Raw genomic sequence first — 144,179 nt, forward strand, 5'->3', positions numbered from 1 at the left:
TTAGTACTCTGATGCTGAGCACAATTTGGAGTCTAGAAGGAAATTCAGCATTCTTTGCCCCCCAAATAGTCTTGAGTGACAACACTCACCATCCTCAGTTAGCTTAACTAATGGTCAGGGATGATGTGAACTGTGATCCAACAACATCTGGGGACCCATCATCTGGATACCACTCTAGACCATATTGTTTCCTTGACTTCTTGCTTGAATATAACCATTATTAGAGCTTCCCACACCCCACAGGCTTTTTTGCCTATCCACAGAGCTAAAATCATGCTGAACAAAGTAATGTCAGTCCTGAGAAGTTCCCACACCCAAAGGATTTATTGATTCTTAGAGGAAAGTGTCATCATTTTTTTTTTCTTTTTTTGTAATCAGAGTCATATTGATAGAGGTTTGAGCAATATGAAAATGTTTTGCAGGTGGGATGTTATACACAGAAGAATGTTGCTGAAGAACTTGCATGCGAATAGTTGCCACTGATGATTGAGCAGAAAAGGGAGGGTTCCACTTTGTCTCAGACAGCTTTTAGACATCCCTGTAAAATAAGATTGTGAAGAATGTAATGTGAGCTTATTTATGACTCTGTGAGAATCTTCACAACACTTCCTGTCCCACTGTAGATTTTTTTTTAACACTAGCAGAAAGTGCCCGGTGTGGCTCAGGAATCCTAAGAAACCAAAAAAATACAGAGATATAGAAATGGATAGTGTAATTTGTTCATTTTGAGGGCTGTGCCTGCTCTCCTTCCCCAACTCAACCCTGAACGACTCATGGAATGCCCAACCATGATCAATTTGAGGGATGGGGCTAATGCAATTTATAGTTTTTTGAACCCTATATGATTGGGAAAGGGGCCGGGGAAGGAAGTGCTGTGTCGTTGTCCCTCAACCACACTGCAGAAAACAGAAAAGCCATTTCTGAGCCTCGGGGAGGAGAGGGGGTTGCGGGCTGGCCCCTCCCACATGCGTGGGGGCTGGATTTTAGCCCCCGCGAGATCTAGGGAATCCCCGGGCGTGCCTTCCCGCCTTCCCCCCTGCCCGCCAATCGGCGGGCCGGGGAGGCGTGGCCTGAGGTATTTAGGGCCAGGCACGCCCCGGGAATGCCCTCTTCACTCCTCGGCAGCCGAGAGGTTTTCCCATCCCACCCACCCTCAGGTTAGGCAGACTTGACCTTGCTATGGACTTCGGTTGGTCGCCGCAAGTGGCCTGGTAGGAATTTTTCCAAGTTGGCAAAATTCCTTTTGGTTTTTTCGCCTACCTCATAGCAAACGTCACAACTTTCGCGGTATTTGGCGGTTAGGCATTGGCAGGGGTCAATCGTTATGCAAATGGATGGGGGGGGAGGAAACGCCATCACCTTCCCCCAAGGAAAAGGGTAGTCCGGTAGAGGACTCCGGTGGGCGTTGCCTTGTCCGAGACCTAGTAAGGTAAGGGCCTCTGGCACGCCCACGAGCGGTGACACCCGTGGGGTCCTAGTTGGCGTACTTCAACAGGACTCCCACGGTTAGTGTTAACCCTTTCCGGTCACCATGCCGGGTAGTTGATAGGAGCCAATGCCTAAGGCCAATACCTTCAATTCTGTAATCAATAAAGTTGTGGCCATTTACGCCCATTAACCTTAAATAACGTGTCCTGTGTCTTCATTTCATATGGGGGAGGGAACTTGCCACGCAAGTCTCAGTCCTGCTGTGTGTTGCCTTGCAAACATATTTTCTACACAGAGCATGACAGTAAAGCAGATTCTTGCAGCCAGCAGTATTGCACCATTCTGCTCCTGCACTGCCATAGCATGTGCTCGACCACCATGACATGCCTGATTACCATTCCTTCTTTCCGCTTCCTCCTCCTGCATCATTGCCCCCAACGTATCTCAGCTCATTGGTGTACAGGTCCCAGCCACCCTTGCCACTGACAACAATGTCCCACTCCAAGCTGATCTCACTTGCTGCAACCACTGCCACCTGCATTTATGGAGAGACGTTGCCTGAGCCAGTCCCGCCTCACTCACTATCACCTCCCAAATTGACTCCTCCATCAGCCATCAGCATCACTGTGGAAACCATAACTGCTGCCAGTGAGAAACCATCCAACCACCAGTGCTGGCACAACACAGGGGCAGTAGCCAGTATCTCTCTCCTCCTCTCTGCCCCACTGGTCACAGGGCTAGCTCTCTTCTTCCTACCTTGGGACCTCTGCAGTGCTGGCAACCCCTCTTTCAATACTGCTGGGGTAAGTTCCCCCAGTGTAGTGCCTGCAGGTAACATGTTTGTGAAGCAGTCCTGGGCAGCCAGCAGGATTTCACCCTCTGCTCACCAGCTGGTAAGTGGAGAATTCAGTCCTGTATAATTTGACTGTGTGATTGATTTCCCCTGCTAGGAACAGGCATGTGCAGCCCAAGTGCAATGCAGGGCTGTTTGAAAGCCCTTTTGCAAACAGCCCTATGTTGCTCTTTGCAGAGGCTGCCTGGCTGTCCTTTTTCCTTCCCAGCGCCCCAACCTAATTTGGTCAAGGCCATGTTCTGATCTGGAAAATTGTTTGCTGGTTCCCTGATTTCCTCCTCCAACACCAAGCGGAGTATGCTGTAATGTGCCTGTTTTAGCCCATGTCGCCTTTAGGCAAAGACCTTTCCCAGAATTGCTCACCTGCCAGAGAAGTCCTCAGCTTTCCAGGCATCAATGACCTCAGCCATATTTCCTGCTGTCTTCCCATTGGGCAACTTCAGATCATCAGCACCATTTCCATTGAAGTTCCCGCACGAGGCACAGACTTTTCCTTTCAGGCTTTTGCTGATTTGCACTTTCATTTCCCCATTGGGTCCAAGGAGAACTTTTACATCGGAGGCTAATTCAATCACAATCACATCCTGAGAGAGGCTTATAGAGACATCTTCAGAAAACTTCACCGGGAGTGTCCTTTGGCGCCCATTTACCTGAAATGCAGAAAAGAGGGTGAAAGGTGCTGAGCTAGAATAGGCGGCGTCCCCCACCACTTCCTCAGGGGTTACCTTCTAGGGCCCAGTGCACATAAGTGAAATCACATAAAATGGGGAGCAACCTTAAACTGCTCAGGACTGCAGTACTTCAAGGACCGCCTCTCTCCATATGATCATCCTCAGTTTTATTTTTTATTAAGTTTCGTTTAATGCATACACATAACAAAAGTAAATAGATGTAGAAAAAAGAGAAAGAAAAAAGAAAAGGTGAAAAGGAGAAAAAAAGTAGAGAAAAAACAAGACAACATACAATTCGACTTCCATCCCTCTTGATTCCGGATTCCTAATTTTTCCAAGATTCTATTTTTACAGCTGTTGTTGTTTAGTAACTTGAAACATCGAAAGTTTTATAATAAACCAACTATAGTTGGTATGTTTTCGTAATTTCTTTCTATATATGCCATAAATTTAGCCCAATCATCCCTTAACTTTGTATTCTTTTGGTTTCTGATTTTCTGCGTCATATTTGCCAATTCAAAGAAGTCATATAGCTTATTTTGCCATTCCATCATCGTTGGGGTGCTCGTGCTTTTCCATTTTTGAGCAATTAGCAGTCTGGCCGCTGCTGTTGAGTACTGGAACAAAGTTACATCTTCTTTCTTAATCTCCTCTCCTATGATGCCTAATAGAAAGGCCTCTGGTCTTTTTGGAAATGTGTATTTTAATATTTTTTTTAACTCGTTGTATATGGTATCCCAGAATTTTTTAATATCCTCGCAGGCCCACCACATATGCATGAAATTTCCCTCCTTTACTTTACACCTCCAGCAGACCCCGCTACCAATCTTGTATATCCTGTTCAGTTTTTCTGGTGTTAGATACCATCTGTGAATCATCTTTTCTATGTTTTCCCTGATTGCGGCACACGCCGTAAATTTTATTCCCTTCTCCCACAGTTTTGACCACTGCTCATAGGCTATGCTATGTCCTAGATCTATCGCCCATTTAACCATGACTTCTTTGATCTCCTCGTCCTTTGTGTCCCACTCCAATAGTATATTGTACATTTTAGATAATAATTTAGAATTACCTTCAATTATTTCAATCTGAAATTTCGATTTTTTTTCATTCATTCCAATTTTTTTATCTTCCGCCCATATGGCATTGATTTGATAATACTGTAGCCAAACTGTCAATTTTCCCTCCAGCTCCTCGTATGGTCTTAATTTCCACGTATCTTCCGATCTTACCAATAGGTCCTCATATGTTAGATTCTTTACCCCCGTATTTGTGTTTTTAGTTGTTATAATATTAAAAGGGGACAGCCACCAAGGGGTTCGCCATTCCAGTAGTTTTTTGTTCCTTTCCCAGGCTTCATACAAGGGGCCTCTAATGATGTGACTCGAAAATCCCCTATGTACTTTCCCTTTGTTCTTCCATAGATAGGCATGCCAGCCATATCTATTATCCGCCCCTTCCAGGTCCAGTAGGTCGCTATTTTCTAGAGTGATCCACTCTTTAACCCAGCATAAACATGCGGCTTCATGATACAACTTTAAATTTGGAACAGCGAAACCCCCTCTTTCTTTTCGGTCCGTAAGAATTTTAAATCTAATCCTTGGTCTTCTCCCCTGCCAGATGAATCTGGAGAGAGTCCGTTGCCAATCTTTGAACAATTTAGTCCCCCTAATTATTGGAATGTTTTGGAAAAGGAACAACATCTTAGGAAGTACGACCATCTTTATCGCCTCCATCCTACCCAACCACGATAAATTGACTCTATTCCAAACATCGAAATCCCTTTTAATCTCTTTCCAAACTACCGAGTAGTTGTCTTCAATTAAGTTTATATTTTTTTATGTGAGCCAGATTCCTAAATATTTTATTTTTTTTGCGATTCTTATTCCGTATTTTCTTTCTAGTTCTTCTTTTTCTTCACTTTTCAAATTTTTTGTCAGCATTTTTGTCTTCAGTTTGTTTAGTTTAAAACCGGATAGCTTGCCGTATTCCTCCAGGATCTCTAATGCTTTGCCAATACTCTCTCGAGGTTCTTCCAAGGATAATATCAGGTCATCTGCGTAGGCCTTTAGTTTAAATTCCTTCAATCCTATTCTAATTCCTCGTATCTCAGACGAGGTTCTAATTTTATTCGCCAATATCTCTAAAACCATAATGAATAGGAGCGGGGAGAGAGGGCAACCCTGTCTTGTTCCCTTTTCTATCTTGAATTGGTTTGTCAGGTTATTGTTTATTACCAGTTTGGCCGATTGAGTTGAATATATAGCTTGTATTCCTTTCAGGAAATCGCCCTCTATCCCCGCCTTCTCCAGACATTTTATCATGAACATCCATGATACGTTGTCGAACGCCTTTTCGGCGTCCACAAACATCAATACTGCCGGTACATTGTTATTGATCTCCAGGTACTCAATTATATTTATGACATGTCTAACATTGTCTTTCAGAAACCTGTTCGGCAAAAACCCGGCCTGGTCCTTATGGATTAAATCCGTTAGATGTTGTTTCAACCTGTTTGCCATTATGTCAGCAAATATTTTATAATCATTATTTAGTAGAGATATTAGCCTATAATTTTTGATGTTTAATTTGTCGGTGTCCGATTTTGGAATTAAGGTTATAAAAGCCTCCCGCCATGACTCCGGTATTTTTCCATCCTTTAAAATATTATTCATAACCTCACAGAGGACTGGCGCAAGTTGGTTTCCTAGGACTTTATAGTATTTTGCCGATAAGCCATCCGGGCCTGGAGTCTTCCCCAATTTCATTCTTTTAATTGCATTCTGAATCTCCTCTGTATTTATGGGTTTGTTTAGTTGTATTTTCTCTTCGGCCGTTAAAGTCCTCCCTTTACAGTTCTCTAAGTACTTTTCTGTTAGGGTTATATCCTCCTCTCCTTTTTTATATAGCCCTTCATAGAACTCCAGAAAGGTTTTTTGTATCTTTTTTGGGTCTTCTACTGTTTCTTCTTCTACTTTTATTTTGTTTATCACACTTTGCTTTTGTCTTTTCCTCAGTTGCCACGCTAATAATTTTCCAGTTTTATTGGCTGATTCAAAATATCTTTGCCTCATTAACCTGATTTTCCATTCAATTTCTTGGTTCACTAACATCGAATATTGTGTCTGTAAGATTTTAATTACTTGTATGCTTTGTGTGTCTTTTGGGTTCTCTGTCAGTTTTTTCTCTGACTGCCTTATCTGATTGAGGATCTCTTCTTTCTTTTGTTGCCTTAGTTTCTTCTTGTAACTGTTCTGCTGAATGAAGAAGCCTCTCAGCACCGCCTTGCTGGCGTCCCAGGTTATTTCTGAGCTAACTCCTGTATTAAGATTCAGTTCGAAGTAATCTTTTAAAGTAGCTTTAGCTTTTCCGATGACTTCCTCGTCCTCTAGGAGTTGTTCATTTAGTCTCCATCTAAAACCTCCTTGTAGTTCACTTTTTAATTCCAATGTTATTGAGTTGTGGTCTGAGAGAGTTCTCGGGTGAATTTCACATTTCGTAGCTCTTAAGGAGAGTTCTCTCGACGTCCAAATTTGGTCTATTCTGCCCCAGCTCTTATGTACTTCTGAGAAGAAGGTAAACTGCTTTTCTATTGGATGCTTATGTCTCCAGATGTCTATTAAGTCCATATTTTCTTCCAAGTCTTGGAAGGACTTTGGCAGCTTCCCTTGGTTCTTTTTCCCCTTTTCTGTTTGTCTATCAATTTCTGGGATTGGCACAGCATTAAAATCTCCCAGCAGTATCGTCCTGTTGTTTTCCAATTCTATTAAAACTTGTTCTAATTTCTTGAAAAACTCTGGTTTGTTTGAATTTGGGGCGTATATGTTTACCACATTAATTTTTTCCCCCTGGAAGCTGATTTGTACCCCCAATATCCTTCCTTCTTCGTCTTTATAAATCAGTTTAGGTTCCCATTTTTCCTTAACATATGTTACTACTCCTTTTTTTTTTCTCTGCCGTGGAGCTTATAAATTCCATTCCTAGCTTTCTATTTATTAATACACGATTATGCTTTTTGGCTACATGAGTCTCTTGTATACAGATTATGTCCAATTTTTTCTTTTTCAAAACATTTACAACTTTATTCCTTTTCGCTTTGTCGTTCACACCGTTTACATTCCATGTTAGAATTTTTAGATTCATTCTTATTTACTTACTTATAAAACAGTAGTTTACGGATTTAAGTTTCAGTTAGTTTAGATTCGAGTGGTTTTGCTTTCTGTTTCTTCACCTTCCTCTCCCTCCTCCCCCTCCCCCCCTCCGAGTCCCCCCCCAAGCCCGCGCCGTCTCCCCCGCCCCCACCCCCACCCCCGCCCCCATGTACCTCCCCCGTCCCACCAAGTTCTCTCTCATATCTTCGTAGAAACTTCCTGATTTCCTGACCTTCAGCAATTTTAAATCTTTTTTCTTTATAAAAAAAGGAGATCCCTTCTGGGAACTCCCATCTATGTTGAATGCCATTCTTCCTTAGAATATTTACTAATTGTTTGTAGCCCTCTCTCTTGCGAAGGAGTCTGATTGGAATTTCTTTGAAAATGATGATTGGTCTTCCATCTATCACCAGTTTCTTCTGGTAACTTTCTCTTAAAATCTTATTTTTCAACTCCGTCGATTTGAAGATTACCAGACAGTCTCCTGAGATCTTTCTTACTCTGTTTTGTTTAGGTTTTACTTTTATTCTGAAGGCATTTTCTATTTCTTGTGTGACTTCTTCCTCCTTTAAATTTAACCATCTTGCCAGTTCTCTTATCATTTTCCCTTTGACATCTTCATTGACCTCCTCTCCTACCCCTCGGAATTTTAAATTTAATTGTTTTTGTTTCATTTCCATCATTGCCAAATTGTCCAAAATTTGCTCCTGGCTCTTGCCTAGTTCCCCAAAGTTCTCTTTTATTTTCTCGACTTCCTTTCTCTGATCTCTTATCTCTTTTTGTGTTTTTTTGTTTGAATCTTCTAGAGATTTGGTTCGAGTCGTTAAATCTTTTATCTTATTTGATAGTTCTCCTACCGCCCCTTCTATTTTCCTATCTATTGATTTCTGCATCTCTCCTAACTTTTCCTCCATATGAATCTCATTCTGCTTAAATTCTTCTTTTATTTTCAACCAGAGTATATCTAAGTCTTTGATTTCTTCATGACGTGAAGTTTTCCTCTCTGCCGGAGTACCCACTGCTTTCTTCCCGTCCTTTCCTGCCATCCTCCCTTTCCTATATTTACAAACAAAAAAGATTTACGTTTTTAAGGCTCTCCCATAGAGGGCGTACAATCTTGTAGAAACCACTTAATTATTCAAGCAGTCACGCTTCACCACCGCCCCTTTAGCAGTTATACCAATACTTCTTTGGAAGGGTGTTATAAGAACTGGAAGGTAAAAGGGGAGGGGTGCTCAGGAAAAAGATAAGGGAAATTTGATAAGAGGAAGTGAGATCCCGAAATAAATAGGGGGACCGTGTCAGGGAGGAAACAAAAATGTTCGAAGACCGAATTCTATTGTGTTGCTCCAATTCTCCAAGTTTCAACTAGGTACCAGTTATTTCTTCTTTTTTGGATAAGACTTCAGCCACTTGTCTGGCCTAATCCGTTTTTATATATCAGAGGGCTTTATCAGGAAGAAGGAGTCTGTTGTCATCCCGCTGGAGTCAGAAGTAGTGATTAGGAAAGAGGGCTGGTGGGGCGCGACAAGGGGGGGAAGCAGGAGGAGGGGGGGAAGCGGAAGAAAGGGCAAAAAAAAAAGGGGGGGAGGACCAGGGACGTCACGGGGAAAGGGGGAATCGAGGGGGGGGAGCAGGGAAAGGTGCGAAAATAACAAGTTCACTGAAGGGGAATAGTAGTTCTGTCTCTTTGTATTCCGGGGTTAAACCGCAGAGAATGTAAAAAAAAGGATCGTTTCCGCGAGAGGTTTCTCGACCTTCTTTCTCTGCCTTCTTTCTCTTTGGGACGCAATTCTATATTCTTCCAGCAGAGGACCAAGAGAGCAAGTCCCTCACTTGTAGATTAACAATGTCCTCACAATGTCCTCGCGTTACTGCCGTTCTTATCCCACAGGATCCCCCAGATCTCCAGAACTCCAGTTATATCCTTCCGAGCTTCCCCAAATTATATAAAATATGTCCAATCCTACAGTTATAAAGAGTGTGCCCCGTGTCGCTGTAGCAAGTGACGGAAGAAAAAGAGAATAGATGTAAAAGCCAGCTAGCCGCGGGGACACAATCTTCCGCAGATATTCTCTCCCGTTGCTAGTCACTAGCGGGAGGCGGCAGATTCCAGAGGCTAAAAAGAGGAGGGGGTTCGTAGGACTTTAGTTGTTTCGGACCCAGCCGTGCCGGGGAGAGGTAAAGTACTTCCCTTCTAGCTTTCTTTCTTCTCTCCCCTCCTGTCTCCCGATCTAGTTTGGACCTCCGCTCCGTCTCTTCCAAGCCCCTCCTGTTCTTTTCGCAACTGCCCAAATGAAACAAAGTCTCTAAAACTTACTCTTTGTCCCGATTTTATCTGTCGGTTATCCACTGCCCTGCAGTAACACTAGCAAGGACTTCACTTCTCTCTCGCTACAGCCGGTGAGTAACTAAGTCTCTTTGTTACAAACTTACGATTTAGTGTCCAGCGCCATCTTAAATCCAGAAATCAGGTCAGGCTCTTTAAACAAAATCCATTTGCATCCTACGTTCCTCGGACCTTTTCGTTCAAAATTTTGTCTCTTCGATTGTCATATGGTGTTAAGGACGTCAGATTTTTAGGGTTACAGAGATTTGTCGCTCAACTTCGGTGGGAGCTTGAGGCATAACTGCATGGGGTTCGCGGGCCTTGCCGATGCGCGTCTTTCGATCCACTGCCTCCGGGTCTTCCTCCCCAAAAATGGAGAGGAAAAAAAAACCTCCAGAGGCTTGCGGATCACTCCAACGCCGCTGGTTGCGCTTCTCTCAAGGGGGCCCCCCTTGAGATTAAAATTGGGGTCGCAGTGCCTATGCGTTGCCCCTCAAAGTCCCCATGTAGTTCGGAGAAGTTTCTCCGCGCTCCCTTCCCGGTAGCGATCCAAACCGGAAGTCCTCCATATGATCATCCTCTAAGCCCCTTCCTTATGTGCCTCCTTTACAAGAGGTCCAGGGGGTGGCGACATGAGAATGGGCATTTTCTGCAGGGGCTCCCCATTTGTGGAGTGCTCTCTCCAGCGAGGCTCACCTGGTGCCTTCCTTACACACCTTTAGACACCAGGAGAAAACGTTCCTCTTAAACCGAGCCTTCAGCTGATTGACATCCTATGCCCTTTTAAATGTGTTGTGGAATGGAGGGGGGGTGTTTATTGGTTTGTTTCTGTTCTTATTTCTATCGTGTATTTTGTCTTTTTTATATTGCAATTTTATGTCGTGAAACACCCTGAAATCTACGGGCGTAGGACGGTGTATAGAAATTTAATAAATAAACAAGATTTTAAAAAATAAACACCCTTTCAATGCCCTCTCTGCTGTTCTCTCTCCAATCCATACCAAAATAGCTGTATCCAGAAATATGCACAACTAGTGTTGAAGCTCTGGGACTGGCAGGAGGCTGGAGGACACACAGGAAAGTGCACCACCCCACACGTCAGCTGTTAGGCGGGGCGGCTGAGCAGCCTAAACAAATCCCTGTTACGTCTTTGGTCTCTTCGGGGCTTACGTAGCCCTCACTGAAGTCCTCTTTGGGCTCCAGGGATGGGCTCCTCACAAGTCGCAAGGGCTCTCCAACTCTCTCTGGCATTTCTGGGTTTGAACTGGGTCTCTAAACACTAGGCTTCTAAACACATAGGACTCTCTCATCCATCCAGGCAACCAGGAGGTATTTTCACACCTCAAGGGGTATGGCCTGTGAAGGGGGAGGTCCAGAGGAGAGTCCTGAGAGTCAGACAGAAAGACTCAGAGGGCCACATTGGCTCTTGGGCTCAGGTTCCCTGCCTTTAGATCAGGGGTAGCCAACATGGTAATCGCTGAATGTACCTGAGCAACAATTCCCAACAGCACTGACTATTGGCCCGGATAGCAAGTTGCTTTTTAAAAATGGGGAAACCCTTTTGCCCTTTTGGTGAGAGCTTGGCAAGCTACTGCATTAGGCCAGCATACAAAAACTGAAAATAAATAAACAGATAAATAAGGGGTTGTGTCCAACTCAGGTGTCTTGAAATTAACGGACATAGTATAATCATTATGCAAATATGCCATTGGATGAAATCTGAGATCCTGCCCCAGGATCTTACCCGTGTCTCCTTGTTCGTTTTTACAGTGATAAAATACATCCCTTTGAAAAATGCATGTATTGTTGTCGCAGCTGGCAAATTCGAACCGTTGTGTTCCTGGACAACTGCTACGATCCTGAACCAAAAGGGGTCGTTGTCGTTGCAGAGGGATGTAACCTCATAGGCTCCTAGGTTGGGAATTTCCCCTGAGGCTCCATCAAAGGAGGTCAGCTGTGCTCCAGGGGTGAGGACGCACTCGCCGTTTTCCCTTATGCAGCCACGCACACCATTGTGGAGGGCACAAATCTCTCCTTCCTGACAACTGTTTTCTGCACAAACCAGTCGGCCGGATGGGCTACAGGTGCATTTTTTCAAGCAGTCTTCTAAGACAATATTCTCTCCAGCCTGGTTGATTTACAGCCCACAAAGGGAGGGAGGGAGGGAGGGAGAGAGAGAGAAGAGTAGAAAAAGTTAAAATTTAAATGCAAACTTTAATTCTTTTTAATAAGGTAAAAAAGAAATCATATAGAAACAGACATTCAACTTATACAACTGTGTACTTAGAAATACCTCTATACAACTATATTCTAGTACACCAGTGCTACATAGTTGATAAATCAATAGCAAAATAGGTCACATTTTATACTTTAATATATTCATCCATACTATATTAGTATGACATTTATTCCAAGTTCTCTTTTTATATATATATTGCACCACCGGCTTCCACCTGTGTCATTTTTCTTTATAATCTCCATATTTCTTTAACACTATTGTCAGTTTGATAAATGCCACCTTATCCCATAATCTCCTGGCTAATTCTTTCTTATTCAGTTTATAGCTATCCTTCCAAGCCTTTGAAAATGTTTCTTAATTGTCAGCGAGGTTTATAGTTTCCATGAACATACCCTGCTATGTCTAAAGCATGGATAGCCAACATGGTGCCCTCAAGATGTTGTTGGACCCTTCTCCCAAACTCCCATCAGCACCAGCCAGCATGATCAACAGTCAGAAATGATGGGAATTGTAGTCCAACGATATCTAGAGAGCATCATATTGCTACTCCTTGACTAAAGGAATAAAAGGAAGGGGGGTGAATATGCCAGTACATGTATCAACATATGGGCGTTTGTTTTGTTTTGTTAAACTATTAATTCACAAAGATATAAAATGAGAGCAGGATCCTGAATGTAATTCTATGATAGTATAGAAGCAATGGCCTTTCTGTCATCCATGAATTTTGTGTGGGGAAAACAGTAAAATGTGCATGAAGGACATATTTAAATATTTTGTGCCAATACAAATAAACAAAAGTGGGGATTAATGTAGTAAGGGCATGGAATAGAAATATGAATTATGAATCAATGCATGTGAAACAGATGAGCCAAAAATAGACTAATATAACCAACCCTGTTACCAACACAAACATCAGCAGCAGTACACCACTTCCAATAAACTTTTCTGGCTTTCAGAGTCCAAAATAGAGTAAAAAAAAAAACTAACTCCACCTCTACAAATGTTGTTTGCAGGTCTGGACTCAGTCTAAAACCATCCTATTGCTAATTCACTTGTTCCCAAAAGGAAACTCTGTTCATCAGTGGACAAGTGACTCTCATGAGTCGTCATCCAGTAGAGGATGGCAATATGAGAAGGGTATTTTTCTGTGATGGCTCTCTCCTTGTGGAATCTTTTTTTCTCTTGATGATGCATTACTTCTTCTGGGGTCTATTCATGAAAAACATGAGCCCATGCAGGCTGACTTACAAGAGGCACAAGCGAGTGCTCAAACATCACTGTTTTCACAGCTGTTGCAGTTACCTTGATGTAGCGTCCGTCATGCATGCAGCCACAGTTCCCCATTGCCACACATCTGTCACCATCAAACAGGTAACCGCCGTCACACTGGCAGCCTTCGAAGCAATTTTGGGTGCACCGGGGCAGAGTGGATAAGCTGGTGCAGGTGGAATCACAGGTCCTTGTACACAACTTGTAATGGCTATTGGGTGGGCAAGTGAGAGCTGAAAATGAGAGTGAAGATCAGTGATTGAAGGAGTCAAAAGCAGTCCAGGCAGGGATGGTTTATGGGCTAACTATTTTTTAATTATAGAAGGGGTTAGGAAAGCATTTCATCCCTATTCATTTGGTTGCGCAGTATGGGGAAAAATTATAATAAAAGTTAATTAAAGGCCTACTCCATGTTTTTAACTGGCATCAACTATTATTATTAATCATGATTCTATTGATTAGGTCCTGGAAGGAACAGAAGAAGATTAGAAGATGTAACTGCAGGTTCCTGCTGTGCAAACTTACGACAGAAGTTGTTTTTTCTCCAGGCTCCAACTGTAACTCCTGCAGCCTGACATGCAGCTACATAAGCCTGGATGCTCCTACAGAGAGTTTCTCTGGCACCATTGGCTGCACACATGTCATACAGACAGTGGTTGAAGTATTCAGCAGGGTCCACCAAGGAGTGACAGCTCCTGAAGGGGCCGGATTTGGCTTGGATCATTCCACAGGAACTCTCCGGTCGGTACGGCGCTGTCTTGGCTGCATCACAGACATGGCATTTATCTCCACAGCCATCGGAGCATCTGACACCATCAATGGGAACCTTCCAAGAGGCCCCAAACTCTTCCACATTATGGGTGCTTTTCCTGGTAGGCAGAATAAAGTCATCAGTCTTGTCTTTATTGAAATTGCCACATAGGCCATTGGCAAGTCCCTGATAGTTACTGGGGACAGACACCAGGACATAAGAGGAGGTGTCAAAAAGGACTTGGAGACCAAAGTCAGACTGGACAATGATATTGTTGCCTTCCTGGTTGGCCCAGAGTTTCCCATCCTTTGTCTTCATGGGCAGCGTGTAGAGCTCTCCATCCACCTGCATTAACCACAGAGAAGGTGACAGTTTTAAATAATAATTATTATTAATGTTTCTTTAATGGTGCTTTGGACTCCAGTTCAGGTGGAAATTCCTCTCAAAGCAGGTTACAAATGAAAGGTGCCTCCAAATTGCTCCTGTTTTGTGGGAGGAATTCATGCACATACCAGAAATGCAGGTTTATGCAATCGAACATGATTAAATCACCCTGTCTCCCCAGGGTGACAAATCTACTTAAAAACAACCAAAATTCTAACTTCTCCAAAACTCACATTGCAGTTCTCCAACCCCAAAAGTGGACAAAAATGCATATATTTGGAGATGTACATTAAAATCCACATGTTGGTGAAAATGACAAATAGAAATGCATTATATTAGAGAAAATTGCTTTCAAAAATGTGTGCATCATTTATTTGTTTGTTTGTTTGTTTGTTTGTTCATAGTTTTTATAAACTGCTTAATATTTTAGCAAATCTTTAACCGGTAAAAAAAGGGGGAGAGTTGTTAGGAGAAATTTGCACTTAAAAGCAAAGGGGGGAAACCCAATTGTGAATTACTGCAGAAATCTGGAGAGCTGAATTCAGTACTGGAAAAATGTGAAATTGAGAGAAACCAAAATTGTCAGATTCGTCCATTCCCAGTGATGGAGCACAAGGGACAGTGGGAGATGAAATTCTCCCAAGAACTCCTGCAGTTGTAGGAATTGTGGGTGAACTATGGTGGCATTTCTACTTCAGAGAGACATACCTTGAGCTTCCAGTTTGTTGCCTTCTCAATGACAGCGGTGTGTCCATGAAAAGAGACTACAATCATCTTAGTCAGTGACCTTTCATTTTCCACTGACACGGCAAAGTTTGCCAGCTGAACATCCTCTCCTTGGACTTTAGCTAAAGTATACGTGCAGGTTCCTTGGAAGTCATAGGCCCGTCCATCAAAAGTTAAGTAGTGGGAGCCTGCGGACAAACTGCAAGTACCAGACCCTACAGGATGACAGCCTTGGATACCGTCCTTCACCCTACATTCCTCATGGGGCCCACAAGAGATTTCCTGGCATTTGACAACTCCATTGTCTGTACATTGGCATCGTTCCTGGCAGGAGGAACCGGGGTAGAACTCCTCTCCCTTCTTGTAGTAGTTGCCCTGGTGCTCACAGCCACAATTCCCAATAGGGACACACTGGTCCCCACTGAAGACGAACCCTGGATCGCAATAGCATCCTTCTTTGCAGGTCATTTCACACCCATCAGGAGCCGAGAGACCACGGCAAGTGGCAGGGCAGCCATTTCCACAGAGCTCGTAGTGAGAGTTGAGTGGGCAAGCAGGGCCTGGAAGAAAGGACAAAAACAGAAAGTGGTGAATTTCAAGCTAGTATAGAAGTTTTTTCAGAAGACGTCTGGTTCTTTGGTCACCTGGAGTAGAATAGGTCTGGTGTGCTCTGTTATAAAGTATGTCTATGGAGTGACATCTGCTGGTTAGAGAAGATGTTAGCAAAGGTTGCCATAGGATTAAATTGTATTTTGATATACCATAAGCCCGCAAAATATGGCATGCACATCCTTGGAGCAGAACATTGTAAGGGAAGATGATTAGTTCACTGGTAAACAGGACGTTTTTCAGACAAAAGGTCCCAGGTTTAATCCCTGGCATCTCCAAGTATGACTGGGATAATGTCCATAACTGAGAGTCTGGAGAGCCAGTGTCAGTGTCAATGTCAATGTCAACAGTAGATGATCTGAAGAGGTGTCAAGTTACTGCTTATGTTCCTCTGCTAAACAGCTTCAAGAGGCAATACTTACTGCAGAAAGACTCTGATCTCCATTCTTCAAGCTCAATTTCCAGATCCTGACAGGCTGCCCCATAAAAGCCGATGGCATTGCACAAAATGTTGTGCAGGCCATGATACTGGCAGACATCAAAGATGCAATCATTGAAGTAGGGCGTTGGGTCGATAATCTCATGGCAGTGCCTGAAAGGCCCATCCCTCTTGATGAGGATCCCACAGTATTGGTTGCTCTTATAAGCTTGTTTCTGTGCCTCTCCACATGGCGGGCAATCGGTGGTGCAACCCTGTGAACAACCTGGGACCTCTGCCACCTTCCAGCTCTCTGCAAAATGGAATATGCTAGGTGCTTGTCTCCCATCCTTCATGGTCAAGTCATCACTGGGGTTCATGTTGTTGTTGCCACAGAGGCCACAAACAGCATTGGCATATGTACTGGGTACAATGACTTTGACATAGCTGTTCCAGTCAAAGGTTACTGTCAGGTCAAAATCAGTCTTGATGAAGACCTCACTCCCACTGATATAAGCCTTTATCTTGTCTTCGTGGTAGAAAGGCAGGTTCACGTAGACTTCATTAACCTGGAATGTGATGCAGTAGGAATTGTTACCACTGCTCTTACCAAGTGGTTGTGTCCAGTATTAGTTTTAGAGAAACAGACCCATTGAAATTAATGAACAAGAAGCATATAACATAAAGACTATAAGGTTTCTCCTGATTCACATGTTCTGGAAAAATAGAGCATAGTACCATCAACAAACAGATGGCACCTTGCCCCCAAACTCCTAATGATCACTCTCAGTGGCTTTAGATAGCACTGGAGATAAAATAGTGCCCTGCAGCATCCCATAACATAGTCACTAGAGAGCCAAAAAGCACTGTCCCAATTCAGTCCTGGAGGTAGAAAAATCTAATCATCGTCCTAGGCTCCCATAATAGTTTCTGGATCAGATAAACTCATTGTTCTAGGCAGCTGGGGGCCCTGCCCTCACTGCTCACAAATCATGCTTGTCCCATACTTAGGAACTGGACCTGACAACTCTTGTGGCTGTCAACAGCACATATCTAATGCTGAATTTTGCAGCACAGCGAGCTTACTTCATCTATACTTTGCATGTCAACAGACCCTGTAGTTCAAGTTACAATGTCCAATGGGGTATAGTGCCATTTGTCACAGATAAACCATCCCCTATGTCTAATGCAGGAACTGCTTCAATGCTTTCTTAGAAAACTAGCAAGGTACCCTGCCCAAGAGCCACCCTCTGAAACAGCCCTGTAATGACACAAAGAGGAAAACAACCATACATTCACCAATTGTCTATACCTGAATCTTGCGTGGATACTCCTGGCTAAGTGTGATTATGACATTGTAGACCTCCAATGTCACCACCTTGGTGTAGGACACATTTTCGTTGCCTCGGTTGTTGTTCTCCACATTGACAGTGAAAGGCCTGAGAGTCGGGTCCTTAGAGCACAGCCCAGCCAGTTGGTAGACACAGGTGCCCATGAAGTCATATTTCTTCCCATCAAAGGTAGTATAATGAGGGTCCCCGGACGCTGAGCAAGTAGCGGTGCTTACGGGATGACAACCTCGGACCCCATTGACCACAATGCACTGCTCACTAGCTTTGCAGCCAGCTGGTTTGCACACCGCAATGCCCAGGGTGGGATCACATGTGCAGCGGGAACCACAGGTCTCATCAGCCCAGAATTCTTCTCCGGGTTTGTAGTAGAGCCCATTGTAGGTGCAGCCACAGCTCCCGACAGGCACACACTTGTCGATGCTGAGGACGTAGCCATCGTTGCACTGGCAGGTTTCCACACATGGCTGTTTGCAGGCAGAGGGAGCATTGCGGTCGGCGCAGCTGGCAGGGCAGGCATTGCCACAGAACTCATAGTGGCTATTCTGAGGGCATGGCAAAGCTGCAACGACAAATGTGAAAATATAGGCTATAAACACTTTTAAATGTGCTCCTCCAAGTGAGTTCCAACCCCCCCCCCCAGTTTATTTCCCTCTTCCACCAGCATAGCAAAAAGACCCCGCATTTGAGAAGTTTTAAAAACAGTTTACTTGCAAAGCTCAAAGTCATGTGAAAGTTGCACAGGCAGTAAAACTTGGCTTAGTTCCAAAGTGGGGAAGAGCACTCACCACAGCCAGAGGCTGTCCTCCAATTGTATATGGTGGCACCCTCTTTCCTACAGGTTTTAGCATAGGCCTCCAAGGCCTGGCAAAGGATGTTCTTGGCTCCTCCATTGAGACACACGTCATAAATGCAGCTGTCAAAGAAGTCATCTGGATTCACTGTGGAATGGCATTCTCTGAAGGGGCCCCCCGAGGTTTTGCTGATCAGCCCACAGTACTCTTCCTTTCCATACAGCGCCCTCTTGCTCTCATCACATGTTGGGCAATTCCCTCGGCAATAATCCCAGCAAAAGGGGTCCCGGTCCTTGACTTTCCAGCTGCTGGCCCAGCTTATGATGGAGGCAGCCTTGGTGCCATTGAGAAAGACCATGTCGTCTGCAGGGTTTTGATTGAAGTTTCCACACAGCCCGCATGTGGCTCCATAGTAGCTGCTGGGGAGAGTGATCACCAGGTGCCATTGCCAATCGTACGTTACTTGGAGGCCAAAATCTGTTTGCAGGACAGCATTGGTGCCGCTTTGGTACAGCTTGATCTTGCCATCTTCAAGAGTCAGTGGCAGGCTGGTAATAGCGTCATTTAACTAGAGACAGAATGTCAACACACACGTATGAATTATTGTTTTATTTTTCCTTTGTTTCCATGCAGCCATGTGTCTAAGAAATAGGAATAGACAAGCTGATCCTAGCCTTAGGCTGAAATTCTAACCCCACTTACAAGGGAGTAAGCTTCAATGAATTCTTTAGACAAAGGCTGGGGAATCAGCAGGCATTTTAGCAACGGCCACAAACCCAGTGACAGGGAATCTATGGGCCATCCAGGTGTTGTTGGACTACAATCCCCATTAGTGCTAGCCAGCATGGTCAATGGTCAAGGATGACAGAAGTTGTAAACCATTCCCAGCCCCTTCCCTAAGCTATTACTGCAGGTGATTCTCAAGGAATTTACACTTTCACCACCTACCTCTGTCCATGGTACTGTTTCACATGAGGAAGCATCACTTTAGATTGGTTAAGTTTTTTAGTGGTCCTTGGGAATACCAGTTGGCAGCGCGGACAAGTCTGTTGGGCTTAGGTGGCTCAAGTGATCACTTCTGTTTGGGCAGTGCAGTCACATAGGCGGGTCAAAGTCAGCTATAAGGTGTAACCAAACCAAATCCAGTTGCACTAGCAGCTGCTCATACTCTGGTTTCAAACCATGAGCCCAAGAAAGGGATTCAGATTGTGTTTATCTGTACACCATTCGGTTGCCAACTTGCAATATTTACAGAATCTTTTTTAAACGCAAACATCACAAAACAAGCTCCTCATTGGATCCTTATTGCGTAGATCTAGAGCACACATTTGCCATGCTGAAGGATCAAGATCATTAGATCCTGCTACGGTTTCTTGTGACCAGATTTGAAATCAATATTATGCCAAATAGGACTGCAGCTTAATCACATCACAATCCCCCGTTCGCTATATTCTGCCAGCCACGAAGGAGAAAGAGATCGGATGTCTGGATAATGAGGGTTTTTTAATCATGTGAAGTGGCATGAAGGTCAATAACCTCCATCATTCGGAGTGGTATAGAGGTTCAATAATCTCTTGAGAGTGACCTGCAAGCACTAGTATTTCTTCTCCCTCCTGATATAGCTATTCCTTTCATGCTACTTTAGACTAATATCGGGCTCTCAAAGTGGCTATTGGAATGAATTCCAGTACATTATCCCATCCCCTGGCAATCTAACATACCCGGATTCTTCCAGTTTCCTGTTTGTGGATGGAGATCTTGTACCCATAGACATAGATGTTGGTCAGACGCACGTAGGACACAGCCTGGTTGCCCCTGTTGTCATTCTTCTCATCGATAGTGAAAGGCACCAGCGTAGCATCGTCCCCACAGTACTTGGCAATAGTGTAAGAGCAGGTGCCCTGGAAATCAAACTTCAGGGTGTCAAAGGTGTGATAGTGTGGGTCCCCCCAGGCCCAGCAGGTTCCTGTGAACTGTGGTTTGCATTTGGCTTGGCCATTCTCCATCTTGCATGTCTCCTTTTCTCGGCACTTCAGGGCTTTGCATGGATCTAAAATGAAAGGCAGGAAACGTGAGCAAGAGCTAGAAGTTATTCAGTAAAAAACTAAAGGTGCAGAGGTGGAGGGAAGTTTTATCCATTAGCAAAAGGGCATAGGTAGGCAACATGGTTGTTGGAGTCTAATTCGCATCAGCCTCAGCCTGAATGGTCAAAAGTGATAGGAGCAAGAAGATCTGGAGGGTAACATAATTGAAATACTTTATTGTCACTTGTACAACTTGTTTACAGTGAGATTACACGAGCACCCCCACTCAGCTCTCTTAGTCTTAATTCCCCTCGTTTACTGACGCACACCCAGCAAACCTGAAAGTCAGTTGCCCTGTTGTTATCTTTTCATTCAGCAGCCTAACAACCCACGGATAGAAGCTGTTCTTTACCCTGTTGGTGTGACTAATCATGCTTCTATATCTTCTGCCTGAGGGCAGGAGATCAGGAAAGTGCCAGCTAGGGTGTGAATCATCTCTGAGAATTTTCCTCACTCTCCTGAGGCAACGTTCTTCCGCTATTTCATTCAGCGGATTCACGAGACAGCCCATAATATATTGTGCTGTATTCACCACCCTCTGCAGGCACTTCCTATCAGATGATGTCAAACCAGTGTACCACACCGTGATGCAATATGAAAGGACACTTTCTATTGTTGACCGGTAGAAGGAAATCATCAAATGTTGATTGACATCGTTCTTTTGAAATACTCTGAGGAGATGGAGTCTCTGTTGGGCTTTCTTAACCACCTGGGTTGTATTTATTTTCCAAGTAAGGTCTTCACTGAGATAAAACTCCTTGGAATTTAAAGGAAGAGACTCTCTCCACACAGCCCTCCCCGATGTACAGTGGGGCTATCTATGTGATGGGGGAAGCAACACACAACCCTGCCTCATATTTATTAGGCTGGAATATGCCCTTGATCTCTGATATTGCTTCTTGCTTGTTGGAATGAAAGACAGAGAAGTGCAGGTAAGTTTGTGGAAAATCTGCCTGCTGTACAAAGGAAAAATGTACAATTGTAGCTCTGTCTACTTCTGCCTCTGGCACCACCCAGCATGTGGCTCCAGAAGTCTGCCCAGAAGAGAATGCTGCCCTAGAGCTTTAAAAAATGTACCTTGCCCATTATTTATAGACTCACATACTACATTCCTCACAGAAGGTGCTATAATTTCCCAGCATATCTGTGCCAAGACCAGGGGTTAGGCACAATGAGAATTGTAATCCAGCAACATTTGAAGGGCCACAGGGTCCCCACCTTTCGCTTGATTGACTCTCTCCTTACCCTTATTAATGCAGCTCATGATTCCATCTTGGACCTTGCAGTTCTCATCGGCAGCGCAGTTGTGGGCCTCACAAATTACTCCCTGGCCTGGGATGCAACGGCAGCTCTCCTGGCACACGTTCAGCAGAACCTTCTCATTGGGCTGTTGGGAGATTTGGGAAACAATAAAATAGAGCAGCAACAGTAATCTCTTCAGTGCTTTTCTGAGGTATAGCTTGAATGGGAAGGGACTGAGCATTGGAGGAGGAGCGAGATTCCTTTTAACAGAAAGGGCTGTTAAGCAAAAATGGGGAAATGGGTGCATGAATGAATCACCACCAACTGCACACCACGGTGAGTCATCTCAGCTCCCAATGCCACAACTCCTCAGGCCTTTCAGTTGAGATAATTTGCCCATTCCACAGCAAGCAGCCAGGTCAAACGATTTGCATGCATATACAGATGACTCTCAGCTTATGTTGGGTTTATGTTCCTTGGGGTTGCATGTAAAGGAAAAATCACACAGTCAATGTGACCCCTGGAATTGCCCCCAAGATCTCACAGGTTCTTGGATGGCCAGTGATATCTTGTGGGAGCCTTCCAGAGGCCTTGTATGTCTCAGAGCCTGGTAAACAAAGCAGAAGGATTAAAAGCTCTTTCTTCGAAGAGTTTTCCTACCCCGCACCTTGCTTACTGGGTTCTGAGATGGTCACATGAGCGTTCTTGAGGCTCCTGCAAGATCTCACAGTAAGCCAAGTTATCCCACCCCTTTCTATTTATTTTTCAGTGATCTGTGCAATGGAGTAAGTAAAATCACATTAAGTCAACTACATAAACAAGCTGTTAGTAGTTCTGTCCTATCGTTACACTTAAGTTGCACAATTCCGCCATCTGATGTACCTCCTCCTGCCAACGACAGTTCATTTTATTTATTCCATATTTCAAAAGAAAGGCATTAAAACATTTCATGACCTGAGAAATTCTGGAGATGATCACAACAGCTTGTGACTTGGGGCTCAAAGAATGTGAAACTGGGAAAGCATGCTCTGGGGGAAAAAAATGGTTCAGAAAATCAGCTACCTTGTAGTAGCGTCCATTCTTTAAGCACCCACAGTCTTTTGCAGTGACACAGCCAAGGCCGTCAAAGAAGAAGCCATCATTACATTGGCAGCCCTCAGCACAGGTCTCCGGACAGGCCGCAGGGTCGGTGATCTTGGTACAGGAGGTGGAGCAGAGGTTGCTGCAAATCTCATAGTGACTGTTGGCTGGGCAGTGCAGAGCTAAATGAGGAAAGAAAGAAAAAACATCCATGTTAGGTGAAAGGCTCCCTGGTACTATTTGGGATGGCTGGGAAGCTGGCAAGTGACATACAGAGAGAGTGGCTGGTAAAGGGCAGAAAATGTCTTTGACAGCTGTTGTTTTTGCAAAAGACGAAAACAGAAAGCTGACGCTAGAATGAATTCATGTTCCTTAACCCCACTGTTTTGATCATTTTTTCACTTATCTCATATATTTTTGCTCCAGCCATTGAAAACTTGCCCATTCAAGACAATGGAGGTTTTTTTTAATAGAAAAAAAAATGCTTAGGTTTCCATAGGGAGAGGAAGCAATGAGGGTAGTAAAATGCTTCTGAGATCTTGTAAAAGCAATTTGAGCAGTGGGACAAACCCAATCTCCGAGCAATGTGAGATTCCAGGGGTTCCAGGAGTTTACCCAGGGTTTGATTTCCTTGGAATGAGGGTCAGCAGTGATGTGTTTATGATATATGGCTTATTTGCACATACAGTCATACCTTGGTTCTCAAACAGAATGTGTTCCGGGTGTCCATTTGATTTCCGGAACTGTTCAAAAACCAAGACATGGCTCCCAATTGGCTGCAGGAACGTCCTGCAGTCAATCAGAAGCTGTGAAAGCTATGCCAGATGTTCAGCTTCCGAAAATTGTTTGAAAACCGGAACACTCACTTCCAGTTTTTGATCGTTCAGGAGCCAAAACGATGAGTTCCAAGGCATTCGGCAACCAAGGTACAACTGTACTCTAGCCTATGATGGGGCTCACAGCATTAACATCCCCAAAATTCTTGCTTATCCCAGAGCCACAGCCCTGGATTCAAGCAGAAATCCAGTGTGCCTCTCTTTCTCTGGCTTCTGCCTGCAGCTTGCTCTCTCTCTCTTACACCTCTGGCCCTTGTCCTTCTCACCAACAGCCAGGGGAGAGGGAGGGGCCATTTATGTGCCTTCTGGCACAAAGCAACTTCCTTTGTTTGTTTGCTGTGTATTCTGAGAAGTGTCTTGTTAGGTACCAATTGGTCTTCAAGGCTACTGACTCTGCTCTGGCTCCCTCGGTTGTGTTTCATCACTCAGACACAGACTGAGCTCTCAGAGTAACTGCCCTTGCATACCTGCTTGATTTCCTGCTTTCCAGCATACCTTGGTTCAAGGATGGTGAACCGTGGGACCAGGTCCAAATATGGCCCTATCTATGGCCCCAGAAAGTTGCCAAGAAGGGATCACAACCCTTGTGCTGAACAAGGTCCCCACCCTACCAACTTATACTGCTGGTTCTGGCAGGAACTCATTGAAAACAATTTTCTATATACCTCTGTGATTTGAGCTCATCAGTAGGTTGCGGAGCATATAGTCAAGAGGGTGGTGACACCCAATTGGAAAGGTCATAGAGCATCTAAGTGTGAGTTCAGTCTCTGCACAGCTTGAGGCAGTTAGAGCCTTACAAATAAACACACACCTCTAGATGTGTACCAAAGTGACAGGGGGTCAGTTCAGTTTCTGCTCCCATTTCTCTTCTCCCCCTGAATGTTCAGTCCCCAGTACTTACGACAGAAGGAAGGGCTCCTCCAGGGCTTGACAGAGACCCCGGCCTCTTGGCAGACAGAAACGTAGCTCTGGATGCTGTTGCACAAGACTTGGCTGTCCCCGTTGCCCAGGCACACATCGTAGATGCAGTTGCTGAAGTACACACTGGGATCCACCTTTCCGTGGCAAGCACTGAAGGTGCCATCAGGCGCAGTGAGGATCCCACAGTAGTTGCGCTGTTTGAAAACGTCCTTCTTCCTTTCCTCGCAGACTGGGCAGCTGTTCCCAGAGCATCCATCTGAGCAAGATCTATCTGCCCCAGAGACCCGAACCTTCCAGGAAGCACCAAATTTAGCTATGTCAGAGGTTATTATGCCATTGGGTAGCAGGAACTCATCCTCCTTCTTCCCGTTGTAGTTCCCACAGAGGCCTTGCATCTGGCCCCGGTAAGTGCTTGGGACGGTGACCGTCACATGGTAAACCAGGTCATAGCTCACAAGGAGACCAAAGTCAGTTTCTATCAGGACTTTTGTGCCATGTTGATAGGCTCTGATCCGCCCAGCAGAAAAGGATATAGGGACGGTGTAGATCAAGCCATTCACCTGGAAGAAGAAAACAGAACATTCGCTGGTTGAGTAGGATTGGCCTAAGGGTTGTTTCTTATGTTGCCAACTCAGACTCCAAGGACTGGCAGCCAGGGGGCAAACTGCCTCTTTAAAAAACCCTATATTAGGAGACATTTGCAATAAAATGCTAACAAGTTTTCATCAGAATTCTTGGGAGAAATGCCAGCTGATACAGAAATGTGGAGAACTGAACGTAGGACAGGAAATATGAGAGAAAGAAGCTGATGGACTTGTTCATCCTTAATTAAATGAATGAGCCAAGACAATGTCTTGATGTAAAAAAAAGAAAAAAGATGAATGGCTAAAGATCTAATGATTTGCCTCTCCTTTCCGCATGGACTCACCTTCACTTGACCTTGCTTGCTCTGCAGTAATGTGAGTGTAATGCCATAGACAGTGACCGAGACCATCTTGGTAACAGCAACCTTCCCATTTCCCCAGGGCTCGTTTTCCACGTTGACAGTAAAGGCTCTCAAGACCCGGTTGTTTGTGCTGACCTTAGCCAAGGTATAAGTGCAGGTGCCTTGGAAATCAAAGGCCAGTCCATCGAATGAGAGATAGTGAGGGTCACCTGAAGCAGAGCAGGTGGCGCGGCTGGTGGGGTAGCAGTTCTGGATGCCCTTCTCTACCTTGCACTGCTCCCCTTTTTTGCAGCTGGCGGGCTGGCATTTTATTTGCTTGCTCTGTGCGTCACAGATGCAGCGTCTCGTGCACGTCTTGTCTCCCCAGAACTGCTCACCGGGCGAGAAGGACTTCCCCTCAAACACGCACCCACAGGCAGCCTTGGAGATGCATTTCCCAGCATCCAACACAAAGCCCTCATTACATTGGCAAGTCTCTACGCAGGGCATTGAGGAACAGTCTTGGGGCTCAGCTTGGTCGTTGCAGGTTGCAGGGCAAGGAGATCCACAGGCCTCATAATGACTGTTCTCGGGGCAGGATTTGGCTGTCAAAAGAGACAAGATGATTGTCAACAAGGCACAATTAGAAGACACAGGGAATCTGAGAGTTAAGCTATACAGTCATACCTCATGTTACGTTTGTTTCATGTTACTTTTTTCAGGTAGAGTCCCACGGCAACCCAGAAGTACCAGAAAGGGTTACTATCGAGTTTTGCTGCTTGCACCTGCGGAGTGGTGCTAAATCGCGCTTCACGCATGTGCACAAGCACCAAAACATGCTGTGCACCTGCGCAGATACGGTGCTTCAGGTTGTGGGCTTTTCATGTTGAGAATGAGCCTCTGGAATGGATCCCATTTGCAACCAGAGGTACCACTGTATTTTGCTAATGTGGGACAAGGGAAAGTGTACTGAACCATGTTTTTATTTTGATTATGTATTTTGTGGTTTTTATATTTTGATTTTATCCAGTGAACAGCCCTGAGACCTACGGGTATAGGGTGGAATATAAATTTAATTAATAACAACAGCAATGACCAAGATGCACTTAGCCTAGCCTGCCTCTCAGAGTATTGTGCGAATAAAATGGATGCACTACCCTAAGCTGCCAGGAAGATGTATTCAGTACAGATGTAACATTAAACTAAGGTTTGCAGAGTGAGCCCTCTTGGTAGTTCTGCTACCCTTGGAAGTTTGGGGTTGTGGTGGCCTGGAGTGGCCATTCTCTGTGGCAGCTGCCAAACTCTGGCATTCCCTTCCCATAGAGGAACATCTGGCATTTTCATTGTACAGTGGTACCTTGGGTTACAGACTTTTCAGGTTACAGACGCTTCAGGTTACAGACTCCACTAACCCAGAAATAGTACCTCGGGTTAAGAACTTTGCTTCAGGATGAGAACAGAAATGGTGTGGCGGCGGAGCGGCGGCAGTGGGGGGCCCCATTAGCTAAAGTGGTGCTCCAGGTTAAGAACAGTTTCAGGTTAAGAACGGACCTCTAGAACGAATTAAGCTCTTAACCCGAGGTACCACAGTATAGCTTTCATCATATGCTGGAGACTCCTCTCTTTACCCTGGCCTTTGGCATATATATATATATGGGGCCCAGTCTGTTTTGGGTCTGGAAACCAAGCCTTATGAGGAACGGTTGAAGGAGCTGGGTATGTTTAGCCTGGAAAAGTGGCGACTGAAAGAAGGTATCATAGACATCTTCAAATATCTCAAGAGCTGTCACATGGAAGATAGAGCATGCTTGTTTTCTCCTGATCAAGAAGTTAGGACTCGAAGCAATGGCTTCAAATTACAAGAAGGGAGATTCTGACACTCACAGCAACCAATGGGGGTTCTCCAGTCCAAGACAGCAACTTGCTTTTCCCGACAAGCTACTGCATAGTTATTCAGTGCCTCACAAAGAAGCTCCTTCAGGCCATCATTCATGCAGAGGTCATAGACACAGTTTTCTAGAAAAGGGTTGGGGTCGATCACAGCATGACACTTGCTGAATGGGCCATCCTCTCCTTTGCTGAGCCAGCCGCAGAATGGTTCACCTTCATACTTCTTCACCATCTCTGGGGAGCAGCTTTTGCATTCCCCATGGCAGTCATCCCAGCAGAACCTGTCGCCATCGTCCACCTTCCAGCTCTTTCCAAACTCAATGGGGTTGGGAGCCAAGGGCCCATCGGGGGTGCTGAAGTCATCAGAGGGGTCTCCATTGTAGTTGCCACAAAGACCGCAAACATTTTCAGAAAAGCTGCTGGAGATCTTTACCACCAGGTAAAAGTTCCAGTCATAGGAGACCTTCAGGGAGAAATCTGTCTCAATGAAGACAGAGACCCCACTCTGGTAGAGACGGAGTTTCCCTTCATTCAGGGAGATGGGCAGGCGGAACCGCTGGTCATTCACCTGCAAGAGAGAAATCAGATTCAACCAACAGCGGAACAAGACAGTGGATTGTATTCAATGTCAGTCAGACTCAGAGTAGACCTTTTGAAATTAATGCACATACGTTGGGTCTACTCAGACTAAAACTTTGATACAACCAACTCTTTTTGTTATTTATTCTACTCAGCAAGGTGGACATAAAATGATGATGATTGTAAAAAGACCAACACACACATGCAATAATAAAGGTAGATTGATTCAACAGGAATGTGCAGAATTTGCAGAGTCCATACTTCAATGGTGGACCATATGTTTTGCAGCACATGGAGTGTATCTCAGTAGCAGAGCACACGCTTTGCAAAAGGTCCCAGGTTCAATCTCTGGCATCTCCAGTAAGGGTTGTGAAAGCTTCCTGCCTGAAATCCTTGAAACCCACAGCCAGTCTGTAAAGACAATATTGAGCTGGAATGGACCAATGGTCTAAGCATAAAGCAGCTGAAGAGTTTTGATAAATCTCACCAAATCTTCTCTTGCTTTCTTTTAAAATACCTTTGAAGTTTTTCACAAACAGTAATACCAAAACTCCTTTTTTAAAAAAAATTCTCACTGCCAATCATATTTAGGGAGAACTCATTTAAATTTAAAATGGTGAGAAGCCCCCTATTTGGGCAGTGCTATCATTCCCAGTGCCCAATGGCAGGCGGATATAGCCAGCCGCAAAGTAGGTATGGCATAAAAGGAAAACAGCTCCTGCTCAAACATTAAATAAGTGGGGCACTGGCTGGCAGGGGGAAGGGCAGAAGAAGGGAGCAGGGGGGGAGTGGCCAGAGATCAGTCCAGGTTAGCAAATGGGGACAAGGAGACTTTGCCAGATCTCCTGTTCCACATGCCTACATTACAGCATGCAAGCAAGACAAGAGGCAAGCAGAGTAGATTGTGATGGACTCTTGGGGAATATAGGTTGCTTTTTTTTAAGCCAGAGAGAAATAGAAATATGGTCATCTTTCGTTCTCACCCTCACAAAGCCTTGCTCATTTCTGACCACCTTGATGATGGTGTTATAGACTGTGACTGTCACAGAGCCAACGTACGAAACACGAGTATTTCCCCTGTTCTCATTCTTGGCTTCAACACTGAAGGAAGGAAGAGTGGCATCCGAGCCGCAAGTCTTGGCAATAGTGTAAGTACAGGTGCCCATGAAGTCAAAATTCTTCCCATCGAAGGTGTGATAATGAGGATCTCCCTGGGCCCAACAGCTGGATTCAGACTCTGGCACGCACACTGGATCACCTCCTATGATTTCACACTTCTCCTTCTTCCTGCACTGGATCGAGCTGCACGGAGACACTGGTTTGTCTGAAACGGAACAATGGTGGTGTCATTGCAAAAGCAAGCATTGTTAATAACTAGTGGGGGATGTGGCAGATAGACAAAACAAGGCAAGAAAAACAAACAGGCTTCTGAATAGCCACTTAATCTGGTTGCCTCATGGACATATCGATGCTCAGGCAATCAAGATGGTGGGAAGCTGAATTTCACATACTGATTTGAACCAGTCAGACTGTTACTGCAGTCTAGAACTTTGTAGGTCTCATGTCATGTCCCCTTCCCTCTGGAAAATGGGAAACTTGGGTCTCAATAAGATTTTCCGAACTTGGTACAAAAAGTAAAAATTCATCAAATCAGACCATTTTACAGTTCTTTAACCTATTTATGGTAAGTATTCCAGGCAGAATGGAATAGTGAAAACTAGGAGATGATTTTAGAGACTAAAATAGTGGCAGCTAAAGTTCCATTGCCAGGTCCCTTGAGATCTACTGTGGTCCTCCAGTTACCACCCATAAGGGGTCACTTTCTTTGACAATCTACAGATGAGCATACAGGAATGTTAAAACACAGCATCCAATGCTGGAAAGCAAAAAGATGAAAATATTGGTAGTGGAAGAAACCACAAACAAGGACTGGGTACTCAATAGGATGTTGTTGTTGTTGTTGTTGTTGTTTAGTCGTTTAGTCGTGTCCGACTCTTCGTGACCCCATGGACCAGAGCACGCCAGGCACCTCTGTCCTCCACTACCTCCCGCAGCTTGGTCAAACTCATGCTGGTAACCTTGAAAACACTATCCAACCATCTCGTCCTCTGTCGCCCCCTTCTCCTTGTGCCCTCCATCTTTCCCAACATCAGGGTCTTCTCCAGGGAGTCTTCTCTTCTCATGAGGTGGCCCAAGCATTGGAGCCTCAGCTTCAGGATCTGTCCTTCCAGTGAGCACTCAGGGCTGATTTCCTTAAGAATGGGTGCGTTTGATCTTCTTGCAGTCCATGGGACTCTCAAGAGTCTCCTCCAGCACCATAATTCAAAAGCATCAATTATTCGGCGATCAGCCTTCTTTATGGTACAGCTCTCACTTCCATACATCACTACTGGGAAAACCATGGCTTTAACTATACGGACCTTAGCCAACTTTAATTATTTATTCAAAACCCTCATTTGTAGCATAAAAACCTAAAGTATATGCACAGATTCAGATACTTACTGCAAGAGCAAAGGGCCACAGAGCCATAGCCATCAGCACGTACACCTCCAAGGATGAAGAGCCCAAAAGGGGCACTGGGATGCTCTACAGAGAGGGCACTGGCTTCTTTGCCCAAGCTAAGTTGACTGAAAGAATACTCTGTTCCAGGGATGCGTGTCCACTTGGCATTTGCAATGGCTCTCTTCTCTAATGTGATCCCATTTGAATCTAAGGTTTTTGCTACAATGACAGCAAAATTATCAAACTCCTTAATCCCATCAATGTGATATGATGTGCAATAGCTTTTTAAAGCAGGAACGTTGATGAGGAAAGGGTCGTATTTCTTGCTGTTACCAGCAAAGAAGAAAAGGACCTGGATTCCTGCATTGGCAGAGAAGAAATAGGACTGAGATGGCTGCATTTGAAACTGAATGACTTCCCCAGCCACCGCGCGGCGGGAGCTTGGAGTGGCCCCAGACTGGTATTGGATCAAAGTGTTATCTTGGGAAGCGACGACATACACAATGTCAGTCTGAGTTTGGAAGGGCACTGGGGGAACTATGAAGGTGGTGCCCCAGCTGGAAACAGGCAAGAGCTGCTCAGCAACATGGTCGCAATATGAGAACTGCTTGGCACAGCTGTGCCCACTCAAAACAGCCACGGGCGCAACTGATTCAACCTTGGTGCCAGACAAATCAGCTGAGCTTTGCAGCTGGATGGCTTGGAAAGCTTTCAGGTCAACAACAAGCCTGCTCCCTGCAGCATAAACCTTCCCTTGGAATGTCACAGCCCCTTTCAGGTGAATAGTGACTTGAGTGGGAAACTGATAGGCTACAACTGCAAATTCCTTGAAAGTGTTTGCCGCATCCCCCACTGGGGTTACCACATAATATGATGTGCCCAGCTGCTGAACTGGGTACACGACTGTGGCAGCACTTGTTGAAAGCTTGTCGTTGTAAGAAAACACCAATATATCTTTGTCAGCTTGGATCCGCACAGTCTGATCAAAAATGTCAGTCCCCCTCATCTCTGAGGAGGCTGGGACCACAATGGACACAGTCTCCTTCTCATTGACAGAAACCGTTTTCCGAAATGTAGACTTGTTCACTGTGACTGTGATAGTGGTCGCAGGATGATATCCAGTGATAAGCAGATCAAGTTTAGGAGCACCCTGACTTTCAAATAAGTTCTCCAGGAAGGCTGTGATAAATTCTGTCCCTCGGGAACTTGCTCCACAATACCCTGCAAGGCAGAAGGAATGGATAATTAGTCAACTGCAAGTATCTCAGTGCTGGGCTTTAATCTCTTGATGTGGCAACGGTTAGAGTTTTTGTATAATGATCTGATTAGTTTATCTTACAGCAGTAAGAAAATGATTACTCAAAGGAACCTATTAATATTCCTGTTTGGTTGTATTAAAGAAGTGGTCTCTGAGGAACAAATGATTATTCATCTGTTAATACATTATGAACCCTCCCTTAAAAATATCCAGCTTTTCCTATGATAGCCTGCATCCCAGAAGGAAGTTTTGATTGTAGCCTGGAGAGGCTTCTAGTGAGACTCTGTTACCCAGGCTGTCATGTTCCAAGCAGTTAGAGGTTGGTAGCCGTGTTGGTCTGCCGTAGTCGAAACAAAATAAAAAAAATTCCTTCCAGTAGCACCTTAGAGACCAACTAAGTTTGTTATTGGTATTAGCTTTCGTGTGCATGCTCCAAGCAAACACTGTTGTTCCAAGCAAACACAGCTGAAAGAGCACCTGGTAATTTTTTTCTCTCTTGGTTCAACTCCTCCTAGAAGTATTGAACCAAGATATGGTCATCTACATGCCACACCTTCCTTTCCCATTCCCTCACAATTACTGATCAGCATTTTGCAGCATGATAAAGAACCACTGGCGGAGGAACAGGGGTGCGGGGGAAGCGCACCGCTCCCAGCGGCACGATCCTGGTAGGGTGCCATCACAGCTGGGGGCCCCCCCACACTGGGCGTCATGACCCCGGGACGTGCACCACACCCCCGGGATGCATGCCAGCCACGCCCCCACCTGCTCTCAGACCCTCCCCCTCCCTGCCAGAGCTTGAAGCTCCACCACTGAACAGAACAAGAGTGTTGGAGTGCAGATGCAGGAATGCAGGTGGTCCAAGTGAATGAGTGGGTGGCCTAGGAAGATGGCTGACTGTGTGCATGGCTGAAGCTGACAGTGGGCAGCCCAAGCAAACAGAGATGGAGGCAGAGCAGGCAGTCCAGGCAAAACTGCAGAGGAACAATGAGGACAGACTGAGACAGCTCCCTGTGACTGTCTTGCCCACTTCAGCCTCAGCAGCTTCAGAAGCCAAGGAGGAGGGAAATGGATGTGGGCATGTGTCCCAGCTGAGGCATTGAGGAACAGGCAGGGCTGGGCAGGCAGCTCACCAGCAACAGTCCTGCTCTTCCACTGCTGCCCATGGCTTCCCTCGTCCTCTGTAAGGGGCATTAGCAAGGTCAGTGAGAGTGCAGAGTTAGAAAGGTGGTGGAGTTGTAAAAGCAGGAGGAGAAGGGCTTGATAAGGTGTATAGGGAGGAGGAATGGGAATGGCTGGGTGTAAAGGAAAGGGAGTTTGACCGGGTGTTAAGGAATGGAATTGGTGAGGGGGTGGGGGATCTGTTAGGGTGAATGAGCAACAGTACAGCCCCTACCCCTAGCCTAGCTATATCGGCAAATTTGACTTATGTACTATATGAACAGATCATGTATTTTTTTTCAAAAAAGGAAAAGAATAAATAAAACTTTGAATTAATGAATCAAAGGTATTTCTCAGCTACCCCGTAACAAAAGTTCTCTAGGTACCTTACCAAATAATAGTTTAAAATACGATGATTAAATACACAACATAAGGTGCAACACTGCAAATAGGGTATGTAAGCAATAGGGTTAAATACAAACATGCCATCAAAACTTTTCAAGCCCCAAAGTCATTAAAAGCCAGATGGAATTTTAGAAAGATGAAGGTGCTGCTGGCTCTGGAAAGAATACAAGGCAGGGGCCAGGCGGGACTCTCTGGGGAAGGTGCTACCCTAGACTGGGGTGCAGTCACAGAGAACAGCAGCTGAATCTATGAATAAAGGCTTCAGTGTTTGAGGTCTGAACAGTGTGGAGAGAATGGAGAGAAAGAATAACGGCTCCTTTGTTCATATATTAAGATTTTAGGTTGTTAGCAGAGTATTAGTTGAGCTGAGAAAAATAGACAGACTCGCCTTTTGTAAGTTGCATTTTGTAAATCTTTGACTTCAGACATTCAGAATCAGTGTCCTCCAGATGTGGTTGGACTCCAGGTCCCATCATCGCTGACCATTATCTTTGATGGCTGGGGATGATGGGAGCTGGAGTCCGACAACATAGGCCATAGGTTCCCCACAATGGTAGGGACTGGGCATGTGTTAATTCAGCCAACAATACATCGGGCTGGGTGCCAGATAGCCATAGAAACAAGCTGGAATTCTGGGTCAAGGAAAGTTTCTGCCAGGCTGTGAGCAAATGCCTGTTCTGTCAGCACCTGCATTTGCTCCACAGTGACAAATGTGCAAGTAGTGTCTCGCTTGTAGGGCCAACCTGCAGGTTACCGATTAGCACCAAACTCACCAAATAGGAGCGCCAGCCAGATCCAAGGCAGCAGCAGTCTCGTTGCCATGACTAAAAAAAACAGCAGAAGAAAGTAGTTCAAGTAATCTGCAGATTCAATGTAAATTCCCATCTGATCATTTGTCTCTTGAACATCTACAACATGCCTTCTAGAACCTGCATGGCAACATATATGAATTCTGGCTCCCACAGCTCCTTTTACCTGGTTCAGCAAATTGTAACCATCTTTCTCCATTTCTTTCAAACAGCTACAACTATGGTTGCATGAGAAGTCTGAGCAGTTTTGCCTTTGTCTCACAACTTTTCCCTGAGAAAACCCATTGTTTAATGCTAAATTGGAACATATGTCAATCTGCAAAATACCAGATTGCTTTGGGCTCTGATTCAGTGCTAAACCATAGGTTTTCCCTCAGGGAAAGTGAATGGGTGGCTGAGCCTACAGATGATAATCAGAAATGACTGAAATCATTTTATTTTATTTTTAATAGATAAAGTCTTGTTGGCATAAAAGGATATTCAAGACACATCTGAAAACTAACACCAAGGATCCCAGACAAATGTCTGCTGCAAGAGAATTCCACAGCGTGGGAATAAATGCCCAACTTCTAATTGAAGCCAGTTGGGCTTCTGATACATGGGGAGCAACTAACAGTACTTGACAGACCAGCATGATACCAATATCAATAAGGAATAGAAATGTTCTGTTACAGATCTTTAACTCGTCATCTGCAAATTCTAACAATTCTGTTTCTAGATCCTGATTATTATTTTTTAATTTTCATTTGGTGCATATATCCCTACTAGAATTATTTTTTCTCCTTCAACTTTAATTTGTAACATTAATTTTCTCCCTTTCTCATCCTTTTGAATTAGTTGTGGTTCAACTGCAGGTTTTAGGTACAAAACAATTCCACCTTTTTTGGAAACATCTGATGCAATGAAATGGCTCCCTAACCTCTTATTACTCAAAATTTTCTCATGTTTTCTTGCAACATGGGTCTCCTGTAAGCAAATTATATCCAAATTCTGTTTTAAAACTTCATGCTACACCCTGTTCCTTTTTATATTGTTGCTAAGACCGTTAACATTCCAGGTTAATAATTTAAGATTTGCCATTATCTGATTCATTTAAAAAAGATTTGCTTTTTTGCCCTGCTCTTTCAGTCTTTCCCAATTCATCTCTTTGTATTTCATAAGGGGTTCTAGAACCTCTCCCCGAGCTTTGAAACTCTGGGTCTTTACCATGTTTTCCCAAAAATTCCTGTACCTGACTCTCTGAGACTAATCTAAATCTCTTTCTCCTGTAAGTAAAGGAAACTCCCTACTCATCATTTGCCAACCTGGTGTCCTCCAGGTGTTTTGGACTACAGCTTCCCCCAGTTGTGCTTACAGTCCAGAACATCTGAAAGGCATCCACAGGCTGTATAGTTGGACTGCTTATATTCCAAATGGCTTTTCTGCAGACCGTAGGAAGCTGCCTTATACTGAGTCAGACCATTGGTTCGTCTTGCTCAGTATTGTCTTCACCGACCGACAGCAGCTCTCCAGGGTTTCAGGAAGGAGTCTTCCCCAACCCTACTTGAAGATGCTGGGGATTGAACCTGTGGCCTTCTACTTGCAAGGTAAAATGCTCCATCACTGAGCTACGGCCCTCACCAAGGAGATCCCGGCATGCAGGTTACTTACCTGTCCACATATCAAAGCATCACCAACTCAACAAAGGCAGGCAATGACCATGCTTACTTTCTGAAGGCATCTGGTTAGTTCAGCGCTCAAAGTAGCTGGGCTTATATAGCCACTTACTCTTTAGTAGCCCAGCCAATGCTTTAAGGGGGCAGGGAAAAGGGCAACATCACTTTCTAAGCAGGAAATACTGATAACACGGTCACATAATCATCAGACCTAGTATGTGAATATGCAAAATCTATATTCTATAGCCCTCATTGTGGTTATAAGTAGGAAATTTGGAGGAAATTTGGCCATTTGTCTGATCCAGCAGGTTCTTATCTTCAGCAGGCTCTTATCTAAGTTATGCTGTCTGGTCAATATTTGGTTTCTCCTAGTCCTTAATATTCAAATTGCCACACAAAACTTAGTAGCTTACATAGCTAGGATATGCAAAATAGGTTTTATTGTTTGGCAATTTCTGAAAGATCAAAAATTATTGGTAGCAATATTATATTCCCTTTGAGGGACCAAATTTGCAGTATAAGTGTGAGCCTGAGCTCAGAGTTAGAGACAATCATAATCCTAAGGGCTATACTTGTGGTGGTGTTTCAGTGTATGTGAAACTAGGTGAAATAGTTGCAGGAATAGACAGGGAGAGTAGCAGGCTTTTAATCTCTGATTAATCTGCTCTTACTGTATTCAGTGTTTGGTGTGAATTACTCCGAATATTATTTATTTGTATGTATAGCCAAAGTCATTACAAAAGATAAAATACATAATAAAAAAACAGGATAAAATACATTACACAGGTAAAATAATGATTAAAACCAGATGATCTATCAGGTAAGAGTTTGCTCCTCTGAAGAATATCATCCCCACCAGGGCTTGCTCTTTCTTTCTTTCTTTCTTTCTTTCTTTCTTTCTTTCTTTCTTTCTTTCTTTCTTTCTTTCTCTGAACGAATTCCTATGCCCCACAAATAACCCAGAGATGCATTTTAAATAAAAGCACGCATTCAACTCATGTAAAAACACGCTGATTCCCGGACTGTCCGCGGGCAGGATTGAGAAGGTGATTGGGCTGGATCTGGCCCCCAGGCCTTAGTTTGCCTACCCATGCTCTAAAGGGAAAACATTCCACTTTTTCAGAAGTGTGGGGGACCGGTCCCCTAATAAAAAGTTAATCAAACACCCAATCAATCTCCTAACTGGGAGATTTAAATCTTTGAGCTATACTGCTCTTCTCATTGATTGGGCAAACCAGTAAGTAGTGGGGTAAATCTTCAGGCACATTACCTCCACATGGGCAAACTCTTTCTACTTAAGGAATCTGCAATAATGATATTCTACCGTGGCAGAGTGTGTAGATAGGAACTGAAGAGCAATAAAGGAACTGGGTATGTTTAGCCTGGAAAAAAGGAGACTGAGAGGAAATACGATAGCCATCTTCAAATACCTTAAGGGCTGTCACATGGAGGAGGGAGCATGCTTGTTTTCTCTTGCTCTGGAGCATAGGATTCAAACCAATGGCTTCGAGTTGCAAGAAAGGTGATTCTGACTAAACATGTGGAAAAACATTCTGACAGTAAGAACTGTTCAGCAGTGGAACAGATTCCCATGGGAGGTGCTGGACTCTCCTTCCTTGAAGGTTTTTAAACAGAGGTTGGATGGTCATCTCTCATGGATGCTTTAGCTGAGATTCCTGCATTGCAGGGGGTTGGACTAGATGACCGTTGGGGTCCCTTGCAACTCTAAGATTCTATGATTCTACGTGTATGAGAAAATTGCAGTAAAATGCTGCTGAACTTTCATGAGGATTTGTTTGTTTTTTAAATTGCAAACTGATATAAACTTGAGACTGGAAAAATAAGAAACTCCTTCATTCATTCCCTCCTTGTTCTCTTTATAGCTCTTTATATACTCCCCTTGTTCCTGATGCAGATCTTCACTCACCCCTTCTTCCCTGGTTGGGTGGGTGGGTGGGGAAGGTGCCATTTTTGGTTCACTTCAGGTGCCAAATGTCTTGGGCCAGTGCTGGGGAGAAGACAGCCTTTCGAGATTTCCTCCTCCAACTCCCTGGCCCAGCAGCTCTCTATTCCCAGCCCCTTTCAGCAAATACTATTTTAGCTGATCTGGCACAGAAATCTTTGTTTGGATTGCTGGGTGTGGGGAAAGGGAAAGGTTTATCAGCCTCACAAAAGGCAGCAATGCTTTCCCAGGAACCAGCAATCGACCAGCTGTTAAACGCTTAACAGCACATCCTTCACTGACTCTGAAATAAAAGGTCACACAATGATTTCATTGGAAGGAATTCATTTTAAGGGAAAATGTTGGGCTTCTGCAGAATTACATGTAGACAGTGTGCATATGCAGGATGCTTTATGGGTGGTCACAAGTTACAGAGCTCTCCTGTTGAGGGACTGAGCTACAGCCTTGGGGTGGATGGCAAAAATCAATAAAAGGCATTCTGCACCGGCATCAGAGGGAGCAAGTGGGAGAGATACAGAGAGCTGCTATTACCAGGTGGAAGCGGGGAGGGGGGAGGGAAGGAGGAGGTGTGGAATGGGCTTTTGGGCACTATTATTATAGAAGAGTAGGGCGTAGGCTCTCAAACCCTACAGTTGGTAGGAGAGGTCTTCTTGATCATGCCACCACTAGGGTCTGCCTGATTGGGGGCCTTTTCTGTGGTGGTTCCCCATCTGCTCTCTGATGAGCTGATCCTTTATCCGTCATTACTGAGTTTCAGGAGGAATTTCACCCACTCTCCTCACCACCATACTGCCCCTCCTTTTGAAGTCCATCCCCCATTTTGACCCAGATGGACTTGTGTGCTTCAACCCAATTTGACAGAATCCCAAATCAACTCAAATCAGTCCCAATTAGTGAGATAGCATTTTCTCTGAGTGGCTGTGTAGCCCTGAGGGAACTTTCATGTGAGTAGTAAGTTGAATCTAACCTTGTTGTGTATGAAACCTGTCCTAAAAGACCTTTCTCCTCAAATTATATATTTTGTCCAGTTTGTTCAGTAAGGTGTTACCAGGATTTATCTTTGGACTCTATCTGCTTTATGTAAGTGGCTTTGCTAACATATGGAACAAAATACTGAGAAAAGTCCTAAGGGCTAAAGAAAGAAACATTCTTCCTCTGGGTCTGATTCCCACCCCTTGCCAAGTAGAACAAATGGCACAGCACCTTTATCCTTTTGACATGTATGGAAATGAGAGCTGGACCATAAAGAAGGCTGAAGAATTGATGCTTTTGAATTATGGTGCTGGAGGAGACTCTTGAGAGTCCCATGGACTGCAAGAAGATCAAAACTATCTATTCTGAAGGAAATCAGCCCTGAGTGTTCACTGGAAGGACAGATCCTTAAGCTAAGGCTCCAATACTTTGGCCACCTCATGAGAAGAGAAGACTCCCTGGAAAAGACCCTGATGTTGGGAAAGATGGAGGGCACAAGGAGAAGGGGAACGACAGAGGACGAGATGGTTGGACAGTGTTCTCAAAGCTACCAGCATGAGTTTGACCAAATTGTGGGAGGCAGTAGAAGACAGGAGTGCCTGGCATGCTCTGGTCCATGGGGTCACGAAGAGTTGGACATGACTAAACGACTAAACAACAACAACAAGGTACAGTCAAAATATCTAGGATGATAGTGTTCAGTCCTGCTCCCCTGTGGGAGAAGAATGGACTTTCAAGGTTAAATCATAGTCTGAGAGCTAGTAGTTCCTTGTATTTTTCTCTCAGTTAAAAGGCAATAACAAGGGAATAAGAGTTTGGGTTTGATATCCCGCCTTTCACTCCCTTTTAAGGAGTCTCAAAGCAGCTAACATTCTCCTTTCCCTACCACCAGCTTGTTTACTGAAACGGATATTTTGAGACTCCACCCCCATGCCCAGCCCAGGATTCAATCTTGAACCATCATGCAAATATTTGTACAAGTATTTGTGCAAATAAATTATGTCTATATGGAAGGCACTTTGTTTTTATGGTGGGTTTTTAAGGGATGTTGACAGTAGCCTTGTAAAATAGGGCAGAACTCATTTTGCAGAAACGGAAATCGATTCAGATATGAAAAATTTCAAATCCAGAGCAACTCGGGTGATGTTGTTTAGAAGGCAGAGCCTAAAGCAGGCTTCCTCAGACTCAACCCTCCAGATGTTTTTGGCCTACAACTCCCATGATCTCTAGCTAGCAGGACCAGTGGTCAGGGATGATGGGAACTGTAGTCTCAAAACATCTGGAGGGCCGAGTCTGAGGAAGCCTGACCTAAAGCCTATCCCAAACTTGCATTTGCCACCAAGTCTGCCCAGTAAGCCATGCAAATCCTACATATCAGAGAGGGATGAGCAACTCTCCTTTTCTATTTCTCTCCCTTTCTCGTGTTTGCAATCTATCTTCAGTTCTCCACATCCCATCTTGTTTGCTTTTTTTTTTAAATCATGAAAGTTCATCGCCATTTCAGTGTGAATTTCTCCTAATATACACATTTTGTAAGCAATATATGCTTTTTGGCAAGGATATGCATTTTAATGCACACTGATATGCCATTTTGTACCTTTTACTTGGTTTGAGAACTGCCCTGCAAAATTTGGAGAAGTGGAAATTTTGATGGATGTTTTAGCTTGCATTTTGATTCAGGATGTATGAGTTAGGTAGATTCACCTTTAAATGTGAACCGAATTTAACACACACACACACACACACACACACACACACACACACTGCCCTTTGTCCCCCACCCCACTGGGGGTATAGGGTTGTGGGGGTTGCCCCTCCAGCAGATATCATGCACATGCAGCCCACTACCAAAATCACCACAATCACTTTTGTGACTTTTGTGATTTGTCCCCACAAAACACTTCATCACAGTTTCTTCCTATCTATTCAAAGGGCCTTTGCTGCACGATACCAAATGTAACAATTCACTGATAAATGTATCTATGGCTCACTGGGAAAACTTCAGAAATTCACATAGACATGTGAGCTCAGCTAGTTAGCAGCCCCTCTGCCTGAGTGATAATTCCTGGCATCCTGATACCTGAGTGCCAGACAGGTAGCCATTCCAGAAATAACAAACCCAGATGGAGACAAAAGGGTGTGATTAACTTGGCTGGGAAACAGGGAAATGTAAATATCTCTTTTGTTACACTTGATGGGTGTTTGGTGGAGGGCAAGGGGAACCATGGGACAAGGTCCAGGATGCTCAGATTACTGCCACCAGACCTCTGCTTTCATGATGTAACCATGATGTACAGTGGTACCTCTGGTTATGTACTTAATTTGTTCCGGAGGTCCATTCTTAACCTGAAACTCTTCTTAACCTGAAGCACTACTTTAGCTAATGGGGCCTCCCACTGCCGCCGCGCGATTTCTGTTCTCATCCTGAAGCAAGGTTCTTAACCCGAGGTACTATTTCTGGGTTAGTGGAGTCTGTAACCTGAAGCGTATGTGTCAGAGCTGCCCTAGGTCCCAGCTCACAAAGGACCAACGCCAGTTCGTTGTTATATAAAACAGTCTTTATTGAAGCTCAGTTCCGCTTTCACAGCCGCGGCGCGCAGCTCTACGTCTTGAACTCTAGACCGCCGAAGCTCCGTCTGAATCTCCTCCCCCCAGACACCAGTTTAAGACTCTAGCCTTGCTCCACCTCTTCCTTTGCTCTCTTCTCCTCTGGGCCCGCCTGTCCGCTGGGGTCTCGCCTCTCCTAGACTCTTCTGACGCTGAGTCTCCTGAGTCCTCCCCCTCCCTCCGGCGGGCTTTAGGACCTGGTTCCCAATCCGGGTTTCCTGCTGTGCCGCGCGCCTGTACATTTGAACTTGGCGCGCGTGCCCAGCCGGCCACCTTCCTCCTGACCGTTACACTGCTCCTGTCACTGCTTCCCCCTTCGGGGAGGCTAGCTGCACCTGACTCTCCCTCCGTTCCCTCACTCTGCGATGGAGGCGTGGCCACCCCTGCCTCATCTTCTCTCCCTGCTGGAGGAGAAGCTGGCCCCGCTCTCCCGCTGCTGCTTTGGGAGTCCCCGCTGGCCCCTTGCTTCTGGTGTGTCCCCCCCTGGGACCCCCCTTGCCCTGGCCATCGGCGCCCCCCTCTGGGAATCTTCTGATTCGCTGGAGAGACTCATGGAATCTCTCGGGCCAGTCTCATACTCCCCTACGCTGCCCTCAGATTCTTCCCCTTCGCTCTCCATTTCCTCTCTCCCCTGTGCCTCTGCTCCTGAGCCCCTGACAGTATGTAACCTGAAGTGTATGTAACCCGAGGTACCACTGTATTAGTGATGTAGTTGGGGGGGTGTAACATGGGGATTACCAGTGTTACCGGAAAATCCGAGGGCTCCCTTGGACGAAACAAAGACACCAACCAGAGCAATTCAGAGCAAAACAGCCGCCAGTAGGCTTGGTCTTTATTAGGAAAAGACTGTCACGACAGGACTCCCACCGCCCACGAGGTGAAGCAAAATGGAAGCCCTGAACAAAGGGAGACCCTAACTTTTATTAGTTGCTAATCCCCTAAACTACACCCTCAGAATTACATCATATTTACATCATGATTATATTAAAAATAGGAGGAGTCGGGGAGGGGTTGTACAGGTAATCCGAGTGTCCTGACACCTGGCCGGAGCCTCCTCTCCCCTCCCCACATGAGTCGTGTTTAAGAACAAAAGGAAAGGGTGAAGTTTCCTGCCCCCTGAGGGGAATCCGGTCACAGTCCTTTGTGAGAGTCCGTGCGGAATACACTAAAAGATGCAGTTTATTGTGTCCCTGATAGCCTTCTGTCTGAGCCCATCACGATGGCTATCAAGGTTGTCACGTCAACTGGGAAGGGCCGCAGAGTATGTGACTGCTCGGTCAAGGGAGTATGGCTGCCCAGTATCAGGCCACCCCCCTTTGATAGTCCTTGTAATATGAAGCAAAATAAAAGTGGTCCGGTGAAAATCCGAGGTATGGCTGATTTTTGGTGAATTTATAAAGAATACTGTTCTTGAAGTTCAAAGCACTTTCGCCTTCCGGAAACAGCTTGCAACATTTTGATTAAATCAGTCACGGTCAATTGAACTCGGAAACTTTGTATTGAGAGCTGTCAAATGTAAGGGAAGAGAGCGCCTATAGCCTGCAGTACCTGCGTGGCCGCCGCAAGGGGCGCTGTTTGATAACGCTGATTGGCTGAGGCGGCCGCCGATTGACCCAGAGTTCAGGCGGCCGGTCTACCCGTAATACAGATAGGGCGATGCGGGGTGTTATAGCGAAAGGCTGTCAGGCTAGCGCTTCCTTATTTACGGAAGGCTTTTTTTTAAAGAAATGGCCCTCTAAGGGGACATCTCTAGGGTCAAGGGGGGGAGGTGCGTGCGTGTGTGAGTGTGGTGCTTGTGTATTACGTGTGGATGTGAGTGAAGGGGGGGGGGCCTCCAGCGACACCAGCTAATAAAAGTTAGGGTTCTCTTTTGTTCGGGGTTTCCATCTTGTTCTACCTTGTGGCAGGTGGGAGTCCTGTCGCGACAGTCTTCAATAAAGACCAAGCCTACTGGCTGCTGTTTTGCTCTGGTATTCCTGGCTGGTGTCCTTGTTTTTTGTCCAAGGGAGCCCTCAGATTTCTCTGTTAACACCTACCCACTCCCAAGGAATATGAGGGACTGAGCACTGACTGGAGTCTAGTTCAAAATTCAACACTCTTTGCCTCTCGAACATTGTTTGTCTAGGTTCCCAGATGTTGTTGGGCTATAACTCCCATCGTCCCCAGCCCTCTTAGCCATTGGTCAGGGATGATGAGAATTGTTGTCAAACATCTGGAGGCTGAAGAAGATGGCTTCCTTGCCTCCTTGCTTGAACATAGCCATCAGAGTTTCCCACCACCCATCCTATTTATTTGCATATCTACAGAATTAAAATCATGCTGACAAAGTGAAGTCAGTGTAGAAAAGCTTTCCAAAAAAAGAGAGGATTTATTGATTCTCAGGAAAAAGCGTCATCATTTTGTTTGGCAACCAGATAGCAGGTTGGAAAACACGAAGATGTGAAGCCAGGGAATACTCTATGCAGAACAGTTTTGCTCCGAGCTCAGATGCAAATAGTTGATGCCGACAGTTAAGCAGCAGAGGGAGTCGCTCCCTTTGGATCAGACATCACTGGAATAGAAAATTTTGAAGAAGTCAATATGATCTTGTTTATGTATCAGGGAGAAACTTCCCAATATTTCCCATGCAACTGTAGAATTTTATTGAATAGTAATGGCTCAGTTTATGGGTATTTTGCTCTCTGAATGTAACTCAACCTTCTGGTTTTACAATCTGCTGACTGCTGCCAGATGCTAGTTGCTGTCTATAGGGAACAACTGACTGCCTGCCAGCCAGCTGTCTGAAGGAAGAACTTGTGGCATGAACTGCCTTGTCCTCCTGGCCTGGGCATTGTTTTACATTTTTCTTTCTTTAAAAATAATAATCCTAGTAGCTTGAAACACCTAGCAAGGACAGCAACTAATGTGTGTCTATGAATAGGCTAGGGCAACTTCCCCTTGGGAAGTGCATCATGACCGACCAATGACATCCTGCCCCAAGGGACTTCGTATTGGTTGTGGTGGTGGGGAGATGGCTTCCCCCATGTGCTGATGGAGCACACAGATCCCTCCCCCATATCATGTGTAGATTTCCCCACAGCTCTGACGCTGCTGACTTTTCATCAGTCGGTGAAGATGCAACTCTTCAGCCTGGCCTCTGGAAGGGAGCTAAGAACTCAAAACTGTCACAAGCCACTCAGATAGAAGTTCTTTCTCTGTTGCTAGTTGATCTTAAATTTTAAGGGTGTTTTCATATATATGAGTATTGCTTAAAAAACAGTTTGCTGTTGTTTTATTGCTGTATTTCTGCCCTGGGACCCGTTAGTGAAACATTGGGTTGTAGCCAACTAAATACTAGCCAGAGTAGAATTATTGGAATTAATGGCCGTAAGATAATAATAATAATAATAATAATAATAATAATAATAATAATAATAATAATAATGTCTTATTTATACCCCACCCATCTGGCTGGGTTTCCCCAGCAACTCTGGGCAGCTCCCAACAGAATATTTAAAACACAATAAAACATCAAACATTAAAAACTTCCCTAAAGTCCTTACCTCTCTCGCCCTGACCTAGCCACTGTGATCCACGTGACGGTCACCTCCAGACTGGATTATTGTAACTCGCTCTACGTGGGGCTGCCCTTGAGACTGACCCAGAAACTCCAGCGGGTGCAGAATGCCGCAGCGAGACTCCTTACGGGGTCTTCGCTGCGAGATCACATTCATCCGGTGCTATACCAGCTGCACTGGCTCCCGGTGGAGTACAGGATCAGGTTTAAGGTGCTGGTTTTAACCTTTAAAGCCCTATACGGCCTAGGACCCTCGTACCTACGGGACCGCCTCTCCTGGTATGCCCCACAGAGGAACTTACGGTCTTCAAATAAAAACATCTTGAAGGTCCCAGGCCACAGAGAGGTTAGGCTGGCCTCAACTAGAGCCAGAGCTTTTTCGACTGCGGCTCCAACCTGGTGGAATGCCCTGTCGCAAGAGACAAGGGCCCTGCAGGACTTGACATCTTTTCGCAGGGCCTGTAAGACAGAGCTGTTCCACCAGGCCTTTGGTCAGGGCGCAGCCTGACTCCCTCCTTTGGCAATCTCTACAAAGCTTTATGGTTGCCATCAATTTGTATTTTAATTAATTTTTAGAATGTATTTATAATGTTGTACTGTTTTAGTGTTGTTAGCCGCCCTGAGCCCGGCTTCGGCTGGGGAGGGCGGGATATAAATAAAATTTATTATTATTATTATTATTATTAAACAGGGCTGCCTTCAGATGCCTTCTAGAAGTCAGATAGTTGTTTATTTCCTTGACATCTGATGGGAGGGCGTTCCACAGGGTGGGCGCCACTACCAAGAAGGCCCTCTGTCTGGTTCCCTCACAGTGAGGGAACCACCAGAAGGCCCTCGGAGCTGGATGGAGTAATGTCCTAATTTCAGTGAGTCTGCTTTGGAAATGTCTAATGTTAGATGCAGCTCAGAACAAAGAGACAAGTAGCAGACCACTTCAGGAGATTTGTCTGGGAGACAGGTTCCAGGGCAGGCCATGTTCCAACTTGCAATATGCGTTGGGGGCTTCAGAGCAGACTATGTTTAGTCCATGATGTGGACTCCTTGAACAACTCCTCAGTCCCTAAGAGGATCGAACAGTAAAGTACTTCTTTTTTTATCCTCTTTAGGCAAAAACCTACCCCAGAGCCACTCACCAGCTAGTGAAGTCCTTGGCCTTCCAGGCATCAATGACCTCAGCAATATTTCCTGCTATGTTCCCATTGGGCAGCTTCAGGTCATCAATACCATTTCCATTGAAGTTGCCACAGGAGGCACAGAGTTTTCCTTCCAGGCTTTCGCTGACTTCCACTGTCATTTCCCCGCAGGCTCTGAGGAGAACTTTTACATCGGAGGCCAAATTAATTACGACGCCATCCTGAGAGAGGCTTATGGAGACACCTGCAGATACCATTGCCGGGAGTGTCACTTGGTGCCCATTGACCTGAAATTCAGAAAAGGAGGGTGAAAGGTGTTGCGTTAATGGTTAGAGTAAGGGAGGGACCCTTTTTCAGTTTGAGGGTTGCATTCCCTGATGGACAACTTTCTGGGGTCCACATGCCAGTGGTGGGCGAGACCAGAAGCCAAAGTGGATGGAGTAATGGGTGGACTGTTACTGTTGTACAGTAGGTGACCTTCCAGCCTCACAAAACCCAAAGGTTTCTGCACAGACATGGACAAACAGCAGTCCACCCTCCATCCATCCAGGCAAGCAAAAACATTATCACAGTCAGGCAAAAGCATGTGACGACATATGGAGCAGGGCTGGTAAGAGGTGTGCGCTAGGGAAAGTCCCAGGGGCCAAAGGGAGAGGCCTGGAGGACTGCATTTGGCTCCTGGACTCGAGGTTCCCCACCCTTGGTCAAGAGGAATGAGTATGCAGAGACAGCTTGCATATTCCTACTGATTCATCATATCCAAAACTACTCCAAATTCAGAAGCTATGTAACTGATTATCATACACTGGGCACAAACAACATGAAAGGCAAGCCTGTGTGTGTGTGTGTGTGTGTGTGTGTGTGTGTGTGTGTGTGTGTGTTTGGTGGACTAGAGCACCAATCCAAGAGCACAGCCTATTTTCTTATCTGGTCTTTTTTCTTTCCTGCAACAGATTAAAGTCTGACCAATTTGGGAATTTAGTGTGAGCCTCCATACTTGAACCCCCCAGGGACAATTTTCCTCCACAGAACACAGTACAGTGGTAGCTCAGGTTACATACACTTCAGGTTACAGAGGCTTCAGGTTAAAGACTCCGCTAACCCAGAAATAGTACCTCAGGTTAAGAACTTTGCTTCAGGATAAGAACAGCAGCGCAGCGACAGCGGGAGGCCCCATTAGCTAAAGTGGTGCTTCAGGTTAAGAACAGACCTCCAGAACGAATTAAGTACTTAACCCGAGGTATCACTGTACCCTTTTCAGTCTTTGCTTTTACTGCTGTACAACTTTGGTTTGTTCCGCCACCGTCTACTTCCCGATAGCTGGGCCCTGAACCACCGCCCCTCTTTCTGTCCTCATATTGTCCATTATTCATAATCCTTTAGAGCGAGGAATGCTTTTCTAGGGCCATATTCTTTCATGGCAGCATCCTGGGAGCTACATGGCAGCCAGTGCCATAGGAATAAAGTGGGCAGATCAATGCATGCAATTCTTACCTTTGTACGGTAGGATACATCGCAGCCACAGAAAAGTAAGCCTTTTAAACATGCAAACCTTTCTACCATTCGCCCAGGTGAGCAAGAGGTAGAATCACAGCTCAGAGGCACATTCCAACCAAGCAAAAGCACTAATGGGAATGGAATGGAGCAGACCAGTGAGGGCTATGGGAGTATGGCTATGGGAGTAGCCTGGAGCGAGTACTAAGGGCCATACCAAGAGGCCTGGGTGATATCTTGTCTCCGGGCCCCAGATTTTCCACTTCTGTTTTAGACCAGGGCCAGAGGCACACCTATTGTAGGCTCCCTTGCACCCTTGACAAGGAGCTGTATTGCAGCCTCCATAGCCAGGAGAGATCATGGGTGAGGTAATTACAATGGAAGGTGATTTAGGCTTACTTTTGGGTTTTTGCTATCTTACGTAGTTATTGGTGTTATGTTTTTTTTATTTGTTTTCTTTACCTCTATATTGTAAGCTACCTAGAGAATTTTAATGAAATTTCACTACATAAATGCAGAAAATGAACAAACAATTAAATAATGGATTGTCTCCAACTAGCATCTTCTCTGAGCAGGCCCACTGAAATCAATGGGCTGAAGTCAGTAATGTTTATTATGTATGACCTACACAGGAGATGACCCCAGAGCCTGCCTTTGGAACTTACCCATGCCTCCTTGTTTGTTTTTACAGTGATAAGCATCCTTTGGAAAAATACGTGTATTATTGACACCGATGGCAAATCCATTTCGTTGCATTTCTTGACCACTGCTATGATCCTGAACCAAAAGAGGTCATTTTCATTGCAAAGGGAAGCCACCTCGTAAGCTCCTTCATAAAGGATTCCCCCAGAGACACCATCAAAGGAGGTCAACCGTGCTCCAGGGACGATGATGCATTCGCCTTCCTGCCCCCTGCAACCACGCACACCATTGTGGAGGCGACAAATCTCTCCTAACTGGCAGCTAGTTCCCTCACAGACCAGTTGGCCCATTGGGCGACAAGTGCAGCTGGTTGAACAACCTTCAAAAACAATAGTCTCGCCAGCCTGGAAGATTTATAACACAGAAAAGGGAGAGGGAGATAAGAAAAGTGTGGTTAAATTAAAAATTAAAATGCACAATTATATATGATTGCTACTAGAATTCCATTTGCAAGCAAACATTCAAATTGTATATTTACGGACCCAAAGTACTTAAAACATGCAGCTATACAACTAATCCACCTTGCCGACAAAGGTCCGTATAGTTAAAGCTATGGTTTTCCCAGTAGTGAGGCATGAAAGTGAGAGCTGGACCATAAAGAAGGCTAATCGCTGAAGAATTGATGCTTTTGAATTATGGTGCTGGAGGAGACTCTTGAGAGTCCCATGGACTGCAAGAAGATCAGACCTATCTATTCTGAAAGAAATCAGCCCTGAGTGCTCACTGGAAGAACAGATTGTGAAGCTGAGGCTCCAATACTTTGGCCACCTCATGAGAAGAGAAGACTCCCTGGAAAAGACCCTGATGTTGGGAAAGATGGAGAGCACAAGGAGAAGGGGGCGACAGAGGACGAGATGGTTGGACAGTGTACTCGAAGCTACCAGCATGAGTTTGACCAAACTGTGGGAGGCAGTGGAAGACAGGAGTGCCTGGCGTGCTCTGGTCCATGGGGTCACGAAGAGTCAGACACAACAAAATGACTAAACAACAACATATAACTATACAACTATATCCACAAGGGTATGCCAATGCTACATAAATGATAAACAGATAATAAAATAGATACTAAAAGAGGTCACATTTACTTAAATTAGCATTAAATCAATTTCAACCCCGACTATGCTATGTTCTCTCTTCATATATTGCACTTGTTTCCCTATGTCCCTTCCTGCTCTGCTCCATCAGCTTTGCTGGTCCACAGGTTCTCCCCAACTTGTCTCATTCTCTCTCCATCACTCTGCAGGCTTGGCCTTTCTCAGCAACCCTTTCTCCTCGTCTACTCTATGTGACCCTAGGGTGAGCATGAGAAGGTGCCACAGACGTGTCTTCTTTTTCTGGTGGCCAATGCATGAGCGGCCATCCTAAGGAGGTTAGACAAACTAGCTCTTTTGGTTTGCTTAGAGTGTTACTCATGGACACCACCACTTTCACTGTACTTACCTTTATGTAGCGCCCATCATGGGAACAGCCACAGTTCCCCACTGCCACACACCTGTCACCGTCAAACAGGTAGCCATAATCACACTGGCAACCTTCAAAGCATTGTTTTGTGCACCGGCCTGGAGTGGATAAGCTGGTGCAAGTGAAATCACAGGTCTTTGTACACAACTCGTAGTGGCTGTTGGATGGGCAAGTGAGAGCTGAAAAGGAAGGGAGAGGAGACAAGTGATGAAAGGAGGCAGTGATGGTCCAGACACATACGGAGCATTAGCTAAGCATTCTTAAGTTAGGGGGCAGGGGAGAGATCACCTATATTCATTAGGGTGTATGATAAGGGCAAAATAAAATAGAAGTTCAATAAAACACCATTTTTAAAATTTGTGGAAACCTGCCCACCCATACCTGAGGAAGCCCCACCTATGCCTGCCCCACACCTGATTTTGTATATGTAGGGTAGGCAAAGGTGGCTTGACCAAAATGGCCTCACGGGCCAAATGGGAAGGGTGTTGGTGGACCTAATTTGACCTGCGGGCTGGAGGTTCTCCACCCTGATCTAAATGCTGAAGGTGAAACCATTTTCTATAGGCAACGCATCTTCACAAACAGAGGCTGAAGAAATTAGCTTTTTATTTATTTAATTTTAAAGAAATAGCTTATTTTCTATGGGATCCAAATAAAGATACCATTGAAGTATCTGTTGGCCAATATAACTGGATGGATGGATGGATGGATGGATGGATGGATGGATGGATGGATGAGAGAGAGAGAGCCTTTTAAACTGTGTGGGGCGGTATTGTCGTTATTGGTTACTATGTTACATATTCTTGTGTTTTTATATTGTAAACCACCCTGTGATCCTCGGCTGAAGGGTAGCATAGAAATTTAATAAATAACAATAAATAACAATAACTGCAGGTTCCTGCTTTGCAAACTTACGGCAGAAGTTGTTTGTTCTCCAGGCTCCAATTGTAACTCCTGCAGCCTGACATGCAGCTACATAAGCCTGGATGCTCCTACAGAGAGTTTCTCCGGCACCATTGGCTGCACACATGTCATACAGACAGTGGTTGAAGTATTCAGCAGGGTCCACCACGGAGTGACAGCTCCTGAAGGGGCCGGATTGGGCTTGGATCATTCCACAGGAACTCTCCGGTCGGTACGGTGCTGTCTTGGTTGCATCACAGACAGGGCATTTATCTCCACAACCATCAGAGCATCTGATACCATCAATGGGAATCTTCCAAGAGGCCCCAAACTCGATCACATTCTGGGTTCTTTCCCCCGTGGGTAGAGTAAAGTCATCAGTCTTGTCCTTATTGAAATTGCCACATAGGCCATTGACAAGTCCCTGATAGTTACTGGGGACAGACACCAGGACATAAGAGGAGGTGTCAAAAAGGACTTGGAGACCCAAGTTGGACTGGACAATGATATTGTTGCCTTCCTGGTTGGCCCAGAGTTTCCCATCCTTTGTCTTCATGGGCAGAGTGTAGAGCTCTCCATTCACCTGCATTAACCACAGAGAAGGTGACCATGGACACAGTTTAAAATTGTCAGAAATTAATGGATTTAGATACCACTTTTCAGGCAAAGAATGTATTTTATGGTTTTATATTCTGATTTTATTCTGTGAATCCGCCCTGATACCTGTGTGTATAGGACAGTATAATAATAATAATAATAATAATAATAATAATAATAATAATAATAATAATAATAATAATAGAATGCCTCCCGAAGCAGTTTACAAATTAAGGGTTCCTCTAGACTCCCACTATTCAAGGATTCAAACACACAGCAGAAATTTAGGTTTGTGCCATTCAAGTGGATTCAAGCATCCTGTCTCCTTAGGGCAACAAATCCACAGGCCTTTTTTGCATAGAAGATAGAAATGTATTAGGATATACACTGTAAGATATAATATTAAAACCATTTTAAATATAAATTTCCTTCAAAAAGACAAAAGCAAGCATAAAACGTACGATAAATACCAGCACAACTAGTATCTCAGAGCCAGACCACACAATACCGTTACTACAGGGCAAATCGTAATTTGTTAGTCACTAAAGACCTAAAGGTAGGGACGCGGGTGGCGCTGTGGGTTAAACCACAGAGCCTAGGGCTTGCCGATCAGAAGGTCGGCAGTTCGAATCCCCACAACGGGGTGAGCTCCCGTTGCTCGGTCCCTGCTCCTGCCAACCTAGCAGTTTGAAAGCACGTCAAAGTGCAAGTAGATAAATAGGTACCACTCCAGTGGGAAGGTAAACAGCGTTTATCACTTGCATGTTTTTATTTCAAAATCATGTTTTATTGTTTAAAGCATTTATATAACAGGTTGCTGCAGAAAAAAATGGAGAATTGAATTTAATATTGGAAAAAATGAGAAACTGAGACAAACCCAGATTGTAAGATGGGGTGCAGTGGACATTGGGAGACGACGGTCTCCCAGGGACTCCTGCAATTGTAGAAAATGCTAGTGAACTTTGCTGGCATTTCTAATTCAAAGAGGCTAAACCCAGAACAGAACTTACCTTGACTTTCCACTTTATTGCCCTCTCAATGACAACGGTATATCCATGACAAGAGACCACAACCATCTTGGTAAAAGACTTTTCATTCTCCACCACCACTGAGAAGTTTGCCAGCTGAGAACCCACACCGACAACTTTAGCTAAAGTATAGGTGCAGGTTCCTTGGAAGTCGTAGGCCCGTCCATCAAAAGTTAGGTAGTGGGAGCCTGCGGCCAAACTGCATGTGCCAGACCCTACAGGATGACAGCCGTGGACACCGTCCTTTACCCTACATTCCTCATGGGGCCCACAGGAGAAGTCCACGCATTGGACAACTCCATTGTCTGCACATTGGCATCGTTTCTGGCAAGAGGAACCGGGGTAGAAAACCTCTCCCTTCTTGTAGTAGTTGCCCTGGTGCTCACAGCCACAATCGCCAATGGAGACACATTGGTCCCCACTCAAGATAAACCCTGGGTTGCAATAGCATCCTTCTTTGCAGGACATCTCACAGCAATCAGGAGCCGAGAGACCACGACAAGTGGCAGGGCAGCCGTTTCCGCAGAGCTCGTAGTAAGAGTTGGGTGAGCAGGCAGGGCCTGGAAGAAAGGACAAAAACAGACTGTGGAGAATTTCAAGCTAGGACAGAGGTTGTTTCAGAGACATGGACAGGAAGAGGTCTGCTGGACTCTTTTGCCTGTTCTATTTATGCAGTGCCATCTACTGGTTAGTTTTTAGTGAAGGCTGTCATCTGAATTCATATTTAAATCCATTAATGGAATAGTTTGAGAATATAGAAGTATCTCGTTGATCATCATCATCATCATCATATCGCTTTGCCCTGCAGCACTTGAAATTGCTGAATAAATTCAAAACGAAGCCTGTTAAGAGATGTTACAGCATTTTAAATGCCTGGATGGTTCAGACTAAGAATGATACAGCTTCCTTGCCCCTCTCCAGGATCAACATTTAAAATTGGATAGATGTGAAACCCCGCTACTTGAATTATCAAGGGTAAAATGAATTTGACACTTAAATGTTCAATCTGAATGTGGAGATCAGTAAATGCAAAATGCTTCACATCTAATGTCAAAATTGCTATATGCAGATTGGATTCTGACTGATTTTTTCAGGGGAATCTTAGCTCTGATGTGACCTGTATGTATCAAGTCATAGATGTTGCTGACAAGTCAAGAGGCTTAAACAAAAAGATTCCAACTGGTCTTTCAAAATCCAAGAGTATTTTTTTAAAAATAAAAATCTTAAGCATTATGGGCTGTATCCAACTAAGTTTTACTCATTATAAAGCCATTGAAATTAATAAAGCTAAGTTAGTCATGTTCATTCATTTCAACCGGTGTACTTTGAGCATGACTAACATTGAATAACAGACCATAAGAGTTAAGACCTTGTCTCTGCTGAGGAAGAGAGAGCAGCAGGAGCCTGTTACTATTTGCCTTTATACAATGATCTGGTACCTATTCAAAAACTCTGATGAATGCTGAAATACATTTAGGGAGAAAAGAATCTAATTGCAAACTTCACATTTCAAAATTTGATGAATGTCAAGTTTATGCAGCACTTCCCTTCAACTCATGCACATCCCTAAAGTTGAACTAGGGGAGGGAGTGCAGCTCAGTGGTGGATCATGTGCTTTTCATGCAAATAATAGCTGGTTCAACCCCCAGCAGCCCCAGGTATGACTGGGAAAAGTCCCTGACTGAGATCCTGGAGAACCAATGCCAGTCAGTGTCAACAACAGATGACGTGACTTATGGAAGCTTCGAGAGGCAACACTTACTGCAGAAAGAGTTTGATCTCCATTCTTCAATCTCAACATCCAGAGCCTGACATGCTGCCACGTAGACGCTGATGGCATCACACATAATTTTATGCTGACCATGATACTGGCAGGTGTCAAAGACGCAATCTGTGAAGTAGGGTGTTGGGTCAAGGACATCATGGCATCTCCAGAATGGCCCATCCTTTTTGATGAGGATGCCACAGTACTGGTCGCCCTTGTAGGTTTCTTTCTGCGCATCTCCACATGGCGGGCAATCGGTGGTGCAACCCGGTGTGCACCCAGGGGCCTCTCCAACTTTCCAGCTCTCTGCAAATTGGGAGATGCTGGATGCATGACTCCCATCCTTCATGGTCAAGTCATCATTGGGGTTCAAGTTGTTGTTGCCGCAGAGGCCACAAACGGCATTGGCGTACGTACTGGGTACAGTGACTTTGGCATTGGTGTTCCAGTCAAAGGCTACTGTCAGGCCAAAATCAGTCTTGATGACGCCCTCATTCCCACTGATGTAAGCTTTTATCTTGTCTTCATGGTAGAAAGGCAGGTTCACAAAGATGCCATTGACCTGAAATGTGATGCAACAGGAATTGTTACCGTAAAGCCATATCTAATGGAAGGCTACATTCACACCATGCATTTCAAGCAGTATGATAGCACATTAAACAATTGTGGCTTCTCCAATAGGATCCTGGAAGCCAGAGTTTGCTGAAAGTTGTTGGGGAACCGCTATACTCAGAGTTCTCTGTGAAGAAGGATTGACTGTTAAAGCACTCTTTCAGAGTAAAAGCAGGTTAACTCACTGTTGCTGAGCAGCTGGGGATCCTGCTCTCACTGACTACAAACCACCTTTGCCTAATTCCATCTTCAGGAGCTCCAATTGACAGCCCTCAGTGGGCCACCAGCTGCATATAATCCACAATGAATTGTGATTGTAGCTGTGCAACATCTCTACGTTACGTAGCCTATACTCTGCATAAGAAGAGCCCAGGTAGTTAAGGCTACAATGTCCAAAGATACAGAAACTATTCCAAGAGCCTCAGCCACCCTCCCAAGGGGTCCTGAAAGGACGCAAAGAATCTCCACATACATACATACATACATACATACATCAATTTCCTGTGTCAATACCTGGATCCTGCGCGGATGCTCCTGGCTCATAACCACGGTTACATCATAGACCTTCAATGTCACCACTTTGGTGTAAGACACTTTTGGGTTGCCTCGGTTGTTGTTCTCTACATTGACAGTGAAAGGCCTGAGAGTCGGGTCCTTAGAGCAGAGCCCAACCAGCTGGTAGACACAGGTACCCATGAAGTCATATTTCTTCCCATCAAAAGTCGTATAGTGAGGGTCCCCAGTTGCTGAGCAAGTAGCGGTGCTTACGGGATAACAGCCCCGGACTCCATTGACCACAGTGCACTGCTCACTGGCTTTGCAGCCAGCTGGTTTGCACACCGCAAAGCCCAGGGTGGGATCACATGTGCAGCGGAAACCACAGGTCTCATCAGCCCAGAATTCCTCTCCGGGTTTGTAGTAGAGCCCATTGTAGGTGCAGCCACAGCTCCCAACAGGCACACACTTGTCGACGCTGAGGACGTAGCCATCGTTGCACTGGCAGGTTTCCACGCATGGCTGTGTGCAGAAAGAGGGAGCCGTGCGGTCAGAGCAGCTGGCAGGGCAGGCATTGCCACAGAACTCATAGTGGCTATTCTGAGGGCACGGCAAGGCTGTAAGGAGGAGAACATCAGGAATTTAAAAACCGATAAAACGTGCTGAAGTCTCAACTTCGCAAGAGCTCTTGTTGCTGATATTGTATGTGGAAGCAGGAACACTGGGAGTTTAAAAGTGCACTTACATGAAAGATACTATCCTTTTCCCAGGGTGACATAAGGTCCAGCAGCCACACGGTCAGATGGATTAAACAATAATAGGATTAAACAAATTCATGGCGAATAGGTTGCTATGTTCTACCTTCACTGTGGGAGACAGAATGCCTCTGAATACCCTTTGCTGGGACTCTGAATTAGGGAGAGTGCTGTTGCACTCATGGGCTACTTGTGAATTTTCTATGGGCATCTGATTGGCTGCTGCGAAAACAGGATGCTAGACCTTGTGTTCTTATGACTCAGGTAGCAAAATGTCTTGGTCCAGCCATGCTTCTATTCTTTCCAATAGCCAAAGGGATTCACAAAGCTCTGCTGCTAGAGGAGTGATATAGTTCATGGTTTTGTTTGCTTCAGATACAGCTATTCTCAACCACAAACTGATATACAAAGCAAACAGGGTATCTCATTCGAGGTTTTCCTCTTTATGCTTTTAGCAATGAAAAAGCATGCACTTAGCGGCTATCTTGTGCACTGTGGCTTTCTTTCCCTGCCTCTTTGTGTGGCGTCAGATATTTGTGGAGGGTTGGAAGTTGAAGGCCTGTGGACTATTAATAATCACTGCTACTCTAAGCCATAGGTGTCATTACATACATTGTGTGTATAAAGGGAAAGTACTCACCACAGCCAGAGGCTGTCCTCCAATCATATATGGTGGCACCCTCTTTCCTACAGGTTTTAGCATAGGCCTCCAAGGCCTGGCAAAGGATGTTCTTGGCTCCTCCATTGAGACACACGTCATAAATGCAGCTGTCAAAGAAGTCATCTGGATTCACTATGGAATGGCATTCTCTGAAGGGCCCCCCCGAGGTTTTGCTGATCAGCCCACAGTACTCTTCCTTTCCATACAGCGCCCTCTTGCTCTCATCACATGTTGGGCAATTCCCTCGGCAATAATCCCAGCAAAAGGGGTCCCGGTCCTTGACTTTCCAGCTGCTGGCCCAGCTTATGATGGAGGCAGCCTTGGTGCCATTGGGAAAGACCATGTCGTCTGCAGGGTTTTGGTTGAAGTTTCCACACAGCCCACAGATGGTCCCATAGTAACTGCTGGGGAGAGTGATCACCAGGTGCCATTTCCAATCGTACGTCACTTGGAGGCCGAAATCTGTTTGCAGGACAGCATTGGTGCCGCTTTGGTACAGCCTGATCTTGCCATATTCAAGAGTCAGTGGCAGGCTGACAATGTTGTCGTTCAGCTAGAGGCAGAAAGGGAAGACAATACACATACAGGAATAATTCCTTTGATTTTCTTAGGCTTTTTGGAGATTGTGCCACACAATCCCATGTAGTCACAACTGCAGGAAACAGGTACAGCCAGGTTGATCCTAGCCATATAACCCCACTTACTTGGCAGCAAGTCCCACTGGATTCAATCGGACTTGTATCTCAGCAGACATGGTTAGGAATTGTGTTGTTACCACTTAAGGAGTTGTGGCTCCCATCACCATCATTGTTATGGCTTTTCAAAAGGGGGAGAGGCAAGGCACCAGCGAGGATGTAGTGAGGCAAACACACCAGCAGAGCCAATTCTGCTGTTGCATTTGCACTGCACCAACCCTGCCACTGTCTCACCCCTCACCACAGTGACACAAGCTCAGGAAAATGAGATAGGACATGCTGGCAGCATTAAGATAAATTCAGCTGTGTAAATAAGTTTTGTTGGATGCAATAATGGAATACTGAATGGTATAGTTTTTTGTAAAGTATGCAGGGATTTATGATATGTAAAATGAACCATGGAAAGAGGAGGGAAGTCAATGATATCTTAAGGATGTAAAATGAGTATTTAAAATTGTAAAACAGAAAATTTAACAAAAATTATAGAGGGAAAAAAGGAAAATGAGATAGGACTCCTGGATAGTGAGGGCCTTTTAGTTACGTAATAGCATGATGGTCATTACCTCAGTCATTCAGAGTGGTATAGCAATCTGATTTGCAATCATTTGTTTCTCTTCTCCATCCTGACATATGTATAGACCCCCCCTTACTCTTTAATGCTACTTTAAACTTTGGGGCTCTGGCTATATATCGGAATGAATTCCATTACACTCAGTGGGGTCATTACCCCCTGACTATTTAACATACCCGGATTCTTCCAGTTTCCTGTTTGTGGATGGAGATCTTGTACCCATAGACATAGATGTTGGTCAGACGCACGTAGGACACAGCCTGGTTGCCCCTGTTGTCGTTCTTCTCATCGATAGTGAAAGGCACCAGTGTAGCATCATTCCCGCAGTACTTGGCAATAGTGTAAGAACAAGTGCCCTGGAAATCAAACTTCTTTTTGTCAAAGGTTTGGTAGTGTGGGTCCCCCCAGGCCCAGCAAATTCCTGAGAAGTTAGGGGTACATTTGGCCTGGCCGTTCACAATCTTGCATGTTTCTTTTTCTCGGCACTTCAGGGATTTACATGGATCTGGAATGAAAGGGGTGAAATGTGAGTGATTGCTAGATGCAATTTGGGGTGAATATCTAATTGCGTGTTGCCAGTACGGTGCCCTCCAGATGCTGTTGACCTCCAGTTCCCATCAGCCTCAGCCAGTATGGCAGTACGGTGCCCTCCAGATGCTGTTGCCCTCCAGGTCCCATCAGCCTCAGCCAATATGGCAGGTGGTCAGGACTGATGGGAGCTGTAGTCCAAGAACACATGGATAGTACCATGATGGCCTCATGGCAATAGGGAGAAGCAGAAAAGGCAAGAGTAACACATAACCCTCACTTCCTGTCCCAGTTTTATCAGTCTGGAATATCTCCCTGAACTCTGAAAATGCTTCTTGATTGTCTGGGTAGAGGATAGATGTGTGTGAGTGTGGATAAGTCATAGAATCATAGAATTGTAGAGTTGGAAGAGACCATAATGATCATCTAGTCCAACACCCTGCAATGCAGGAATATGCAGCTGTCCCATATGGGGATAGAACCTGCAACTTTGGCATTATAAACCCCATGCTCTAACCAACTGAGCTATCCATGTCTTTCAAAAGCCACTACTTGGGCAGCAGGACCATATTAAAGACAAAGGGACTCATATTACAAGCAGCTCTGTGCCCTAGTCAATGGTCAGGGACAATGACGTCACCTTGAAGGGTCACAGTTTCCTCATCTTGTCCTTTAATTAATCTCTCCTTACCCTTATTAATGCAACCCATGACTCCATCTTGGATCTTGCACATCTCATCGGCAGCACAGTTGTGGGCCTCACAAATCACTCCCAGACCTGGGATGCAGTGGCAGATCTCCTGGCATGCATTCAGCAGAACCTTCTCATTGGGCTGGTGGGAAATTTGGAAAACAATAAAATATAGCAACAACAGAATTAGGACAGAATCAGATCTACACTGGAGGTGTAGGTGGCAAATAGCATCCAGCCAAGAGTTCTGAATGTGGTTCTCTGTTGCAACTGGACCTGAAGTCAATAACATTATTTACGAATACATTTCAGCTTCTAAATGCTCTGAAGCAACAAATGATGGCATGAAAGCATTAACAGGTATCACATTTCAAGGAGAAACCCATTAATTGGCAGAGTCACCAGGGCTGGTAGGGAAAGCGAGCTTCAGTTTAAGAACGGTTTTGGTTTGAGAATGGATTTCCGGAACAGATTAAGTTCATAAACCAAGGTACCACTGTAATAATAATGATAATGATGATGATGATAATGATGATAATGATAATGATAATAATAATAATACTAATAATAATACTAATACTACTACTACTACTAATAATAATAATAATAATAATAATAAGTTATTATTTATACCCCACCCATCTGACTGGGTTTCCCGAGCCACTCTGCAACTAAGGAAGAGGCCTATTGAGCTTCCAAGCACCTCTTAAACAGTTATGTGTGTTGGAAGCTGCCCAGAGTGGCTAGGGCAACCCAGCCAGATGAGTGGGGTATAAATAATAACGTTTTATTATTATTATTATTATTATTATTATTATTATTATTAGCCTCTGTGCTGAGAACAGAATGTTGGATTAGATAGGCTTTAGGTCTTGGCTCTTCTGTTTCATATATAAACATGGTGTTAGTAATTCTGTCATATCCTTACATTTAAAAATTCATTATTCTGCCATTTGCTGCACCTCCTCATAACAAGGGCAGTTCATTTGTTAGGACTTTGTTACTTCCAGATTACAAAAGAAAACCACACCTCAAGACACACACACACACACACACACACACACACACACACACACACACAACTTGACTCAATTATTCAAAGGCTGTGGAATTCCCTAAGTCCTAGAAATTATCACAGCAGCTTGTGACTTGTGATTCGAAAGAATGTGAAACTGAGCAAGCACAGAGGTAAAAGCAGATAAAAACAACTTGATCCATAATGATTGGGGACAGTAAAAATAAAAAAAAATGTAGTTTAATTTTAAAAGGAGGAGAGGAAAATCAGGTTCAGAAGACCATCTACCTTGTAGTAGCGTCCATTCTTTATGCACCCACAGTCTTTTGCGGGGACACAGCCAACACCATCAAAGAAGAAACCATCATTACACTGGCAGCCCTCAGCACAAGTCTTCGGACAGGGTGCAGGGTCTGTGATCTTGGCACAGGAGGTGGGGCAGAGCTGGGCGCAGATCTCATAGTGACTGTTGGCAGGGCAGCGCATAGCTAAATTGGAAAAGAAAAAAAGATATTAGACCAAAAGAACCCCGGTGCTTCTTAAAATGGTTGTGAAAGACAGCATGTGAAATCCAAAAGAGGGACTAGTTCTTTTTCCTGGCTAGAATGTATCTTTGAACTCTGATCATGCTTCTTAATTTCCTGGATAGAGGATAGAGAGGGGTATAAAAGATTGGGGATAGATACTGGCCCACTGTACAAAGATAACAAATAACATCAATTGCTCCACCCATTTTTGCTCTGGCTTTGCTCACTATTGGCATATGGACCCAAAAAGGTTACCAAGAAGGAAACATGGTCCCAGGACTGAAAAATGGCTCCCCACCTCTACCTTAGACTTCTGGCTCTGGCAGGAACTCATTGCAAACAATTTCGTAGCTGGTGTGTCAGAAATAGTCAAGAGGGTGATCACGTGTAATTGGAAAGGTCAAATGAAATCAGTCTCTGTAGAGCCTGAGACATTTTAGGGCTTTGCAAATGAGCACACCCCTCTAGTTTAGCCCCAAAGTGACATGGAACCAGTTCAGATTCTGCTCCCATTTCTCTTCTCCCATTTCACGTCCCCATGAACTTTCAATCCCCAGTACTTACGACAGAAGCAAGGGCTCCTCCAAGGCTCGACAGAGACTCCAGTTGCTTGGCAGGCAGATACGTAGCTCTGGATGCTGTTGCACAAGATCTGGCTGTCCCCGTTGCCCATGCACAGGTCATAGATGCAGTCGTTGAAGTATACGTTGGCATCGACCTTTCCATGGCAAGCCCTGAAGGGGCCATCAGACGCAGTGAGGATCCCGCAGTAGTGGCGCTGTTTGAAGATCTCCTTCTTCCTTTCATCGCAGACTGGGCAGCTGCTTCCAGAGCATCCATCTGAGCAAGATCCAGCTGCCCCATGGACTGGAACCTTCCAGGAAGCACCAAAGTCACCTGCATTGGAAGTTGTGCTCCCATCAGGTAGCAGGAAGTCGTCATCCTTCTGCCCGTTGTAGTTCCCACAGAGGCCTCGCATCTCACTCTGGTAAGTACTTGGGACTGTGACTGTCACACGGTAAACCAGGTCATAGCTCACAATGAGACCAAAGTCAGTTTCTATCAGGATTTTTGTGCCATGTTGATAGGCTCTGATCCGCCCAGCAGACAAGGATATAGGGACAGTGTAGATCAAGCCATTCACCTGCAAGAAGGATTTCCTGTTTGAGAAGGGTTGGTTTTTTGAGGTCGCAGTGGAAAGATAACCATAAAGCTCCTAGAAGGAACATATTTTATCCTAGCCCTCTCAGTGATGATAACCTGAAACAGGTGTGCTGAAAAGGGCATGTGAGGAAGAGTGTGTGTGCTTGAGGATGCTAGCTCTGCCCTCACTCCACCTTCATTGCTGTCACCCTTCTCAACCTCCAGATAGGAATGGGGGACAAACTTGATTCGGTTTGCATTTAAACGTGAATTTACATTTTCTGAAACCATATGAGAACCAAAACACCACTATCCTTGAAATTTTCTGAATTTTGCAATGCAGGTCTCTGGCCAAGTAACATGTACAAAAGTTGCATATACAGTAGCAAAGTAATGTTTGTATAAAAATGCATATATTAGTGAAAATGACATATAGCAAGGGTAGGCAACCTAAGGCCCATGGGCCACAAGCAGCCCACAGGGGTCATTTAACCAGCCCACGAGCTGCCCCCAAACCGAGCCGTCTGCTCAGCTAGTCCCCGCATGTTGCGCTAAACTGGTGCAGCCTAGCGCGGTGACTCACTTCTGAGGCGCCGGAAATCTCGTCTGCTCATGCTCAGATGCTGGAAATCGCATCTGCACAGATGCAGACACCAGAAATTGTGTCTGCACAGATGCAGATGCAGGAAATCGTGGGTGTGCATGCTCATGCGCGCACACTCCATCCCACGGAGGGATCTCCGCTGGAGTGAACTGGCCCAGGCGAGGTAAACCCCTGACATATAAGAATGCACTGAAGTAGGAAATATTACTTGCCACAATGTGTATATTAGGCAAAGTTGCATGCAAAACTCATTAGATTAGGATAAATTTGCAATTTATATTGCACTAAAATGTAGACAAATTTTCAGGATTCTCTTTTTTTAAAAAAAATGTGGAAATATGGGGAAACTGAAGAAGAAGAAAGAGAAACCAAACATAAATTCTTAGATTCATTTAGGACTAATTGAACGACTGAGCAAAGACAATGTCTTAATGAGAGAGAGAAAAGATGAATGGCTAAAAATCATAGAATCACAGAATTTTAGAGTTGCAAGGGACCCTATGGGTTATTTGGTCCAACCCCCTGCAATGCAGGAATCTTAACTAAAGCATCCTTGACAGATGGCCATCCAATTGCCCTTTCCTTATAGTTTGGACTCACCATCACTTGACCTTGCTTGTTCTGCAGTAATGTAAGTGTAATGCCGTAGACTGAGAGAGAAACCATCTTGGTAACAGACACCTTCCCATTCCCCCAGGCCTCGTTTTCCACATTGACAGTAAAGGATCTCAAGAGCCGGTTGCCTGTGTTAACCGTAGCCAAGGTATAGGTGCAGGTGCCTTGGAAGTCAAAGGCCCGTCCATCGAAGGAGAGATAGTGAGGGTCACCCGAACCAGAACAGGTGGCATTGCCTACAGGGTAGCATTTCCGGACGCCATCTGACAACCGGCATTCCTGATTGGGGCCACAGGAGAATGAGACACACCCAATACTCCCCCCAGCGTGGCACATGCAACGCTCCTGACAGGTTGGATAGAAAGTCTCTCCTGCCGGGTAGTAGTGGCCTTGGTAGTGACAGCCGCACCGGGACGTGGGCACGCATTGATCGCCGCTCAGCAAAAAGCCCTCGTCACACACGCAGTCTTCGTGGCACGTAGCCAAACAAGGGACTGTAGCATAAAAGCTGCCGCAGGTCTGAGCACAGCCTCTCGCACAGAGCTCGTAGTGGCTATTCGGAGCGCAGGAAAGACCTGTCGATTGGAACCAGTACAAAGAAACATTGAGAGGGAGGAAAGGGCCAGGATGTTCTAGGGTGGCATGCTGAAAGGGGTTATTATAAGCATAAGGAAAGTTCTACTGGATCGCATGAAAGGCCTATCTAGTCTAGCATTCTGCTCTCAACCAGATACCTACAGAAAGTCCACAAGCAGGACATGAACACAACAGCACTCTTCCACTCCTGATTCCCAAATATGACATGGACAGCTTTCCAACCGAGAGCTGGTCTTTGACCTATTTCTATACCTGTTTGGAATCCCCACTTTTCAATGGTAGCCTGGTGTGTGTGTGTGTGTGTGTTTACACTGCACACACGCCCCCACCTGGTTTACAGAAGTCCCATCTTTCTTTGCCTCTGATCATACAAGAACTGAATGCCTAGACTGGGAGAAAATAGGGATGTGGGAGAAATACAATTCGGCTCTCATTTAAAGGTGAAACTGCTTAATTCATAATTTCCAAAATCGCAGTGCAATTCTCCAACCAACTAGTATTTCCAAAAAATGCCTATATTTGGTGGGAAATGGCCATTAAAATGAACATTTGAAAATAGCATACCAAAGCACATTATCTATGGGGAAATTACTTGCAAAAATGTGTTTGTAAGTAGAAATTGGTACTAAAAGGCTGACAAATTTTAATGGGGATTTCTCCCCCGCTTTCAAAAATTGCAGATTCCTTCTGAAATGTGGACAGCTGAATTTCAAATTAGAAAAACTAAGAAACTGAGAGAGTGGGCAGGTCTGTCCATCACTTGGGTGGGGGGGGGGGAACAATGAGACTTTCTCAGCTGGGAAAAGTTTTACATGAAGTTTTACCTGAAATGGTACAGAGACAAAATTTGAATATATACTTTAAGAAGAAAAATAAGCATTGATATATTTGCATGTCATTTTAGATAGGTTACCGTGTTCTCTGTAACTCTGAAAATCTGAGAAATTTCAGAAAACCGCTCAGGGCATTAGCACTTACTGCAGAAGGTGTCCGATCTCCAAGGATAGATGGTCACCCCAGCTTCCTGGCACGCTGCAGCATAGCTGGCAATGACCTGGCAGATCACAGCTTGTTGGCCATCAAAGAAGCAATAATCGTACACACAATCTTGGAAGTATCCTTCTGGATCCACTTTGCTGTGACATTCTCTGAAGGGGCCGCTCTTGGCTAGGATGAGCCCACACTCCTTGTTGAGGTTCCGTTGATTCTTCTCAATGGCTGACAGAGCAGGGCATTCTTCCGTGCCCCCTTTGCTGCAGCCTGGCACCTCCCGCACTTTCCAGCTCTGACCAAAGTCTGATGGGTGCGGAGCCACTGTGCCATCTTTCATGGTCAGATCGTCCTGCTTGTTGCCATTGAAGTTCCCACAGAGACCACACAGGGCACCACGGTAGCTGCTGGGCACAGACACAGTGACCCGGCTTATCCCATCAAAGATGACAGTCAGTTGGAAGTCTGTCTGGACCACTGCCCCTTGCCCTTTCCTGTATACGGAGATTCTGTTGATGTCGATGCTGTAGGGAAGGTTGGTCAGCAAGTCGTTCACCTAGAGCCCATTCAAAAAAAAGGGCATTTCAGAAGTGCCTTTGTAATCCATGATGTTTCCCCAACCTGGTGCTCTCCAGGTACTTAGGACTACTACTCCCATCATCCCTGTCCCTTTGCTGTGCTGGCCAGGACTGGTGGGAGTTGGGAGACGAGTAACACTTGGGAGGCAGAAGACTAAGCAAGGCTGTTCCAGAGCAGGGATCAGCAGCAAAACTTATCACTTGCGGGGAGGAGAGCAATTTAACTTTTTTTAAATTCTCTGTTAGGTATCAAGTATTTTCCCACAAATAATTCACTTGCTGATCTTAGCTTTCTGTTAGGGGTGAAACTTCTGGTAACACACAATCTGGGAAATTTGCCCCTGCCTGTTTTGTTCCTCTCACCTCTGCAACCAAAAAAGGATAACCCTCTGTACTAGATTAGTGTCGTAAAGTTTCCCTTTAAAAAGATAATAATAATAATACTGGAAAATAGATTTCATATGATCACAGAATGGTTTCTTTTCAAAAGCTATGGAAAATGGACACAAGGCAGCCCATTTCATCTTTCTTCTGGGCACTAGCCAGGGAGAGGAAAGGAACCATGCCAGGTCATTATCAGAATACTCCCTTCCCCAATTCTCAATAGTTTCCAACTGAGATGTTCCAGATGAGGAGTGGGGAACTTTTTTCAGGCTGAGAACCACATTCCCTTCCGGGCAACTTCCTGGGGACCACATGCCACTGGTGAGAGGGGTCAGAAGCAAAAGTGGGCAGAGCAATGAATGCTAATTTTACCTATGTACCTAGGCTAGTTTCACGCATACTCATATATGCCTCTATATCTTTCTTCCAAGCAAGCATGATGAGGGTTCAAAGGACACATTCAAGTCATGCAAAAGTGCTCAAGGAGGGTACAAAGCAAGGCCAGTGTAGCAAGGAGATGCCTTGGGGAGATGGTCAGCGGTGGGGAAGCTGCTTGGGTGCCTGGGGTGGCACACCCAGGGGCAGGGCGAGCCACCCATAGGGGTGGCGTGCACCGCGGGGTCTCTGGAGTCTGCCTGCCTCCTCCCACTCAGCTGCCATACAGCTGGGGGGGAGGCAGCAGGCAGACCGTTTGGGCAGCCTGCGCATGCCCAAGCCACTGAGACTCTCCCAGGAGAGACACATGGCTCAGGTGCGCTGCAGGCCCCATGATGAGTGCCGCTCAGCATTTTGTCACCCCTCTCAGTGGTGACACCTGGGGTGGTCTGCACCCACCGCACCCCCCTTCCTCTGCCCCTGCATTTGGTTCCCCACCTCTATGACAAACTCACCTTGACTTTTGCAGGGTTCCCTCTGCTCATCACAATGGATGCCCCATAAACTTTCACCTCTACAGTCCGGGTATAGGACACAGACTGGCCGCCTCGCTGGTCATTTTCGACGAGGACCTGGAAATCGACCAGGTCTTCCCTCTTCTCACACAGCCCAGTCAACTGATACACGCAGGTGCCCTGGAAGTCAAACTTCCGGCCATCAAAGCTAATGTAGTGCGGGTCGCCAGAGGCAGAGCAGTTGCCAAAATCGGTTGGGTAGCAGTTCTGGATGCCACCCTCGACCCTACACTCCGTTCCCTTTCCGCAGCTCACTGCCTGGCAGCTCACTTGTCTTGTCTGTGGGTCACAGAAGCACCTTTTTGTACATGTCTTGTCTCCCCAGAAGTGCTCGCCGGGAAGCAAGTGCTTCCCCTCAAACACGCACCCACAGGCAGACCTGGGGATGCATTTCCCAGCATCCAACACAAAGCCCTCGTTACATTGGCAGCCTTCCACGCAACACATCGAGGAGCAATTCTTGGGCCCAGCTTGGTCATTGCAGGTGGCAGGACATGGAGACCCACAGAGCTCATAATGGCTGTTCTCGGGGCAGGATGCACCTGTCGAAAGAGACAAGATCCTTATCAATAGCACAAGATTAAAAGCTTAGAAGACAGCGCGGGCCGGAAGCAAGGTGTTCTAGATTCTGCTAGCCCAAACTCCCTGCTAGAGCACTGCAGAAATAAAACAGGATAACCTCATATGCAATTCTCACCTTGAAGTTTTCAGTACAGGTGAAATAATATATCCACTATTTGCCTTCCTAGCCCATCCCTATTCAGCTGTTACATGGAACTGATTTTTTAATTTAAAAAAAAACTATAGAGATTCTGCTTCTGCTGTCACACTCTATTCCTAGAGTCCCTTCAAATCATCTCTCTCTGTCATAGTGGGGACAAGAATCTTCCTTAATACTGAATGCTAGGCTCAGTGAAAAAGTCTTCGTGCAGAGATCTGCAGAGCATGAAATGCCCTGGCTTGACATTATGTACCTCATGACACAAGGGAGAACATACTTTTTAAGCCAAATAATGAAAATAAAATCTGCTGTGCTCTACTCAGCACCCAGGGACACTCACCGCAACCAGTGCGGGTCCTCCAGTCAGATATCGCAACTCCCTTTTCCTGGCAAGCAACTGCGTAGGTATTCAGCGCATCACAAAGAAGCTCCTTCAGCCCATCATTCAAGCAGAGGTCATAGACACAGTTCCCCAGATAGGGGTTGGGGTCGATCACAGCATGACACTTGCTGAATGGGCCATCCTCTCCTTTGATGAGCCAGCCACAGAATGGTTCACCTTCATACTTCTTGGCCATTTCCGGGGAGCAGGTTTTGCATTCCCCGTGGCAATCATCCCAACACAACCGGTCACCATCGTCTACTTTCCAGCTCTTTCCAAACTCATTGGGGTTGGGAGCCAAGGCCCCATCGGGTTTGCTGAAGTCATCAGTGGGGTCTCCATTGTAGTTGCCACAAAGTCCGCAGACATTTTCATAAAAGCTGCTGGAGAGCTTCACCACCAGGTAGGTGTTCCAGTCATAGGAGACCTTCAGGGAGAAATCTGTCTCAATGAAGACAGAGCTCCCACTCTGGTAGAGACGGAGTTTTCCTTCATGGAGGGAGATGGGCAGGCGGAACCGCAGGTTGTCCACCTGCAAGAGAAAACTCAGATGCAACCAAGAGCAGAACAAGACTGTAGATTGTATCCAATGTCAGTCAGACTCAGAGGAGACCTGTTGAAATTAATGGGTCTAACTTGGGTCCATTAATTTCAGTGGGGTGTGCCCAGAGTAGAACTTGGTTGGATACAACCTATTGGGTTTGTTGCATTATATAGCCTGCTGAATGAGATGGATGTAAAATAGGAACGTCACATTTTACTGCCGAATCAGAGCAAATGAAAAGCAAGTTTTCTGTCAATTGCTGTTTGATTCAGTGGTAAAACACAGGTTTTCCCAGGGAAAGTTCCAGGGCAAAAGAAAAAGAAAAAATAACGCTTGGACACAGAGCTTTTAACTGCAGACCTGTGCCTGGAAAGTACAGTGCAAGAAGGAATAATTGAAAATGCAGTGCTAAGGAAACCATTACAGCAGAGTTGGGGGACCTCTGTGGTCCTACAGATGTCGTTGGACTCTTCATTGGCCATGCTGGTTGGGCCTGATAAGGGCTGGGGTTTAGTAACATCTGGAGGGCCACAGGTTTTCCATCAGTGCTGTCACTAGAGTGGATTGCCAGGCAAATATCTGGAACCCTGTAGTCCAGATCCCTCCCCCCTTCCCTGCAAAAAAAGATCTCATGGGCTAAGTGACAGAACCTCTTGGGGAAAATAGGTTGCTTTTTTAAAGAAATAGAAATATTTCTTTCGTTCTCACCCTCACAAAGCCTTTCTCATTTCTGACCACCTTGATGATGGTGTTATAGACTGTGACTGTCACAGAGCCAATGTACGAAACACGAGTATTTCCTCCCCTGTTCTCATTCTTGGCTTCAACACTGAAGGAAGGAAGAGTTGCATCTGAGCCACAAGTCTTGGCAATAGTGTAGGTACAGGTGCCCATGAAGTCAAATTTCTTCCCATCGAAGGTGTGATAATGAGGATCTCCTTGGGCCCAGCAGTTGGATTCAGACTCTGGCACACACACTGGATCACCTCCTATGATTTCACACTTCTCCTTCTTCCTGCACTGGATCAAGCTGCATGGAGACACTGGTTTGTCTGGAACAGAACAATGGTGGTGTCATTGCAAAACCAAGCATCATTAGTAACTAGGGGAGGATGCTGCAGGCAGACAAAACAAGGGAAACAGGCTTCTGAATAGCGACTTATCTGGTTGCCTTATGGACATTCTGATTGCTCAGGCAATAAGGCAAGCAATATGGTTTAAATTTGCCTTCTCAGGAAGAAAGGAAAGGTGTGAGTACACTGGAATTAAGATCCAAGTGGAGAGTAGGTTTCTCAGAGAGCCTGAGGGGCAGAAGGAGACCCTGGGAAACAGTGAAACACGAGGAGCAGGGAAATACAAGATGGCTGCAGGGATGGTACAGATTAGGTATTGGAGTTAGAAAGAGGAGACGAATGAAGAAGAAGCTGGAGGACACAGGCAAGGACATGGAACCTGAGACAAAAGGGGGCAGATTTGAGAGTGGGAGGCAGAAAATCAAAATTCATCAAATTAGACCATTTTACAGTCCTTTATTCTATATATGGAAAGTATACTGGAAACTAGGACACTGAAATAGTGGCAGCTAAAGTTCCATTGCCAGGTCCATTGAGATCTACTGTGGTCCTCCAGTTACCGCCCATAAGGGGCCACTTTCTTTCACAATCTACAAATGAGCAGACAGTAATGTTAAAACATAGCACCCTATGCTGGAAGGCAAAAAGATGAAAATATTGGAAGTGGAAGAAACCACAAACAAGGGTAGGGATATTCAGTAAGATGTAACAAACTTTAATTATATAGTCAAACTTCTCATTTGTAGCAAAAAACAACAACCTTAAATCATATGTACAGATCTGGATACTTACCACAAGAGCAAATGGCCACAGAGCCATAACCATTGCTCTTGGCACCTCCAAGGATGAAGAGCCCAAAAGGAGTGGTGGGATGTTCTACAGAGAGGGCACTGGTTTCTTTGCCCAAGCTGAGTAGAGCAAAAGAATATTCTGTTCCAGGGACTGGTGCCCATTCAACATTGTTAATGACTTTTTTCTCCAGTGTGATCCCACCAGAAACTGAGGTTTTGGCCATGATGACAGCAAAATTATCAAAGTCCCTAATCCCATCAATGTGATATGACGTGCAATAGCTTGTTAAGGCTGGAACATTGATGAGGAATGGATCGTACTGGCAATTTCCATTATTGGTACCAGTGTAGAAAAAAAGGACCTGGATTCCTACATCAGCAGATAAGGAAAGGACCTGAGAGGGCTGCTTCTCAAACCGCATGATTTCTCCAGCCACTGCACGACGGGAGCCTTGGTTGACCCCAGACTGGTATTGGATCAAAGTATTTTGGGAAGCGATGACATACACAATGTCTATTCTAGGTTGAAAAGACAGTGGAGGAACTATGAAGGTGGTGCCCCAGCTGGAAACAGGCAAGAGCTGCTCAATGACATGGTCACATTCTGAGAACTGTATGGCACAGCTGTGCCCACTCAAAACAGCCACGGGCGAATCTGATTCAACCTTGCTGCCAGACAAATCAACTGAGCTTTGCAGCTGAATTGCTTGGAAGGCTTTGAGGTCAACAACAAGCCTGCTCCCTGCAGCATAAACTTTCCCTTGGAATGTCACGGCCCCTTTCAGGTGAATAGTGACTTGAGTGGGAAACTGATAGGCTACAACTGCAAATTCCTTGAAAGTGTTTGAGAGATGCCCTTCTGGCGTTACCACATAATATTGTGTGCCCAGCTGATGAACTGGGTAGACGACTGTGGCAGCACTTGACGTAAGCTTGTAGTTGTAGGAAAAGACTAAGATATCTTTGTCAGCTTGGATCCTGACAACCCCATCAAAGATATTGTTCCCCGTCAACTCCAAAGAGGTCGGGACCACAACAGACACTGTATCTTTCTCATAGACTAAAACCGTTTTCTGGAATGAAGATTTGTTCACTGTGACTGTGACGGTGGTTGCAGGATGATATCCGGTGATAAGCAGCTCAAGCCTAGGACTTTGCTGGCTTGCCAAGTAGTTCTGCAGGTAGCATGTTACAAATTCCTTCCCACGGTAATGTGCTCCACAGAACCCTGAAAGGCAGAAGGAACAGATAATTAGTAAAGTGCAAGTATCTCGATGCTGTGCCCTAATCACATGATGTGGCAGCAATTAGAGTTTTGTGTACTTTATTATCCTATCTTGCAACAGACAGAAAATTAAAGGAAGCCATTAATAATTCTATTTGGTTATATCAAAGAGGTGGCATCTGAGAAAGCTCAATAAATGATTATTCATTATTGACATGCTATGAAGCATCCCTAAGAATATCCAGCTTTTCCTGTGATACCCTACACCCCAGAAGGAAGTTTCTCAATGCAAGTATCTCAATGCTGTGCTATAATCACTTGGTGTGATAGCTTTTGGAATACTCTATACTGATCTGACTTTTGCATCTTCTTCCCAAAAAAATCATCTCTCTTGATAATCAACAGAAAATTATCAGAGGGACTTTTTAAGAACGCTATTTGGTTATATCAAGGAAAATGTATCTCAGGAAGATCAGGAATATTCCTCTGTGGGAGAGGCTCACATGAGTTTGCCAAATACAGGGGGAAATGAGAACCACCTAAATCAGAAATCTGACTGATTAAAGTTTAGGATATAGTACAGGTGATGATGACCTGTGGCATGTATTAGCACAGACTCAGCCAACAATACATTGGGCTGTGTGTCTGATAGCCATAGTGTGGGATTTTTGGAAGAGAAATTTGCCAGGCTCTGAATGAGTCCCTGTTCTGTCAGCATCTGCAATTGCTCCATAGACACAAAGTTCAAGAAGTGTATCCTTCGTGGGGCCAACCTGCACGTTAATTAAGTACCAAACTCACCAGATAGGAGCGCCAGTCCGGTCAAAAGCAGCAGCAGCCTCCTGGCCATGGCTACAAAACAGCAAAAGAAAGAAATTCAGGTCATCTGCAGATTCTGTGTGAGTGTGTGTATGAGTTTTCTTTTCTTTTCTTTAACTTTTTTGCTCTGATCATTTGTCTTACCTGGGTAGGGTGGGGGGAAAATTGATTTTGTTTGCATTTCCACAAGGAACTGTGGAAATCACACAATTCGAACCAATACACAATACGGAATGCAGTTATTCTTCAAAATTCACACTTTTCCAGATTCACACTTTTGCAAGGTAGTTTCAAAATTCACGCTTTTGCAAGGTAGTTTTGCAACCCAACAATGCGTACATTAGGTGAAAGTGTGTGAAACAATGGGAAAATTTGTGAAAATAACACACCAAAAGAAGCATTGTATTTGCAAAAATGTGCAAATTATTGAAAACAGGGCTTTTTTTCAACTGGAACTCACTAGAATTGAGTTCTTGCACCTCTTTGGTGCATTCCTGCTGCGCAACGGAGTCAGAAGGGGTGCGCCCAGTAAAAAAAGGTCAACAAGTTCTGGCGCCTCTTTTTCTAGAAAAAAGATATATACTGTCAGGGTACTGCCATCGGAACAGGGTAGGGAAGCAGAAGGGCAGTTGGGTTACAGGGAACCTCCGAAAATCTTGCGAAGCAGTTCCTCTTCCTGTGGTGGGGAAAGCCACACCTCCAGTGGGGAAGAGGGGAAGGGACCAGAGGATGCTGCTGGGAGCCTCAGCACCTGGCCAGGAGGGAAGCACGCCTCTTCCGTCGCCCACCCTGCGCAGAGGTGTAAAACAAAAAGAAGAAAGGAAAAGGCTGGGGGTGACTAAGCTCTTATATTGGGGGAGGACCCGGAAATGACCACTCCCGGATTCTGCTAGCGATTGAGGCAGACATGAACTGATGGTTCTGCACTGTAAATAGTTTTGCACCAAAATAAAACCTGTAAAAGACAGGTCAGAGTCCTGACTGGTTACTCACGAGCAACCACCATTGCCATCTGACATATACCATTGCAGGAAGCTGGTGGAAGCAAGCCAGTGCAAGTTAAGCCAAGATAAAGTTGCACCAGATCCAAACCCTGTCCACACCACAAAAACAACAGTTTTAAGGGGGGGGGGGTTTGGTGTAAAAGCAATAAAAATATTCATTTAAAAATGGCAGTCCAAACCACAAAAACAACAGCAATAAAATTATTCATTAAAAAATGGCAGGCTCGCCTTAAGACAATTTGAACTGAATAGAGGGTTGGCATGAAAAGGTCTTCAAGAAACATATGAAAACTAACAGCAAGGAGGCTTGCCGAATCTCTGCTGAAAGAGTTCTGTATTCCATAGCATGGAACTGGTGCCACTAAATGCCTGATTTCTGGCTGAAGGCAGCTGGACTTCTGAAACACAAGGGCTACCTAACAGCATTTGATAAGACCAGCATTGGATCAGGAATAGAATTTTCATGCTAAAAAACATGCCCACGCCTTTCTGCAGCCATTGCACACCCTTCAACATTTCTCTGATGAATATAAGGAAAAGTGGGATATCCCAGGATCAAATTAGAAACAGGGACGCCTTCTATAAATCCGGGACTGTCCCTGGAAAATAGGGACTTACTGGAGTGTCTGCCATTGCTAACCAGCTGTGCTTCCAAGCCGCACACAAGGGCTATATGGTTAAGCTTGCTTTCGTTCCCAATGGCTTTTCGGCAAGCCTGGACTTTTCTGCTGACATACAGGTTACTTATCTCTCCCCATATAAAAGCATTGCTCACTCGGCAAAGAATAGAAAAAGGATCTCGCTTACCTGCTGAAGGCACCTGACTAGTTCAGCTCACCAAATAGCTGGGCTTATATAAGCAGCTAACTCTCTGTGCCCTAAAAGTGGGCAGGGGAAAGGGCAACATTTTGCCTGATCTTTCTTGGCAGCAAGCACTGATAACACTATTTATCAAAGAACTGACAGCCCTGGTATGATGATAGCTAAAATCTATAATATATAACCCACATTGTGGAAGTGGAATGAGGGCAGAGGTCAGGGAGGAGGGAAGCTTTAAGAAACCAGGCAAGTCTGAGGTTTTGGTGGGTTTTTGGTGAGGCAGAGATGGACAAATGTGTCAATTTTGACTTCTCTCTTAAATCTTAAATGCAGTTAGTCCTATTTTGAAATTTTAGGGATTTTCTTTTCAAGAACAAACAAACCACCTGCATGATAATTCTTATTCATTGTCATGTACACCTCTCATAATATATGCAATTTTTAAAACAGAATTTTGCCTAATATATGCATTTCTGCAAGTTCCTTTCTCTAACGTGTTGCGTTTTTGTGTGTTGTTTTCCTGAATATATGCACATGTGCGTGTTTGGGTAGTGAACTGCATCTCAAATCCTGGTAAAACTTTTCATAACATCCTCCTGCTTTGCTTTGGGAGAGGAGAGGTGCCGGACCCCCCCTGGAGGACCCTGGACCCACCCACCACTGATTTGCAACAGCTGGCCTTGACATCTAGTGGAAAGATAAATTCCCAGGCAGGTATGCCTCTGCTCTGCACCCCCACCAGCTGCAGGAGAGGAGCAGTAATAATAATAATAATAATAATAATAATAATAATAATAATAATAATAATTGTTTTTCTCTTTGACATCTGGTGGGAGGGCGTTCCACAGGGCGGGTGCCACTACCGAGAAGGCCCTCTGCCTTTTTTTTTTTTTTTTTTACTGTAAGTCACTTGGAGACCTTCGGGTGACAAGCGACAGATAAGTCTAATAAATGAAATGAAAACCAAGAGAAAGGTAAAAGTCAAAGCTGTGCTTCACTTTGAGTATTTGGTTCACGTTTTGCGTAGGTGGGCTCCCAAAGGTGCCCAGGGCAGCAAACATACAAGTGATCCAACCATTAAATGCAGAGTGCATTTGCTGACTGGGAATATAAGGGGTGAGTCTATCTTTTAGGTAGGCCTCCTAATTAAGCTAGATGTGTTGTTAATTGCATTATGCAGTTGAGGTTTTTTGTTATATAAATGCCTGGTGGAGGGATCTTGAGCAGCCCTGAAACTATGAGGAGATTTTTTTCTTTTCTATTTTTATATCCCTGCCATTTTTCTGACAAACCCCACTTTTTTGAAGCTGTTATTTGCATTTCAACGAAAGCCTCCACTGGAAATTCCTCCTGAAATCATCATAGTTTAAATTGCTATAGCTATCAGCCAACAAACATACCCTGGGCAGTTTGAGAGCTAAGAGTTCCTTGTGTTATCTCAGATACAATTAAAAGGTGAATCAGAGGTAATCAGAGGTTTATTACCTACTTGATTAGTATCTGGCCAAACATTTTGAGGCTCCACCCCTCATCCCAACTCAGGGAATGCCCATTTAAATCATTGTGCAAATATTTGTGCAAATAAACAATCTCCATATGGAAGGCACTTGGGCTCGCAAGGGATATTGACAGAAGCCTTGTAAAACAGGGCAGAACTTGTTGTACTGAGATAGAAATGGGCTCAGCTGTGCAAAAGTGCAAATGCAGAGAAACTAAAATATTCAATGGGCAGAACTTGGAAGGTTATCCAAAATCTGCTTTTGTCAAGGTAAAGGAAATGCAGGCGTAGGGGGGAGGCCCAGGGAAGAATTGATGCAACAACCACCACCAATTCTGCCAGGCAAATCCTTCCTCTCATATGATACCCCCCACATACATGTGCTTGTCTCTGGCTTGCCCACATGTAGAGACACGCACATGTAGAAACCTTTGACCTTTGCTGCTGTGCAAAGATAAGAACAACATTCATTCAGTGGTAGCTGATGCTCACTGGAACTTATGGAGCAGAAGGCAAGAAGCCCAGTAATGGGGGAACCAGAGCCCATGAACCGGGAAAGCCAACTTATTCTCGTTTTGTCCTCTTCTTCTCAGCAGAGTTCTACAAGGGGCAACACTGAGACTAAGGGGGAGTAAGCTGACAGGCAGGGCCACCCCCCGGATTGGTTGTAGGTAGGCTGCAACCCCATAGTCGCCTTTGACTGGACTTAACCATCCAGGGTCCTTTACCTTTTTTTTTTTTTAGGCAAGTGGGGTTGGCTGAGGGGAGACTGAGTGTGGTGGGGTAGGGCCCCATTTCGTAGAAACATGGAATTGTAGAGTTGGAAGGCACCTTGATAGTTATGTAGTCCACCACCACCCCACAATGCAGGAATCTCAACTAAAGGTTCCATGACAGGTGGCCACCCAACCTCTGCTCAAAAACCTCCAAGGAAGGAGAGTCAAATGGACTCTCCTTCAAATGCCCTAATGGACTGGCCTCCACAGATAACAGAATGGGGTCTTTATACTGATAAATGTATACTCTGCCCTTGGTTGGCTTCGTTCAGCAGATTGTGGCTGACAATGAAGAACCCCAGAGAAGTCTCTTACCTTCAGCGCTTGAGTCGACTTGTCACGGCACAACAGAGGAGAGCAAAGGTGGGTTCTGCCCCCCACCTCACTGCTTCTCTGCTGTCCTTTCCCTTTTTATAGGGCCAATGAGTCTTATGCAAATCGAGTTCCGCCAAACCATCCAGGAAATGTCCACTCTTTAGAAATGGCAGTTGGGCACGGTGGAAGTCAGATAACACAAGATTAGAGAGCGTGAACACAGAGTGACATGTTTCTCAACTGAATTGCAAAATATAGGTGATCCTTGTCACACACACCCCAAAAATGTTCTCTTCCTCTCCTTTCCACTACCACCCCCAGCTTCTAATTTCGGTAGCTTGCTTTGGTTCTTTTGCACAACTTGCTATTTTTTATATATTGTTTATTGTAGGCTTTTGCTTCTTAGCTGCCTTGGCAGGACCTGGGACACAAAGCTTCGAATCTCCACTCAGAAATAAACAATTGCTAGAGCAGAGAATGACTAATATGTAATTGGGGGGGGGGCAGGATTCCAAAGAATGCATACCCAATTCCTATATGGTGTGCACTTTGTCGAAGGGAAACTCCCCACTAGTGTAGAAATCATATATCAAACAAATGGAAAGCTCTTTAATCTGAGTAGGCTGAAAGCAAAGATTAAGGTTACCGTAACTTACGTCATAGAGCTTCAGTATGCTGATGACAGCGTAGTATGTGCATGTTCAGAGAATGACCTCCAAACAATTCTAAATATCTTCGCAGAAGCTTACAAAAAGCTTGGCCTATCACTGAACATTCAAAAAACCAAAGTGCTGCACCAACAAGTACAAAATAACCCCTCTGCAGCACCACCAATCCAACTCAGTGGTGTAACATTGGACAATGTCAATCATTTCTCCTACCTGGGCAGTTCTCTTTCCACAAGGGCCGACACTGATGCCAAAATCCAGCATCGCCTGAGCTCCACAAGTGCGGCTTTCTCCCAATTGAAGTGCAGAGTGTTTGAGGACCGGGACATTGGCAGGAAAACCAAAATGCTTGTTTACAAAGCTATTGTACTACCAACCTTACTGTATGCTTGTGAAACATGGACCATTTATAAACGGCATCTCCAACTCCTCGAAAGATTCCATCAACGGTGTCTCCAAAATTTTTTACACATCACTGGGGAAGACAGGTGAACTAATACCAGTGTACTGGAAGAAGCAGAGATCACCAGTGTTGAAGCAATGATTCTTCAACATCAACTTCGTTGGACTGGTCATGTTGTGTGGATGTCTGATTATCATCTTCCAAAGCAACTACTCTATTCCTAACTTAAAAATGCTAGTGGTCAACAAAAGAGGTTTAAAGACTATCTCAAGGCAAATCTTTAAAAAATGTAGTATAAACACCAACAAAGCCATTTCCGAACTGGAGAGGAGAGGGGGTTGCGGGATACCCCCTCTCACATACGCGGGGGCTGGCCTTTTTGCCCCCGTGAGAACAAGGGAATCCCCGGGCATGCCTGCAACCCTGCCCGCCAATTGGCAGGCTAGGGAGGCATGGCTTAGCCCATTTAAGGCCAGGCACGACCGGGGACCGCCCTCTTTGCCCCGTTCCAGCTGACCAGTTTTCCCATCCCACCCACCCTTTAGGCTTAGCTAGCTATGACCTTGCTATGGACTCCGGTTGGTCGCCGCAAGGGGCCTGGTAGGAATTTTTGCAACTTGGCGCACTTCCAGCCTTTTGGTTTTTTCGCCTACCTCGTAGCAAACGTCACAACTTCCTCGGTATTGGCGGTTAGGCATTGGCAGGGGTAATTGTTATGCAAATGAAGGGGGAAGGAAGCGCCATCACCTTCCCCCAATGAAAAGGGTAGTCTGGTAGAGGACTCCGGGGGGTGTTGCCTTGTCTGAAACCTAGGGAGGTTTCAACTGACTAATGTGGGGGAGGGAGACAGTGCTCCTGAAGGTAGGAGTCTATCAATTGATGAAGATGATCATCCAAATGTCATAGACCGAATGGAGCAAAGAGCATGCAGACCTAGTGGTGGGAGGAGAAAATCCTTAAATAAGAGACACGGGGGAATGGTTAATGGACTTCAATGTCTGTACACTAATGCGCAAAGCATGGGAAATAAACAAGATGAGCTTGAGCTCCTGGTACAGCAAACTAAATATGACATAATAGGAATCACTGAAACCTGGTGGGATAAATCCCACGATTGGAATGTAATAATGGAGGGATACAATCTATTTCAAAGAAACAGACCAGACAAGAAAGGAGGAGGAGTGGCGTTATATGTCAGGGATGTGTATACCTGTGAAGAGATCCAAGATTTAGAACCTCAAAGCCAAAGTGAGAGCATTTGGGTCAAAATTAAGGGAGAGAAGAATAACAGTGACCTCATTGTGGGAGTTTACTATAGATCCCCAAGCCAAACGGAGGACATAGATGATGCCTTCCTGGAACAGATGGCCAAGCATGCAAAAGGAAGGGAGATAGTAGTAATGGGGGACTTCAATTACCCGGATATTTGTTGGATGTCAAACTCAGCCAAGAGCATAAGGTCAAACAGATTCCTCACTGCCCTTGCAGACAACTTCATTGTCCAGAAAGTGGGAGAAGCAACAAGAGGAACAGCCATTTTAGATCTGGTCCTAACCAATGTTGATGACCTGGTTAGTGGGGTAGAAGTGGAAGGATCATTAGGCGCGAGTGATCATGCTCTTCTGAAGTTTACTATACAGCGGAAAGGAGCAGCCAAGCATACTAGGACTCAATTTCTCGACTTTAAGAAAGACGACTTCATAAAGCTTAGGGAAGTGCTGGGTGAGATCCCATGGACAGTAATACTAAAAGGAAAGGGAGTTCAAGATGGCTGGGAGTTTGTTAAGAGGGAGATAGTAAAAGCACAACTTCAGGCAATACCAATGAGACGGAAACATGGAAGGTGCCTAAAGAAGCCAGGGTGGCTATCTAAAGAACTTTTAACTGAGTTAAGATTAAAAAAGGATGTGTACAAAAAATGGAAAAGGGGGGAAACCACCAAAGAGGAATTCAAACAAATAGCCAGCACGTGTAGACACAAAGTCAGAAAAGCTAAAGCACAAAATGAACTCAGGCTTGCTAGAGAGGTTAAAAGCAACAAAAAAGGCTTTTATGGGTATGTTCGTAGCAAAAGGAAGAACAAAGAAACCGTGGGGTCACTCAGAGGAGAAGATGGTGAAATGCAAACAGGGGACACAGAAAGGGCTGAACTCCTCAATGCCTTCTTTGCCTCAGTCTTCTCCGATAAAGAAAACAATGCCCGACCTGAAGAATTTGGAGCAAATGATTCAGCAGAGGAAATACAGCCCAGAATAACTAAGGAGATAGTACAAGAATACTTGGCTAGTCTAGATGTATTCAAGTCTCCAGGGCCAGATGAACTGCATCCAAGAGTATTAAAAGAACTGGCAGATGTGATTTCAGAACCACTGGCAGTCATCTTTGAGAATTCCTGGAGAACAGGCGAAGTCCCGGCAGACTGGAGGAGGGCAAATGTTGTCCCTATTTTCAAAAAGGGGAAAAGAGAGGACCCAAATAATTATCGCCCAGTCAGTCTGACATCAATACCAGGGAAGATTCTGGAGCAGATCATTAAGCAAACAGTCTGTGAGCACCTAGAAAGGAATGCTGTGATCACCAATAGTCAGCATGGATTTCTGAAAAATAAGTCATGTCAGACTAACCTGATCTCGTTTTTTGACAGAATTACAAGCCTGGTAGATGAAGGGAACGCAGTGGATGTAGTCTACCTTGATTTCAGCAAGGCATTTGACAAGGTGCCCCATGATATTCTTGTAAAGAAGCTGGTAAAATGCGGTCTTGACTATGCTACCACTCAGTGGATTTGTAACTGGCTGACTGACCAAACCCAAAGGGTGTTCATCAATGGTTCCTCTTCATCCTGGAGAAGAGTGACTAGTGGGGTGCCACAGGGTTCTGTCCTGGGCCCGGTCTTATTCAACATCTTTATCAACGACTTGGATGATGGACTCAAGGGCATCCTGATCAAATTTGCAGATGACACCAAACTGGGAGGGGTGGCTAACACCCCAGAGGACAGGATCACACTTCAAAACGACCTTGACAGATTAGAGAACTGGGCCAAAACAAACAAGATGAATTTTAACAGGGAGAAATGTAAAGTATTGCACTTGGGCAAAAAAAATGAGAGGCACAAATACAAGATGGGTGACACCTGGCTTGAGAGCAGTACATGTGAAAAGGATCTAGGAGTCTTGGTTGACCACAAACTTGACATGAGCCAACAGTGTGACGCGGCAGCTAAAAAAGCCAATGCAATTCTGGGCCTCATCAATAGGAGTATAGCATCTAGATCAAGGGAAGTAATAGTGCCACTGTATTCTGCTCTGGTCAGACCTCACCTGGAGTACTGTGTCCAGTTCTGGGCACCACAGTTCAAGAAGGACACTGACAAACTGGAACGTGTCCAGAGGAGGGCAACCAAAATGGTCAAAGGCCTGGAAATGATGCCTTATGAGGAACGGCTAAGGGAGCTGGGCATGTTTAGCCTGGAGAAGAGGAGGTTAAGGGGTGATATGATAGCCATGTTCAAATATATAAAAGGATGTCACATAGAGGAGGGAGAAAGGCTGTTTTCTGCTGCTCCAGAGAAGCGGACACGGAGCAATGGATCCAAACTACAAGAAAGAAGATTCCACCTAAACATTAGGAAGAACTTCCTGACAGTAAGAGCTGTTCGACAGTGGAATTTGCTGCCAAGGAGTGTGGTGGAGTCTCCTTCTTTGGAGGTCTTTAAGCAGAGGCTTGACAACCATATGTCAGGAGTGCTCTGATGGTGTTTCCTGCTTAGCAGGGGGTTGGACTCGATGGCCCTTGTGGTCTCTTCCAACTCTATGATTCTATGATTCTATGATTCTATGAGGTAAGGGCCTCCGGCACGCACCCGAGCGGTGACACCTGTGGGATCCTAGTTGGCGTACTTCAACAGGACCCCCATGGCTTGTGGATAACCCTTCCCGGTCTCCATGCTGGGTAGTCGATAGGAGCCAATGCCTAAGGCCAATACCTTCCTATTCCTGTAATCAATAAAGTTGTGGCCTTTTTATGCCCATTAACCTTAAATAATGTGTCCTGTGTCTTCATTTCACATGGGGGAGGGGACTTGCCACGCAATTGGGAAACACTAGCCTGTGAGCGCTCCAATTGGAGAACAGCCTTTACCAAAGGTGTCATGGGCTTTGAAGAGCCTCAGCTTTGGGATCTGTCCTTCCAGTGAGCACTCAGGGCTGATTTCCTCCAGAATGGATGGGTTGGATCTTCTTGCAGTCCATGGGACTCTCAAGAGTCTCCTCCAGCACCATAATTCAAAAGCATGGATTCTTCGGCGATCAGCCTTCTTTATGGTCCAGCTTTCACTTCCACACATCACCACTGGGAAAACCATAGCTTTAAATATGTGGACCTTTGTCGGCAAGGTGATGTCTCTGCTTTTTAAGATGCTGTATAGGTTTGTCATTGCTTTTCTCCCAAGAAGCAGGCGTCTTTTAATTTTGTGACTGCTGTCACCATCTGCAGTGATCATGGAGCCCAAGAAAGTAAAATCTCTCACTGCCTCCATTTCCCCTCCCCCCTTCTATTTGCCAGGAGGTGATGGGACCAGTGGCCATGATCTTAGTTTTTTTGATGTTGAGCTTCACACCATATTTTTCGCTCTCCTCTTTCACCCTCATTAAAAAGTTATTTAATTCCTCCTCACTTTCTGCCATCCAGGTTTTGCCATCTGCATATCTGAGGTTGTTGATATCGTAGCCATCATTGCCCTTTAATGAGGAGCTTTAGGCTTTGTGGTATTATTATTATTATTATTATTATTATTATTATTACTACTACTACTACTACTACTACTACTACTACTACTATCATGGTACTATTACTTCCCTTGATCTGGACACTATACTTCTGTTGATGCAGCCTAGAATAGCATTAGCTTTTTTTTTGCTGCTGCATCACACTGTTGACTCATGTGAAGCTTGTGGTCCACTAAGACCCCTAGATCCTTTTCACATGAACTGCTAGTAAGCCAGGTGTCCCCCAACCTATATTTCTTCCTGCCTCTGGTTCTTCCTGCCTAAGTGCAAAACCTTACATTTGTCCCTATTGAAATTCATTTTGTTAGCTTGCGCCCAATCTGTTAAGATCATTTTGAATTCTTATACTCTCTTCTGCGGCATTAGCTGCCCCTCCCAGTTGGGTATCATCCTTTATAACAGCTGGAACATCTGAAGTATGCAGCTTGGAAATGTTTACACACCTTTGCTCCTCCCTAGCAACTATTGTCTATTTTGTTGCATTTTAACTTTGTTGAGTAGGTAAGGCATTAATATTCCAAATAAATATGTGGTTGAGTTTGCAATCAAGAGTCGTTGCATTTTTGTTTCATTCACTGTCATAATTTAAGAGGGATTTCTGCAGTTTAGAGTAACACGCCCAATTCCATGGCTCTGTTGCAGCACTGCAGTTGTACTTTTTCCTCTTTCCTTTCAAAAGGCAATGTGGCACTTAAAGGGAAGGTTGGAGATGACTCAACTTTAAGTGCAATTCGTTTAGGATGTGGCCATCATTTCAGGTATTTGCTGTCATAACAGGAAACTGCAATTGATCACGAGGAAATGAGAGGCGTGCAGCTTGAGATTTGGATGGCTATTAATTCTAAATAATGTGAATCCCACCCCTCCTGGTGCCTGGTTAAGTGGTGGTGCTGAGGAAATAATAAACGCTATTGATTTTTATCCTCCCTGTCCCCAGCCAGCTGACATCAGGAAGGTCTGGAGTTCTTCTTTTTTGCCAGCAGTACAGTGGTACCTCGGGTTACAAACACCTCGGGTTACAAGCGCTTCGGGTTACAAACTCCGCTAACCTGGAAGTAGTACCTTGTGTCACAAAATTTGCCCCAGGATGAGAACGGAAATCGTGCGCCGGTGCCGCAGCGTCAACAAGAGACCCCATTAGTGAAAGCGCACCTCATGTTAAGAACGGTTTCAGGTTAAGAACAGACTTCCAGAACGAATTAAGTTCATAACCCGAGGTACCACTGTAGTCAGTTCTGTGGCAACACCTTGGCCATGTTCATCTGCTGCCATCTTTGCTTCACTGCAGGTGTGGCTGCAGTTGGCTCAGCAAACACTTTGCTGAGTATGGGAGGTGGAGGCAAAATTTGATTTTGTTTTCTGGGGGTGAACTTAACATCAAAAAATGTGAACTTATTTAAAGACAACTATGATAAATGCTGGACAGAAGTAAAGAAAGATCTAGACATATGGTCAAGGTTGAAACTTTCCTTGTTAGGCAGAATTGCTGTTATCAAGATGAATGTATTACCTAGAATGCTGTTTTTGTTTCAGACATTACAAATAATGGACAAGATGGATTGTTTCAAGAGGTGGCAGAAAGACATATCTAAATTTGTCTGGCAGGGCAAAAAGCCCAGAATCAAATTTAAGACATTAACAGATGCTAAAGATAGAGGGGGTTTTGCCCTGCCGGACTTAAGACTTTACTATGAATCAGCAGCGTTCTGCTGGCTCAAAGACTGGCTGCTTCTTGAGAACACAGACATCTTGGATCTGGAAGGGTTTGATAACAGATTTGGCTGGCACGCATATATATGGTATGACAAGGTAAAATTGCATAAAGGTTTTAAGAACCATATTGTCAGAAAAGCATTGTATAATGTTTGGATACGGTATAAAGATCTGTTGGAAAGTAAAACTCCCAGGTGGCTATCACCAATGGAAGCTAAAGAGGTGAAAAAATTGAATATGGGCTCTAAATGGCCCAAATATTCTGAAATTCTGGAACAGGAGGATGGAAAAATAAAATTGCAGAGCTTCGAGAAATTGAAGCATAAAGTGAAAGATTGGTTACATTACCGTCAGATAAATGAAGTATTTAAGCAGGACAGAAAGAAAGGCTTCCAAGTGGAGAGGTCAAAACTAGAAACAGAATTACTAGAACACAATACTAAAAATTTGTCAAGAATGTATAATTTGCTGTTGAAGTGGAATACTCAAGATGAAATGGTAAAATCCAGTATGATTAAATGGGCAAAGGATATTGGACATGACATTGAGCTTGCTGACTGGGAGCAGTTATGGACCACCGGTGTTAAATTCACGGCATGTAATGCCTTAAGAGAAAATATTATGAAAATGATCTATAGGTGGTACATGACTCCTGCTAAGTTAGCGAAGATTTATCATCTGCCCAATAACAAATGTTGGAAATGTAATGAAACGGAGGGAACCTTCTATCACCTTTGGTGGACCTGCCCGAAGATTAAGGCTTTCTGGGAAATGATCTATAATGAAATTAAGAAAGTTCTTAAGAGAACCTTTTCCAAGAAACCAGAAGCTTTTCTCTTGGGTATGGTGGGCCAAATGGTGCCAAGGAAGGATAAGACATTTTTTATGTATGCCACAACAGCAGCAAGGATTCTTCTAGCAAAGTATTGGAAGACACAATAACTACCCACGTTGGAAGAATGGCAGACGAAGGTGATCGACTACATGGGACTGGCAGAAATGACTGGCAGAATTCGAGACCAGGGGAAGGAGGCGGTGGAGGAAGATTGGAACAAATTTAAGACATATCTTAAAAACTGTTGTAATTTGGATGAAAATTAGGAAGTCAGGGAGATAAGAGACAAAGAACTACAGCTGTTAGCAATAAGTTAAGGAAGTTAAATTTATGAAAAGAGTAACTAAGACTATGACGGAAGGGTTGCTGGAAAAATTTGAAACAAGGATGCAGAAAAGGGGTGGTATGGGGAAGTCCATTTTATGTTTGTTTATGTTTTTTGTTGTGTTTTTAATTACTATTTGGAAAATCAATAAAAATTTATTTTAAAAAAACAAAATTTGATTTTGTTTTCATTTCAATGAGAAGCTACCGAATTTTCACTTCTTGAACCATTATGCAAGTTGAAACACAGCTTCTCCAAACTATGCAATGCAGTTCTCCAGTCAACTGATGTGTAGAAAGATTCATATATTAGAGGAAAGTATACCCCCCCAAAGAATCCAGATATTTGGGGAAACAACATACAAATAAGCGTTAGGGGAAACTGCTTGCAAAATGTGTATATTAGTCAAAACTGCATGCACATTAGCATGAGTGTATATTAGTCAAAACTGCATGCACATTAGCATGAGTGTTCTTAAAAGGATGGTTCTCAAACCATTGTAGAAATGCGGAGAACTGAATTTAAGACTGGGAAAATGAGAAACCAGAATTGACAGATTCATCCACCACTAGTAGAAAGCACCACTTACTGCTGAAGAAAACTGATCTCCATGGACCAACCTGCATGCCCTGAACTTGACAGGTGACCACATAGGCTCTAATGGCCCTGAACAGAATGTCATGGTGACCTTTGTAGTGACAGGTGTGAACAACACAAGCATCCAAATAGAAAGTTGGGTCCATGGCCTCATGACACTGCCTGCGTGGCCCATCTTTTCTGATAAAGATGCCACAGTACTGGTCCCCTCTGTTTCACTGCATCCTGCAGAGCATCCTGGGACCTCCTCCAATTTCCAATTGCCTGCAAATGGGATTTATTCCTTGCCTGAGTTCCATCCTTCATAGCAAAACCATCATTGTTATTCTGATTGGCATTGCAGCAAGGTCAACAGACAGCATTGGCATAAGTGTTGGGAATAATGACCCTGGCATAGCTGCACCAGTCAAAGCAGACTCTCAGATCAAAATCTGTTTTGAGGAAGCTGTGGAGTCTGCTGATGTAAACCTTCGGTTTATTTTCAATAGGAGAGTGGCAGATCCACGAAGATTCTGTTGACACGGAAAGCATGTGGAAGGGACTACCAAGGGTTTTCAGTGAATTCAGTAAAGGATGTGTGTTGATTAGAATAAACTGGTGAACTAGTTATGCCGTATGAAATGCACTTCCAAAAATCATCCACTTAGTTGTTCTCTTCCTTATGAAATTGTGTGGATTTATAAATGCAGCTCCTGTCATTAATACGATAAACTTATCAGGGTTGAGTTTTTTTGCCTGCTCTTTGCATAAAGTGAATACACTGCATTCAAAGCAGCAGCCCTCTGGTGGTCATTTTTAAAACCAGACTTTCACATGCTATGTTGCAGTCATCAAACACATGCAAAACATTGCCTTGTAAATCAGGTTGAAATTAAGTGGTACTGTTTTTACAGGAATCCAGAGGAGCAGGGAAGGTTCTTAGAACGCAGCCAAATACTTCTGAAAATTAGAACAGTCAATCTAACTGGGTTAAAAACAGAACTTTATTTAACTTTTAAAAAATAATAGAACAGAATAAAGAGGTTTGATACATATTTTTAAACATCATTATTTATGACTATATCATAAGCATCAATGCTTCTAACAAAGATTAACTTACTAGGGACTCAGCTACACAGCTGCAAATAAAAAATTTTAAATGTGCTGTAATATACAAATGAGACACTAGATGGTGACAGTGAGCTATGCAAAAAATCAATGTATTTTTCAAAACTTTTTTTTTAAAAAAAATCACAGCATTTTTTTATATGTGTGTTGATTCCAACTAGGCTCCCAGATACTCAGGTTAACCCATTGCTTTTGTTTATTAGGGATGCCAGCTTACTAAAACCCTGTTCAAAGATACAAAATGCATTTTAATTGTGACACCATCTCCCCCTATCTTTTTGCCTTAATATGAGCAGGGCTGGCATGTGACAAGGGCCAAATGGCAATACTGAGAACTAGACTTTAAAGAATTAATGAAATGGAGAAGGATAGTGGCTCTGAAGTGTCCTTCTCTTAGCAAGGCATGTTGGAAACAGACTGGGAAAGGCCGGATCTGTCTATTATCATTTCTCTAATTTTCCAGTTGCTAGTTCAGTTCTCCACATTTCCAAATCAGTTTGTGATTTTCTTAAAAATCAAAGTCTCGTGGAAATTCATCGGCATCTTAGTGTGATTTTTCTCCTAATATACACATTGGCATGCAGTTATGCCCAATATGCACATTTTTGAAAAGCAATTGTATTTGCAGTTAGTTTCACAACTTGTTTTTGTTCCAGGTAATAATTTTGTTTGTCTCATTTTGTCAGCATCTGTCTGTCTCAGGAGAAGACAAACTGTTGGAAGGTGGCAACACCTGCTGTGGCTGTAGAGACCAATGCAAGAGAGATGTTTTGTTGAAGATGCATCAGATAAAGGCGTCTGGTTGTTCTGACGCAGATGCACTGGGGCGTTTCTTCCCTCTGTACTCCTCCCAGCGGACATTCCTCCTCTGGTCATTGCTATGGATACCCAACCTCACTGCCTGTCTCCAGGCACACATCTCATTTTGTACTTTTCCATTTATGTACAATAGTACACAATGGTATACACCTTCACCTGCCGCATACTACAGTAGAACCTCGGTTGTTGAACATAATCCATTCCAGAAGACCGTTCGACTTCTGAAACGTTCAACAACCAAGGCGCAATTGCCAGTCGGCAAAATTCATTGAAGAAATTGAGAAACATGCCACAGAAGCCATTTGGCTTCCGAGACATGTTCAAAATGAAAGCATTCACTTCTGGGTTGTCGGTGCTCAGGTTCCGAATTGTTCGGCTTCCAAAGCGTTCAACAACCGAGGTTCCACTGTATTGCCCTTCATTTTACAGTCATACCTCAGGTTACAGATGCTTCAGCTTGCACGTTTTTGGGTTGTGCACCTCTCCGAACCCAGAAGTACCGGAATGGGTTACTTCCGAGTTTCGGCGCTTGAGCATGCGCAGAAGCACCAAATTGCAGCCCGCGCATGTGCAGACGCAGAGCTGTGGGTTGCGAATGCTGCGGGTTGTGAACGTGCCTCCCGCATGGATTACATTCGCAACCCGAGTGTCCACTGTATTTATATATTGTTTTTATTCTTACATTTCAGTTACTTCTAAGTTAATATGATTTTATTATTTTCCGCAGTGATTTAAATAAATTTTTATGACATATCATTCTTACTTTTGTTCTGACTCAGGTCCTTTCTTGTTACCACCACTAACTCACCCAAAGCCAAGGCAGAAATTTGATTCAGTCACGTTTAAAGCTGAATTTATCAAATCCACACTTTCTGAAACAATATGAGAACCAAAAAACAACTGTCCTTCAAAATTCACACTTAACCAAATTTGACAATGCAGTTCACTCACACACACACACACACACACACACACACACACACACACACACCAATGTTAATAAAAATGCATATATTAGGGCAAATTGTGCATAAAAATGAATATATTTGTGAAAATAACATACAAAATGCATTATATTATGGGGAAATGCTTGCAAAAATGTGCACACCAGTCAAAAGTGTATATTAAAATCTGTTTTTAGGAGAAATTCACACTAAAATGCTGAAGCAAGCTCAATAGAGCTAAATATAGGGTTTCTAAAAAATAATAATAAATATTTGAATGGTTTAAAATGGAGGTGCTCCTTTGTAGACAAAAGTGCCACACAGAAAAACATGATCTTTGTGACCCATGTGTGCAATAACATACTTGTGTATACACCGCTTTAGTCTTTAAGGTACCACAAAACTGTTTCCCCACACTGCCATGGATAACAATTTTATATCTGACGTTCATTGCTTGACTATTTTTCAGTTGATAATAATACAGTGTTCATCACAAACAATGCAGTTAAGTATTAATGTAACTAATGAGTCACTGAAGAGTCAGCCTTGTTATTGTCAGCTCAGGATTGCTTCTACACAATATAATTCAACAAAATACATTTTTGTGTTTTTGTTGTTGTTTTCCAAAGGAGAAACTATGGTATAATTGCCTACATCTCTGCTCAGAAATAAGTTGAAAATAAGCAGATCTGCAGTCCTTGTGTATTAAGAAAGACCAGCCGCCCACAGAGAAATATGCTCCTTTTAGAAGTCTCTGGCCTTCCAGGCATGTAGGACCTCAGCAACGTTTGTTTCCACCTTCCCACTGGGCATCTTCAGATCATCAGAGCTGTCATCATTGAAGTTTCCACATGGGGCACACAGCTTCCCTGCGAGCGACTTGCTGACTTTCACTCTCACCTCTCCACTGGGATGAAGGAGAACCTGCACCTGAGAGGCCTGGTCAATCTGCAACCCATCGTGAACTTTGCTCACAGACACCTCTTTAGAGACCTTGTATGGCAGGCTTACTGGACGTCCATTTACCTGGAACATGTAAAGATTGGCGCATTAGATCTTGTTTTGATGAAGGCCAAGGAGCCAGCAAGAACCTCAGAATTCACACCAACTAATAAAGGCAAAAGCGAATTAACATGTAGAATACACCAGAGGCTAACTTTGCATTAAGCATCTAAAGTCAAGAAAACATTGGAACCAACTCTAAATAAACTTAAGCTACATCCACTAAATAACAACACCAAGTCAACTTCACCATTCACTTATTAGTAACTCCCTAGGTATTCACAACCAGAGTTAAATAATGGTAAAGGGCTCCATGATCACTGCAGATGGTGACAGCAGTCACGAAATTAAAAGACGCCTGCTTCTTGGGAGAAAAGCAATGACAAACCTAGACAGCATCTTAAAAAGCAGAGACATCACCTTGCCGACAAAGGTCCATATAGTTAAAGCTATGGTTTTCCCAGTAGTGATGTATGGAAGTGAGAGCTGGACCATAAAGAAGGCTGAGCGCCGAAGAATTGATGCTTTTGAATTACGGTGCTGGAGGAGACTCTTGAGGGTCCCATGGACTGCAAGAAGATCAAACCTATCCATTCTGAAGGAAATCAGCCCTGAGTGCTCACTGGAAGGACAGATCCTGAAGCTGAGGCTCCAATACTTTGGCCACCTCATGAGAAGAGAAGACTCCCTGGAAAAGACCCTGATGTTGGGAAAGATGGAGTGCACAAGGAGAAGGGGACGACAGAGGACGAGATGGTTGGACAGTGTTCTCGAAGCTACCAGCATGAGTTTGACCAAACTGCGGGAGGCAGTGGAAGACAGGAGTGCCTGGCGTGCTCTGGTCCATGGGGTCACAAAGAGTCGGACACGACTAAAAGACTAAACAACAATAACAACAACAAAAAGATAGATTGCCCAACTCTTTGACTGGCAGGAGTCCAGATATTCTTATAGTGAATGACAGCACAGAACTGGGGACAAGTAGTTACTCTGCAGTTGTCCATTAATCTTGATTAAAAGAGCACAAAGGTATATGTGGAGAAGCTGAATTTCATCCACCGTTGAAGAGCAAAGGGATCAGTGAAGAAATCACCATAACCCTATGGCCTTTCAGATGCTGGCCTTCAACTCCCATCAGCCCAAGCCAGCATGGCCAATGAATGATGAGAGCTGCAGTACAACAACATCTGGAAGCTATCTCTGCTTTAGCCTTCCAGTGTTGAATGAGATGGAAGATTTCTTGAGAAATACGCCCTTTTGGTTGAATTAGGCCCTGTGCCTTAACAGCTGCTAAGCAGGCAAAAACTGGTGAAAAATGTAATCCTCCATCAAGGAGGTGCAGTGATGGAAAACCTCCGGCCATCCAAAAACGATGGTTTCCTGTCATAAACCATGAGATTGCCCCCATTACTCTTCAGCATCATATTATTAAAAATGAGCAGGCACTGGGTGATTTCATTTTTCGCATTGGCAGGGGACTCTGTCTTGTGAGTGCCTCTAAAAGCAGTCTTGGAAAGATCGGAAGCAAACTGTTTAAGAGGACCTACCTTAATCTTCCAGCTAGTCGGACTGTGCAACTTTTAATTATTTCCATGGATTAATTACCGTATACTTCCCCAACCAAGCAAATGCCAATTAGTATATAAAAAGGGGCTGTGTAATAGTCCAGAGAATCTCTTTTATGATGGGAAGCAGCCAATCCACTTGGTAACATAGGAAGGTGACTTAGACCAAGTCAAGCCATTGGGTACATCTAGTTCATTATTGTCCACAATGACTAGCAGAAGCTCTCCAGGGTTTCAGGCAGAGCATATTCCCAGTTCTAGCTCGGACTGGACCTGGGACATTTTGCATGCCAATAAAATCCTCTGCCACTGTCAGGGATTGTACTGAAGAGAAGGAGGAATGGTGGAGATCTCCGCCGCCCCCCCTTCTCCTGTAACTTCCAGAGAGGAGGAAGGTAGCCTTGAATTACAGCAGGGCTTTGAGGAAGATAGCAGCTCAGAGACAGGCAAACAGCAGAGTTATGTTGTGTTAGGAGAAGGAGGGATGGAGGCAGAGAAACTAGCCGACACATCACTGGACAGCATACCCAACCCCCCCCTCTCAAATTGCAGTGTTTGTTAAGAGTGCTAGAACAAAGAGCACATAGACAATTGTCCACGGACAGACGCCATAGAAGCAGGTGTTGTTGCAAGACAGGGAAGGGGGGGGGAGCTCAGTGCGAGCAGCTCCATTATGACCGAAATTCTTTGACTTTTATCGTGATGACTGAATAAATCATACATAAGAACTTTCTTTCCTGCCTCTTGGTGCCATCGGGGGGGAGGATTCCTCAAGCCTGATAGCCACTGAGCTATGGTCCTGCACCTTATTGCGAAGGAAGCCTCAAGTAGGATTATTGTAAACAAGGACTATCTATGGCTATTTTAGGGGTTGTGGCTTCAGAGTTACCCCACATCACCATTGGCTCAGGTCACTTTGAAAATACCATGAATTTGCTGTAAGTTCTAAACTCCCCAATATAGTCAAACTATTGTGGATACGTCCCATCAACCCCAGTGTGAACATCCCATCAACCCCAGTTAACAAAGCAAATGGTCAGGGATGGTGCAAGTTGTCATCCCGTAACATCTGGAGGGCCACAGATCTGCCATCCCTGATGTATACTTTCAGACTTCACAAACAATCAAAGTTGAATAACTGACTTTTTAAAGCTAAGACATTTAAGGGGGGGGGTCCAAGTTATTTGGGGGCTTCTTCCTCTCTGTTCATTTACAGCAGGCTATGATAAGCCCACACATCATGGAAGCAAATAATAAGCTGCAGTGACTAGTGATGAACACATAGACAAGTCATAAGAAGATATATATATTATTAGGAACTAGATATATTTCCCCCCACGGCATACTCCATCCTGAACTCTACTTACCCATGTCCTGTTGTTCTTTTTGACAGTGATGGATGCATCAGGGAAGAAAACATAGACTGCTCTCCCAGCTACCAAGCCATCCCCATTGTCCTTTCCAATGCTCACGGACACCCTGAACCAGAAGGGGGCACTTTCGTCACAAACAGAGGCCAAGTCATAAACGCCATCGCAGAAGTACTTCCCTGAGGCACCATCAAATGAACTGAGCTGGGCTCCAGGGGTGAGTCTGCACTCGCCCTCCAGACGTTCCATGCTCTCACAGGCACGATGCCCATCCTTAAGTGCGCAGGTGTCTATTTGGCAGCTGCTGTTAACGCAGGTAAGTTTGCCCAAGTCGCCGCAGGTGCATTTCTGCATGCAATTGCTTGAGAAGATGCTCTCTCCAGCCTGTTGGGAAATTCCCGCATAAAGAAATAAAGTTAGGGGAGTTGGAAAATAATGCAAACATTCCAACAGCAATTTCTTTTTATTTAATGGTGTTAGCTTATTTAGAACGTTCACATGCTGATTTCCCGTGTAAAAGATGCACAAGTTTATTTCTGACTTAAGGAAAACTAACCTAGTGTACATTACCCCTATTCCAAACTCCACTCAGTAGCAAGGCTACTGATGGCTGAGCTGGCCTGAGATTGGCAGAGAGAAAACAAGACTTTGAAGCAGAGTTTCACTTACACCACCCTTTTCGTCAACATAAGTTGCACAGGGTTACACTAGTCATGTGACTGACCAGGTGGTGCTGGGAAGTTTATCTCAAGCAGCAAAATGTCCTAGCCAGCCCTGGGCTTAGCCGAGGCTCAGCTGAAGATCTACCTATTCCGAATTCACTCATCCAAATGGATCCTGGGTTTAGATTGTGTCTTGAAGAGGGTTTTCAGCATTGGATTCAGAGCAGTAACAACTACTTCATCTGATAAAAATGTATTTTATTTATTTAAGAATGTAAAATCACTACAAGATTAAAGGACTATCTAGTCCAGCATTCAATAATAATAATAATAATAATAATAATAATAATAATAATAATAATAATAATAATTTATTATTTATACCCCGCCCATCTGGCTGGGCCTCCCCAGCCACTCTGGGCAGCTTCCATAAAAACCAAAAATACAGTAAAATATCACACGTTAAAAACTTCCCTGAACAGGGCTGCCTTAAGATGTCTTCTAAATGTCAGGTAGTTGTTTATCGCTTTGACATCTGCTGGAAGGGCGTTCCACAGGGCGGGCGCCACTACCGAGAAGGCCCTCTGCCTGGTTCCCTGTAGCTTTGCTTCTCGCAATGAGGGAACCGCCAGAAGGCCCTCGGCGCTGGACCTCAGTGTCTGGGCAGAATGATGGGGGTGGAGACGCTCCTTCAGGTATACTGGACCGAGGCCGTTTAGGGCTTTAAAGGTCAGCACCAACACTTTGAATTGTGCTCGGAAACGTACTGGGAGCCAATGTAGGTCTTTCAAGACCGGTGTTATATGGTCTCACAGTCTCACATATTCTGTTCTCACAGTGGCCAACCAAATGCCCACAGGAAGGCCATAAGCATGACATGAGCGCAGTCGCATTATCCCTTCCATTAGAGGTATGTGTGTTATTTGTAAAATCATATCCTTCATTATTGAACAATCTGTTTCAGTTTCTCTCCATTTCCCAATCAGTTCTCCACATTTCCACATCACTTTGTGAATGTTTATTATAAAAGGCCTTGTGAAAGTTCATCAGCGTTTTAGTGAAAATTTCTCTGTATACATTTTTAACACGGGTGTGCCTAATATATACAACTTTGCAAAGCATGCATCTTGCATGTTGTTTTCACAAATATGTGCATTTCTATACACACATTACTAGGCTGGAGAACTACATTGCAAAATTCAGAGAAGTGTGAATTTCAAAAGATGGCAATGTTTCAGTTCTTGCATTGTCTTGGAAAGTAGGTTCACCTTTATATGCGAACTGAATCAAATTTCTCTCCCATCCTTATAAACCACTTGCGCTGGCCCCTCTATATGGGAACCCCAATAACTGGGATACAAAGACTTACTTTGAGGTAGAGACCATCATGCAAGCAGCCACATTTGTCTGTAGGCACACATGTATCTCCATCAAATAAGTAGCCATCATCACATTGACAGCCTTCAAAGCATTTTCTGGTGCACTGGAGTGGAGTGGACAAGCTGGCACAGCTGAAATCGCAAACTGGTTTTGTGCATGTCTCATAGTGACTATTGGCTGGGCAGGTGAGGGCTACAGAGAGAGAGAGAGCAGAAAAAGTAATGTTTGACAAACATGGAATAGGGAGGCTTTCCAAAATGAAAACAATTATTTTCAACCATTTTGCTTCATCAATATTATGGCACAGAAGCTTCTGACACTATAGCTGACTTGGAAGTGTTCGCAAACATTCCAACCTCTCAGGGAATAAATATGTAAATCATAAATATTGGTAATATTAGGTAATTGTTATTTTGAGGTATCCTATGTTGGATTTAGATATCCCATGCCAGGCAGAGTGGCAATGTGCATTACTGAACAATGTAAACCAGACCTGCTGCATTTATAGGCCCTCTCACAAGGAACTTGAGGGACGCGGGTGGCGCTGTGGGTTAAACCAGAGTCTAGGACTTGCCGATCAGAAGGTCAGTGGTTTGAATCCCTGCGACGGGGTGAGCTCTCGTTGCTCAGTCCCTGCTCCTGCCAACCTAGCAGTTTGAAAGCACGTCAAAGTGCAAGTAGATAAATAGGTACCGCTCCAGCGGGTAGGTAAACGGCGTTTCTGTGCACTGCTCTGGTTCTCCAGAAGCGGCTTAGTCATGCTGGCCACATGACCCGGAAGCTATACACCGGCCCCCTCAGCCAATAAAGCAAGATGAGCGCTGCAACCCCAGAGTCAGCCACTACTGGACCTAATGGTCAGGGGTCCCTTTACCTTTACCTTACAAGGAACTCAGAGTCAAGAAAGATTGCAAAATAAGGCAGCGGGTTGAAAAACAGGAACCCCGTAGGAAGATAAGAGGGTGAAAAAGGTTGAGGAAAAAGGTGAGAGAACAAGTGATTGCATAGCACTGAAACTCACATAACTCAACCAGTAGCTCAGATTACTTTGGGGGAGACTCACTACTGAAAAGGCAGAGATGAAGAAACTTTTTCATCCAACTTACGACAGAAGGACTTTGTTCTCCAGGCTCCAATCTTGACTCCAGCAGACTGGCACGCAGCTGCATAGGCTTGAAGGCTTCGGCAGAGATACTCCTGCTCCCCTTTGGCTGCGGTCAAGTCATACAGGCATTGCTCAAGGTAATCCGAGGGGCTTACTAATGAGGAACAGTCTTTGAATGGCCCTGTCTCGGACGTCATCATTCCACAGGAGTCCTCGTTCTCATACGGTGCTGTCTGGGCTGTATCAAAAGTGGGGCATTCCTCACCACAGCCATTGGAGCAGATGGCACCATCCAGAGGGACCTGCCAGGAGGCCCCAAACTCATCCACCGTTTGTGCGGATTCCCCACTAGGGAGCATGAAATCGTCCCTCTCGTCACCATTGAAATTGCCACCCAGACCACACATGTGTCCCTGGTAGGTGCTGGGGACAGTCACACGGATGTAGGAAGAGGTATCATAAAGGACTGTGAGGCCAAAGGACGCCTGGACAATTATATTGATCCCCTCCTGCGTGATCCAGAGTTTCCCCTCGTCTCTATTCACTGGCAAAGTGCAGAATTCTTCATCCACCTGCATCAGCAAAGAAGAAAGAAGCATATTCATGGGGGTCAGCTCTGAGCACACGCAAATTCTCAAGCACACACAAATACAAAAGACACACACACATCCTTTTGCACATGCTGTTTTTCATTCCAGTGATCTAAAGAAATGTCATCATTTAAAAAAAACACCCAATTTAATTACTATACCAAATAGTTTTCCTGTAATTTTATGACTACAAACCACTTTGGACTCCCTTTGCATAAGAAGGACGTTTTATTCATTTGAAATAATAGGTAAAGGTAAAGGATCCCTGGGCGGTTAAGTCCAGTCAAAGGTGACTATGGGGTTGTGGCGCTCATCTCGCTTTCAGGCCAAGGGAGCTGGCATTTGTCCACAGACAGCTTTCTAGGTGATGTGGCCAGCATGACTAAACCACCTCTGGCGCAATGGGACACCGTGATGAAAACCAGAGCACACAGAAACGCCATTTACCTCCCAGCCTATTTATCTACTTGCACTGGTGTACTTTCGAACTGCTAGGTTGGCAGGAGTTGGGACAGAGCAACGGGACCTCACTCCACCAAGCAGATTCGAACCGCTAACCTTCCGATCGGCAATCCCAAGAGGCTCAGTGGTTTAGACCTCAGCGCCACCCACATCCCTTTTATTTTGAAATAATCTGATATGAGTGGCCCATACATACCATAGCTATCCATTTCCTTCCCCTTTCGAGGACGATAGTGTGCTGATGAACAGAGACCACAACCTTCCTTATCTGAGCAAGGTGCCCATTTCCAAGCTTCTCGTTCTCCACCAAAATGGAGAAATTCTGTAGCCGAGGGTCTGTGCTGCAGACTTTGACAAAAGTGTAAGTGCAGGAGCCATGGAAGCGAAAGCTTTGTCCATCAAAGGAAATATAAAGGGGGTCACCAAGTGCTATAGCTGTACCATATCCCGCAGGGTGACAGCCTTGGATACCGTTCTCCACCCTGCACTCCTCATGCGCTCCACAGGAGAAAGGCTGGCACTTGGTGGCTCCATTGTCCAGGCAGCGGCACTTCTCCTGGCAGGAGCTACTGGGATAAAACTCCTCTCCCTTTTTGTAGTATCTGCCCTGGTGCACACAGCCACAATCTGCAAGACGCACACACTGATCCCCACTGAGCACGAATCCAGGATCACAAAAGCATCCTTCAGTACATGGTGCATCGCACGGTGCACCACACTTGATGGTGGAGGAATGGTTCTGGCATGTGCTTGGACAACCGCTTCCACAGAGCTCATAGTGGGAATTGGGTTGACAGGGAAGTCCTGGAAGTAAAGAATAAAGACAATTATACCAGCCTTTGGAATATAACTAAGGCTCAGCAAAAGCACCACCAAAGTGTTATTATGTGAAGACTTTTGGGCACCATGTGGTTCAAAATGTCCTCTTAACACACCACACCACAAAAAAATACCTGCAGTTTGCTTATTCTAGTGCTTATTCTGTTGCATCTGAGTCAGGAGGGGCTGTGACTGTTATGAACTGGTGCCTAGATTCAGTGGTGGGCTGGATGAGGGACAAAAAACTTAGGTTTTTCATGTAGTAGTGATTCTGTGAGCAAGTATCTCTGGGTGGGGCCCCTCAGGAAGGTGGTAACAATTAGTTCCCAAAGTGGGAGCAGTTGAAGGGGCTGGCTTCTTGCCAGCATTCCCCAACCCCTATAAATCTTTGAGCTAACCTTCTGGGGAAGGGAGAGAACATGCCATGTTTTCAACTTGCTGTTTGATGTTCTGTGGCTTGTGCCAGAGAAGAAGCCAATAAAGCTTGGCAACCTGTTCAGTGCCTGCGTGTGATTGATTAGTAGCTTGGAGGGAGGACTTCGGAAAATGGCCCCCTCCTTGACACTCATTTCTGGAGTTGGGTGAAAATGAAGCACCCCTATGTATTTGGGGGAATGGTAACTGCTAATTTAACAATGCAATACCTTCTTTGTGTTCATGCAGCAGTTCAAGAAATCATTCATTCTTTAAAAAAAACATACTCCCAATTATAAATTTTTTAAAGAACATACCCAATTTTTTAAAAAACATACTCCCAAACATACTCTTCAATTTGGCATTGGAAAATAATGTGCACAAATTGGGCATCTTGGGATGTGCAGAACTAAATCAATGTGCTAGTGCAATGCCTGCTAGGACAATGGGACTTTTCTCCATTCTCCTCCCCCTGCATGCCACCACACTCCCCCCAAATCTTTTCTAGGGAGTTGGGAGAACCCTGGGGCAAAGAAGGGAGATCATTCCATCAGGCTGACGGGATGGTCTCCTTAATGCTATGTGGAATACAGTGGTACCTCGGGTTACAGACGCTTCAGGTTACAGACGCTTCAGGTTATAGAAGCTTCAGGTTACAGACTCTGCTAACCCAGAAATAGTATCTCAGGTTAAGAACTTTGCCTCAGGATGAGAACAGAAATCGTGCTCCGGCGATGTGGAAGCAGGAGGAGGCCCCATTAGCTAAAGTGGTGCTTCAGGTTAAGAACAGTTTCAGGTTAAGAACGGACCTCCGGAATGAATTAAGTTCTTAACCCGAGGTCTGTGAGGCACTACAGGAAAAAACCAAAGCACAGGGAGTCATTCCACCTAGTATTCCTGCAGAGTTGCAACTCTCTAAGCAATCCTTGATACAATGTCGTCTTTTACACGGTACCCTGAAATTCTTATCAAATGATTCATCGTTGGGTTTTTTTTCCAAATGCTAAGACTGCATGGCGGCCATCAACACCCAATATTTAACTGAACTCAGATCCAGATTCAGAAAGTAATACTTACTGCAGAAAGAGTCTGATCTCCATTTCCCAACCTCAATGTCCAAAGATTGGCAGGCTGTCACGTAGGCACTGATGGCACTGCAGAGAGTGTCGTGATGACCCTTGTACTGGCAGGTGTCAAAAACACAATCATCAAAGTAAGGTGTTGGGTCAATGGTCTCATGGCACTGCCTGAACGGCCCATCCCTTCTCTTGAGGATCCCACAGAACTGGTCCCCCTTGTAGGTCTGCTTCTCTGCCTCACTGCATACTGGGCAGTCACTGCATCCTGCAGAGCATCCTGGGACCTCCTTCAACTTCCAGCTGTCTGCAAACTGGATTTCATCTGTTGTCTGAGCTCCATCCTTCATAGCAAAGTCATCGCTGGGGTCCTGGTTAGCATTGCCACACAGTCCGCACACAGCATTGGCATAAGTGCTGGGAATAATGACCCTGGCATAACTGTACCAGTCAAAGCTGACTCTCAGATCAAAGTCTGTTTTGATGAAGCCATGGACTCCGCTGATGTAGACCTTCAGTTTCTTTCCATAGGAGAAGGGCAGGTCCACAAAGACTCCATTCACCTGGAAAATATATGGAAGTCACTGTCACACTGAGAGTTCAGCAAATTCAGGAAAAAACCCCAACTAGGACATATTTTCACTAGTGAGAGGCACAATCTGTGCTGTATGCCAGGGGTGGAGAGCATGTGGCCTCAGCCAGCATTGCCAGTGGTTAGAAATGATGGGGGATGTAGTTCAGCAACACTTGGCAGGCCACTTATTTTCCACCCTTGCTATATGTTGTATAATCTATGGGTTCTATTCACTTTTCCTGGCCCTACAATGAGAAGGAAATGACTTGCCCCCACATGACATCATCAGAACCCTGAGGCTAAGAAAGAAGACTGCTTCTACTATTGAATATTCAAACAGGAATTTGTCATTTAGAGACACAGTGGTACCTCAGGTTAAGAACTTAATTCGTTCTGGAGGTCCGTTCTTAACCTGAAACTGTTCTTAACCTGAGGTACCACTTTAGCTAATGGGGGCTCCCGCTGCCACCGCACGATTTCTGTTCTCATCCTGAAGCAAAGTTCTTAACCCGAGGTACTATTTCTGGGTTTGCAGAGTCTGTAACCTGAAGCGTCTATGACCTGAAGCGTCTGTAATCCGAGGTACCACTGTAAACCCTCTGTGTTCTATTGTACTGTGCTGGTTCTAGGCTCTACAGGCTCTTAGGCAAAATGGCCTCCTCATACCCCTCTCCCTCAGTGTGCCCTCCTTCAATGAGTCTTCGACCTGATCTCCATTGTTGCCACCTGCTGCTCCTCTCCCTTGCTTGTCTGACAGAGAGCCAGTGAGCAAGCAGGCAGTGGTGTCTACTGCTCCTCTTAATCATCACCACTCTTGTCTCGGCCAGATACACAGTGAGGTGGGTGTACAAGCAGGTAGCCATTGTGAGGAGGGGGAGCAGGTCCAGGAGGCTGCTGTCAGTGGACCCAGGCTGGGTTGTGGGTCATCAGCAGACACCAGGCCCTTGTTGCTGGTATCACTTTGCCACTGACTTTTAGAAAGCTTGAACTGCCCCAACCCAAGATTATCTACTGCTCTTCTCTAGTACCTCTGGGCTCTTGGAAAAACCGTCCCACTTAAGACAGATTTACAGGGCAAAATTTGTCATATGACAATTTCAAGAAGCCATGGAATGGCCTACTTATTAAGAACATGCACCAGAAAACAGATTTTATGTTTAATGCCTTTTCAGCTTGTGGAAGTAGCATGCATGCTTGAGGCAGAAAGCCGATATGTCTCTCACATTATAATCACCATATGAATGAGTCATTTAAGATCAGCAATTTCTACAAGAGATGGGACAGCAACCAGAGGTGCCGATTTGCATGTCTGAGCTGAACTTGAGGCCAGCAGCTTATAAATTGCTTTGTTAGATCTGGGGTAGTTCAGTCAGTTCAAGCTGCACATTTGGCAAAAGATTCCAGCATTGCACGGGAGTTAGGCCAGATGACATTGGTGGTTTCTTCCAACTAGATCATTCTATGATTCTATGAATCACATCAGTGAAATGATATTAATCATAGTTCCCTCCTCACACAACTTTTTGGCCCTCATTACATCTGCAGGGTTGACATGCCAAGTTCTCTACATTTCTGCAGCAATTTGTGATCTTTTTTTAAAAAGCTAATTTTAGTGCCAACTTCTCCCAATAAACACATTTTTGTTTGCAGTTTTGAATAATGCGCACAGTTTCAAGCAATTTCCCCTAATATAATATGTTTCCATGTGTTATTTTCAATACTATCTGCATTTATTCCCCTAGTAAAAGCATTTTTAAACACATTATATGGTTGGAGAAGTGTGAATTCTGAAGGATGACTGTGCTTCAGTTTGCATATTGTTTCGGAAACTGCTGATTTGGTAGGTAAAGGACCCCTGACCACTAGGTCCAATCGTGACCAACTCTGGGGTTGCGGCGCTCATCTCGCTTTATTGGCAGAGGGAGCTGGTGTACAGCTTCCGGGTCATGTGGCTGGCATGACTAAGCCACTTCTGGCAAACCAGAGCAGCGCACGGAAACGGCGTTTACCTTCCCGCCGGAGCGGTCCCTATTTATCTACTTGCACTTTGACGTGCTTTCAAACTGCTAGGTTGGCAGGAGCAGGGATCGAGCAACGGGAGCTCACCCCATCACGGGGATTCGAACCGCTGACCTTCTGATCGGCAAGGCCTAGACTCTGTGGTTTAACCCACAGCACTACCCCTTTAAATGTGAGCTAATTCCATTTCTGCATCCCTCAGTGCTACTGCCTAGTATCTTTCTTCCTTGTTGCTGGTATCCAGTATAACACAATACAGAACACAATTTCCTCATTCAGCACATTTTCCTGTCCTAGCCTCACATCCTTTAGCCTTGTAAACCACAACAGAAAGACTGTTGACATTCTAACATTAAGAATCAGATGCAATGGCCCTGCCAGAGGACCTCATTGCTCAATGAGGTGCTGGTTGAACCCAAAATCAAGTAATGAATATAATCTGCCCCACTCTTCCTTATCACCTGGCATATGTACCTTAATCTTCTGTGGATATTCTTGGCTCAGACTGATGGTCATGTTGTAGACCTCTAGTGTCACCACTTTGGTGAAGGACACCGCCTTGCTGCCTCGGTTGTTGTTCTCCACCATGACCAAAAACGGGGTGAGAGTGGGGTCCTTGGAGCAGACTCCAGCCAATTGATAAATGCAGGTTCCCATGAAGTCAAATTTCTTTCCATCAAAGGTGGTGTAGTGAGGGTCTCCAGTTCCTATGCAGGTGGAATAGCTGGTGGGATGACAGCCCCAAATGCCATTCACCAGGGCACATTTTTCATTGGCCTTACAGGAGGACTTGGTGCATGTAACCTTCCCTAATTTGGAGTCACACTTGCAGCGAGTATGACAGCCTTCATCAGCCCAGAACTCCTCTCCTCTGCTGTAGCTCACGCCTTTGTAAATGCAAGGGCACTTCTCCACTGGGATGCATGCTTCAGCACTGAGGATATAACCCTCATCACACTGACAGGCCGCCACACAGGTATCATTGCACGTTTCGGGAGCAGTTTTGTCGGAACAGGTAGCTGGGCATGGAGTTCCACAGGACACAAAGTGGCTGTTCTCAGGGCAGGGTACTGGGGCTGAGGTGGGAACTGGAGGAATAAGAACGATCAAAGCTGGTCAGGTGTAATTAAAAAATTTAAGGAAAAACAAAGCTTATTCAAGGCTGCAGTCAGGAATGAAATGGTTCTGGGGCACACACTCTCTGCAGCAAATTTCCAAGTCAAACCTTTTATTATACAGTCGTACCTTGGATCCCGAACGCCTTGCGAATTGAACTTTTTGGCTCCTGAATGCTGAAAACCCAGAATTGAGTGTTCCGGTTTGCAAATGTTATTTGTGACCTGAATGTCTGATGTGGCTTCCACAGCTTCCGATTGTGTGCAGAAAGCTCCTGCAGCCAATCGGAAGCTACACCTCAGTTGTTGAACATTTTCAGAAGTCGAACAGACTTCTGGAATGGATTCTGTTCCACAACCAAGGTACAACTGTACTGCAATCATCTAGGGCCTTCTTCCAAGTCCCTTAAAGCTCCATTAGTAGGGTCTTTTTTGTTGTGGCACCTACCTTATTAAATGGCTTGTCGAGGAAGTTCCATTAGGTCCCATCGCTCTACTGTGTCTAAGAACCTGGCTTTTATATTAGGCCATTGAAAATACTACGTAAAATTTCCTAGCACCATTCTACATTGTTTTGGGGTTATTGAGATTTGTTAAAAGGGTTGCTAATTTATTAACTGGAATGAATATTAGGAATTTTGTTCTGCTCTGTTTCTTGTATTGTTTCTTAGGCTTCCTTGATCTCTTTGGAGAAATAGGTGGGATAGATTTTTAATGCATAATAGTGTTCTAGTTGCCGTGTCGCAAAAGGGCCATCCTGGAGCAAGGAAAAGGACAAAAAGTGGAAGCTGAAACAGTTGAAGTGTCAGAAGTACCTTGCATATGAGGACATGATATATTTGGTATTTTTAAAATGCAGGGAAAGTGGGGAGAAAAAAATATCTCCCATGTTAGTGAAACTAGGCCTTCTCAATGAAATTGATTTGCATGTGGCTCAGGACTGTAAAAAACAAACAATTAGATTTAGGCAGGGATAGTGGAATGCCTATTGCTTTATTCCCCTGTGGTCACTGAACACCACAATCATAGAATCATAGAATCATAGAATCATAGAATCATAGAATCATAGAATCATAGAGTTGGAAGAGACCACAAGGGCCATCGAGTCCAACCCCCTGCCAAGCAGGAAACACCATCAGAGCACTCCTGACATATGGTTGTCAAGCCTCTGCTTAAAGACCTCCAAAGAAGGAGACTCCACCACACTCCTTGGCAGCAAATTCCACTGTCGAACAGCTCTTACTGTCAGGAAGTTCTTCCTAATGTTTAGGTGGAATCTTCTTTCTTGTAGTTTGGATCCATTGCTCCGTGTCCGCTTCTCTGGAGCAGCAGAAAACAACCTTTCTCCCTCCTCTATGTGACATCCTTTTATATATTTGAACATGGCTATCATATCACCCCTTAACCTCCTCTTCTCCAGGCTAAACATGCCCAGCTCCCTTAGCCGTTCCTCATAAGGCATCATTTCCAGGCCTTTGACCATTTTGGTTGCCCTCCTCTGGACACGTTCCAGTTTGTCAGTGTCCTTCTTGAACTGTGGTGCCCAGAACTGGACACAGTACTCCAGGTGAGGTCTGACCAGGGCAGAATACAGTGGCACTATTACTTCCCTTGATCTAGATGCTATACTCCTATTGATGAGGCCCAGAATTGCATTGGCTTTTTTAGCTGCCGCGTCACACTGTTGGCTCATGTCAAGTTTGTGGTCAACCAAGACTCCTAGATCCTTTTCACATGTACTGCTCTCAAGCCAGGTGTCACCCATCTTGTATTTGTGCCTCTCATTTTTTTTGCCCAAGTGCAATACTTTACATTTCTCCCTGTTAAAATTCATCTTGTTTGTTTTGGCCCAGTTCTCTAATCTGTCAAGGTTGTTTTGAAGTGTGATCCTGTCCTCTGGGGTGTTAGCCACCCCTCCCAGTTTGGTGTCATCTGCAAATTTGATCAGGATGCCCTTGAGTCCATCATCCAAGTCGTTGATAAAGATGTTGAATAAGACCGGGCCCAAGACAGAACCCTGTGGCACCCCACTAGTCACTCTTCTCCAGGATGAAGAGGAACCATTGATGAGCACCCTTTGGGTTCGGTCAGTCAGCCAGTTACAAATCCACTGAGTGGTAGCATAGTCAAGACCGCATTTTACCAGCTTCTTTACAAGAATATCATGGGGCACCTTGTCAAATGCCTTGCTGAAATCAAGGTAGACTACATCCACTGCGTTCCCTTCATCTACCAGGCTTGTAATTCTGTCAAAAAACGAGATCAGGTTAGTCTGACATGACTTATTTTTCAGAAATCCATGCTGACTATTGGTGATCACAGCATTCCTTTCTAGGTGCTCACAGACTGTTTGCTTAATGATCTGCTCCAGAATCTTCCCTGGTATTGATGTCAGACTGACTGGGCGGTAATTATTTGGGTCCTCTCTTTTCCCCTTTTTGAAAATAGGGACAACATTTGCCCTCCTCCAGTCTGCCGGGACTTCGCCTGTTCTCCAGGAATTCTCAAAGATGACTGCCAGTGGTTCTGAAATCACATCTGCCAGTTCTTTTAATACTCTTGGATGCAGTTCATCTGGCCCTGGAGACTTGAATACATCTAGACTAGCCAAGTATTCTTGTACTATCTCCTTAGTTATTCTGGGCTGTGTTTCCTCTGCTGAATCATTTGCTCCAAATTCTTCAGGTCGGGCATTGTTTTCTTTATCGGAGAAGACTGAGGCAAAGAAGGCATTGAGGAGTTCAGCCCTTTCTGTGTCCCCTGTTTGCATTTCACCATCTTCTCCTCTGAGTGACCCCACGGTTTCTTTGTTCTTCCTTTTGCTACGAACATACCCATAAAAGCCTTTTTTGTTGCTTTTAACCTCTCTAGCAAGCCTGAGTTCATTTTGTGCTTTAGCTTTTCTGACTTTGTGTCTACACGTGCTGGCTATTTGTTTGAATTCCTCTTTGGTGGTTTCCCCCCTTTTCCATTTTTTGTACACATCCTTTTTTAATCTTAACTCAGTTAAAAGTTCTTTAGATAGCCACCCTGGCTTCTTTAGGCACCTTCCATGTTTCCGTCTCATTGGTATTGCCTGAAGTTGTGCTTTTACTATCTCCCTCTTAACAAACTCCCAGCCATCTTGAACTCCCTTTCCTTTTAGTATTACTGTCCATGGGATCTCACCCAGCACTTCCCTAAGCTTTATGAAGTCAGCTTTCTTAAAGTCGAGAAATTGAGTCCTAGTATGCTTGGCTGCTCCTTTCCGCTGTATAGTAAACTTCAGAAGAGCATGATCACTCGCGCCTAATGATCCTTCCACTTCTACCCCACTAACCAGGTCATCAACATTGGTTAGGACCAGATCTAAAATGGCTGTTCCTCTTGTTGCTTCTCCCACTTTCTGGACAATGAAGTTGTCTGCAAGGGCAGTGAGGAATCTGTTTGACCTTATGCTCTTGGCTGAGTTTGACATCCAACAAATATCCGGGTAATTGAAGTCCCCCATTACTACTGTCTCCCTTCCTTTTGCATGCTTGGCCATCTGTTCCAGGAAGGCATCATCTATGTCCTCCGTTTGGCTTGGGGATCTATAGTAAACTCCCACAATGAGGTCACCGTTATTCTTCTCTCCCTTAATTTTGACCCAAATGCTCTCACTTTGGCTTTGAGGTTCTAAATCTTGGATCTCTTCACAGGTATACACATCCCTGACATATAACGCCACTCCTCCTCCTTTCTTGTCTGGTCTGTTTCTTTGAAATAGATTGTATCCCTCCATTATTACATTCCAATTGTGGGATTTATCCCACCAGGTTTCAGTGATTCCTATTATGTCATATTTAGTTTGCTGTACCAGGAGCTCAAGCTCATCTTGTTTATTTCCCATGCTTTGCGCATTAGTGTACAGACATTGAAGTCCATTAATCATTCCCCCGTGTCTCTTATTTAAGGATTTTCTCCTCCCACCACTAGGTCTGCATGCTCTTTGCTCCATTCGGTCTATGACATTTGGATGATCATCTTCATCAATTGATAGACTCCTACCTTCAGGAGCACTGTCTCCCTCCCCCACATTAGTCAGTTTAAAGCCCTCCTGATGAGGTTTCTGAGATTTTTTGCAAAAACATTCCTCCCAACCGTTGTGAGGTGCAGCCCATCGCTTGCCAGAAGTCCATCTTCAAGAAACTGCATTCCGTGATCTAAGAATCCAAACCGTTCCTGTTTGCACCATTTGCGAAGCCAGTTGTTCACTTCCACTATTTTTCCCTCTCTCCCTGGGCCACGTCGTTCAACTGGGAGGACAGATGAGATGACAATTTGTGCATTTAATTGCTTCAATTTCCTGCCCAGAGCCTCGTAATCTCTTTTGATCTTCTGGAGGCTATTGCTTGCAGTGTCATTGGTTCCCACATGAACCAAGAGGAAGGGGTATTTGTCAGTGGGTTTTATGATTCCTTGCAGTCGTTCAGTTACATCTTGGATCTTAGCCCCGGGGAGACAGCACACTTCCCGAGACATCTTGTCAGGCCCACAGATCACTGCTTCTGTTCCCCTCAGTAGGGAATCCCCTATCACCACTACACGCCTCCTCTTAGGTCTGGTCGGGGTTCTTCTGTGAGCTGTCGGTTCCAAGGTCGCCTGGACATTCCCAGAGGACTGCCTTTGCTCCTCGTCTTCATATACCTGATCGACTGTAATGAGGGAGAGATCCTCAAATGGAGTCTGCTCTTCGTCTTCCATGCTAGGGGAAAGGACCTCAAAGCGATTGCGTATTTCTAAACAATCAGAGCGAACCCTGGGCCTCCTACTTCTTTGAGTCACATTTCTCCATATATCTGACTCCTGTGTTGGTGAACTAGCCACCATCTCAGGGGAGTCCCCTGTCTCTTCCTTGGTGGAGACGGTGTGCTCTGTTGCTTCCAAGAAGAGTTCCAGCTCTCTAATTCTTTGGAGCGTAGCTACACGTTCCTCCAGTTGCTGGACTTTGTCTTTTAAGAGGGCAATCAACATGCAATTGCTGCAGGTAAAGCTGCCTGCAACCTTTGGCAAGATGGCAAACATTGCGCAGGAACCACAGGCGACTGCAGCTGTTCCCTCACCCTCCATCTTGGGAACGTGTCGTTGGGGGTGACTACAGTGGTCCTCTCAACAGAAGCCCTGCCCCCTCTGACCTTTGCCCAGAGAGAGCAGCTAATCAGCCACAAGAAGCTCACACAAGAAAACCCTTTTTGTTCCTTCTTCAGCTGCTGCCCTGAAGCTCCATGCATCAGACAGATGTTCATACCTTACTCATGGAGGTTGGGGACAGGGGAAGCCATGTGACCTCAGGGACAGGGGCCCATGGACCATGAAGCTAACACATGTGGGCAGGAGTTGACATCTTCCCAAAATGAAGCCTGTTGACCTTGGAAGGAGGTGGCATTTGCAAGAAAAAGTTGCACCCACAGAGTGACCTCAAAGTTGATTCCTTTTTGCCGCCCACAAAACCCTTGCCTGCAGTTGCTGTTCTAATTAAGGATGGCAGGGTAAAAAAGGCCTTTGTGTCTTGGTTTGTGAGGCAGCAACTGAGTTGAAAACGTGAGAGCCACTGGTATCAAGCTAAATTGCAGGCTAGGCTTGACACTCGCAAGGGCTCAAATTGGCCTCACTTGATTCTCTGAACACCTCAATTCGCGCCTCTCCTAACCCAGCTCTGGCAGCAGAGCTACTTCTGAATGCTCACAGCCTCCATCCCCTACAGTGCCTGAGGCTTTTCTTCTTGGCCTCACAAAAAGTCTTTTTGTACACAACCGTCCCTAATTTAGGGTAGCAATTGCAAATAATGTGCCAGTCTTCATCAGCCCAGAACTCTTGCCCTGCATTGCAGTCCATACCTGTCGAAGTGCTGGGGCAGCTCTCGACTGGGACGCATTTCTCATCATTAAGGATGTATCCCTCATCGCACTGGCAGATTTCCACACAGTCATCTGTGCATTCATCGGGAGCAGTTCTGTCTGAACAAGTGGCTGGGCAGGGATTCCCACAGGTGTCAAAGTGGCTGTTCTCAGGACAGTCTATTGGGGGGTCAGTGGGAGCTGAAGGAAAGCAATGTTCAAAAGTAGTCAGGTATGATCACATATTTTAAAAATCAAGAAAAGCAAAGTAATTCAAGGCTCCAGTAAGGCCGGAAAGGTTGAGGGAGTAAAAGTCCCTCTTTCCTTCCAGTCAATAATGTTGCTGTTGTTGTTGTTGTTGTTGTTGTTGTTGTTGTTGTTGTTGTTGTTGTTGTTGTTTATACACCCCACCCATCTGACTGGGTTGCCCCAGCCACTCTGGGCAGCTTCCAGCATATATAAAAACATAGTTAAACATTAAACCTCAAAAAGACTCCCTATACAGGGCTGCCTTCAGATGTTTCCTAAATGTTATGTAATTACTCATCTCCTTAACATCAGATGGGAGGGCATTCCACAGGGCGGGCGCCACCACCAAGAAGGCCCTCTACCTGGTTCCCTGTAAGCTTCACTTCTTGCAGGGAGGGAACTGCCAGAAGGCCCTCGGAGCTGGACCTCAGTGTCTGGGCTGAACTATGGGGGTGAAGACACTCCTTCAGGTATACAAGGCTGAGGCTGTTTAGGGCTTTAAAGGTCAGCACCAACACTTTGAATTGTGCTAGGAAATGTACTGGAAGCCAATGCAGGTCTTTCAAAGACTGGTGTTATATGGTCTCAGCAGTCAAATGTTATACTCCCTATGTAATTTGGCGTAATGCTTTCAGAGAGTCTGGCTGTCTTCATGAGCCCAGGACTCCCGCCCTGCATTGCAGTTCATACCCATAGAAGTGTTGGCGCAGCTCTCCTCTGGGATGCACTTCTTGGCACTGAGGACGTAGCCTCTATTGCACTGGCAGCTTTCCACACAGGTCTCTGTGCACTCAGAGGGAGCAGTTCTGTGAGAGCAGGTGGCTGGGCAGGCACTTCCACAGGCCTCAAAGTGGCTGTTCTCAGGGCAGGATAATGGAGCCATGGTTGTGTCTGGATCAAACACTGATTAAAAAAATGGTCAGGTGAGTTCTCAGTATAATAATAATAATAATAATAATAATAATAATAATAATAATAATAAATAATTTATTTATACCGTGCCCATCTGACTGGGTTTTCCCAGCCACTCTGGGCGGCTTCCAACAATTAGTCATTCAAAATTCCTTCACTTCTGAGGAACATTTTTCTATTGACTTATTGGCTTGTAGTTTTGTGCCCCAGCACTTTAATTCATTGTAGCCCAGTGGCACAGGAAATAAACTGGGTACAAACAGGAACTGCCAGATGGGCTCCAATTAGCAGTCTTCAAATTGTGACATTAGCCTTATTTTTATATCATTTGTGCTTTTGTGGCATGGGAATATTTGTGGCAACTGTTTGGACAGCTGACTGCACTTTTTTCACCCTTAGCATTATTATGTAAAATTGGTCACATTTTCCACAGAACCTATCTACAAATGAAGGTTTCATGAATGATATTGTGTCACCAAAAGCATGTGTACACTTATGTGCACACTTTATCCTATGCATTTTTGTAAACATGTGTTGGTTGGGGGACTGCAACGCAAAATCTGAAGAAGTGTGAATTCCAATGGGTAGTTGTGTTTTGGTTCATGTACTGTTCCGGAAAGTGTAAATTATGTGGGTTCATCTTTGAATGTGATCAAATTGAATTTCTCCCCCCATCCCTAGTTCAAATGTGGCAATAATTTCGTCTGTGGGATTCCAAAGTGAAGGAGCCACATACAGATTACAGTCAAGAATAGGGCAGGAAAAGAAAAGAGTTGCAGTAGAAGGGAGAAGCAGTGGCTGTGGGGGGCATTTTTGAGGCAGAAAAACAACACAGAATTTTTTGCAAGTACGCCTATCCAAGAGTCAAGACCAGGCTTCCTCAACCTCAGCCCTCCAGTTGTTTTGAGACTACAGTTCCCATCATCCCTGACCACTGGTCCTGCTAGCTAGGGATCATGGGAGTTGTAGGCCAAAAACATCTGGAGGAACGAGGTTGAGGAAGCCTGGTCAAGACTATTGTCAACTATTTGTTCATTCCCTAGCAGCCTATTCAGTACTTACCAGATGAGCAAAGAGCTATGGAGCCATAGCCATCGCGGAATGAGCCTCCAAAAATGAAGAGTCCAAAAGGAGTGCTGGGGTGCTCCAGGGAGAGGGAACTAGCTTTTCTGCCCAAACTGAGCTGAGCAGAGGAGTATTCTGTGGCCGGGATTGGTCTCCACTGGATGTTTTCAACGGCCCTCTTCTCTAATGTGATCTCACCGGTTTCTGAGGTTTTGGCTATAATAACTGCATAATTATCAAACCCGGCCATTCCCTCAATGCGGTATGACCTACAGTAGCTTGTCAGTGGAGGAACATTGATGAGGAATGGGTCATAGATCGTGCTTCCTCTTGATGCACCAGTAAAGAAGAAAAGGACTTGGATTCCTCTGTCAGCTGAGATGTAAAGTGCCCGAGAGGGCTGAATGCTCAACTGAATAGCTTCTCCAGCTCTCATATTATAGTTTCCTGCTGTGGGTCCGGATTGATACGTGACTGAAGTGTTTTGGGATGCAACGATATACACCATATCATATCTGCTCTGGAAGGACACTGGGGGCACAAGGAAGGTGGCACCCCAGCGTGAAACGGGCAGGAGCTGCTCGACAACATGGTCACAGTGTGTGTGGTTCTTGGCACAGCTGTGCCCACTCAAGACAGCCACAGGTCCACTTGATTCAACCTTGGTGCCCGATAGATCCTGCAAGCTTTGCAGCTGGATTGCTTGGAAGGCCTTGAGGTTAACAACCAGAATGCTCCCGGCGGGATAAACACGTCCTTTGAATGTCACAGACCCCGTCAAATGGATGTCGACCCTAGTGACTGCTTGATAGGCCACAACCGCAAACTCCTTGAAAGTGTCTGCCATTTCACCCACTGGGGTTACCACATAATACAACGTGCCCAGTTGCTCGACTGGGTACACTACCATGGCACCAGTTGAATAGTCCTTGTGGCTGCGGGAAAAGACAGAGATGTCATGGTTTGCTCGGATCGTCACAGCCCTGTCAAAGGTGTCCGTCCCCACCATCTCTGCGGAAGCTGGAAGCTCAATGGACACAGTTTCCCCTTCATTGACAGGAACGGTGTTCTGGAATGTAGCTTTGTTTGATGTGACCGTGACGGTGGTTGCAGGATGGTACCCAGTGATGAGCAACTCAAGCTTAGTATTGCGTCGATGCTGTTTGATGTTGAGCATGAAGGCTGTGACAAACTCCTTTCCTTGGGAACTTGCTGTACACGGCCCTGAGAGGAGGAAAATAGAAACGGATCGAAAATAGTATCGCAAGTCTCGTTCACAAATATATATGGAATGGTGTGACCACATTTGGAATAATATGTACTGGGGAAGAACCCCATACAGCTATGAGCATCTGAATAATCACATGGAGAAAGTGGATAGTGAAATTTACTTCCCTCTCTCATGAAACTAGGACCCAGGTTTGTCATGAGAGATAGCTCAGTTGGTAGAGTGTGAGACTCTTAAACTCAGGGCCATGGGTTTGAGCCCCATGTTGGCAGCCAGTATTCCCCTCATGGTGCAACAAATTAGTATAAACAATAAGAGGGGATGGTTCATGCAAATGTCTTTCAATGATGACTGTGTAGCTTTATATAAGAAATATTTTTTAAAAAAATTAAATAACTTTTAAGGAAGTGGCTCATACTGAACGAATACCAGCATCCCCTTTTCACATCCATTTGTGTAGTAAATTTTCAGCGTGCCAGGCCATATGAAAGCGCATGCTCCCTTACTGGCCATCCCCAAAATGAGGAGGTGGCCTTTGGTCCAGTTTACTTACCACTCAATAGTGCCAGACCAGTCAAGAGGAACAAAAACCTCATTGTCATATCTGCAAAAGAATATAGGAAAGAAGTAAGACAGATTGTTTTATGCAACTCTAAATACAAATCCGACCACGTTGCCTTTCCTACAACATGAAACACAGGGCAGTTTCCAAAGCACTTCCTCCGTCGCCACACAGATTAATGCTTGTACAACCAAACTCTCCCCTCCTCCCCACAAATCTGCCCTAGAGGTTTGGATGAATGCCTAGAACAGATTTGTGAGGGATGGGGCAGGGGTAGGAGAGGGGGAGAATGTTCCATTGCACAAGCAGAAATCCTTGCACTGATAGGCTATTCACGTATCACTGCTTTGAATTCTACTGGGAAATTCCAACTATGGAGTCGTAACAATAACTTTTCAGAAATTTGACAAGAGTGTGAACTGTCCTTTAACAGTCCTTTTTCAGAACACTATGCGTCAGGCGTTCATTTGGTGGCAAACTTTGGGCTCTCAAATTTCAGCGGCGCCCTTTGTAGTGCTAAGATTCGGTGCCCCCCACCTCTCATGCTCAATTTGACATCATTGTTGCGGATCCGTGCCCTGCCCCCCCGCCCCCGTGGCACCTGCAACCCAGTGCGTCCAAACCAGTCATACTGCCCTAAAAATGCCTCTGATTCATTAACCTACTGCAATGTGTTGCATGAACGGTTGCCTTCAGACACTGGATGGGAACTGGAGTTGGTTCAAAATTAAGCCACCATGCTCAGCAGATGACAACGTAATGTGGCTGTGTGTAAACAATCACAATGGCTCCCAGTCTGGTTTGTGGCACAATTCCAGTAGTGCAGCTTGCCTTTAAAGCACCAAACAGTTTGGAACCTAGAGGCATTCCTGAAGGACTACTTTGCCCAACTTTCTTCTGCCTCTTCGCAGAGAAAGTCTTCTAAGCCCTCACTGTCTGTGCTAAAGCAAATGGTGACTAGAGGAAAGTTTTCTTGGTGGCTCACCCCAGAGAGGCTTGCACCCAAATGTCATTTAAAATAAAATTAGAAGCAGAAAGCTTGGTTTAAGAGAGAAGCCAACCAGCAGAAAATCAAAAGGATGAGATCACATGAATAGCAAAGCAGAAGATACAGCAATCAGAGCTAGCAGATCTTATTTCCCCTTAAGCTGCTTTTTGAAGGCCCGCCCACCCCCTGCAGCCCCTCTTCAGTTAAATGTCTTCTGGACTAACTAATACCAGTGCAGGGATGGGGGAGAAGTTCCATTCAGTTCCAAAACAATACATGAACCAAATCACAACCATTCATTGAATTTTGCATTTCTCTAGCTAAGGGGCATGTACAAAAATGCATATACCTGGATAAAGTGTGCATAAGAATAGCATATATTAGTGGAAATAAGATACAAAAGTGCACTGCATATATGTGCACTGCACATATATGAGGCAGAACTGCATTCAAGCGTATGTATATTCGAGGGAAATTGCATTAAAATAAAACCTTTCATGAAGATTTTTTCTAAAAGAAAGGAAAGAGAAACAAAAATGGAGAAATTCATCCAACACTATACTAGCGGCACCAAAAGCACAAAAGGCAAGAAGGATCCTTGTTTATCTCAGACAGATCCTTCCCTTAATCAGCAGCTGATTAGAATCACAAGGCACTGTTCAAAACAATATCTTACCTTGTGCCCCTAAGTAAGCTTGTCTTGGCTGGATGAAGAAGAATTTGGTCCTCTCTCCTTTTCTCTCAGCTGCTCTTTCCCTCTTTATAGGCTGAAGGAGTCAAAGCCCATCTCCCGATTAACTATTAGGAAAGCAGCAACAGTCCATAAGGGCTGGGCTTTGGGAAAATGCAAGAGTCAAATAAAAAAACAGAGAACCTTTGCCTATCCTCTCAGCCCCAGAAAAAAATGCAACTGAGTGGATTGGGCAATGTGCCTTATAGGTTAGCATTTAACAAATGTTTCTAAAATGTATTTGAATACTGAAATAGGTGAAGCCAAACTTTTTCTCCTGCTTGCTGTTGTAGTTCTTCATAATTAGCAGGACTTCAGTGAAAGAGACAGCTTTATCTAGACATTATTCTGTAAGAATTATGGTACTTGCTATCAACAAAACCTGGCAAGCTAGACAGCAAGCTTTTTCCTGTTTGTGCAGTTCTGCTGCTCAGGGGTAGAAGACCGAAGTGTCCTTGACCTGACTTGTTGTTTGGATAGGAAACTAACATGTTGTGGATCTAACTGCCAGGCAGATGTACTAGCAAGTTCCAGAGAAGTAGAGTTTGACCTCTGGGAATTTTCTTCGTAATCAGAAAAAAGAAAGTGAAACTGACCTTGGAATGCTCTTCTCGGCCAAAATCCAGAGAGCTAGTTCAGGGAACAGTTCAATGGGACATTTTAGTTTCCCGCTTTGAACAGCTTATCTCCATATCCGAGACTGCTTTCGAAACTTCTCTGAGTTGGGAACTGGAGACTGCTGTTTGCAAAAGAGGAAGGCCAATGCACCACTGGGCATGTGGAGCTAACGGCATGTTCTCTGGGCCATGCCCAGTTCAGCTTAAGGCTGTCCAGGAAGCCTGGGTTAAAATCAGTGCTATTTACTAGCAGGGATGTTTTGCATGACACAGAATGAAGCATGCTGCTTCAGTGGCAGATCTAGACCCCCTGTGAGTGGTGGCGGATCCACCCATTGCTCCTCTGCCATAGCTGCCTCTTCCTCTGTCTGTAAGCTCTCCTGTGCACATCTTTCGCTGCTTGCCTGCTCCCTGCCTGTCCGCTGCCTCTCTTGTTGCTCAGGGGAGAGAAGCAGCTCATGGAGAGGGTGCCTTCGCTTGCGCATATTTTTTCCCCTTGCAATAATCATGTGGCCTAGGTTAGGCTGAGGTTGCAATTGGCTCAAGGCGACCATGTGAGCTTTACAAGCTGGGATTTGAACCTGATATCTGAGCATGTTATTGGGTGCATTGGGTAGGTGGGGTGGGTCTGAAAATTGGAATGCTAAAAGCAGGTGACCTCAGGTGGTACCTAACACCAAGAAAACTAGCTCTAATACGCCCAGGAACCTCAAAAAAATCCTGGAGAGGGTGCACCTCCACAAGCACATACCTCCACATGTGGTGGGAGTGCCCCAAAATACAACTATTCTGGACCACAGCCATACAAGAAATATGTAAAATAACTAAGCAAGTATTAGAAATCATCCCTTCCCTAGAATTTCCTAGAATTGGCCCTACTAAACATCTTCCCAGACAATAATGCCCATTTACACCACAAAGAACTCAACCCACCTACTTTCAGCAGCCAGAAACACCATAACCTGGAGAGAGCTGTCAGGAGTAAGCATGGACCAATGGTACCAGAAAAATTAACCAATAAACTGAAACTGACACGGGGACAAACAGAAGACAGCTTTACCCCGGTATGACCCAACAAGACAATGACAAAAATCCACCAACAGCATACAAATCAATATGGCTAACCTGATCCAAAACACCCACCCACCCCACTCAAACATGAAAACAAAGATCACCACAGCCAATCACAAACAAACAACCACACCCTAGGCCAACCCCAACCTCTCTCACCACCAAAGGAGCACAAGTGAACAGCAGAGAACCTGCACAAGCGGCGCTGACACAAAACCCCACATATATTAAGTATAATAGACACATTGCCACCCAACCCCAACCCCACTCACCTCCCCCCCCTCCACGTCTTTCACCCTCTTCTTCCTAATGTCTCAACAAATGAAACTGGTCTGTAAAAAATGTTACTTGGAAAGAGAGAGAGAAAGAGAGAGATTGCACAAACTTTTGTAAACCAAGAAAATCTTTAATAAAAATACATTTTTTAAAAAGCAGGTGACATCTTGAAAGTTTCTGAGGGCACAAAACACTACAGCTTGACTTTTGTGTGCTTCATTGTGGGCTGGCTACAGAGTGGTGTGCACTGGAGTTGTTCTCAGAAGTCTGGCTTTGTACTTTTTTTCAGATAAAGCAAATTTCTTCCACACCATCACCTGCATCTCACCCTCAACTGGGGAGGTGGGGGAGGGGTGATTCTGTAGTTCACCTCAGGTGCCAAAATGTATTGGAGCAGCCCTGCCTGTTGGAGAAATCTGACAAAAATTGAAATGGCAGTTGAAATTGCTAATGGTCGCTTATTCATCCTATGTCCATCAACCATCCCAGCTGCGAGTCCTGGAAGATCTCTTCCCTGCCTTGCTAGCCTTTTCCCACCTGGTCTGGGAGGGCAGGGATTGACTGACTGCAGCTACAAAAGCTGAGGTTGCTCAACAGACTCTTGGGCTGGGGTATTATTGAGGGAGTTGTTGATATATTGTTGTTATTTATATATATTATTTTATTTTTAAGTGTTGTTATGATTTATATGGAAATGGTTTGATTTTGCTGTGTACTTTTTGCTGTGTCTTATTTATTTTATGGCTACTTTTGTAATTATGTGAATCTTTTTCTGCTGTAAGCCACCTTCAACATAGCTTTAGCGATGGGAAAGCAGCTTATAAAGAAAATGATGGTGATAGCTGGAAGAGAAATCAATCCAACAGACATGACTGGTGTTTGCTGCTGCTGTTGCTTTGAGTCTGAAAGTGATATATAATTGATTATGTATTTTTCCCCATTTGCATTGCCTTTCTTTTCATTGAATGGACTTTGATAAGGTAATTACAAAGTAACTTCCATAATTATGTAAGACAAATAACAGGGCTTTTGTGCAGGGCTTTTTTTCAGCCTGAACTCAAGTTCTGGCACCTCTCGGGTGGGCGCCATTGCCATTATAAGAGAACAAGGGAGGGCTTCTGGTGCAGCCACCCTGGCAAACTGCCAATCCCATGGTAGCGGATGCCAGCCACACAGTTAATTAAGGATAATTTGGGAGTAATTATCCTTGCAAGCCCCCCCTCCCAGGTCGGGGGTGGGGAGAGCTTTCTCTCGCAGATCATTCGATAACTGCCTCTCGCTCCGATGGGATGTGGGGGCAGGGATGCAGAGTGAATGCATGTATTGGAAGTTCCCCAACGGGGTCGCCATGAGCAGAGGTATCTGTTTCTTCTAAGATATATCTGAATTTGGACTTCAGAATCAGACGTGTTTTGGAAGAAAGAGGAAGAGAACCTGCAAAATGAATCAGCCACTGAGTGCCAAGGTTTTGATCTGAAGAGCACTCGTAATTGGAATAATATATAAGTGAAGGGGAGTCTTTGTTCTGTCTTTACATTATTTTTTGTTGTGCTATGAATCGGCAAGCCTTCACTGAAAAAGGATCAATTAATGGAGTGAAATTACTAATGGATTACAGCTATGTATGGAATGCAGAGGGATTTAACAAGAACTTATGGTTTTCTTTACGGAATGCTTGAAAGAACAGACTGTGTGGAATTCTGTGACGACTTGTAACATTGCCAACTAAAGAGAGCTCTAAAAGGTAAAGGGACCCCTGACCATTAGGTCCAGTCGTGGACGACTCTGGGTTGTAGCGCTCATCTCACTTTACTGGCCGAGGGAGTCGGCGTACAGCTTCCGGGTCATGTGGCCAGCATGACTAAGCCGTTTCTGGCGAACCAGAGCAGCACACGGAAATGCCGTTTACCTTCCTGCCGCAGTGGTACCTGTTTATCTACTTGCACTTTGACGTGCTTTCGAACTGCTAGGTTGGCAGGAGCATGGACCAAGCAGCGGGAGCTCACCCCGTCGTAGGGATTTGAACCGCCGACCTTCTGATCGGCAAGCCCTAGGCTCTGTGGTTTAGACCACAGCACCACCCAAAGAGAGCTCTAGTTGTGATTTATTACAGTTTGGGTGAGATGCCAGCTTGTTAGAAGAAACAAGGAGATAAACACTGGAAGTGGTCCAGAAGTCTCGGCTGGGCGCTGGATTGCTTTCGGTTTCAAAGCAAAATGGAGAAGTTGTGGCGTACTTATAAATGAGTTCTCGAAGAAGGGGCAATGTTGAAGAAAGTTGACTGATTGCAACATGAAGAAAAGAAGAAGGTAAACAAATATTTCACACAGCTACAGGATATAAATTTCCTCTGCAAGTTAATGGATATGCATTTATAAAAATACAGTTAATAGTCATTACATCAGTGCTGCTAGAACAAAGGAGTAAGACCAGAATTGTGGAACTTGGACTAATTAAGAGAATTGGCACAGGATCAAGGAATAACATCAACTCCTGATAGCCGGAACATGGGAAGTCATCCAAAAATGTTTAATTCGGAACTGTTTAAATGGCACTTTTGATTGTATTGTGATTTGGCATGATTTGGCGTTGTATTCATGTGGCCTCCATTGGATTGTTATTAATGAAAAAATAATAAAAATTATTCTTTAAAAAAGAGAGAGAGAGAGAGAGAGAGAACAAGGGAGGTGTTCTTGGTGAGTTCCGGCACCCCTTTTTCTAGAAAAATAGCACTGCTTTTGTGGAAGATGCACAGTAGCAGTGCTGCAAGTGATGAATACAGAGTGGAAAGGAAATTATGTCTATCAACATCCTTACTTGCTAGAAGGACAGGGGTCTCATCCTGAAAAGCAGAGTCACATTCAGTAGGACTGAGTTGAGTCACCCTAAGTAGGATCACAACAGGCAAGGAAAGCATAGCTGGACAAAACACTGGACCAATACAGGGGATATATTCTTTATTGCAGCTGGGACAGATGAAGGCATCTGGTTTTGCTATTAGAATTTGGGGTAGACCCACTGGAATTAAAGGATCTAAGTTAGTCATGTCTATTAACTTCAATGGGCATGTACTGAGTAGGACTGGCATTCGAAACAACCATTTGGGAGCTTCACAACATATTTGTTTGTTTTTTTCATATATTTTTATTAAAGATTTCTCAGTTTACAAAAGTACGTGCATTTGTCTTTTTTTTCCCAAGGTGCATTTTCTACAGATCCATTTCATTAGTGTTACATTAGGAAGAAAAGGGGGAAAGAGGTGGAGGGTGCAATGAGAGTGGGGTGGCGTAGAGTGGCAATGCTTCTATTCTACTTAGTGTATGTGTGGGGTTTTGTGTCAGCATCACTTGTGTGGATTCTCTTTACTATTCGCTTGTTGTATTTCTTTGGTGATGAGAGAGGTTGAGGGTGGCCTAGGCCTAGAGTGTAGTTGGTTGTCTTTGATTGGCTGTAGTGAAATTTGTTTTCCTATGTGTGTGTGTGTTTGGATCAGTTTAGCCAGATTGATTTGTATGCTGTTGGCGGTTTCTTGTTGTTGTCTTGTTGTCTATTTGTCCCCGTGTCAGTTTCAGTTTGTTGGTTAGTTTTTCTAATAAGGCTGTTTCCCATACTATGTGATACCATTGGTCCATGCTTACTCCTGACAGATCATTCCAGTGTCTGGCTATGATGCTTCTGGGTGCTGAGAGTAGGTGGGTTATGAGCTCTTTGTGATGTGAGTGGGTATTCTTGTCTTGGAAGATGTTTAGTAGGGCCATTTCTGGGGTGATTTCTAATACTTGCTTAGTTATTTTGCATATTTCTTGTATGCTTGATGGCCGGAAGAGTTGGATTTTGGGGCACTCCCACCACATGTGGAGGTATTCACAACACATTTGTTGAATTAAGAATGTGCCTCCAATTAATCATGCCATTAAAAAAAAGAGTTTAAAATGTTAATTATTTTTAATCTAAGTCCAATAAATCTATTGCCTCAGCAGAGGTCTGCCTGCTTCTCCCAGATGGAAGGGAATACTTCTTTTGAGGTCCATGCATCTTCTGAAACTAAAACACCTTTTAAAACTATCTGTTGTTTCTTGTATGCAAATACAGTTAATAAAAATTATTAAGTTTTTAGCAATGGTTTTTTAAAAATGGAATTCCAGCCTGTTTACAAACAGTGGTAATTATTTAGCAGGCAATTTGCTGTCATGGGTTATTTTTGTGGAAAATCAGAACAAAGCAGCTGAAGGCCTTGGGGCCCCAAGATGACCCAAAACATTAAAAGTTGAAAAGACGACAAGGTCCCTACAGACTGGATTGGCAGACTAAACTACTGGACTATGCAGAGATGGCGAGAATGACTGGGAAAATCAGAAACCAGGAGGATCTAAACTTCAACGAAGAATGGGAGAAATTTACATTATATTTGACAGACTACTGTAAATATCTGAACTCTTTGGAAGGCCTTAAATAACTCTTGTAATGTTACATAGACTTTGGATACAATGGAGGCCTGAAAATTAGGAGGAATTATGGTATGCAGTTGAAAAAGTTAACCAAAGAACGCATGGAGGGGAGAGGGGAAGTCCCGAGATTCGGAAGAATCTTGTGTGATTTTCATTATTTTTGATTTTGGATGTGAATGAATTTGTAAAATCAAATAACAATTATTTTTTTTAAAAAAAACACAAAACATTAAAAGTCTTTGCAGTTTTCTGCACTGCTACTAATAGCTCCAGACTATTTTACTTCTGTTGTTTGGAGGCTAGCTTTTCTCCTTTATTGCATTCAGATATTTGCTATTGCGCTTGAAATGCCGTAATGTTCCAGAAATGATGCTCTTTGGACAAAATTATCCATTCCAGTGGATGGCTGGTAAGTTCACAGATTGAGAACTTTATGGCTTCTGATATTTTCTTCTTCGGTTTGCAGGAGCATTAATAATCTTCTTTTCCATACATCAGCATCCAGGGGGCTGAGGCGAGCAAGAATGTGATGTTTACTGGTTTAGAATAATTTCACTGCTCCTGTGATTACGCTGAACAAAATGGCGTCCCTTCACTCTGCTTTGTGTGTTGGACTCAGGAGATAGGTCCAGGTCAGAGAAGAGGGTGGGAAATGAGCGTGGAATAATTCCAGGATGCAGCGGTTCTGGAGTTCACAAAGAAAGGAGATTTTAAAAGGCTTACAGCTTGATCCTATACATTGGCTTACACTGCCTATACTTGTTTTGGCTTATACTGCCCAAAAGCAAAGGTTGTCTTCATGCTGACATGTCTGCACACCTTTGAAGGTGGGCAGTGTTGGGACCAGACCACAGGCCAGGCTAGTGATCTGGCAGCTGGGTGGGCTACAATGGGGCTGCCAACCAATAACCTGTGGACATTCGCTGGGGGTCAGGCCCAGCTGGCCAATGAGCACTGGCTGGGCCCACTCCCAGGGGAATACATTGTGACTGTAGAGACCAATGCAGGAGAGACATGTTCACATCATAGTATATTGTGAGCAAGTGGCGTTCTGGTGCCCAATTGCTCCAACTTTACTCTCTGCTGGCTTGAGCAGGATAAACAAACCAGGAAACTTTGACTTCCTATAACATCCAATTCAGCTATCATAGTTTGTTGTTCTCCAGTAAGCCACAACCACTAGCCAAACACAAACCATGACCTGCCGTTCTCTTACTAAGTGTGGGAGCAACAAACCACAATCCCTGATTTGAACGTTAATAGGAAGCCCAGACTTGCTGGCTGGTTTACCCCATTCTCACCAGTGGAAAAGCAAAGCAGGAGTGACTGGGCCATGGGCACCCACATCCTCTTTTTGATATAAACCACAACAAGCCAGAAATTCAGGCGTATTGTGATGTGCAAGCTCTGCCACTCTAAACATACATATGTGAAAGCTACTCCAGCTGAAATCATTCTGAATAAACATGACTAGGCTTGGGCTATGAAACAGCCTCCTCCAGTAGATGATGGATGGGTGAAATCAGGAAAGGCTCTGGGGTGAGAGAGAGAGAGAGCGCTCGGACTTGGAGCTTTAAAGCACAGAGCTGTACCTGAAAAGCACAAGGCAAAAGGTAAGTGTGGCTCAGTCCTTCCCCTCTGTTGCCTGGTAAGGGAATTAAGATCAACAAATGGAACTCGTCTAGCCCAGTAATTTTCAGCTTGTGATGACTAGGAGGTGGGCTTCACTGGCTGCATTGGCATTGTGGAATGAACTCCCTGCCTAAATATGAGAGACCCAATTGTACTGGCACTCTGCCAGCTTTTCAAAACACACCTGTTTACACAGGCAATCCCTTGATCTCTTTGCCTGGGCCTCCTGCTTTAATTGCTGCGTTGTTTTAATGTGTTTACCTCACTGCATATGGATACTGTTCATTTTTTTCATTTCAAAAACTGGGACACACATCTTCTGGGACACGTTCCCAGGTGAGTCACTTGACCCTTGCCGCAACCTCACCCTGGAAAAAGCGCTTTTTCAGAGCGCACTTTGGGATGCTGCATGAGAGCGCAACATGAAAGCATGGGAGATCACAGCACCCAAAATGAATTTTGCGATCTCCCACAAAAAATGGGATGTCCTGCTTTTTCCTGCACACTTAGCGGGTATCCATATGCTAATCATGCATCATTAAAATAACGAATAATTAAAAATACACCGTAATTAAAACCAAAAAGAAAGAAAAATACCGTTAATTATAAATGTCCATGATTAGCACATTTATCTAAAGATTGGACATTTATATTTAATGGGATTTTTTTTCTTTTAGGTTTTAATTACAGTGTATTTTTAATTATTCTTTATTTTAATGATGCAGTACAATGTAGGTTCTTATGGGCAGATCTACACTCGTGGTTTTTTATGTTAAGGAAGGGTTTTGATGATGTATATGGACATATGATGTCCTACTTTTAATGTTCATAATGTGCTATTACAATGCTACACTGGAAGGCACTGCAGAGCAACCAGCAGTAGGGAGACAGTGTTTTGACCAAAAAAGGGGTTAAAAATGCTTTAATTTACAAGTATGCCCTGTGATGTTTTAGAACGACATATCTAAAATCATTCTAATAACATTAAACAGTGTAGATCCAACCTAAGTTTGGCAAATCTCTTTGAAGCCATCTTAGCATTAAGTGGCATATCAATTTAATAATAATAATAATAATAATAATAATAATAATAATAATAATAATAATAATAATAATAAACAGTCACAGTGATCTTACTAGTATTAGAAGTCTTTGGCCTCCCAGGCATGTAGGAGCTCAGCAATGTTTGTCTCAACCATCCCATTGGGCAGCTTCAAGTCATCAGAACTGTTCCCATTGAAGTTTCCGCAAGGGGCACACAGCTTTCCTGCGAGGGTCTTCTTGACTCCCACTGTCACCTCCCCATCAGAGCGAAGGTGAACCTGCACCTGAGAGGCCTGGTTAATTAGGATCCCGTCCTGAGTTTCGCTCACAGATATGGCTTGGGAAATCCTGTATGGCAGCCTTACCAGGCGTCCATTTACCTGGAACACATAAAGAATGGGACATGAGATCTGGTGCCAAGTGAAGACCAGGAAGCCAGCAGCAGCCTGAGAACCAAAATCCACGCCAGCCCCGCATGCTAGCAGATGGAACATCCCAGAGGCTGTCAAACTTTGCAACTGGAAGTCAAAAAACACTGGAGCCTGTTATGAATATACGGAAGTTGCATGCTGTAGCTCAGGTAATATTAAATGAATACAATGAAGAGAAACTGCCAATGGATGCTGCCTTTGAATTCCCACAGAAGTTGGAGAGATGAGATGAAAAGTTCTGAGAACAAAAGTCTCATATGAATATGAATTCTCCCCATCGATTCGCTTTAACACTGCTGCAGAGCAAAAGAGCAAATGTCAACGATGCAGAGATCCTTCCACAGAATCATAGGGTGACTCTGAGGCACAGAATCTGCTGGTGCCCCATAAGTCCATGCATTGGATGAGGAAGCAAGCACAACACTTGATTACAATAAAGAAGAAATGCTTCTTTAAAAAAATGAGGGTTTCTCAGCGGTTCTGGATCTACAGCCCTGGCATAAACTATCAGGAGATTCCTCCCACAGTGGACCAGTTCCCATGTAATGCTAAACTGTGCTCAGATCTTTTAAGCCTCATGTTGAAGTGTTACCCTCTTCTCCCCACATTCATTCAGGAGAAGGAATAAACTCACCTGCAATTTTCACTACCAGGAATTGAGATTCGTTAAACAAGCCAGCTTCATCATCCATTGTTTGAAATTGGCATGTTTTGCAATTGCCAAGAATATTTTTCTTAAACAAAAATATATTGATCCCCAATTAGTACATAATGAGAGGCCAGGCACAGCAGGACATACAACTGAATCAAGGTTTATTCCTCTTCCTGGCTGTGCAGGAACAGGAGGGAACAGCAATCGAGCCCAATACTTTACTAATGGCTCTCAGATCTTAACACACTGTTCCTCCTGACTTTCTCTTACCCATGTCCTGTGGTCCCTTTTAAGAGTGATGGATGCATTCTGGAAGAAAACATGGACCGCTCTCCCAACTACCAAGACATCGTCACTGTCCTTTCCGATGCTCACTGACACCCTGAACCAGTAGGGGACACTTTCATCACATACAGTGGCAATGTCATAAACCCCACTGCAGAGGTACTTGCGCGAAGCACCATCGAAGGTAGAGAGTTGGGCTCCTGGCATGAGTTTGCACTGGTATTCCTTGCTTTCACAGCTGCGCACTCCATTTCTAAGTGTGCATATCTCTTCAGCCTGGCATCTGGTTTTCTCATAAACAAGTTGACCTGTGGCATTGCAAGTTATTTTTTCCGTGCAGTTGCTTGAGAAGATGTCCTCTCCAACCTGTAGGGAAATCCCAGACAAGGGACATAGCTGTGAGATCTGGAAAAGAGTCCGAACGTTCAAATACACTGCTTTTTTGTTGTTGTTTATTTTATTTATTTGTGAAAATTAGCCTGCTGTTCTTCCAAGATCTACATGTAGGAATAGAAAGAGACAGTGATCTAACTTCAGCAAATGCTTGTACCATAGGCACACCAGTTTTCATACAACGTTCATGATGCTCCACCAGCAAAGCTGCCCTTACCTTAATGTACAGACCATTATGCACACAGCCACATTTGTTCATAGGCACACATGCATCCCCATCAGACACGTAGCCATCATTGCACTGGCAGCCTTCAAAGCAGTTCTTTGAGCATTGCACAACAGTGGACAAGCTGGCACAGGTGAAATCGCAAGATCCAATGCAAGTCTCATAGTGGCTGTTGGCCGGGCAGGTGAGGGCTGAGAAGGCAAATCAAAGCCATGTTTACCAGACATTCTACATTAAATAAAATAGGAAAGAGTCTTCTTAAGAAGAGGGTTTTCTTTTCAGCTATTTTCTATTCTCTGTATTGTGTTGTTATACAGGCACACACCACTTCCCCAAGTTATGAGAAGTTCCAGGAACAGCACTGACCTGGGTTTGGTTTCCTTTGGAGGAGAGGTCACCGAAGGCTTATGGCTTTTAAATAATAGTTGGGTCTCTTTACAAGTATGCATGTCAAGTATAGGTGAAGTCAGAGACAGCAAAGTCTTTGCAAAAAGCTGGAAATCCACCACCCTCATCAGATACCCAGTGAGGTACGCAATCCCTGCAAGATGTCTCCAGCCTTCCAAACCTCAAAGCTCTGTCTCTCACTTTTCCTTTCTCCTTTGTTGCTTCTTATCAGGGATGGGGAACCTTATCCAGATATTGCTCCACTACAATGCCCATCAGACACAGAAAGGATGGCCAATGCACGGGGATGGTGGGAGGTGTAGTGCAGAAACATCTTGAGAACTGAACATTCCTCACATCGGGTTTTAATATACTCATCTATTTTGTGTCCTCTCCATGGATAGAAAGATACGTGGGAGAGAAAGGCTTGAGGAAACAATCCAGAAGACAAGTAAACTCATAGCACTGAAACCAACATAACTCAATCAAAGGCTCATACTACTTTGGGTATTGGAGAGACTCACTACCGAAAAGGCAGAGATGAAGAAACCTTTTCATCCAACTTACGACAGAAGGACTTTGTTCTCCAGGCTCCAATCTTGACTCCAGCAGACTGGCACGCAGCTGCATAGGCTTGAAGGCTTCGGCAGAGATACTCCTGCTCCCCTTTGGCCGCGGTCAAGTCATACAGGCATTGCTCAAGGTAATCCGAGGGGCTTACTAATGAGGAGCAGTCTTTGAATGGCCCTGTCTCGGACGCGATCATTCCACAAGAGTCCTCGTTCTCATACGGTGCTGTCTGGGCTGTATCAAAAGTGGGGCATTCCTCACCACAGCCATTGGAGCAGATGGCACCATCCAGAGGGACCTGCCAGGAGGCCCCAAACTCATCCACCGTTTGTGCGGATTCCCCACTAGGGAGCATGAAATCGTCCCTCTCGTCGCCATTGAAATTGCCACCTAGACCACACATGTGTCCCTGGTAGGTGCTGGGAACAGTCACACGGACGTAGGAAGAGGTATCATAAAGGACTGTGAGGCCAAAGGATGCATGGACAATTATATTGATCCCCTCCTGAGTGATCCAGAGTTTCCCCTCGTCTCTATTCACTGGCAAAGTGCAGAATTCTTCATCCACCTGCATCAGCAAAGAAGAAAGAAGCATATTCATGGGGGTCAGCTCTGAGCACACACAAATTCTCAAGCACACACATATACAAAAGACACACACATATCCTTTTGCACATGCTGTTTTTCATTCCAGTGATCTAAAGAAATGTCATCATTATTTAAAAGCAATTTAATTATTATACCAAATGGTTTTCCTGTAATTTTATGACTGCAAGCTGCACTGGACTCTCTTTGCATAAGAAGGGCATGTTATTCATTTGAAATAATAGGTAAAAGGTAAAGGACCCCTGGACGGTTGAGTGCAACCAAAGGCGACAATGGGGTGTTGCGTTCATTTCACTTTCAGACCGCGTTTGTCCAGACAGCTTTCCAGGTCATGTGGCCAGCATGACTAAACCGCTTCGGCACAACAGGACACCGTGACGGAAACCAGAGCACACAGAAACGCTGTTTACCTTCCTGACAGAGCGGTGCCTATTTATCTACTTGCACTGGTGTACTTTCGAACTGCTAGGGTGGCAGGAGCTGGGACAGAGCAAAGGGAGCTCACCCTATTGCAGGGATTCTAACCTCTGACCTTCCGATCAGCAAGCCAAGAGGCTCAGTGGTTTAGACCTCAGCACCATCCGCGTCCCTTTTATTTCAAATAGTAATAATAATCTGATATGAGTGGCCCATACATACCATAGCTATCCATTTCCTTCCCCTTTCAAGGACGATAGTGTGCTGATGAACAGAGACCACAACCTTCCTTATCTGAGCAAGGTGCCCATTTCCAAGCTTCTCGTTCTCCACCAAAATGGAGAAATTCTGTAGCCGAGGGTCTGTGCTGCAGACTTTGACAAAAGTGTAAGTGCAGGAGCCATGGAAGCGAAAGCTTTGTCCATCAAAGGAAATATAAAGGGGGTCACCAAGGGCTATAGCTGTACCATATCCCGCAGGGTGACAGCCTTGGATACCGTTCTCCACCCTGCACTCCTCATGCGCTCCACAGGAGAAAGGCTGGCACTTGGTGGCTCCATTGTCCAGGCAGCGGCACTTCTCCTGGCAGGAGCTACTGGGATAAAACTCCTCTCCCTTTTTGTAGTATCTGCCCTGGTGCACACAGCCACATTCTTCAAGATGGACGCACTGATCCCCACTGAGCACGAATCCAGGATCACAGGCACACCCTTCGGTACATGCAGCATCACACATTATTGGGGAGGAGACGCTCCCACATGTATCAGAGCAGGTATTTCCACAGAGTTCATAGTGGGAATTGCGTGGACAGGAAAAGCCTGGAAGGAGAAAATGAGTAGAGAGGTATGTTATTTTCTTTCCCCCTGGCCATTGTAATATACAGTGGTGCCTCTGGATGTGAACGGGATCCGTCCCGAAGCCCTGTTCGCATCCTGAAGCAAACGCAACCCGTGTATGCGTGTGACGTCATTTTGAGCGTCTGTGCATGCACAAGTGGTGAAACCCAGAAGTAACGCGCTCCGTTACTTTGGAGTCGCCATGGCATGCAACCTGAAAATGCTCAACCCGAAGCTACTTCAACCCAAGGTATGACTGTGATACAAACTGCCTTGTATCTGCCAAGCCATGGCAACTAATCACTGTGGCTCTATTGTACCTCTACTGTCAGAGTGCCGGGGTGCTGTCAGCGGCTCCCAGCTGGCTGCCCAGGAAGGTATAAAGGAAAGGAAAGGTTTCTTACCGTCCTTTTTTATTTCACTATTTCACAGAGCTGCTATAAAACCCAGCCACTTGGATAATGGTGTTGTCCCGAGTGAATCTCCACACACACCCATCTCTCCCACTTCCTCATTCATCACTTCTATGGGTGCTGCAACATGCCCTCTGTCTTTGAGCTCTTTGCTCTCCTACTTTTAGGGCTTGCCGGGTTCTGGGAGATGGGTGTGTGTGTCTTGAATGCTTGCTAAAGACACCGTGTCAGTCAGTTGCCATTCCGGTCCTGCCTCCTCCTCTCCCATTATTTCCCAGCTTTTCCCCTCATCTGCCTCTGAGCTGTGATTTCCCTCAAACCACTGTTGTAAATCTATACTGGCTTCCTCTTCCTCCTTCCTTGAGGGGGTCAGGATGGGGAGACAGTCTCTACCATTTCTCCTCTGCCCAGTCCCTGACATAGAGACAGTGTACATTGCTGGGAATCACAAGTGGGGAAGATGTTATTGCATTGTGTCCCATAGGTGTATGGCTGATGACTGCAAAACAGTAAGCTGGACTGGATGGGCCATTGGCTGGATTCATCAGGCTCTTCTTACATTCCTATGAGTCAGTCCACTGATCCATCTAGCTCTACAGTGTCTACCTTGACTGGCAAAAATACTCTAGGATTTCAAGCACGGTTCTCCCCCAGTGGTACCTGGAGATGCTGGGGATTGAATCTGGGATCTTCTCTATACAAAGGACAAGCTCTACTGTGAAGCTATGGTCCTTCTCCAAGAGCTTAGGGACCTAGACAAGCCATTAATTTTAGCCCCTTCTCGCAGTAGCCATTTGAAGAAAGCTCCCCACATAGAAGGAGCAACAGGATGATTCTGCTTGCCCAATTTCTGGTGTTGTCTGGGTCCCTTGAAATGCCCTGAAATCCATGCATTCTGTCTGTGCAGAATATCTGCACAGAGGATGCCCACACTCATTTCTGGAGCAAAAATGAAACTGAGATTCAGGAAGTAATACTTACTGCAGAAAGAGTCTGATCTCCATTTCCCAACCTCGATGCCCAGAGCTTGGCAAGCTGTCACATAGGCACTGATGGCACTGCAGAGAGTGTCATGATGACCCTTGTATTGACATGTGTCGAAAACACAATCATCGAAGTAAGGTGTTGGGTCAATGGTCTCATGGCACTGCCTGAATGGCCCATCCCTTCTCTTGAGGATCCCACAGAACTGGTCCCCCTTGTAGGTCTGCTTCTCTGCCTCACTGCATACTGGGCAGTCACTGCATCCTGCAGAGCATCCTGGGACCTCCTTCAACTTCCAGCTGTCTGCAAACTGGATTTCATCTGTTGTCTGAGCTCCATCCTTCATAGCAAAGTCATCGCTGGGGTCCTGGTTAGCATTGCCACACAGTCCGCACACAGCATTGGCATAAGTGCTGGGAATAATGACCCTGGCATAACTGTACCAGTCAAAGCTGACTCTCAGATCAAAGTCTGTTTTGATGAAGCCATGGACTCCGCTGATGTAGACCTTCAGTTTACTTTCGTAGGAGAACGGCAGGTCCACAAAGACTCCATTCACCTGGAAAACATGGAAGTGACCATCCAGGGATTTTCAGTTAAATCAGAAAAGGATGGTGATTAACTGATGAACAAATGTAGAATTATGTTATACAGAGTTTTGGAGCTGGTGAAAGAGATTAGTTGCCAGATGAGAGGGCTAAAATTATGGGGACAAGGACAAACACATTTCTCCTATGGACAATTAAAACAGAAATCTATTGTATGAAGGCAGAGCCTCTATGTTCCATTGGCTTTTAGGCGGACTTGGCCATCTCTTCCTAAATCCTCTACTGTGCTCCCCTTGGGTCAGGCTCTGCGCCAGATGCCGGGGGTGGTAGCTATCCTGCCTACAGCCCAGACAGCATTGCCATTTTGGCCACTCAGCTGCATTGCAGCTGCAAAGTCCTGCTCACTCATCCTCTTCCCCTCTTGGCCCTGTATAGTTGGCTGCAGAGACACTTTTAGATAGGAGCTGAGTGACATCCAGCATTGCATGTGTATGAGATATAACACAGCAGCCACTCAGCACAGAGTAATTCTTCAGCTCCCATCCCTAAACTGTTGCCAGGGAAACGAGTCTGCAAGGGTGGAGGGAGGAGAATGATTGGTGATGAATGAATGACTCTCTACCCTTGTACCAGCTGGTCCTCTCACAGCAAAGTATGTAATCAACAGTTCCCCCAATCTTCTCTTGTCACCTAGCATATATACCTTAATCTTGCGTGGATGCTCTTGGCTCAGGCTGATGGTCATGCCATAGACCTCTAGTGTCACCACTTTGGTGAAGGACACTGCCTTGCTGCCTCGATTGTTGTTCTCCACCGTGACCAAAAACGGGGTGAGAGTGGGGTCCTTGGAGCAGACTCCAGCCATTTGATAAATGCAGGTTCCCATGAAGTCAAATCTCTTTCCATCAAAGGTGGTGTAGTGAGGGTCTCCAGTTCCTATGCAGGTGGAATAGCTGATGGTATGACAGCCCCAGTTCCCATTAACTAGGACACATCTCTCTCTGGCCTTACAGGAATCCTGCAGGCACACAGCCCTCCCTAATCTGGGGTTACATTTGCAGCGACTACGGCAGCTTTCATCACTCCAAAATTCCTCCCCCGGACCATAGATCTTGCCGTTATAGGTACAGTTGCAATTCTCCACTGGGATGCACGTTTCATCACTGAGGATGTAGCCCTCGTCACACTGGCAGATCGGGACACAGGTATCATCACACGTTTCCGGAGCAGTTCGGTCAGAACAGGTGGCTGGGCAGGCATTTCCGCAGGACTCGTAGTGGCTGTTCTCAGGGCAGGATATTGGGGCCAGTTCAGAATCTGAATGAAACAAGGATTAAAACCCATTCACGTCATTTCTCAGGTCTGTAGGTCTATCAAGATGTCTTTGCTAACTGAGATAAGTAAAGGGAAAAGGTAAGCGACCCCTGGATGGTTAAGTCCAGTCAAAGGTGAGTATGGAGTTCCGGCGCTCATCTAGCTTTCAGGCCGAGGGAGTCGGCGTTTGTCTGGGTCATGGGGCCAGCATGACTGAACCGCATCTGGTGCAACGAGACACCATGACGGAAGCCAGAGCGCACGGAAATGCCATTTACCTTTCCACTGGAGCGGCACCTATTTATCTACTTGCACTTTTTTGGCGTGCTTTCAAACTGCTAGGTTGGCAGGAGCTGGGACAGAGCAACAGGAGCTCATCCCATTGTGGGGATTTGAACCGCCAACCTTCTGCTTGGCAAGCCCAAGAGGCTCAGTAGTTTAGACCGCAGAGGCACCCGCATCCTGAGATAAATGCACTCAAAGAGGGAATGAGTTATTTTATTGTCAACTGACCTGGAATTAAGTGATAGGACCACCAAATGGGACGTCAGGCCAAAATGGCTACCCACAGGCCCTTCTGATAATTTGCTATTCTTTTATGGCTTTATTTTATGTATGGTTGCCGTTACATATACTGCTTTGAAATACCAAGAATGAAGCAGAATATAAATGCATCAAATAAATAAAATCACTGAAAAGCAATCTTATTGTAAACATTCCCATCCCAAGAACTTCGGAGAGTCACGTATGCTTTGATACATCCGTATCAGAGGACTCATTTGTGTGCCCACCTGTGACAGAAATAAAATTGCTAGGCATATGGGGCAGGGTCTTCTTGGTGGTGGCCATACATCAGTGGAATTTGCTTCCAAGTGAGATCCCTGCCTTTTTTTCAGGGATTTTTTTCAGTGGGCCCTAGAGGTATACATATCACTTTTATGGGGTGATTTTAAGCAGGTTATTGGCTTGCAGCCGCTACTGCTTTTATTCTGCTGATAATTGTGATTTTATGACAGATTATTGTTTCTAATTCTAATGTATTCAGGGGTGTTTTTTTTAAGTGTGATGTTTTAAATTACCTTATGCTACATTTGCTATGTGACACGTTTTTCCTAAGAAGTAAAATTTTAGAAAAACTATTCTAAATACACAAACAAATTTGCAATGTTACAGTTAGGCAATCAAGAAGAAAGAAGTGGGGGAGAAATAGCAAAACTGCCAGATTATGATGAGCTTTTCTGGAGGAGATGCAAATATACACATTCACCCCTGCATGGAGATAGATGTGGGAGGGACCTGTCTATAGTGATGCTTTATGATTGGCTGTGTTGTGCAAAGAGATGATTGGCCATAGCACAGGAGATCTCTGTAAAAGGAACTTATACTGGATGGGTGGCAAATACAGCTTAAGGATCTCCTGGAGAAATTATCCCTGCAAGCTGGTTCCCCACCAACCCCACTACATCTACTTAGGATGTAAACCCAACATGAAACTTAAATTACCTAATAAGACAAAAGGTGGTGGAGCAAAGCCATAGCCTTCATAGTTTCGGCCACCAAAGACCAAGACGCCAAAAGGAGTTTGAGGATGTGCTACAGAGATGGACTGATGCCTGGGGCCCAAGTTGTATACAGCCCATGAATAAGGTGAGCTGGGAATCATTCTCCACTGAACGCCTGTGATAGCGGTCTCATCTCGGGTAATCCTCTGGGTTTCAGAGCTTTTTGCTATGATAACGACATAGTTCTCAAAATTCTTTATCCCATCAACGTGGTAGGATAGGCCATAAGCTGTTATGGCAGGGATGTTGATGAGGAATGGGTCATAGCCTGTGTTTCCCGACTTGAGGCCAGTGAAGAAGAAGAGAACCTGGATCCCAGCATTAGCAGAGATGTAAAAGGCATTAGGGAACTGGATCTCAAACTGCCTAACTTCACCAGCCACCATGTCTTGAGAGCCTTTCTGTGCTCCCAGCTGATAGTCAACATGAGTGTCCTGGGAAGCCACCACATACACAATGTCATTATTGGTCTGGAAAAACACCGGGGGGACGACAAAGGTGCTGCCCCAGCTGGAGACCGGCAGCAGCTGCTCGACAACATGGTCAAACTGGTAATTTTGCACCACACAGACATGCCCACTCAAGACAGCCACAGGTGTTGACGACTCGATCTTGGTGCCCGACAAATCATTTGAGCTTTGCAGCTGGGCGACCTGGAATGCCCGGAGATAAACTGTGATTCTTGTCCCCGCGGCGTATGGTGTCCCACCAAAGATCACATTCCCTGTTGGGTAAATACGAACTGTGGCAGGAGACTGTGAAGCGATGACTGCGAATTCTTTTAAGTAGCTGGGCGGTTTGGTACTTGACGGGGTTACGACATAATAGGTTGTGCCAAGCTCATGGGATGGATACAGAGCTGTGGTTGCCACGGAATACAACTTCCGGTACAGTAAGACAGCAGAAATGTCCTTGTCAGCCTGAATCAGAACAGACTGGTCGAATGTGGTGCTGCCTTTCATCTCTGCAGTCACTGGGATCTGAACAGGCACCATTTCACCTTCAGCAACTGAATAACTTTTCCGGAAGGCCGATCGACTCACTGACACAGTTACTTCAGTCAGGTTGTGGTGGCCAGTGAGGAGCAGCTGAAAGTTTGATTCGGAGGCTCGGCTCGTCTCAAAATTTTGCATGAAGGCCGTGACAAATTGTTTCCCATAGTACCTTGCGCTGGCATGACCTGAAGCAGTTAGGACATAAAATACACAAAGTGATTTTGGCAAACGATAGCAATGAAATATCAAAGCAAAAAAGAAATCAGATGAGAAGAAAACTTATTATATATCAGGGGTGCTGTTGGACTGCAATTCCCATCGCCCCTGACCATTAGACATGCTGTCTGGGTTTGGATGGGAATTTGAGCCCAACAGCATTTGAAATGAAACAGGCTCCCCACCTTTGGTTTAAGCCCAAAACATTTGACCTACTATCTGCTCCACGGCACCACGTTCTGCTTTGCAGCAAAACCTCCCTGGTTCTGCTTGGTTTTCTTTCAGTCTATTCTTTGGATTAGGAGAAAACCCACATGCCAATCATATGACGTCATTATGACATCAGCATTGGCAGGCGAGTGGTCCTGCCCATCTGTCAAAATCCCTTGCGCAGGGTTCTGAAGTGCCCATGCGCATGGGGAGTGCAGTGAAAGGGGCATTGCCAACCCTATGCTCAGTGCTTTGGAAAATGCCCAGCATGGGGCTGGAAAAGTGATTCTTTCTCACCTCCCCATCAACTGATGTGGGCAGAGGGTGGGGGGAGGAAAAAACCCCTGCTATTTGTGAGAAATCATTCTTGCAGCCAATGCATGTGGGAAAACATCTCTGTTTCCCTTGGTTGCACTCGCCTGTTCCTGGTTTGTTTTAATGTTGAATTTTAGATTCTTGTAACCTGCCCTGGGACCTGCTGGTGAAAGGCAGGCTATCAATTGCATTGTTGTTGTTGCTTTTCTTTTAAAAAAATAGGGTGCAGATTAAGAAATAAATGCATCCCCTATCTGGATATGAATGTTCTGTATGTGCATCATCAGCACATGAGAAAGAAGCAGGAGCAATATGGGTGCTCTATGTGCAGTTTCCTAAGCTATAGAAAAGAGAGAGAGAGAGAGAGAGAAAACACCCAGCAGCTGAAGCGAGGAATGCATATACATCTTAATTGCTTTTGTACTATTGTCAGTCACCCCTTTTGCAAAAAAAAAAGGGGGGGTGGCTGGGAATTGACTGACTAGATTGTGTCCTCGTGATTTCTTCCTCTAAAAAAAGTGCATGATGTGGAATTGAAAGTCTGGCACACTTCAGCTGCGCCTCTGCTCTGCTCTGAACATATAGCAGAGTGTTGCAATCAGCTGTGTGTGCTCTGTGTGGAGGAATCTCAGGCGTGCAGAAAAACACTCCATACGCAGCTTCTTTCTAATCTAAGAAGCTTTACAGTGGTACCTCAGGTTAAGTACTTAATTCGTTCTGGAGGTCCATACTTAACCTGAAACTGTACTTAACCTGAAGCACCACTTTAGCTAATGGGGCCTCCTGCTGCTGCTGCGCCACCAGAGCACGATTTCTGTTCTTATCCTGAAGCAAAGTACTTAACCTGAAGCACTATTTCTGGGTTAGTGGAGTCTGTAACCTGAAGCCTGTAACCTGAGGTACCACTGTATTGTTAAATCACTGTGGAGTGCTTATGGGAAGTGAAGTAAATAAAACAGGCCACTGCTGTATGTGCTTAAGTTGTGGCCAGATTCAGGAACATCCAGCGGCTGCAGCGGATTACTCAGTGCTGGGAAACTGTTCAAAGGTTTTCAGTGGAAGAATAGATTTCACAATATTTGCAGAATTCTGGTAGTGATTAAACAAATGCATTCTGTTCAGCAGAGATAAGGGTGATGTAGGGAGGGAGGCGTCTCGATAAAACTGCTTCTTTCTACAATATATTTTGATTCTCATTATGGTGCATCTGTTTTTACTAATTGCAGTGAAGGTCATAGCTTGCTTTTTTCTGAGTTAATGTGTAATACTGTATTTAACGTGGGATGTAATTTGGCCATTAGGTCTAGGCAACCTGTGCCCCCCTCTAGATGTTACTGGACTCCTATTCCCATCAGCCTCAGCCAGCATGGCGAATGGTGAGAGATGATGGGAGTTGTAGTCTAGTAAATATGTGGAGCGTGATCAGGTTCCTCATTGCTGTGCTGCCTAACAATGCATACTGATAATTGCATGTGTAACCTGAAGAGGAAAAGGGATCTGATCCCAGGTTACTCACCACTCAGGAGCATCAAACCAGCCAGAAGGGTGAGGAGCCTCAGCATCGCCATGGCTGCAAAACAAGGATTTTTGGAATCAATATTAAACATGATTTCAGGACAGGGGTCTTCTCGATTCAGAAAGCTATGGTAGTAATGATGGATATTTTTTAAGAAACATAACCTTTGAGCTGAAGTAGGCACTGCACCTATAACAAAAATCAACAGGAACAGCTTTTCCCAGCATGGAGGTGCAGTGATGGAAAAGGACTTTGTTTCTTGCAAGAACTCCAAAGGCCCATATAGCAGCAGTGGACCGAAAAAGGTAGATCTCTGCCTGATTTGCAGTGGAAGGGCAGGGGGCTCCTGTCTTCTGATTGCTTAACAGCAACAACAAAATAATTTCCCACCCATCCCTAAATTGGGCTGCTGAAATGAAGAAAGATAGCCAGGAGGGGACTTCCGCCAGGAAGGACTGTGAGCTCAGCTCAGTTCAGGTACTGAAAACAAATCCCTAGGTTCGTAATGTGCTTATGCAGTAAGCACCCTGTTCTTTTAATTCTGTTTGTATGTCTTTTGTAGCTGGCTGTGGTTGGTGTAGCTTGAGGTTCTATTTAAAAACTGGGTGGTGGTCAGGCAAGGGTACTTAAGTCTAAGTGTAGGAGTGGCCAATTGTTGCTCCAACACTCCAGCTCAGAGCATAAGCCCAGGGAGGTGCGACAGCTACTTAGGTACCAGAAGTGTTTGTGGTTCACTATGCGTGTGTGTATGTGTGCATGTGTGCTTAGTGCACATCAGGAGCTACTGTAAGTTCATGCTTTGTCGATAAAGACTTAAAGAATTAAACTACCAGCCATTTGTCCTCCTGGGGCTGGGTGTGCTCAGGCCAATTAAATACCTTAAAAGACTTTTAGGAAGGCAAATTGTTATCAGACGGAGACCTGAACTGGCCACTAGATTGGAAACTAGATTGGAGGGGGAAATTAAGGTGCTCCTCTGTATACAATCCAGGTAATTTAGAATGTCTTTTGAACCTTGCTAAATCCACTAGAGGATTCTTTTTCTTTCTTTTCAAACCGTAATAGCTCATATAATAGAACTGGTTATTTAATAAGTTCACTGGATCATATTGCAAATATTAAGCAGGTTTCAATGGAACCAATAGTAATCTCTGGTCCCAGTACGCTGCATGCTACCCTGCACTACCAACTAGAAACAAAACAGAGATCTACTTGGAGACTTAACCCACTCCTACTCCAAAAGAGAGAGATACTAAAGGTAAAGGTACCCCTGCCCGTACGGGCCAGTCTTGACAGACTCTAGGGTTGTGCGCTCATCTCACTCTATAGGCCGGGAGCCAGAGCTGTCCGCAGACACTTCCGGGTCACGTGGCCAGCGTGACAAGCTGCATCTGGCGAGCCAGCGCAAAACATGGAACGCCGTTTACCTTCCCGCTGGTAAGCGGTCCCTATTTATCTACTTGCACCCGGGGGTGCTTTCGAACTGCTAGGTTGGCAGGCACTGGGACAGAACGACGGGAGCGCACTCTGCCGCGGGGATTCAAACCACTGACCATGCGATCGGCAAGTCCTAGGTGCTGAGGTTTTACTCACAGCGCCACCCGCGTCCCATCAAAAAAATGAGGAATTCTATGTACATAATGACCCCTTACAACATGCAGAGGCTCTATTGACATACTAAAGGCAGATGCAAATTTATTAGTCAAAACAGCTGGTGCAGAATTCAGTGGTGAAGTTGCTCACTGGGGCAAGACTGCTCATTTTGACTGCTCATTTTGACTGAACATGCACAGTCAAACTTCCTTCTTCCTGCCCAATGCCTTGACCCTTGACAGCTTCAAATTACTCTGGGAGGTTCAGCCAAGGGGGCTGTTTGATGTGACCAAAGTACAGATCTCACCAGATTGGACTGATTCAGTTCAAGCTTCAGACTTCTGCCAAATCCAGTGTACAGCCCTATTTTTGATGTGAACCTGCCTAATTTGCACTTCCCCTAAATAATCAAATCACAGCTCCCTGTTGAAATTCGTACCTCTGAATTTTGCATTGAACTTCTCCAACCAAACAAAGTGTAATGAAAAAATGCATATGTTATGGGAAATGGTGCATTAAATTGCATATATTAGTGAAAATAACATGCAAAAATGCATTATATATGGGGAAACTGCTTGCAAAACGGTATATTTAAAAATGCACTGAAATGCTGCCGAATTTTCATGGGAACTTAAAAAAAATAAACTAAAATTGCACACTGATGCAGAAATGTGGAAAACAGAAGACCAGAAAACTGAGAGAAACCAAAATTGACAGATTCATCCACCCCTACATAGACTCACTCTGCCAAACCCACCTCACAGGATTGTTGTGAGGATAAAATGGGATGATGGAGAAGAATAAGGCACCTGAGCTCCTTAGAGGAATAATAGGGGAGAAATGGAGGAAAATGATCACAATAAAAACACTCTGATTCCAAAGCAGCCTCTTACCTTCCACTTTTCAGCAATTCTAACTTGGCTTGCGGTAGGAGAGAGGAAAACTCTTTCTCTGCTGCTGTTCCCCTTTATATAGAGAGAAGGGCTCAAAAAGTGAAATTCCACAGAACTGGTCTGAAAGCTCTGTCTGTGCCAGGAAAGCAGCTGCAGTTATTTTATCTGTTTGTTTTGTTTGATTTTCTCCCCCACTCTCCCTCCCAAAGGAGCCAAGCGAGAGACGGTGAGCTACCACTGTATAAATCTGTATTTCTGGCTCCTCTGATTGATTTATGCAACTGTCAAGAACAGCTTGAGAGTTTTGAAAGACTGAAGTCCTCCGGATTCCACCTGACTGTAAGATCTTGAAGAACCGCCTCTCTGCTCCTCCATCCACCTCATCCGTCTGACCTAAACACATGCAGGCCCTGCATGATTCCAGCTTCAAGAAGTCACTTCTTCTCGAGAAGAAGGGTACCAGGAGCCAGCAGCCTGTCAAGAGATAAGCTGCTCAGTTTTAATTTAAACAGCCAACCTCTTGGAAAGCTTATCCCAATGCAATACAGGGGTACCTCGAGTTACATACGCTTCAGGTTACAGACACTGCTAACCCAGAAATAGTACCTCGGGTTAAGAACTTTACTTCAGGATGAGAACAGAAATCGCACGGCGGCGGCAGCAGGCCCCATTAGCTAAAGTGGTATCTCAGGTAAAGAACAGTTTCAGGTTAAGAACGGACCTCCGAAACAAATTAAGTTCTTAACCAGAGGTGCCACTGCATATCATAGTGTATATATTCGATGACAACAACAACAACAACAAGGTCTTCTGTGGTTGCAGATTCTAAACCATTCACCATGGCGGCCAGCCTCTCACAAAACACATCTTCAGGGGCCGAAACTGATCTTGTGTATGTTTAGCCCAAGGTAAATATCTGCAGATCACTATTCAGATGTTATCAGAAGCCTTCTGATTTGCAGGCTGTTATACATACGGGTGGCGCTGTGGGCTAAACCACAGAGCTTAGGACTTGCCGATCAGAAGGTTGGTGGTTCGAATCCCCGCGATGGGGTGAGCTCCTGTTGCTCGGTCCCTGCTCCTGCCAACCTAGCAGTTCGAAAGCACGTCAAAGTGCAAGTAGATAAATAGGTACCGCTCCAGTGGGAAGGTAAACAGCATTTCCTTGTGCTTCTCTGGTTCGCCAGAAGCGGCTTAGTCATGCTGGCCAAATGACCCAGAAGCTGTACGCCGCCTCCCTTGGCCAGTAAAGCAAGATGAGCGCCACAACCCCAGAGTCAGTCACGACTGGACCTAATGGTCAGGGGTCCCTTTACCTTTACTATACATCTTAGAGATCTAATTTGTGCATTTATAAAACAGTCACTCTCTTGTAAGGTAAAAAAAAAAAAAAAGATAAAAGACTCCTGGACAGTTAAGTCCAGTCAAAGGTGACTATGTTGGCAGGAACTGGGACAGAGCAACGGGAGCTCACCCCATCACAGGGATTCAAACCGCCGACCTTCTGATCTGCAAGCCCAAGAGGCTCAGTGGGTTAGACCTCAGCACCACCCTCTTGTAAGGGCCAACTCTCTCTCTCTCTCTCTCTCTCTCTCTCTCTGTGTGTGTGTGTGTGTGTGTGTGTGTGTGTGTGGTCAACCTGCACACTTCTATCTGCAAAACAGGAAACTAAACAATGCCACCTGAATGAAGAGAGATCATAGCAACACTGGTAAATGCTCCAGGCTAGATCCACACTAAGTTCATTGAGCTTTGTTCCCATTGCAACATATGGGGCTTATGTCATGACTCACTTACTCTATCAATTACAGTGGGAACTGAGTTCAACTTTTGGTGAACCAGGAAGCTGCCTTACACCAAGACAGGCCTACCTGAAGCTGCTGGGGACTGAACCTGGGTCCTTTGTCATGGAAATCAGCTGCTCTACCTCTAAATGATTACCCTTCCTCTTAATCTGGATCCAACCCACCTACAGCACCCATAGCAATTCTGCCATAAGGCACTAGCCATTGTTTTGCACCCTCACACTAGGCATGCACGGGAGTCACTGAAGTGCCCGGTGGTGGCTAAACAATCCTGATGTCACCTTTCACTTGCTTTCCAGTGTGGTGTAGTGGTTAAGAGCGGTAGTCTCGTAATCTGGGAAACCGGGTTCGCGTCTCCGCTCCTCCACTTGCAGCTGCTGGGTGACCTTGGGCCAGTCACACTTCTTTGAAGTCTCTCAGCCCCACTCACCTCACAGAGTGTTTGTTGTGGGGGAGGAAGGGAAAGGAGAATGTTAGCCGCTTTGAGACTCCTTAAAGGGAGTGAAAGGCGGGATATCAAATCCAAACTCCTCTTCTTCTTCTTCTTCTTCTTCTTCTTCTTCTTCTTCTTCTTCTTCTTCTTCTTCCCCAACTCCATATGTTTGCAACTATAACTCACATAATCTCTGGCCATGGGCCGTGTCCTGTCCTATATATATTGTACACTTAACATGTGACCTCATCTATGTAAAATTTCAGGGCAAAATTCGGATTTCCTGGACAGCAAATGGGCAACAAGGCACCAGATTAGAATTTCAAGTACCTGAATGCATGTCTTATTGCCAAGATAGGCAATAAAAGACATGTTGATCATTCAGAAGCAACACAAAGCTACAATATCCAGCACACTTGACAAACTACAATTCCCAAGATTCTCTGGGGAAAATAAGTGCTTTAAAGGTGCACTGGGTGTGCTTTAAATGGATCAGGCAGATGGTGTAAAAAAAAAAAAACAGTGGGAAAATAATAAAGACAGGGGAGGGAGAGGAGCTTAATGGAAACCAAGAAAAAAAGATTTTTTTACCAGCCTCCTTCAGGTTTGATCCAGAGTCCGTAGAAAGGAGCTATTGCTCAAGAGGTGCGAAGTGGACCTCAACCGAGATCTCTTGAACATAGGAATGTGGGGATTGGACTGGGAGGGTGGGAAATGGAAGAGGGGCTCTTATGAAGGGCAAGCAGGAACTTTGGAGGTGAAAAATAACAAAGGGGAATTCTTGTGCAACAAAGCAGTTGTTGAGATTAGAGTACAAATCTTTAAGTGGTCCTTAGTGGGGGATTTCCCCAGCTGCTTAATAGGAAAGCTTTTGCTTTCCCCTTGGCAAACAAAAGGAGCAGGAGTTTCTCAGGAAATGTAGTGTTTCCCTTTCCCCATCATGGGTGTTGAGTACAAATGTGTGTGGGGTCAGGTGCGGAAAAGGGGGGGTTATGGTGTATCCTTTTTTGGGGTCATGACCTTAATATGGGGGTGCAGAACTCTTTTTCATCCTGAGTGTCACATTCCATCACAGGCAGATGGGAATGCACTGGCAAAGCAGCACCCAGCAGGACTGAACCTCCTGCTCTCCACAGTACATTTGATGGGCTGGGGGACTATACGTCTGACAAACCGTTAGAGCTGTGCGCCGGAATTGCCCGAGGCCCAAACCAAATCAGGCATGTTTGGGGTGATCTGGGTGTTGGCCAACTCAGACTGAGACAGCACTGTAGGTCAGGCTGGGTACCCAGAGTGATCTGGGACTCTCATAAGGCAGGAAGGAGAAGTTAGGAAGAAAGGAGAAACCACAAGAAGGTCAGCTGTGTCTTCTCTGGAGGTGGGTTGAGGCGGGTGGCGGTGGATGCTTTAGATATGGGAGGCAGGGTGCTCTCTTCCGCCTGACCTCTCCTTTTTCCTGCCTGATGCCACTTGAGACTCCTTCCTTCACAATGCCCCACCCCTGAAGCAGCACCTATTGGCCTTGATGCCTCTGCACAACAGCTGCTGGGCAGGGAAGAAGAAGAAGAGGAGGAGGAGGAGGAGGAGGAGGAGGAGGAGTTTGGACTTGATATCCCACTTTATCACTACCCTAGGGAGTCTCAAAGCGACGAACAATCTCCTTTCCCTTCCTCCCCCACAACAAACACTCTGTGAGCTGAGTGGGGCTGAGAGACTTCAGAGAAGTGTGACTAGCCCAAGGTCACCCAGCAGCTGCATGTGGAGGAGCGGGGAATCGAACCCAGTTCACCAGATTACGAGTCTACCGCTCTTAACCACTACACCACACTGGCTCACAGGGTATTCAACACTGCAGGAATGAACTTTCCCACCCTGCTCTCAAGTTGATAGGAGACTGGCCCACCCTCACCGGCAGAGGAAGGGGGTGCAGTGGGTTTGGTCTGCCCCGGGTGTCATCCCTGAGGAGGGGTGACATCGCCACAAACACCCCGGGACGGTCGCCATGGGCAGCGCCCCCCAGGATGCTAGCCCCGCCCCCACAGATGGCTAGCCCCACCCCCGGGGGCACAGCATGTGCGCCGCTCCAGGTGCCAGAGCAGTTCGCGCCGCTTCTGCTCACCCTCTGTTAGCTATGCATGGGGTCACCCATTTGTCAGTGCCATGCATATAGTGTCAGGTGTCAAGGGTTGGACTGAGGAGGAATGGTGGAAACCGCGCCCCCTTCCTGCACCTTCCCAAGAAGAGGAGGACAGTATAGATTTAGAACAGTGGTTTGCAGGAGGGCATAGTTCAGAGGCTGCAGAGGGGAGAAGCTGGGAAAAATTGGGAGAGCAGCAGGAAGAAGAAGCACCAGGGGAGAGACAGCTAACAGACTGTGTCCCTTGAAAGCATTCCTGACCCGCCCCCCCACGAACAAGGCTTGCCTTGAGAGTAATAGAACAGAAAACTCAGAGGCAGAAAGCACAGATCAGCCGGCGCAGGGGTGACATGGAATAGAAGGGACAGAGGGGGTGGGACTTTACTTGGAGCAACACCATTATCTAAGAGAGACAGCATTCCTTCATCTCTCTCTCTGTGAATATTGAATAAACTACATGGTAAGAACTCTTCTTGTTTTTCTGCTTCTTGGCATCCCACCGTGAGAGGGATAGGGTCTCCTGAAGCCTTGATATCAGGTGAGTCGACTTCAAAGGAAGCATCAGGCGTGGACTCCAGCTGCACTCCAAATTCTGCCTTTGCAGTCCTCGCTTGAAGTCAAGCTGCGGCAGCATAGATTCCTGGTGAAAGCAGGGCATCAGCTGCACTGTGCAGCAATGGGCTCCACTTGGAAGTTCCAATGGGGAATTTCTAGCTCCCCTTGGTATCTATTGAACTACAATGCTCCCTGGCCCCAGCCAGCATGGCCAATTGTAAGGGACAACAGGTATTGTCATCCACAAGATCTGGAGGACAATATATTCATGCCCCACCCCCCAGATTTGTGCACATGTCAATAAAAGAGTTGTGCCATTTTACTGCAGTTTGCAAGGTAGGATTTGCATAGACACAAGTCCCTAGGACACAGTGTGCATTGGAAAACACCTCTGATTTCAGTTCTTTGCAACATCGGGGGTTGCTCAATCCATTGCTTGAAAAGGACTGGCATGGTTTTAGGGAACTGTACATTATGAGGTGAAGCAACTTTAGGCAGCTGTGGTTCATTTTGACCTGTGGTTCAATTTTGGGGAACTGTGGTGTCCGTTTCAGGAGTGTGTTGCAATGGATCGCGGTTGTGCTTCTCCACAGCACGGCACATGCTTAGCATGCAGAAAGTCCCAGGTTCCGTTCATGACATCACCATGGAAAGAGACACCCCGCCTGACACGAGCTGCTGCCTGTCAGTGTGAGCAATACTGAGCCAGATGGACTAATGGCCTGACTGGGTATAAGGCAGCTTCCTATGTTACTAAACTATTTTCTGGTACCTGCTTTGATTGTGGTCCCTACTTTGTCTTTGCCTGTGCATATGGACCTAGCAATGTTTCATTTGCTGGAGATGTGAGGAGCAGGGAGACAGACTCAAAGCCTGAGATGGTCCTCTTCCACTGTTGCTTCAGAGCTCTGCTGTGCAACTAAGTATTCTATTAATCATCCTTATTTTTTTCGAAATTGGAGGCTGACCTTCTCAT

General features: G+C 45.0%; 3 protein-coding genes across 4 annotated transcripts; all 3 read right to left on the minus strand.

Moving 5' to 3' along the window:
* Nucleotides 1–305: 305 nt before the first annotated feature.
* FCGBP (Fc gamma binding protein) lies at nt 306–73,299 on the minus strand. The gene is made up of 40 exons (XM_077932487.1): nt 73,277–73,299; nt 71,448–71,498; nt 69,423–70,649; nt 68,266–68,609; nt 66,972–67,545; nt 65,851–66,452; nt 63,987–64,554; nt 62,397–62,986; nt 60,614–61,193; nt 59,811–60,010; nt 58,508–58,649; nt 57,465–57,793; nt 56,002–56,575; nt 54,625–55,223; nt 53,497–54,061; nt 51,717–52,294; nt 50,122–50,692; nt 49,186–49,385; nt 47,709–48,089; nt 45,550–45,836; nt 39,858–39,874; nt 33,628–33,678; nt 30,031–31,251; nt 28,512–28,852; nt 26,944–27,517; nt 25,063–25,664; nt 24,115–24,694; nt 22,360–22,559; nt 21,301–21,442; nt 19,693–20,021; nt 17,966–18,539; nt 17,141–17,739; nt 15,833–16,397; nt 15,606–15,721; nt 14,784–15,401; nt 13,466–14,036; nt 12,974–13,173; nt 11,177–11,560; nt 2,645–2,931; nt 306–538 (listed from the first exon to the last, which is right to left on the minus strand). The coding sequence occupies exons 2-40, from the start codon at nt 71,494–71,496 to the stop codon at nt 529–531; spliced, it is 16,941 nt and encodes a 5,646-aa protein (XP_077788613.1). The 5' UTR covers nt 71,497–71,498; nt 73,277–73,299; the 3' UTR covers nt 306–528.
* Nucleotides 73,300–86,173: 12,874 nt separating this feature from the next.
* Nucleotides 86,174–114,166, minus strand: LOC144328468 (IgGFc-binding protein-like). The gene is made up of 11 exons (XM_077932095.1): nt 113,770–114,166; nt 112,097–112,147; nt 110,329–111,539; nt 108,815–108,824; nt 101,591–102,204; nt 98,525–99,086; nt 96,411–97,018; nt 95,164–95,734; nt 94,047–94,249; nt 92,013–92,399; nt 86,174–89,104 (listed from the first exon to the last, which is right to left on the minus strand). The coding sequence occupies exons 2-11, from the start codon at nt 112,143–112,145 to the stop codon at nt 88,823–88,825; spliced, it is 4,497 nt and encodes a 1,498-aa protein (XP_077788221.1). The 5' UTR covers nt 112,146–112,147; nt 113,770–114,166; the 3' UTR covers nt 86,174–88,822.
* Nucleotides 114,167–118,127: 3,961 nt separating this feature from the next.
* LOC114603556 (IgGFc-binding protein-like) lies at nt 118,128–138,662 on the minus strand. Of its 2 annotated transcripts, none has more exons than XM_077932085.1 (11): nt 138,274–138,662; nt 135,788–135,841; nt 132,477–133,715; nt 130,363–130,976; nt 129,109–129,670; nt 127,101–127,696; nt 125,853–126,423; nt 124,890–125,089; nt 124,265–124,645; nt 123,005–123,291; nt 118,128–120,920 (listed from the first exon to the last, which is right to left on the minus strand). In XM_077932085.1, exons 2-10 carry the CDS (start codon nt 135,837–135,839, stop codon nt 123,010–123,012), a joined length of 4,497 nt encoding a protein of 1,498 aa, XP_077788211.1. In that variant the 5' UTR covers nt 135,840–135,841; nt 138,274–138,662; the 3' UTR covers nt 118,128–120,920; nt 123,005–123,009. The 2 variants fall into 2 exon arrangements, with proteins under 2 accessions (XP_077788211.1, XP_077788212.1); XM_077932086.1 differs by lacking the exon at nt 138,274–138,662 and adding an exon at nt 135,952–135,970.
* Nucleotides 138,663–144,179: the final 5,517 nt, after the last annotated feature.

This window comes from Podarcis muralis, chromosome 7, assembly GCF_964188315.1.
Source record: "Podarcis muralis chromosome 7, rPodMur119.hap1.1, whole genome shotgun sequence".
In the NCBI taxonomy this organism is placed as follows: Eukaryota; Metazoa; Chordata; class Lepidosauria; order Squamata; family Lacertidae; genus Podarcis; species Podarcis muralis.

Coding starts and splice junctions, on each gene's coding strand:
- FCGBP (XM_077932487.1), bottom strand. CDS start 71,496: ATGGCCAGGAGGCTGCTGCTGCTTTTGACCGGACTGGCGCTCCTATCT. Junction 70,650..71,447: donor CGGACTGGCGCTCCTATCTG/GTGAGTTTGGTA, acceptor TCTGCCTTTCAG/GGTTCTGTGGAGCACATTAC. Junction 22,560..24,114: donor GAGGAGCCCTTCCTTCTGTC/GTAAGTACTGGG, acceptor TTCCTCATTTAG/CTCTGCACTGCCCAGCCAAC.
- LOC144328468 (XM_077932095.1), bottom strand. CDS start 112,145: ATGACAATGAGGTTTTTGTTCCTCTTGACTGGTCTGGCACTATTGAGT. Junction 97,019..98,524: donor GAGATCAGACTCTTTCTGCA/GTAAGTATTACT, acceptor CTTTACTTCCAG/GACTTCCCTGTCAACCCAAT. Junction 95,735..96,410: donor GAAGGAAATGGATAGCTATG/GTATGTATGGGC, acceptor TTGCTGATGCAG/GTGGATGAAGAATTCTGCAC.
- LOC114603556 (XM_077932085.1), bottom strand. CDS start 135,839: ATGGCGATGCTGAGGCTCCTCACCCTTCTGGCTGGTTTGATGCTCCTG. Junction 130,977..132,476: donor ACCACCTTTTGTCTTATTAG/GTAATTTAAGTT, acceptor TGTTTCATTCAG/ATTCTGAACTGGCCCCAATA. Junction 125,090..125,852: donor GAGAACAAAGTCCTTCTGTC/GTAAGTTGGATG, acceptor TTGCCTTCTCAG/CCCTCACCTGCCCGGCCAAC.